The sequence below is a fragment of the Haliotis cracherodii genome, unplaced genomic scaffold (assembly GCF_022045235.1).
Source record: "Haliotis cracherodii isolate W230 unplaced genomic scaffold, xgHalCrac1.p SCAF_3, whole genome shotgun sequence".
Classification (NCBI taxonomy): domain Eukaryota; kingdom Metazoa; phylum Mollusca; class Gastropoda; order Lepetellida; family Haliotidae; genus Haliotis; species Haliotis cracherodii.
In genome coordinates this window covers 15,343,120-15,487,298 of record NW_027266286.1, presented here as the reverse complement: position 1 = coordinate 15,487,298, position 144,179 = coordinate 15,343,120, and the positions used below count along the sequence as shown (strand labels likewise).

General features: G+C 40.6%; 5 protein-coding genes across 5 annotated transcripts; 4 read left to right on the top strand and 1 right to left on the bottom strand.

Moving 5' to 3' along the window:
- Positions 1-13,757: 13,757 nt before the first annotated feature.
- LOC139473670 (lectin BRA-2-like) lies at positions 13,758-22,707 on the top strand. Its single transcript, XM_071256364.1, has 4 exons — positions 13,758-13,791; positions 18,035-18,299; positions 20,332-20,532; positions 22,445-22,707. Exons 2-4 carry the CDS (start codon positions 18,077-18,079, stop codon positions 22,663-22,665), a joined length of 645 nt encoding a protein of 214 aa, XP_071112465.1. The 5' UTR covers positions 13,758-13,791; positions 18,035-18,076; the 3' UTR covers positions 22,666-22,707.
- Positions 22,708-31,371: 8,664 nt separating this feature from the next.
- Positions 31,372-39,227, top strand: LOC139475246 (uncharacterized). The gene is made up of 4 exons (XM_071258486.1): positions 31,372-31,495; positions 31,585-32,067; positions 32,193-33,014; positions 39,079-39,227. The coding sequence occupies exons 1-4, from the start codon at positions 31,372-31,374 to the stop codon at positions 39,225-39,227; spliced, it is 1,578 nt and encodes a 525-aa protein (XP_071114587.1).
- Positions 39,228-44,431: 5,204 nt separating this feature from the next.
- Positions 44,432-50,886, top strand: LOC139473634 (C-type lectin lectoxin-Lio3-like). Its single transcript, XM_071256308.1, has 3 exons — positions 44,432-44,660; positions 47,780-47,992; positions 50,669-50,886. Exons 1-3 carry the CDS (start codon positions 44,432-44,434, stop codon positions 50,884-50,886), a joined length of 660 nt encoding a protein of 219 aa, XP_071112409.1.
- A 9,591-nt stretch (positions 50,887-60,477) lies between these two features.
- On the bottom strand, positions 60,478-60,816 carry LOC139475245 (acetylcholinesterase collagenic tail peptide-like). The gene has a single exon (XM_071258484.1). It carries the CDS (start codon positions 60,814-60,816, stop codon positions 60,478-60,480), a length of 339 nt encoding a protein of 112 aa, XP_071114585.1.
- A 16,300-nt stretch (positions 60,817-77,116) lies between these two features.
- LOC139474247 (5'-nucleotidase-like) lies at positions 77,117-99,320 on the top strand. Its single transcript, XM_071257174.1, has 9 exons — positions 77,117-77,567; positions 89,296-89,509; positions 91,088-91,273; positions 92,914-93,111; positions 94,257-94,388; positions 94,879-95,004; positions 95,905-96,069; positions 96,866-97,069; positions 97,859-99,320. Exons 1-9 carry the CDS (start codon positions 77,223-77,225, stop codon positions 98,053-98,055), a joined length of 1,767 nt encoding a protein of 588 aa, XP_071113275.1. The 5' UTR covers positions 77,117-77,222; the 3' UTR covers positions 98,056-99,320.
- The last annotated feature ends 44,859 nt before the right edge of the window (positions 99,321-144,179 follow it).

Below are 144,179 nucleotides of genomic sequence, written 5' to 3'. Positions count from 1 at the left end.
ATCGTTTTCAGACCAATATGTGAAAAAACAAGGTGTTATATTAATTCATAACATGTGTATGCGCATATACAATATGTTTACATATGTACAAGATGTACGAGGCGAAACAGAGTCAACATTCATCGATTGGTCGTATTCGTAAGCAAAGAGTAGCGGTTAATCACAAACAACGAGGTCATGACAATCAACCGGAAAGTGATTGTAGGTAATTTGGTATTAGCTAATTTGATAGCTACCGGCATTCATATAAAATATTTTGCTACACGGGTCATAACAAAAACAACATACCCGATAAAACAGCGGCAAGAAAAATGTTGTTCATTACGACTGGCCCGACTGTTGAACGTCCGCGCTCGACTGTTTTTGCAGGTCAGGCCACGAAAGATATTTCATTCACGCGTAATACTACATCTATCCCATTAGACTGAATTACTTACCCTTGTATATCTTACGTAGGATAATCCTAACAAATACTTATAATATTAAACCTTCCATATTAAGCGTGATAATTTGTTATTTTATTTTCCGCTAGAACCCATCATCAACTAGACGCCAACAGCGACCTACAGCGAATGAACTATGTATTATATCATAAATCAGATCTCACAGCATGTGAACCACGTATTATCTATGCAAAATATCTTGAAGCCCTGGAAAATATTTAAATGTTAATATATTCATATTTTCCCTAAGGGTAAATACTGGTGAACGTTTAACGTTAATCCTAGAAACAAATTGTTACCGTGTGTGCCTGACTGTCAGGAATTCGGTGTTGACATGCAACTGGTATGACAGCCAAGCATTTCTGTACATAAACACGCCATGGATAATAGCCTAACGGCATATCATTTACTGGACTTAGCCTTTATCGTGCTCTTTCATCTCTAGGGCCCTGACGCATCGGAAGTACCGTGGTACTTCGAGCACGCAGACTGTGGCTCTGAATTGTCACCTTCAACATTTGCTGTTTAATTCGTTTTTTCGTTTCAATCCTCAGGTGTCCGTTGGTATTTCAGGGCACACAATATCAGGACAGATAACCAGAGCAACACGCTTGCCGATCTATTAATAAATACATGTAGTATTTTGTTTGAGATAGAATTATTCAGTTTTAAAGACGTAATTTACTGACCGAGACACCTATGTATTCAGTGAAATATATACAAGAACTTTAACTCGTCAAATGGTTCCACCAATTCCAACGCAAACAAACGTACATTAGGCTAAAAATCATGGAAATCCATTTGCACGTGCAGATCGTGTAATCCGTGCAGACAGCAGCTGGAAGTCTGTGACATGAGGAGGCTCATGACATGTGGGTGAATGTAGCAGATCAAGTATATTAAAAAAAAAATGTACAATCGTGTGAGAATGTTAATTAACACCACAACGTCCTCATTCATGAATCGGTTTGATTTTATTCGTCTCATGTCTGTTATAAGTTAATAATTCTTATTTTCCTCGGGGTGTCGTTTCACTCTCCCGACTGTCGTCTGCTGTCTCCTCGGGAGCCTCACGAACGAAAGCGTCGGTGTATTCCCGCGAAAAGTGTGGGTTGTATTTTGACATTTATCTCATAAATGATAAAAATGTAAGGTAAATGTGTAAGTGAACCTGCACTGTGCTATACTATCTCATGGCTGACTTTGGCGCCGAGAGTTTGATGGAATCTGACTATTGTAAGAAACACCCGTTATCATTAAGGACTGATATCGGCATTGAACAACAGACGTATGTATTAAATGAAAGATATCATTTACGTACAATGTCTGTTCGACCCTAGCTGGAGTTGATGTTGTCTGTAGAATACTTTATTATTTATTGTGTGTGACAAATATGGTTCGTGTGGCCTTGGTGATTATGTTCTTTGCAAGTAAGTGCATCTATTTGTTATTCAGTGTAGGTTTAAGGCACTTTGTTATATACATCACTGGTAGATCCAAGTGTGGGGTTCATAAGAATACTAACGGAAACTCGTGTTTGTGTTTCATAATATATATATTCTAAAACTAATTTATACATCTTTTAGTATATCTTCATGAGTGAGCGAGTGAGTTTGGTTTAACGCTGCTTTTAACATTATTCCAGTTATATCGCGGCCTGTCAGCTTTATGTGGGAGGTAAGCCCGACGTGATGCTGGTCTCAGACGTTTACCACTTTGGTGAAACCCACGAGTACCGGGTATGGTGCTGACAAACCTAGAAACATAATCGGGGCGAACCGGAATTCGAACCCACAATCGTAGGTTTCTGGTGTGCCCAAGGGACGCAACTCTGCACATAGAATCGCGGCGCCACCCGTGCCCCCATATCTTCATAAAAACTTTAAGGTTGAGATTCACAATTTGCACTTGCATGTTCACGCAGGGCGCAGAAATGTGAAAGTTTGGTTGTTGAGAGCGTGATACACACGTGGATATTGTATGTGCACAGCACAGAATGATAGTTTGACTATCACGTGATCATAAAAACATTTTTGTTTAACCGTAAGTAATACTTACTTGCTGAAAATCAACGTTTGTGTTCCGTGAGTATGCTGGAAGCAGGAATGGCGCAAAACGCCAAAGCGGCCAGACATTTTAATGTTCAATCGAAACACACTGTCCTTTCTTTGGAGATCTTATCTACAGCAGGGCAACACTAATATTTAGCCAAGGGCGGGTCGTCCACGTGTGACGTTACGTCAACAAGGGACCCGTGAAGATCTCGGGGTAGAATAGGTCTTCAGCAACCCATGCTTGACGTAAGAGGTGACTAACGGCTCGGGAGGTCAGGTTCGCCAAATTGGTTGATGCGTGTCATTGTATCCCAATTGTGTGGATTGACGTTCATGATGTCAATCACTGGATTGTCTGGTCCAGACTCGATTAATTACAGCCGACCGTCATACGGCTAGAATATTGCTGAGTTCGGCGTTAATAACTCTCACACACAAACTATTTCAACACGATACCATATTCGGTTGGTGCATCTACGGAATCTTTATCAAACTGCCATATTAACAGCTCGGACAATTCCTTGAGACCAATATTGTGGCAGGACCATACGCAAACGATAGAGGGAGCACAACATTCGGCCCCGACTTCCAGCGTTACGTCCAACTTTGCTTTCACGTCATAGCCAGGCACGCCTGAACGGGTGTAGACAGCATCTGAGGCTCAGAAGACAAGACTAGGACATGTTCATCTGGACAGCGCTGATGGACATGCTAGGGTCTACATGCGCCTAGCTAGATATTGCTGAACTGACCTGGCTGGTTGTTTTCCCAGACCTATCCCCCATAGTACATGTCTGGCATGAGATTGAACGACGTCTATGACAGGAACAGAACCAGCCGGTAACGCTAGCTCAGTATGTCCAATCACATCTAAGTGAGAAGGAGAGTGAGTGAGTGAGTGGGGTTTTACGCCGCTTTTAGCAATATTCCAGCAATATCACGGCGGTGGACACCAGAAATGGGCTTCACACATTGTACCCATGTCGGGAATCGAACCCAGATCTTCGGCGTGACGAGCGAACACTTTAACCACTAGGCTACCCGACCGCCCCTGACTGTTGGAACAACATGCCAGATCATCTGGTGCACCACAGCTGCCTCGTCTGTATCAACGCAAATGGTGGTCACACCCGATAGTGACATTGTTAATTAAGTTGTTACGTCACCGTTCTTTTAGGGCGTGTCGTTCTGTTTCCTGTTACCAGGATTTGGTTTTGTCAATGAATGTGTAATGATAAAATATTGATCTGACAATGACCAAATAGTATGTCCTTATTTACATATTGTTTTACCCCCCACCCCTTAGTTAAAACATCGTTTTATTGACACAATCGTATATATTGCCAAGTGAAATCTTTCACTGAAGCTACAATTCAAATTGTGTCACCATATCCCATTCACAACATTCAAACTGAAGGTAAAAGGCCAAATGTCATGCTTCCAACTGAGCCCTTCAGGATTTTTCAGGGAAGACCCTGTTGTCACGGTAACACAATGTCCAGATGTCCTGGTTCTTGATGTCCTCTCCGTTGTTGTAAAATCGCATTGGTTTGTTTGTTGTAATATTTAATTGTATTTTCAGACATTAGTCAGTGCCAAGATTGTGACACGTTTCTTTGTCTGAGAACATTCCACGATGAATTTATCGCCGCAGCAGAGAACAGGACGGCAGCATGTAGGTAAGAGTGATTGAGTTGGGTTCAACTCCGCTTTGATCAATAAGTCTCCGTCGTATCACGGCGTAATAGTTTAGTGTTGGATGGGTTAGTGAGTGAGTTGGGTTTAACGCTGCTTTTAACATTATTCCAGTTATATCGCGGTGTGTCAGCTTGATGTGGGAGGAAAGCCCGAAGTGATGCAGGTGTCAGACGTTTACCACTTCGGTGAAACCCACGAGCACGGGTATGGTGCTGACAAACCTAGAAACATAATCGGGGCGAACCGGGATTCGAACTCACAATCATAGGTTTCTGGCGTGCCCAAGGGACGCAACTCTGCACAGCGAATCGCGGCGCCTTAGACGACTGGGGCACCCGTGCCCCCAGTGATGGATGAAACCCAGAAACGATGGTGGTAGACGGTAACCCCTTTCACGAAACCCATGGTGACGGGAACGATATGGTGCTTACAAACCACCTTGGCGAATCCCGGGTTCGAACTCACGAGCAGCGGATCCTGAAATGGCTAAGAGACGCAAGTTGTCTGTAAGAAACCTGCGCCGCCTTTTGTTAGTTGGCTTCATGACGACAGAGTACAATCACATCTAAGTGAGAAGGAGTGTGAGTGAGTGAGTATGGTTTTACGCCGCTTTTAGCAATATTCCAGCAATATCACCGCGGTGGGACACCAGCAATGGGCTTCACACCTTGTGCCCATGTCGATCATCCCGGTCTTCGGCGCGACGACGAGCAAACGCTTTAACCACGAGGCTACGACACTGAAGGAGAATACACCAATGACAAAGCCATCATTCGGAGATAGACAGGGGCTTACTGAGTACATACTCCGCCACGGAAATATATTTCGGAGATAAGCACGGGGTACTGGGAACATAGTCTACTCCAGATTTATTCTTCAGAGACAGGTGCGATGGGATAGTCTACTAGCTAAGGCGTGTGCCCCTCATGCCGAAGGCCCGGGTTCGATTCCCTAGAAGAGTGGGGAATCATCTAATAATGGCCATCGATGGCAATCTGACAAGCATTCCCTTTCAGTTCCTGCAGGGCCATGGACGTCACACCAGCAGCATTGCGCTCGACAACGTGTAGTCAATGACCTCATGACACAACGGATTGTTCGCTCAATTCTTTGGCCACCTGTTTCGCAGATCTGAAACACTGAATAACACCCAAGAACTGAAACTTTTGTTTATTTCACTATGACCCGTGAAGATCCGGGGTAGAATAGGTCTTCAGCAACCAATGCTTGCCGTAAGAGGCGACTAACGGGATCGGGTGGTCAGGCTCGCTGACTTGGTTGATGCATGTCATCGATCCCAGTTGCGTATATCGATGCTCATGATGTTAATCACTGGGTTGCCTGGTCCTGACTCGATATTTTTACAGACCACCGTCATATAGCTGGAATATTGCTGAGTGCGGCGTTAAACAACCAACCAAGTATCAGAACAACACATGGACCTCTCTCTGGTAGTATATATGAGCGAGTCCCTCTACCAATGTAGATCCCTGTGTTAAAGATATGAACATCCTCTTGTTTCTCGCAGTGCTGTGGAGGAGTACGTAGACTGTGTGAGTCAGGCCACCAACGCCTGTACCAGACTGGGCATAGCTGAGCTCCAGACAGCGGCAGACAGGATGAAGACCTACGCCATCTGTAGAGGTTGGTCCTGCTTCCTGTGATCCATGTCAAGCCTGTTCCCATATAAATAATGATCGAGGAAGCATATAATCTTAAAACTGGCATCATTAGTGAGTTTTGTTTTACCCCGCCTTTACCAATATTCTGCGGAGCACACCAAAAAAACGGGCTGCCCACATTAATTTGTTTGTTTGTTTGTTGTTTAACGCCGCACTCAGCAATGTTCCGGATTAAGATCCTGGTAGAATAGGTCTTTAGCAACCCATAAAAGGCGACAATGCTTGTCGGAAGAGGCGACAAACCGGATCGGGTGATGCATGTCATCGTATCCCAATTGCGTGGATCGTTGCTCAGGATATCAATCACTGGATTGTCTGGTCCAGACTCGAATATTAAACAGACCGCTGTCATATAGCTGGAATATTGTTGAGTGCGGCGTTAAACAACAAACAAACATGTAACGATTCATGGGATCATGAAGTTACTAGAAAGGTAAATCCAGTTAATGGAGTGCTACACAACATCCACTGTATAAACATCCAATGTTTTTACGTTCATATGTTCTAGGTAAATCCATGAAAACCTTTTGAGTTACATGTAGTTCATGTGGGATACGATTCTTACCACAACACAATCAGTCTGTCATCAAAGCGCAATTGGTGGTTTCTTCCCTCATACTGTTGAAACGTATGGTGAGATCTAGAAGCCGTTTATCAGTATTGCACAAACATTATGGACCCGTGAAGATCCGGGGTAGAGTAGGTCTTCAGCAACCCATGCTTGCCGTAAAAGGCGACTATGCTTATCGTAAGAGGCGACTAACGGGATCGGGTGGTCAGGCTCGCTTACTTGGTTGATGCATGTCATCAATCCCAATTGTGTGGATCGATGCTCATGATATTAATCACTGGATTGTCTGGTCCAGATTATTTACAGACCGCCGTGATGTAGCTGGAATATTGCTGAGTGCGGCGTTAAACAATAAACCAACCAACCACAAACAGTATTCCGAACATATAAACATTATTGTTGTATTTGTCATCAATATCACCATCTCCAGGTCGCGTATTTCGGTTAACCGACACCAACTCCTAGATCTATTCCCGTGGTTATCGTGATCTCAAATTACCCGCTCTTGATTTCATCAGCCAATTTGATTCGCTACGCTACTCGTCTAACGGCTCAATCAGAAGACGAGTGTCAAACCAGTCCAAATGTTTGGTTGGCAATATCAACAACATCGCGGCCAGTCCCACTGATTACGATACAGTTTGCGAGGAATCGTTTTGATGGAAAGGATGTCTCCATATCCCTTTGCTACCAAGCATTCTCTGTGATATGCCCATTTCCTTTTTGCTTAGCTTGACGTTTGATCGATCGGTAAAATGTTATTTTATTAATTGACTGCGAGTAATTTAAAATCACGAGAGCCACTGGAATGGATCCAGGTGTTTGTGTAGGTTTACTGAAATGCGAGCCCCAGAGAAGTAGAGGTTGTGTATTTGTCAGTTTGAATATATGCAGGATGGTCACTTTGACATTTCAGGAACTCCATCGTCCCTCCCACAACTAGGGCTGGTAGTAATAGGAACACTCTTTGCAACCTGCTGGGACTACAGACATGCGGAGACGTCATATCAGTGAAAAGTCGCTTGCTTTTTTGTTTGATTGGGATTTGTCTAACTATTGGCCACACTTTGCTTTTGCCCCATTGATGCTGAGGTAGCCATTTTGAACCACAGGGAACACCCTTGTCACGAGTTAGTGGTCATAAAATAGTAATAATGGTTGCATAATGCTAGGATATAGGGGACATTTTGGTTTTGTTTGATATGTGATTGCTCCAAATCCCTCACTTATGAGGTGCTTAACACATTAATACATAACGATGAACTAAGGATGTGGTGTATTACCTCCTGTGACAAACATAAACAGCATGCTTAAGATGGAGCAAGATGGCGATGGAATTTCTTCAGAGCTGTGCTTATAGCATTTGTATAGTATACATACATGTATAGGTATTACTGTGCAGTGTGTTACAACTATCTGGTATCACTGTGCAGTGTGTTACAACTATCTAGTATTACTGTGCTGTGTGTTACAACTATCTACTATTACTGTGCAGTGTGTTACAACTATCTGTTACTACTGTGCTGTGTGTTACAACTATCTGGTATCACTGTGCAGTGTGTTACAACTATCTAGTATTACTGTGCAGTGTGTTACAACTATCTGTATTACTGTGCTGTGTGTTACAACTATCTGGTATTACTGTGCTGTGTGTTACAACTACCTGGTACTACTATGCAGTGTGTTACAACTATCTGGTATTACTGTGCAGTGTGTTACAACTATCTGGTATTACTGTGCAGTGTGTTACAACTATCTAGTATTACTGTGCAGTATGTTACAACTATCTGGTATTACTGTGCTGTGTGTTACAACTATCTGTATTACTTTGATGTGTGTTACAACTATCTGGTACTACTGTGCTATGTGTTACAACTATCTGGTACTACTGTGCTATGTGTTACAACTATCTGGTACTACTGTGCAGTGTGTTACAACTATCTGGTACTACTGTGCTATGTGTTACAACTATCTGGTATCACTGTGCAGTGTGTTACAACTATCTGTTATTACTGTGCTGTGTGTAACAACTATCTGGTATTACTGTGATGTGTGTTACAACTATCTGATATTACTGTGTTATATGTTACAACTATCTAGTTTTACCGTGTTATATGTTACAACCATCTGGTATTACTGTGTTATATGTTACAACCATCTGGTATTACTGTGTTATATGTTACAACTATCTGGTACTACTGTGCAGTGTGTTACAACTATCTGGTATTACTGTGCAGTGTGTTACAACTATCTAGTATTACTGTGCAGTATGTTACAACTATCTGGTATTACTGTGCTGTGTGTAGTGACGTGTATAGTGTATAGCAGTTTGGCGAAACGAGGCCAAAGCAAAATCACTGACTACACATCTCATATTTAAATCGTAAAATGATAAATATGTTTACATTTTGTACATGTATTTGATAACAATCTTCGGAAAATGTTATAATTTTAATGTTATTAAATGAATGTTATAAATTGTTATCAATAGAATGATCACTGCTAATACAAGTCAATGCTGCAATTACGTGTATTGTGTTTTGTCTTATCCAAGATGGCGGACGTTTCCGAGCGGAAACGTGTATAACGAACAACGGATATAACGAACTGATTTCTCTGGTCCCTTGCAGTTCGTTATATCCGTGTTCTACTGTACAATGAAAACCCACAAATCACAAACACGACAGCCTACAATTCAAACGTCCTCACGATGAAATACCTCACTAATGAAACTAATAAATTTGAGGCTTACAATCAACTTGAAGTGGAAAAATAGCAAGAAAACAGCAAGAAAAGTAGGTAGCGGAAATAAACAATATCCAGTTTGGAGGATAACATTTAGCAGCTGATCAACAAGTATCCCGTTTATGCAACAATTTCAATCCATCAACAGACCCGTGAAGATCCGGGCTAGAATAGGTCTTCAGCAACCCCTGCTTGCCGTAAAAGGCGACTATGTTTGTCGTAAAAGGCGACTAAAGTTTGTTTGTTTAACGCCACACTCATCAATACTCCAGCTGTATGACGGCGGTCTGAAAATAATCGAGTCTGGACCAGACAATCCAGTGATTGACATCATGAGCATCGATCCAAGCAGTTGGGGATATGATGACATGCATCGACCAAGTCAGCGAGGCTGACCACCCGATACTGGACTATACTTCGACATCATGGGAAAGTTGAAAACCCTCTTATTGTCAGGCAGTTTTGTCGAAATCGTTTGTCACTCTGAATCTTATGTATTGATCTAAATATGAAACAAATGAGGCGATATCACTGGTCTCCTTTATTTCTAGTTCAGGTGGGTAAATTAGTGGGAGGGGATTGGCTATTTCATGGTTATTGAACGAAATCATATAATCGGTATGCCTGAAACGTATGTTAAACTTCTTGGCCAAGTTACCATGTTTTGACTTTGCCAATCCGAACAGAAATTCAGATTCAGATTCATAAAGAGTGAGTGAGTGAGTATGGTTTTACGCCGCTTTTAGCAATATTCCAGCAACATCACGGCGGGGGACATCAGAAATGGGCTTCACACATTGTACATTGTCGGGAATCGAACCCGGGTCTTCGGCGGGGCGAGAGAACGCTTTAACCACTAGGCTACCCGACCGCCCCTGATTCATAAAGAAACAGAAGGAGAGCCCAATTAGTGGGAATGCCTACTTCTTGCCTAGTTTTTACATAGATATTATAAATGAGGAAGTCCAGCCTTTCACATGTTGCAGAAATGAATGTGTAGTTCCCACAGCGGTAACAAAACCTCTGGCTTGTTTAGAAGGAATCTATATAGCGACATGTAGTATTGTGCTGTTGCAATACACAATACGTTCACGGGGGGATTCAAAATTAAGTTTATTGTGTACTGACGTGATAACATGTTTGAAGAAATATTATTTGGCTAAATAATCCCATTTTAACAAACAGTTGCACGAGTTACTTCAATTCTACGAACTGTTAATGAACAAGAACATTAATTTCCTTTACATGTGAGCTTATAAAAAAAAATTTCAATTGTATATCTACCAATGATTTCGTTATTGTTTTCATTCGGGTAGAAGTACATCTAGGTTATCTTGTCAAAGAAGACTCATATGACGCATTATTTTATGAACATAGATATTTGCGTTGCTAGTTAACTGTAAAGTTATGCCGCATAAAAGTGGCATAATTTTGCATAATGACCTATAGTTGGATCAGTTTTATTTTTTAATGCTCGTTCAGAAAGGCCACTGAATTTCTTGCCCAGTATCAGCTGCAACAACAATAGCGTCACATCATCATATTGTTTAACGATAGGCGACCGCCTCCGTGGTCTAATGATAGAGCGTTCGCCCGGGGAGCGGAGGGTCCGGGGTTCGATCCCCAACCTCGTCATACCAAAAGACGTTAAAAGATGGTACTTGTTACCCTGTCTGGCGCTTGTCATTAAGGGGCTAAAACAAGGACTGGTCTGCTCGGAGTCAGTATACTGTGTCTGAGTGGGATATTCATGTTAAACTGCGGCATGGTATCTCAGTGTGCTAGCACTATGAATCGGCATCACTCCGGACTAGTACAAGCAGCCACACACACACATACATGTGCATGAACGTCGCTATATAAGTGCAATAATCTTGGACGCGACGTTAAACCCCATTTCACCTCACCTCATCTCACCTTAAAGATAGGCAGATAGGCTGCGCAGAGTTGCATCAGTTAGGCTCGCCAGCAACAGAAGATATGAATGCGAATTACAGATTCGCCTGATAATGTTTCTCGCCTTGTCAGCATCATACCCGTGGGTGTCATCGTAGTGACCTGCATCAAAGACCTGCATCACCTCCAACTTTCCTCCCACATCAAACTGACTTGCCATGGTGATGTCACTGGAATACTGTTTGAAGCGCAAGTAAACCAAACACACTATCTTGGACTGGTACTGTTTCCAAGTATGAAATGTTTAAAACCAGTTGTATCATAAAGAAACGGGACAAAAACATTTTCCTAATCATGAGAAATCTGTACTTAAAGCAGAGTCTATTTACGATTCGACTGCAGCCTGAGCACGCATTTATGAATCACCATCAAGTAGTGATGATGACAGGTGAGCGTATCCTGCCCCATCGGTGTCACCCGTCACAAACACATACAAAGGCAAAGAAGTTGTTTACATAAAAAAAACCACACGGAAATATAGTACAAGTCAGAAAAGAGAATTGCAACGGTCACCATTTCTGTGACAGCAAATATGGAAGTCTCCTCCACAAGTCTGTCATAAAGCTTTATAAAAGCTTTGCCGAGGCCTTGAATGTTGTAACCCGGATGAAACAACTTTTGAGTAAGAGTCCCGTGTCGCTCTTTGACATCTGCGAAGATTGTACCTTAAAGGTTGTGAAATGTAGACACCAAAGGCTGGAGCCGCGGGAATATTGCTCGACATGAAGGTAAAGTTGACTATTCAATATGGAACTGATGAGGCGGTCTCATGAATAAACATCTGTGTCCATGTTTGTGTAGCGGCCATAAAATGTCCGAGTCCCGTGATGGGATTCGAACCACGGACCTTCTGATCCGAGGTCGGACGCCTTGTTCCCATGACCATTGAGAGCAAGCTGACAAGGTAAGGATGTCATCTTTGGGATGACTCCACGCCCTGCTACATACTCCCCCGTTAACAGAAGGCACGACCCGGTCCGCATAGTAGGGTACTGAGGCTTATTTTGCTCAAATTTAATATGAACGTGCTGAGCCCCACGTTGGGCGCTAATGTAGCGGCCATAAAATGTACGAGTCCCGTGATGGGATTCGAACCACGAACCTTCTGATCTAAGGTCGGACGCCTTGTTTACATGACCATAGAGGTTAACCCCGTCAGCAAGCTGACAAGGTAAGGATGTCATCTGTTGGATGACGCCACGTCCTGCTACATTTGCACAATGAATAAGTATGTAATTAATTACCAAAGCATGAAAAATACACAGGGAACATCATACTAGTATATGCATCAACAGTCTTGTTTCCCATGACGATATCGCACTGGGTGTGACTAACCACATTACAGTCTTCAACACACACTAGTAACAGCATTGATTATTATGTTTATGTACCTGACAATAAACACACGCGGTGGAACTGTTATTGCTTAGTAAGGGCCCGTCCCACAGATCGGTCGTAACACAATGACATTCCTAGACATTCAAAATTACTTCATCAGAGGCTTCATCTTGTAGAAATCCATAAACATCATCAGAATTCACTAATGACACAATTCATCAATAAGAGTGCTTTCGGAAACAAACAGCTTGACACTAATGAATGTGTATCCAGTCTAGTACATTGTTAAATTCCATTTCAAATGATAATGAGTGAAAGAACATTGACTGTAACAAAGTTAAATACACACCTCGCACATGAAATAAAGATACAAACAGCAGTTTCATCGACCTGAGTGATACCAATCGCCTTTGTGTCTGGTCCAGACTCAATTATTTATAGACCGTGAAGATCCGGGTAGATGATAGATTTTCAGCAACCCATGACTAATGGGATCGGTTAGTTAGGCTCGCTGTCTTGGTTGATGCATGTCATCATATCCCAATTGCGCAAATCGATGCCCATGCTGTCAATCAGTGGATTGTCTGGTCAAGACTCGATTATTTACAGCCTGCAGTCATAAAAAGCTGAACGTTGCTGGTATTAGCGTTAAACAACTAACAGACACATTTATAGGTGTAACTAATGCGGTGTTTAACAACAAGGGGTGGTGGGGTAGCCTAGTGGTTCGCTCGTCACACCGAAGGCCCGGGTTCGATTCCCCACATGGGTACAATGTGTGAAGCCCATTTCTGGTGTCCCCCGCCGTGATGTTGCTGGACTATTGCTAAAATCGGTGTAAAACCATACTCACTCACTCACTCTTTATGAATCTGAATCTGAATTTCTGTTCGGATTAATAAGTGCCTTTAATAACCTGCGTCATACATCAATGTAACAACTGTCAGCGAGAAAAGTCATGGTCTTTGGCTTGCTCTCACCTTAAACGTGTCTACCTACACATGAACACATTGGATACAAACAGAATTTCGATAGTCATTAACAAATGTGATGCAACTGTCATTGAAGCTTGACTTTTCAATATTTGATAAGGGCGTTCATTATATTTACGGTGCTTGAATCTCAGTGTAAAGATTCATGTTTGTTAGTGTAATTTGATTTGCTTGTAGCTCACACAGTTTGGCAATACTCCTCACAGGTAGGCATTGGAAATGTGTTAATGTAAATGTATAATACCAGCATAACCCTTCACAGGTAGTGGTTTGGAAATGCGTAAATGTCTTACATCAACATATCTCTCACAGGTAAGAACTGGAAATGCCTAAATGTCTGATATCAACTAACCTCTCACAGGTAAGTATTGGAAAAGTGTGCATGTCTGATATCAACTAACCTCTCACAGGTAAGTATTGGAAAAGTGTATATGTCTGATATCAACTTAACCTCTCACAGGTAAGTATTGGAAAAGTGTACATGTCTGATATCAACTAACCTCTCACAGGTAAGTATTGGAAAAGTGTACATGTCTGATATCAACTAACCTCTCACAGGTAAGTATTGGAAAAGTGTACATGTCTGATATCAACTAACCTCTCACAGGTAAGTATTGGAAAAGTGTACATGTCTGATATCAACTAACCTCTCATAGGTAAGTATCGGAAAAGTGTACATGTCTGATATCAACTAACCTCTCACAGGTAAGTATCGGAAAAGTGTACATGTCTGATATCAACTAACCTCTCACAGGTAAGTATTGGAAAAGTGTACATGTCTGATATCAACTAACCTCTCACAGGTAGGTATTGGAAAAGTGTACATGTCTGATATCAACTAACCTCTCACAGGTAAGTATTGGAAAAGTGTACATGTCTGATATCAACTAACCTCTCACAGGTAGGTATTGGAAAAGTGTACATGTCTGATATCAACTAACCTCTCACAGGTAAGTATTGGAAAAGTGTACATGTCTGATATCAACAAACCTCTCACAGGTAAGTATTGGAAAAGTGTACATGTCTGATATCAACTAACCTCTCACAGGCAGGTATTGGAAAAGTGTACATGTCTGATATCAACTAACCTCTCACAGGTAAGTATTGGAAAAGTGTACATGTCTGATATCAACTAACCTCTCACAGGTAGGTACTGGAAAAGTGTGCATGTCTGTTATCAACTAACCTCTCACAGGTAAGTATTGGAAAAGTGTACATGTCTGATATCAACTAACCTCTCACAGGTAAGTATTGGAAAAGTGTATATGTCTGATATCAACTAACCTCTCACAGGTAGGTATTGGAAAAGTGTACATGTCTGATATCAACTAACCTCTCACAGGTAAGTATTGGAAAAGTGTACATGTCTGATATCAACTAACCTCTCACAGGTAAGTATTGGAAAAGTGTACATGTCTGATATCAACTAACCTCTCACAGGTAAGTATTGGAAAAGTGTACATGTCTGATATCAACTAACCTCTCATAGGTAAGTATCGGAAAAGTGTACATGTCTGATATCATCTAACCTCTCACAGGTAAGTATCGGAAAAGTGTACATGTCTGATATCAACTAACCTCTCACAGGTAAGTATTGGAAAAGTGTACATGTCTGATATCAACTAACCTCTCACAGGTAGGTATTGGAAAAGTGTACATGTCTGATATCAACTAACCTCTCACAGGTAAGTATTGGAAAAGTGTACATGTCTGATATCAACTAACCTCTCACAGGTAGGTATTGGAAAAGTGTACATGTCTGATATCAACTAACCTCTCACAGGTAAGTATTGGAAAAGTGTACATGTCTGATATCAACTAACCTCTCACAGGTAAGTATTGGAAAAGTGTACATGTCTGATATCAACTAACCTCTCACAGGTAAGTATTGGAAAAGTGTACATGTCTGATATCAACAAACCTCTCACAGGTAAGTATTGGAAAAGTGTACATGTCTGATATCAACTAACCTCTCACAGGCAGGTATTGGAAAAGTGTACATGTCTGATATCAACTAACCTCTCACAGGTAAGTATTGGAAAAGTGTACATGTCTGATATCAACTAACCTCTCACAGGTAGGTACTGGAAAAGTGTGCATGTCTGTTATCAACTAACCTCTCACAGGTAAGTATTGGAAAAGTGTACATGTCTGATATCAACTAACCTCTCACAGGTAAGTATTGGAAAAGTGTATATGTCTGATATCAACTAACCTCTCACAGGTAGGTATTGGAAAAGTGTACATGTCTGATATCAACTAACCTCTCACAGGTAAGTATTGGAAAAGTGTACATGTCTGATATCAACTAACCTCTCACAGGTAAGTATTGGAAAAGTGTACATGTCTGATATCAACTAACCTCTCACAGGTAAGTATTGGAAAAGTGTACATGTCTGATATCAACTAACCTCTCACAGGTAAGTATCGGAAAAGTGTACATGTCTGATATCAACTAACCTCTCACAGGTAAGTATTGGAAAAGTGTACATGGCTGATATCCACTTAAAATCACACAGGTAAGTATTGGAAAAGTGTACATGGCCGATATCCACTTAACCTCACACAGGTAAGTATTGGAAAAGTGTACATGTCTGATATCAACTAACCTCTCACAGGTAAGTATTGGAAAAGTGTACATGTCTGATATCAACTAACCTCTCACAGGTAAGTATTGGAAAAGTGTACATGTCTGATATCAACTAACCTCTCACAGGTAAGTATCGGAAAAGTGTACATGTCTGATATCAACTAACCTCTCACAGGTAGGTATTGGAAAAGTGTACATGTCTGATATCAACTAACCTCTCACAGTACTGGAAAAGTTTACATACATTTACCTATTTTAACTGGGATACACCCTCTATCTGCACATGCTTCAAGAACTGTTTGAAGTAATGACCGTCCAAATTTGTAATGTAATTATATTTCCACGCTTGTTATGTCTGACCTGAGTATTGTTAGGGTTAACCCGGGAGGATCCGGGGTAGAATTGGTCTCCATCAACTCATGCTTGCCGTAAGAGGCGATTAACGGGATCGGGTGGTCACACTCGCGAACTTGATTGATACATGTCATCGTATCCCAACTGCGTTGATCGATGCTCATGATGTCAATCACTGGATTGTCTGGTCCACATTCGGATATTTATAGACCGTCGTCATGTCGCTGAATTATTGAGTAGAGGGATTTAACACAATTGTGCACTGCATTTCGATTTCATTTGTAGTTAGATGAATCAGATGTTATACGAGGGCTGGTCAAAAAGTTCTAAGGCTGACTAACTTTTGACTGTGGGCAATAACAAAGTTTAACTTGTCAGTGAAGTACATTGTTTTAGTAGTTCATTGCAAGTGTATATTTTGAGACTGCTTGTATATTAGTGACAGCCAGATGAACGTGACAGGGGTCCAAATGGACACAGAAATAGACCAGAACGAGTATCGAGCAGTCATCACGTTTTGGACTTCAGAGAAAAAGTACTCCCCAAGAAATTCATGACCGCATGTCACAAGTACATGCGGATAAGTGCATTAGCTATTCCACTGTTAAACGTTTGGCAGCGATGGGAGTACAAGCCTTGAAGATGACCCTATGTCTGGACGTCTCCAACTTCCATCAATGAAGATTCAACCAAGGGGATAGAAAAACTTATACTGTGAGACAGACGTATTATCATTGTTGAACTTTAGGAAGCCACTGGTCATGGATCCATTGAAACCATTATTCATGAACATTTCCATATGAATAAGATATATGCTCGTTGGATGCCAAAGCTTCTAACTTCCGATCTTAAGGAAAAAAGAACTGACATTGCCAGTGAAGATTTAGAGCTAATGGAAGAGGATTTCGTCAAATTAAAAAAGAGATTAGTAATGATGAAAACATGCGTCTACCACTATGATCCCGAGTCAAAACGTCAATCCATGGAATTGCATCATTCTACTTCTCCGGCACCAAAGAAATTCAAATCTTCAAGGTCAGTGAAGAAAGTTATGGCCACTGTATTCTGGGATGCAAAGGGTGTGATCCTTGTTGATTACTTAGAAAGTCTAAAGACGATCACCGGTGCCTACTATGCTGATTTGCTTCATCGCCTGAGAGGTTCTATCAAAGAAAAGCTGCGATGAATGCTGACTGCTGGAGTTCTTTAACTTCATGACAATGCCTCTTCTCATACCTCTCTTCTTGCAAAGGCTGCTGTGCGACAATGTGGGTTCGAAGAGCTTCCCCACCCTCCCTACTTGCCTGACCTGGCACCAAGTGATTTCCACCTGTTTCATAAATTGAAAGAACGACTTCGACAACGATGACCTCAAAGCTGCCGTGAATGGGTTTTTCATGTTCGCATCAGAAAATATTTTCCTGACTGGACTTAAAAAGCTTCACAATCGATGTGAGAAGTGTATTGAAAAGCAGGGAGAACATATTGATAAATAAAAAAACCCTAAAAACTAAAAAAATTGTTGGTTTTGTTTGTTAGGCTTAGAACCTTTTGACCAGCCCTCATACCTCCAGTGCAGTCACTTATCAATTTCTTAACACTCTTTTACAGAATCCCGTTGATCATATCAAGAGTTGCTAACAAGTTCTCAAAATGGAGAATGTTCTTTTGCTCTCATTTACCGATCTCGGTCCGGCCTCTTCAATCTATTCATTTGTTCCGACGGTGGTAATGTGCGCCATCAACTGTGTACAAACCTACAACTGCATATCCGTGTTCTACCACGAGGAAACAAGCCAGTGTAGCCTGTGTCCCATCATCTACAGGGAGGATTCCCCATCCCTCACTCCATCACCTGGGATGATGTACTACAGACGTGAGTCCAATTTATTGTGTATTTTGGAGAATAAACAACGACCTACTGGGAATTACGTATTTTACACATCTTCTCGAGGCAAGGGAGTGAAGACAATAAAGCGACAAAACCCTTTCCATTTCCAATAGAAATATCTGCATAAAGCAGAGTCGATTGTACGATTCCGACTATATATCATGAGCGTGTGTTAAAAAGTCCAGTTTCCACCCTTGCCGAAATAGGCTGGAATTTCGTGGCTCCATCCCAGGGCCACCAGTGGATGATGAATGGTGTTAATCCCGAGCCTTTGGCGAGCCTTACAGCATTCATACACGAGATAGATAATCCGTCATTTCTAGTTTCGCGTAGGGTATTCTATTACTCATTGGTATTTTCAGAGAGAAAAGTATGTATATACGTATGAAATGTCAACCCTACGGAGAAACCCTATATCGCATTACCACTGAATAAGTCGTTTGTTTGATGTTTAACGCCGCACTCAGCAATATTCCAGCTATATGACGGCGGTCTGTAAATAATCGGGTCTGGACTAGACAATCCAGTGATTGACATCATGAGCATCGACCTACGCAATTGGTAAACGATGGCATGCGTCAGCCAAACTACCGAGCATGCCCACCAAATCCTGTTAATCGCCTCTTACGACAAGCATGGGTTAGTGAAGATTAATTCTAACACGGATCTTCACGGTAAGATGCTACTTATAAACAAAACATGACACAACACATTGTCACAGACACTCTTATTCAAATTCAGCATGAAGATGCAAAGCCACAGTGATTGATATCATGAGCATCGGTCCACGCAATTGGGAACAATGACATGCATCAACCAAGTCAGCGCGCTAGACCACACGATTCTGTTAGTCACAACAGGCATAATTTGCTGAAGACCTGTTTTAACCTGGCTCTTCACTGGGTCACTGAATAAATAAAATCCAAGTGATTCCGTGGTATTTGATTGGCTAAGCAAGCAATGTTTTGGCCGAAAAATATTAAGGCCACGCCCAATGACGTTTAATGTTTCATGTTCGGCTGATACTATAATGGGCGGGGCATAATTGCGCCGAATGATGTTACTGATTTAATATTGTTGTCTTCTTCAGCAGCCAGTGAATTTATTGTTGTTTTATACTTAAAAATAAACGTACGATGTGAACCATTTGAGTAAATCGGATATTCACACCGGTTTTAACGTTTTTACCTTCATAAACGCAAACGAATTGAAATCAATTCTTAAAAAAAATACCATGTACAGTTAAGTCATAAGACAGCTTACTTGAAGTACTTTATTGTTGTAGGACCAGCAGAATCACCCCACATGTTGCTGTGGTTAAGGAAGGATCTTGTCAAAATTTATCGTGCACTTTGGGTTAACGGCACACTTATACATTGAATCATTTCTCGATATGGATCCAGCTCAGCGCCATCTGCTGGTGGTAGAGGGGGCATGAGTGGCCCAGTCGTCTAAGGCGTCGCGATTCGCTGTGCAGAGTTGCGTCCCTTAGGCACGCCAGAAACCTATGATTGTGGGTTCGAAGCCCGGTTCGCCCCGATTATGTTTCTAGGTTTGTCAGCACCTTATCCGTGCTCGTGGGTTTCACCGAAGTGGTAAACGTCTGACACCTGCATCACTTCAGGCTTTCCTCCCTCATTAAGCTGACACGCCGTGATATAAATGGAATGCTGTTCAAAGCGGCGTTAAACCCAACTCACTTACTCACTCTGGTGGTAGAGATTACAAAATGGACGCCAACATGGCTGGACTCTCTAGTTGTGCCAATCTATACTCAATATATCATAATCATCTTGCCAATCTTAGTAGGTTATTCAGGATCAATTGCAACAATGATGTATGTAATTCAAATCAATCTTGCAGCGCCCTCTGGTGGTGATATCTAAGATAGATTCCTAAATGACGGAATTTTCAGAAATTGTCAACTGTTTGTTCACAATATCAGTATCATTTGTTCAATTCAATTAAATTTGGCTTAAAACACTTCCAAGCTATATGGGCAATTGTTATATTTCAGCACTGCAGAAGTGTCCTCAGGGATCCATCCACTTTGCAACAGAGTCCGTCTGTGTTATCCTGATAGCCGGAAAATCTAATTTCACTGTTGCAAACAACGAATGTTCAAGACAGACATTCTATGGGACCAGTTATCGTTTGATTACTTTTAAAACCTCTGAGAAGTATCAGGAAGTTATCAAGTTCTTGGCCACGGGCACAGGTAAGGTGGCATTCTGTATCCATTCATATAACTTTCACCGCTATTTTGCATTTTACACCCAATAGAACCCATTTCGCCGGACTGGTTATCAAGTAACCTGGTTATTATAAATAGCTTATTCTCTGGTCTTGATGTTTTATAGCTTCATTTACATTCTGGTATGGCAGGACAGTGCATGGCTATGGCAAAATCAATTGTACCAAGCAGCTAAGTTACTCGAAAGAAACATTTATGCATGTCTACACACACGATCAACATTGCAAGACATTCTTCAACCTTTTCCCAATACGTTGCTTATCACTATTGGATATTGATTCATAAACACAGATGTAGTCGGAGTCGTAAACTGGACTCACCCTTTAGCAGATATTTCTTCTTCGCTCATGGAAAGCTTTTATTCAATATCATAAACTGTCGCTAAAAGTGATAGCAACGAGCATTGACAAAATAAAAGTTTCGTGTCATTGCATATATCTGACAAGCGATATCTTCATTAAGCCGAGTGTAGTGAGTGTGTGAGTTTAAATTTTATGTCTCACTTGCAATGCTTCAACTATATAACCTGTAAAACTGTGTTTAGAATGTAAACACATACAAGACATGTTTAGATCTAAACATGTTTTGGAATGTGTTTACATCTTCTATATCCCACAGTTAGACACTAAATATGTTTAGCTGTTAAGACAATCTTAAACATGTTTGGGAATGTCATTACATCTTCTATACCCTACATTTAGACACTAAAGATGTTTAGCTGTTAAGACAATCCTAAACATATTTGGGAATGTCATTACATCTTCTATACCCTACATTTAGACACTAAATATGTTTAGCTGTTAAGACAATCCTAAACATGTTTGGGAATGTCATTACATCTTCTATACCCCACATTTAGGCACTCATCACATTTAGCTGTTAAAACAATCGTAAATTTAATTAGATGCTAAACATGTTTAGACCCTTAAAGTGTCAAACTTACGGGACAAGGAACGCGCTTTGGTTTCCCTTGAATGTCGGTCTCGTCCCATCTGAACACGTTGCAGTGGGCTCATTTTATCATTATATGTGTTACAGTCAATGTGTAAAATGACAGAAATTTTGACTTAGGCAAAATATTTCAGATATTTAAAATACGTTCTTAAGAAGTTCAAAAGAGCTTAAAACATCACAAAAGACTAATCATGCTGTAACTAGTAGCCAAATGATTAGCAAAATATACCTTGACTTTCGTTTTATATTAATACTACCGTTTTCAGTCACTTGGAGATGAAATAGAGCATAAAAATGTTTGGAATTCGTTATCATAAAATATTAAATGGAAAAATGGCTGAAATATATAGTGTTTTTTTTAAATTGACCAAGTGAAATATTTCGCCATTTTACACATTGACTGTAAGATGTAGAGACTCTCCAGAGTGTCTTTTGAAATTTCAAACTTTCATCGACGAATGTTGATATATTTGACATCAAAAGATACGGGGGTGAAAATCTATTTAGCTACAAAAATCATTCGTCATACCTTTTCCGTTTGTAAACAGTCTCTTGAGTGTAAAAAGTACAGCTAACAAGCTTCAGTGGTGATGGCATGTGATTGTGACGTTATGATAACCGATGACATCACAATAGTCTGAAAAGCACTGTGATGCAATTTCAGTGCAGCCATATCTCCCAGGAGATATCCTTTGATCTCACCCAAACTATATCTCCCGTGTAAGACAGTGATATTAATATATTTGTTAATGTACATATCCCAACACATATAATGAAGAAACAACGAAACAAATAACAAGGCCGTCAAAGTCAATCCAATGATAGTTATTTGAACATTCAGATTAAATTAATCCATTAATTGTTTTCATGACACTTAAGAAATGAGAAGCTCTTCAGCCTGTTTGATCTTGATATGTTTTAGATGTCGAAGGGATTTGGACTGGACTGAGCTACGATACAACCGACCTCATGTGGAAGTGGTTTGATGGATCTGTTGGCCGGGTTCAACCGTGGTATCCAAGTGAACCTAACAGCAAGGGGAGTGAACTGTGTTCCGTTTTATACAAGCCTAATGAATGGACAATGCACGATAACAACTGCTCTGCGCAACGGAGCTTTATGTGTGAGGTTGAATTACTTTGAACATGGAATTGAACTTGCCACATCCTGCATTTTTTCTCTCTTGGCGATGATGATTTTGGTAAGGTGTGGTGAAATTAGGTTTAACGTCGCGTCCAAGATGATTGCACTTATATAGCGACGTGCATGCACGTGTGTGTGTGTGTGTGTGTGTGTGTGTGTGTGTGCGTGCGTGCGTGCGTGTGTGTGTGTGTGTGGCTGCTTGTACTAGTCCGGACTGATACCGATTTATAGTGCTAGCTCACTGAGATACCATGTCGCAGTTTAACATGAATACCCCACTCAGACACAGTATACTGACTCCGAGCCGATCAGTCCTTGTTTTAGCCGCCCCTTAATGCCGAGCGCCAGACAGGGTAACAACAAGTACCATCTTTAAACGTCTTTTGGTATGACCTTCCGCCCTCCAGGCGGACGCTCTACCACTACACCACGGAGGCGGTCTGATAATGTTGGACTATGGGGCGTCTTGGTCGTAAAATGGGAAATAAACGCATTGGCAATTTGTTCATCCTGAATTCATCTGTGAACAGTATACTTTCGTAGTCTTCAGATGAACTTCCGATCCTGTCCACACCATGTTAGGCGTACCTGACGATCATGTGGAATCATAAATGGGCGTTTCGTTGGGCGTCGGGGCCGGATGCTGTGCCCCCTCAACCTGTTGTGCACGGTTCTGACACTAATTGGTCTCGACCCAGGAATTATCCGAGCTGTTAATGTGGCAGTTTGGTATCGATTCCGTAGATGCACCAACCGACTATGGTTGTCTTGTTGATGTGACGTCACACGTAGATTACCGGCCCGTGTAAGTCATGTGTGTCGTCCTGCTGCAGATATGCTGTAGATATATCCAAGTGTTTTGATGAACATTAAACTACCTGGCAACTTCGTTTTGCGCCACTCCTGTTTGCAGCATCACTACGGCGCGTAGACCTTGATTTTCAGCAAGCTGTGGCTTTTTATTTACATCCAAATCGTGCGCCGTACATGAACATGCACGTGCAAATTGTGAATCACGAAGTCAAGAAGATGTGTTCATGAACATGTATTTAAAATTCCATTATCTAATTTCAGAATAAATTCATTTTTATTGAACTTTATAAGGAGCACAGTTATTTTTTTTCCGTAAGTGTATTTCTTAATGTTTGTTTAAAGTGAACCGAAGCCATATAGTCTTATATCATGTATTGTTGTCATGTAAATTAGTGGTCGGGAGTTGCTTCCCTTGGCCAAGCAAGAAACGAATGACTCGTGCATGTGGGTTTCACCAGAGTGGTAAACGTCTGAGACCTGCATCACTGCTTTCTTCGCAAATCAAGCTGACACGCTGTGATATAACTGGAATCCTGTTAAAAACGGGGTTTAATCCAAATCACTCACTCACTCATGGTAATTATGTGATATGCGACACTTAAATATTCATTGCGTAAGTGTTTCAGTATTTTACAATCATGACGACTATTTCTTAAAAAGAACTATTTCAGTACAACCTAGAAGAATACATGTTCAAAATGTATACCATTCTCTTTTTATTCTGTATGTATTAACTATAGGTTGTAGATGTTCGGGAGTTCCATGTCAACCTATGCATCACTGTTGACCATTGTCTGTGTGGTCTACGGTCCTTTCACAGACATGTTCATATCACTTTTGTCCATTGTCTGTGTGGTCTACGGTCCTTTACATGGACATGCTCACGTCACTGTTGCCCATTGTCTGTGTGGTCTACAGTCCTTTCACAGACATGCTCACGTCACTGTTGTCCATTGTCTGTGTGGTCTACAGTCCTTTCACAGACATGTTCATATCACTTTTGTCCATTGTCTGTGTGGTCTACGGTCCTTTACCCAGACATGCTCACGTCACTGTTGCCCATTGTCTGTGTGGTCTACGGTCCTTTCACAGACATGCTCACGTCACTGTTGTCCATTGTCTGTGTGGTCTACGGTCCTTCACCCAGACATGTTCATATCACTGTTGTCTATTGTCTGTGTGGTCTACGGTCCTTTACATGGACATGTTCACATCACTGTTGACCATTGTCTGTGTGGTCTACAGTCCTTTCACAGACATGCTGACGTCACTGTTGTCTATTGTCTGTGTGGTCTACAGTCCTTTACCCAGACATGTTCACATCACTGTTCTCCATTGTCTGTGTGGTCTACGGTCCTTTCACAGACATGTTCATATCACTTTTGTCCATTGTCTGTGTGGTCTACGGTCCTTTACATGGACATGTTCACATCACTGTTGACCATTGTCTGTGTGGTCTACAGTCCTTTCACAGACATGCTGACGTCACTGTTGTCCATTGTCTGTGTGGTCTACGGTCCTTTCCCAGACATGTTCACGTCACTGTTCTCCATTGTCTGTGTGGTCTACAGTCCTTTACCCAGACATGTTCACGTCACTTTTGTCCATTGTCTGTGTGGTCTACAGTCCTTTACCCAGACATGTTCACGTCACTGTTCTCCATTGTCTGTGTGGTCTACGGTCCTTTACATGGACATGTTCATATCACTTTTGTCCATTGTCTGTGTGGTCTACGGTCCTTTACCCAGACATGCTCACGTCACTGTTGCCCATTGTCTGTGTGGTCTACGGTCCTTTCACAGACATGTTCATATCACTTTTGTCCATTGTCTGTGTGGTCTACAGTCCTTTACCCAGACATGTTCACGTCACTGTTGCCCATTGTCTGTGTGGTCTACGGTCCTTTCACAGACATGTTCATATCACTTTTGTCCATTGTCTGTGTGGTCTACGGTCCTTTCCCAGACATGTTCATATCACTGTTGTCCAATGTCTGTGTGATCTACGGTCCTTTCACAGACATGCTCACATCACTGTTGTCCATTGTCTGTGTGGTCTACGGTCCTTTACATGGACATGCTCACGTCACTGTTGTCCATTGTCTGTGTGATCTACAGTCCTTTCACAGATATGCTTACGTCACTGTTGTCCAGTGTCTGTGTGATCTACGGTCCTTTCACAGACATGCTCACATCACTGTTCCTATGGTCTGTGTGGTCTACGGTCCTTTCACAGACATGCTCACATCACTGTTGTCCATTGTCTGTGTGGTCTACGGTCCTTTCACAGACATGCTCACATCACTGTTGTCCATTGTCTGTGTGGTCTACGGTCCTTTATATGGACATGTTCACGTCACTGTTGTCCATTGTCTGTGTGGTCTACGGTCCTTTCACAGACATGCTCACATCACTGTTGTCCATTGTCTGTGTGGTCTACGGTCCTTTATATGGACATGTTCACGTCACTGTTGTCCATTGTCTGTGTGGTCTACGGTCCTTTACATGGACATGTTCACGTCACTGTTGTCCATTGTCTGTGTGGTCTACGGTCCTTTATATGGACATGTTCACGTCACTGTTGTCCATTGTCTGTGTGGTCTACGGTCCTTTCACAGACATGCTCACATCACTGTTGTCTATTGTCTGTGTGGTCTACGGTCCTTTATATGGACATGTTCACGTCACTGTTGTCCATTGTCTGTGTGGTCTACGGTCCTTTACATGGACATGTTCACGTCACTGTTGTCCATTGTCTGTGTGGTCTACGGTCCTTTCACAGACATGCTCACATCACTGTTGTCCATTGTCTGTGTGGTCTACGGTCCTTTATATGGACATGTTCACGTCACTGTTGTCCATTGTCTGTGTGGTCTACGGTCCTTTCACAGACATGCTCACATCACTGTTGTCCATTGTCTGTGTGGTCTACGGTCCTTTATATGGACATGTTCACGTCACTGTTGTCCATTGTCTGTGTGGTCTACGGTCCTTTACATGGACATGTTCACGTCACTGTTGTCCATTGTCTGTGTGGTCTACGGTCCTTTCACAGACATGCTCACATCACTGTTGTCCATTGTCTGTGTGGTCTACGGTCCTTTACATGGACATGTTCACATCACTGTTGTCCATTGTGTGTGTGGTCTACAGTCCTTTATATGGACATGTTCACATCACTGTTGCCCATTGTCTGTGTGGTCTACAGTCCTTTACATGGACATGTTCACATCACTGTTGTCCATTGTGTGTGTGGTCTACAGTCCTTTATATGGACATGTTCACATCACTGTTGACCATTGTCTGTGTGGTCTACAGTCCTTTATATGGACATGTTCACATCACTGTTGACCATTGTCTGTGTGGTCTACGGTCCTTTACATGGACATGTTCACATCACTGTTGACCATTGTCTGTGTGGTCTACGGTTCTTTCCCAGACATGTTCACATCACTGTTGACCATTGTCTGTGTGGTCTACAGTCCTTTATATGGACATGTTCACATCACTGTTGACCATTGTCTGTGTGGTCTACAGTCCTTTATATGGACATGTTCACATCACTGTTGACCATTGTCTGTGTGGTCTACAGTCCTTTATATGGACATGTTCACATCACTGTTGACCATTGTCTGTGTGGTCTACAGTCCTTTATATGGACATGTTCACATCACTGTTGACCATTGTCTGTGTGGTCTACAGTCCTTTATATGGACATGTTCACATCACTGTTGTCCATTGTGTGTGTGGTCTACAGTCCTTTATATGGACATGTTCACATCACTGTTGACCATTGTCTGTGTGGTCTACAGTCCTTTATATGGACATGTTCACATCACTGTTGCCCATTGTCTGTGTGGTCTACAGTCCTTTACATGGACATGTTCACATCACTGTTGTCCATTGTGTGTGTGGTCTACAGTCCTTTATATGGACATGTTCACATCACTGTTGACCATTGTCTGTGTGGTCTACAGTCCTTTATATGGACATGTTCACATCACTGTTGACCATTGTCTGTGTGGTCTACGGTCCTTTACATGGACATGTTCACATCACTGTTGACCATTGTCTGTGTGGTCTACGGTTCTTTCCCAGACATGTTCACATCACTGTTGACCATTGTCTGTGTGGTCTACAGTCCTTTATATGGACATGTTCACATCACTGTTGACCATTGTCTGTGTGGTCTACAGTCCTTTATATGGACATGTTCACATCACTGTTGACCATTGTCTGTGTGGTCTACAGTCCTTTATATGGACATGTTCACATCACTGTTGACCATTGTCTGTGTTGTCTACAGTCCTTTATATGGACATGTTCACATCACTGTTGACCATTGTCTGTGTGGTCTACAGTCCTTTATATGGACATGTTCACATCACTGTTGTCCATTGTGTGTGTGGTCTACAGTCCTTTATATGGACATGTTCACATCACTGTTGTCCATTGTCTGTGTGGTCTACAGTCCTTTATATGGACATGTTCACATCACTGTTGACCATTGTCTGTGTGGTCTACAGTCCTTTATATGGACATGTTCACATCACTGTTGCCCATTGTCTGTGTGGTCTACAGTCCTTTATATGGACATGTTCACATCACTGTTGACCATTGTCTGTGTGGTCTACAGTCCTTTATATGGACATGTTCACATCACTGTTGACCATTGTCTGTGTGGTCTACAGTCCTTTATATGGACATGTTCACATCACTGTTGACCATTGTCTGTGTGGTCTACAGTCCTTTATATGGACATGTTCACATCACTGTTGTCCATTGTCTGTGTGGTCTACAGTCCTTTATATGGACATGTTCACATCACTGTTGTCCATTGTCTGTGTGGTCTACAGTCCTTTATATGGACATGTTCACATCACTGTTGACCATTGTCTGTGTGGTCTACGGTCCTTTATATGGACATGTTCACATCACTGTTGTCTTTGCGGTACAGTGTGTGCCCATTTGTACGTTTGGTAGAATATTTTTTTCTGAGGCCAACCTGAAATTCAGGAATCTTATCACGTATGTTTGCCCATTTAGAAATTATATTGTTTAATATTGTAGAAAATACTTTTCCTAAAATGCTCATTAATGAAATACCTCTATAATTATCTGGGTCACTCCTGTTTCCTTTTTTATGCAGGGGGATTATTATAGAACATGACCAATTGCTGGGGAAAACATTTTTGAATAACTTATCGAAACATTTGCAAAGAAAAGACATAGTTTCAAATTTAGAACACTTCAACTTTTCGATAACTACATCACCAGGACCAGCTTTTCCCTTTTTGAGGTGATTTATCGCATCTATTATTTCGTTTTCAACAATGGGTGAATCTAGCGTAACTTCATCAACATTCGCATATCATCAATTACCGTATTGCATCATTTGAAAAAAAAATAAAATGACTAAGTCACTGCGATTTTGTTATGTTATCTGTAACAGAAGATCTAGATCTATTCTTGAGAGATCGTATTTGTTTCCAGAACGCAGAAGGGTTGTTAATAGACGTTTTCAGTTTGTCTTGTCTATGTCTGCGCATATCAAATATGTATTTCCGAAAGCAATGTGTTTATTATATCAGTCACTAGTGACTGATATGAACAAGGTGCCAGAACTACTTTCTCCTGAATCAAAACATTAAAGAGTTATCCATTTTAAACAGGAATGTTTAATTATGACAAACAAAAATGTCCACGGAACTTAATACTCGATATGAAATAATATATTTCGCAGGGGCGACAGGGAGAACTTAGTAATTTATCAGACACTGTTTTCGAAAAAATATATAAATTGCTAGTAATAAATATGTATATAATAAATAGAAAATTCAATGTGTTTTCTCAAATACCACTTTTATCTCATCGAGTCGCAGTCACTCGTGAAAATATTAGACTCTCCCCACTTTACTCGATGAGATAAAAGTGGTATTTGAGAAAACACATTAAATATCCTCTATATATTTATTCCTCCTTTTGCAATATTTCCTTCTGTCAAGACTAGTACGAGTAGTTCTAAATTTTCGTAGCGTTTTGCGGGCGTCACGTCTTGCAATTCTACATCCAGTATTAAAAGTTTTAGTTTTATCCATGTTCCATTTTAATTCTTTTCTCATTCAAGATGCTGAAGTTAACATAATTTCATCAATTGATCCCTCGATATTATTATCAAGTTTACCGAGAAGGAACTGTTTAAAATATGTTTTACTTTCTTGTAGTTTGCTCAGAAAGTTGTTCGAAAGTTCGTCATTCCATATTAGTTTCTTCTAAGTGACACCCTCATGTTTTAGTTTGTAATATGTTTGATTCCTATGAGGGAACTTACAAGTCAATTCTAAAGGTAATTGATCAGAATCTAGACGATCGCCAATATTCAACATGTTAATATAATGAAAGAAATCGGGAGAACATTTAAAATAATCATTAACACTCGCACCTTGGTTTCCAAAAAAGGTAAATTCTCCAAAGGTATCCCCATACACTCCCATTGACGATGAACAACTGAAATGCATACAAATACATATCTAGCAGCATCTGACCAAATTCATTAGTAACTGTGTCAAGGGATTTCCGATCTCCAACACATACGTTTTCATCTCCTGGAAATGAACAGTTACTATGTACAAAATCGTTTTGTAGATCGACTAGAGGATTGTTTTGTTGACCAGTCTACAGACTAAACTGATAGAATCTTTAAGCTGCGACTGCTTATCTATCAAAGACTCTTCAAGATGGTCAATACTGCAGTTTGAGACCACATGGTTATAATATGTCGAGCAAGCTGGTGGTATGTACTCGTATGATTAAAAATCAGCATCATCAATTTTGTTTCGAAGTCCATTAATATTCCAACTTAGAAAGGCAAATGCTCGCTTGGACAATCAACGCTCAACGTAACACCGGTGTTGATCATGTTAGGACCTTGCGAAAAACTATCCGGGCCTCGGCCAATATCCTAGCTGATAGAAGCATGTGACACTGTTTTTCCATCCGGTCTTTTCTGAAAAGATCGGCTTTCTCGTGTCGTGTCTGCAGTACTAAACTTAGTTGATGCTGTTTCCATGGTGCGGGGTTTGGTCACCAATCGACCATCCTTACTGAGAAGCTTTAATACAATGAATTGGCAAAGAAAGGCATCATTGGAATATGCCCTGAGTTGGTCTTCAGCTCTGATCCGGAATCTAGCCATTTTTGAACTTGTTTCCATGTAAATGATATACGTCAACGCCAGGGAATAACCAGCCTCCGGCATACACCGCAACCGTTTCCATTGAACGTAAAAGGCAAAAGGAATTCCTAGTTTCAACACGAGGACATTTGAGAGAGTTTCTCCGGCATTGCACCCACTGCCATTCTTCAACACAAACAGGTAAACAAATTCAATATTTAAAATTGTCAGAAAAGAAACAACTTGATATCTTATTTTAAATATGCCCTGCCTTTCTACGGTAATATTGAACAAGTTTGGAAACAGCCTTCAGAAATGTAAATGTTCAGTGAGGAGATTGGAGCAGAAATGTTCTGACTTTGAGACCATTCCACTCTTTTCACCTAGTGTTATAATACTATTATTGTTTTGCTCTATAACGTCTATTAGCACATGAATATTTTTCTGATACTGTTCTTGAAGAAGTGATGTTGTAAATACCTCCGCGATATCATTCAATGTTAATGTTCAAATATGAGCTGAGAATAACGTGTGACTGACTTTGTGTCATCATGCCCCAATGGTTTCGGTAACGGTGTGGGTAACAGTGTGGGTAACGGTGTGGGTAACGGTGTGGGTAACAGTGTGGGTAACGGTGTGGGTAATGGTGTGGGTAATGGTGTGGGTAACGGTGTAGGTAACGGTGTGGGTAACGGTGTGGACATTGGTGTGAGTAACGGTATGGCTAACGGTGTGGGTATCGGTGTGGGTATCAGTTTGGGTATCACTGTGGGTATTGGTGTTGGTAACTGTGTAGGCATCGGTGTGAGTATTGGTGTGGGTATTGGTGTGGGTAACGGTGTGGGTAATGGTGTGGTATCGGTGTGGGTATCGGTGTGGGTATCGGTGTGGGTATCGGTGTGGATATTGGTGTGGGTATAGGTGTTGGTATAGGTGTGGGTATTGGTGTGGGTATTGGTGTGGGTAACGGTGTGGGTATTGGTGTGGGTATTGGTGTGGGTATTGGTGTGGGTATCATTGTGGGTATTGATGTGGGCATTGGTGTGGGTAACGGTGTGGGTATTGGTGTGGGTATAGGTGTGGGTATAGGTGTGGGTATAGGTGTGGGTATTGGTGTGGGTATTGTTGTGGTTATTGGTGTGGGTATTGGTGTGGGTATTGGTGTGTCATCATGCCCCAATGGTTTCGGTAACGGTGTGGGTAACAGTGTGGGTAACGGTGTGGGTAACGGTGTGGGTAACAGTGTGGGTAACGGTGTGGGTAATGGTGTGGGTAATGGTGTGGGTAATGGTGTGGGTAACGGTGTAGGTAACGGTGTGGGTAACGGTGTGGACATTGGTGTGAGTAATGGTATGGCTAACGGTGTGGGTATCGGTGTGGGTATCAGTTTGGGTATCACTGTGGGTATTGGTGTTGGTAACTGTGTAGGCATCGGTGTGAGTATTGGTGTGGGTATTGGTGTGGGTAACGGTGTGGGTAATGGTGTGGTATCGGTGTGGGTATCGGTGTGGGTATCGGTGTGGATATTGGTGTGGGTATAGGTGTTGGTATAGGTGTGGGTATTGGTGTGGGTATTGGTGTGGGTATTGGTGTGGGTATTGGTGTGGGTATTGGTGTGGGTATTGGTGTGGATATCATTGTGGGTATTGATGTGGGCATTGGTGTGGGTAACGGTGTGGGTATAGGTGTGGGTAACGGTGTGGGTATTGGTGTGGGTATTGGTGTGGGTATTGGTGTGGGTATAGGTGTGGGTATTGGTGTGGGTATAGGTGTGGGTATAGGTGTGGGTATTGGTGTGGGTATTGGTGTGGGTAACGGTGTGGGTATTGGTGTGGGTATTGGTGTGGGTATTGGTGTGGGTATTGTTGTGGGCATTGGTGTGGGTATTGGTGTGGGTATTGGTGTGGGTATTGGTGTGGGTATCATTGTGGGTATTGATGTGGGCATTGGTGTGGGTAACGGTGTGTGTATTGGTGTGGGTATAGGTGTGGGTATAGGTGTGGGTATAGGTGTGGGTATTGGTGTGGGTATTGGTGTGGGTATAGGTGTGGGTATTGGTGTGGGTATTGGTGTGGGTAACGGTGTGGGTATTGGTGTGGGTATTGGTGTGGGTATTGGTGTGGGTATTAGTGTGGGCATTGGTGTTGGTATTGGTGTGGGTATTGGTGTGGGTATTGGTGTGGGTATTGTTGTGGGCATTGTTGTTGGTATTGGTGTGGGTATTGGTGTGGGTATTGGTGTGGGTATTGGTGTGGGTAACGGTGTGGGTATTGGTGTGGGTATTGTTGTGGGCATTGGTGTGGGTATTGGTGTGGGCATTGGTGTGGGTATCATTGTGGGTATTGGTGTGGGTATTGGTGTGGGTAATGGTGTGGTATCGGTGTGGGTATTGGTGTGGATATTGGTGTGGGTATAGGTGTGGATAACAGTGTTGTATTAGTGTGGGTATTGGTGTTGGTATTGGTGTGTGTAACGGCGTGTGTAACGGTGTTGGTAATGGTGTGGGTATTAGTGTGGGTATAGGTGTGGGTATTGTTGTAGGTATTGGTGTGGGTATAGTGTGGCTAAGGGTGTGGATAACGGTGTGGATAACGGTGTGGGTATTGGTGTGGGTATTGGTGTGGGCATTGTTGTGGGTATTGGTGTGTGTAACGGTGTGTGTAACGGTGTTGGTAATGGTGTGGGTATTAGTGTGGGTATAGGTGTGGACAACGGTGTGGGTATTGCTGTGGATTGTTGCTCAAAGTTTTGGGTATTTCTGATTGCAGCGCATGATAACATTCCATGAATCATGAACCATTTAAATGCCAATGTGCTAGATTCATGCAGGAAGAGAGCCGTAGTCGGTCTGAGCTGACAAACTAGGGTCAACTCGTTCGAAAATCGCAACCAGTGGATCCTGGTAAAGCTAAAAGACGCATTAACATTTCCACAGCTTTGACTTGGTACTTTTTATACATTTTGTAAAATCTTCACCACCAAAATCTAAATGATGGATAACATCTTGGTGGGTGATAAAACTATTAAAAGACCCTGCTACGAAAGCCTAATGATGCCACTTTGGTAGCATACTTTTTAAACAAATCTTTTTATTTCAACTATTTGTTCATTCCTTCATGATTGCAATTATTTTCCGGTTGTTTCGAATATTTGAGTGAAACTAAAATTGACCACATGACGTCAACAACGATATGTTATGATGTCATTATGTACTGTGACGTCAACAATGGTATCTGAAATACGTACAAAATGCAATTGGGCGTTCGATATAGCTATGCGCATCATTCAGCGTATGTACTATGTTGACATCATTAAATTATAAATTTTATAGCCATCCATAAAAAAAGGCTGTAAGCAATTTTCTTTTCTTTATGTGAATATAAATTAGACAAGAAATTATGGATAACAACTTCTTCGTTATACTTTGTCATCCGCCAACTTCTAACAATTGTCTGTCAAACGATTCCGATAATATTGATGATGTTTTTAAGATTGCCGACAATTGCAATAATTGCTGAAAATATTTCATTGTGTAGTAAGAATTAGCCCAATGCAACGTGCCTTACAAGAGATATCAACGCTGATAATAAAACGCGAATAGCTGTGCCGCGAGCTACTTCATATGCAAAATCAATTCGAAAAAGTCATTTAAGGGGCCTTACCTATAATCAGTGGGTTGTTTAGTAACATTTGTTTTGAAATAAGTAGATTGTGTGTGTTGTATGTTTCATAATGCTGTATCAAACATTGGAAATGCTGTATGTGAATCTTTAGAATTGAAATAGTCATTAGGTTGGATAACAAAGCCTTGGTTGACGTATACATATCGTGAGAAAGACCATCAAAAGCGACAAAACGACATCCGATGAACGTCGACATCTCGTACGTATGGAGATCTCAAGGGCCTTCTTGGCGTACCGTTGTCATTCAGGTCTTGATATGTCGATATATCCATATATGTGCTTGATCACTTTACAAATGCCCGGTTGCTTATGCTTACTGGACTAAAATGGCTTTCAGTGTATTTCAAATGTGTGGACCGTTGCGTAACAACTCTGTATGTTATATACACTGCACAAACAATACGACAACATATAACAAAGACAATCGATGTAAGACACTACTGTTTTAACTCTCCAAAGGTTTAATCTCAAAGGAGCCTTCTGTGTTCGTGCATGGAGCAATTTAGGGCTTTGTCGGAGGAAGGCATAATGCTACGTCTTTGTTAAGTCGGGTGGATTAGCGTCAACGACGACGATACAAGGTAAATGTCTAGATTTATTTTTGGTGAAGCATTAGATAAAGACTTACAAACTGGGTGAATATATACCGTTACTCTGGTAGCCACGTTTTCCGCATGGTCTCATCGGATACATCTGCATACTAAGAACATTAACACGTAGGACCGTGGGATTGCATGGCGGTTAAATACTCGTGATGTGGCTGGAATATTGCTAGGGCGAAATATAACCCACTCTGCACTAGGGCTGCAGGGGCGGTCGAGTAGCCTAATGATTAAAGCGTTCACTCGTCACGCCGAAGACCCGGGTTCGATTTCCGACGTGGGTACAATGTGTGAAGCCCATTTCTGGTGTCCCCCGCCGTGATATTGCTGGAATATTTCTAAAAGCGGCATAAAACCGTACTCACTCACTCATTCACTGTTAGGGGGATGCTTAATGTGTTTGCTTGTACTGCGCCACCACTCATGTTGTTTTTTCTAAAATAAATTAGTGACTTCATACCTGATATACCATATACATGTATGTAACCGTGGAGAATGTTTCTGACACATGTTGGATGACATTGAAGGACAATGTCATTCACTATGAACTGTGTTTAAAAAAACACCATAACTCGAATGTGTAATGGCAGTTTATGAATCGTATACAATATTTCTAAGGTGGTGTGTCGATCCTATCAACTTTTACGTGACCTCCATGTAAGGACAAGGTAGCAAGAAGTAAATGTATCAAACATCGTTCACATTTTAGGAAATTTTGGATTAATTCAAGGAAAATCTATGTATTTTTCAATTACACCTGTCACTATCATGGTTGTGTCGAATGTCAAGGTCACGTGTAAGGCCCTTCATGAAATGACTTGTAAATACTAGTAGTATTATTCTTTATGACTGGAATTTGACAAATGTTTATATACAAGGCATCTGTTCATGGGGATTCAGATTAAAAGTCGTTAATAAGTGTTTAAAAGTGTGTTATTAAGGTAGCTAGAGGCATGGGACTTTCTGTTTGAATGTTGTGTGCAATGGACATACGTCAGGTCTACAGTTTGAATGTTGTATACAATGGACATACGCCAGGTCAACTGTTTGAAAGTTGTGTACAATGGACATACGTCAGGTCAACTGTTTGAATGTTGTGTGCAATGGACATGCGCCAGGTCAACAGTGAGAATGTTGTGTGCAGTGGACATACGTCAGGTCAACTGTTTGAATGCTGTGTGCATTGGACATGCGTCAGGTCAACAGTTAGAATGTTGTGTGCAGTGGACATACGTCAGGTCAACTGTTTGAATGCTGTGTGCATTGGACATGCGTCAGGTCAACAGTTTGAAAGTTGTGTGCAGTGGACATACGCCAGGTCAAATGTTTGAATGTTATGTGCACAGGACATGTACCAGGTCAACTGTTTGAAAGTTGTGTGCAATGGACGCACGTCAGGTCAACAGTTTGAATGTTGTGTGCAATGGACATGTACCAGGTCAACAGTTAAAATGTTGTGTACAATGGACATACGTCAGGTCAACAGTTTGAAAATGGTGTACAATGGACATGCGCCAGGTCAACTGTTTGAAAGTTGTGTGCAGTGGACATACGTCAGGTCAACTGTTTGAAAGTTGTGTGCAATGGACATACGTTAGGTCAACTGTTTGAAAGTTGTTTACAATGGACGTACGTCAGGTCAACAGTTTGAATGTTGTGTGCAATGGAAATGTACCAGGTCAACTGTTTGAATGTTGTGTGCAATGGACATGCGCCAGGTCAACTGTTTGAAAGTTGTGTGCAGTAGACGTACGTCAGGTCAACAGTTTGAATGTTGTGTGCAGTGGACATACGTCAGGTCAACTGTTTGAAAGTTGTGTGCAATGGACATACGTTAGGTCAACTGTTTGAAAGTTGTGTATAGTGGACATACGTCAGGTCAACTGTTTGAATGTTGTGCGCAGTGGACATGCGTCAGGTCAACTGTTTGAAAGTTGTGTGCAATGGAAATACGTTAGGTCAACTGTTTGAAAGTTTTGTATAGTGGACATACGTCAGGTCAACTGTTTGAAAGTTGTGTACAATGGACATACGGCAGGTCAACTGTTTCAAAATTGTTCTGAACTGGGTATGTATTTTCCTATGTTTTAAACAGACAGTGCGAATACATGTGTTACTGAGGTAGCTACAGGTTGTGTGCGAGGTCAGCTGTCACGTGATGTCACTGTCTAAATGGGTCATGAGTCATGTATGTGATGGGGGTGTCTGGGGGGGTTCAGGTAAAGGTTGGGATGAAGCTGCGTCTGTTTACACCTTTAATGCAAACACCGTTATAGATTCAAAAAGCCAAAGATTCGATCGTCCCGATACTTTGGATAAGTATATAAGATTAATATTGATGGATGTTCAGGTTGGTGCATATTGATATTAGTTGGTGTGGATTAAAGACTATAGGTCACGCGTTGGTGATATTGATAATGTACATTAAAGGCCACGTGTTGATGATATTGATGATGTAAACTAAATGTCACGTTTTCATGATATTGATGATGTAAACTAAATGTCACGTTTTGATGATATTGATGATGTACACTAAATGTCACGTGTTGATATTGATGGGTGTCGATGTATATTGTTAATGATAGTCGGTGTAAGTTGTTAGTATTAGGTGTAGACTAAAGGTCGCTGTATATTGTTAGTGATGGGTGTAGACTAAAGGTCGCTGTATATTGTTAGTGATGGATATAGACTAAAGGTTGCTGTATAATGAAATAGTGTTGGGTGTAGACTAAAGGTTGCTGTATATTGTTAGTGATGGGTGTAAACTAAAGGTCGCTGTATATTGTTAGCGATGGGTGTAGACTAAAGGTTGCTGTATATTGTTAGTGATGGGTATAGACTAAAGGTCGCTGTATATTGTTAGCGATGGGTGTAAACTAAAGGTTGCTGTATATTGTTAGCGATGGGTGTAGACTAAAGGTTGCTGTATATTGTTAGTATTAGGTGTAGACTAAAGGTTGCTGTATATTGTTAGCGATGGGTGTAGACTAAAGGTTGCTGTATATTGTTAGTATTAGGTGTAGACTAAAGGTCGCTGTATATTGTTAGTGATGGGTGTAGACTAAAGGTCGTTGTATATTGTCAGTGATTGGTGTGGACTTCAGGTAACTGCAGTGTATTGAAATAGTGATGGGTGTGGACTAAAGGTCACTGCTGTATAATGAAATAGTGTTGGGTGTAGACTAAAGGTGGCTGTATATTGTTAGTGATGGGTGTAGACTAAAGGTCGCTGTATATTGTAAGTGATGGGTATAGACTAAAGGTCGCTGTATATTGTTAGTGATGGGTGTAGACTAAAGGTCGCTGTATATTGTTAGTGATGGGTATAGACTAAAGGTCGCTGTATATTGTTAGTGATGGGTGTTGACTAAAGGTAGCTGTACATTGTTAGTGATGGGTGTAGACTAAAGGTCGCTGTACATTGTCAGTGATTGGTGTGGACTTCAGGTAACTGCAGTGTATTGAAATAGTGATGGGTGTGGACTAAAGGTCACTGCTGTATAATGAAATAGTGTTGGGTGTTGACTAAAGGTAGCTGTACATTGTTAGTGATGGATGTGAATTAAAGGTCGCAGCAGTATGTTGAAAATGTGATTGGCGTGGACTAAAGGTCACTTCAGTATAATGAAATAGTGATGGGTCGCTGTATATTGTTAGTGATGGTTTTGGACTAACGGTCACTGCAGTATAACGAAATAGTGATGGGTGTAGACTGAAGGTCGCTGTATATTGATATCGATTGGCGTGGACTAAAGGTCGCTGCAGTATATTGAAATAGTGTTGGGTGTGGACAAAAGATCACTGCGGTATATTGAAATAGTGTTGGGTGTGGACAAAAGATCACTGCAGTATATTGTAATAGTGATGGGTATCGACTAAAGGTCGCTGTATATTGTTAGTGACTGGTGTGGACTAAAGGTCGCTGCAGTATAACGAAATAGTGATGGGTGTAGACTAAAGGTCACTGTATATTGATATCGATTGGTTTGGACTAAAGGTCGCTGTATATTGATATCGATTGGTTTGGACTAAAGGTCGCTGTATATTGATATTGATGATGTAGACTTAAGGTCACACGATGTTGATATAAAAGAACATACTATAACTCGACGCCGAACTTAGAACGTCCGAATATCTTGCAGTCTCTGATGAGGACTTCTGGAATCTGACGCCATTCCTCAAACAGTGCTTGAGCAAGGCACAGTCGCGGAGGGTCCATGGCTCTGTGCCCGTGTCCGCCAGCTTGACTTCTCATGAGAGTTTCTCGGGCGTCGGTCCTGCCCAACACTGAGTCTACACCGATGAGAAAAGAGAACTGACGTCGATCCTGGCGTGTTAGGGTTACTGCACGGTCTATACATCTAAATACCATGCATTCTCAATCTCCTAGACACTGCCCTTTCACTGACTGGAAGATCAAGGGTGGTTGAAGATGATGATGATCTATTCCTGAGGTGCAAAACCCGAAGGTAGCGGTCTTCTGTGGGCCTCGTCACGGGAGGTCTGCCGCTTCGAGGCCTGTCCCTGGCACTGCTAGTATGCCTAAAACGAGTCATCAGTCTGGTGCTTGTGGTGCGCGACCAGCCTAGGGCTGTTGCCATACGTCTATGGGTAGCCCCCATCTGTATCATACCGATGGCCCTGTCAGTATCATACCGATGGCTCTATCTGTATCATACCGATGGCCCTGTCTGTATCATACCGATGGCTCTGTCTGTATCATACCGATGGCTTTGTCTGTATCATACCGATGGCTCTGTCTGTATCATACCGATGGCTCTGTCTGTATCATACCGATGGCTCTGTCTGTATCATACCGGTGACTCTGTCTGTATCATACCGATGGCTTTGTCTGTATCATACTGATGGCTCTGTCTGTATCATACCGATGGCTCTGTCTGTATCATACTGATGGCTCTGTCTGTATCATACCGATGGCTCTGTCTGTATCATGCCGATGACTCTGTCTGTATCATACCGATGGCTCTGTCTGTATCATACCGATGGCTCTGTCTGTATCATACCGATGGCTCTGTCTGTATCATACCGGTGACTCTGTCTGTATCATACCAGTGACTCTGACTGTATCATACCGATGGCTCTGTCTGTATCATACCGATGGCTCTGTCTGTATCATACTGATGGCTCTGTCTGTATCATGCTGATGACTCTGTCTGTATCATACCGATGGCTCTGTCTGTATCATACCGATGGCTCTGTCTGTATCATACCGATGGCCCTGTCTGTATCATACCGATGGCTCTGTCTGTATCATACCGATGGCTCTGTCTGTATCATACTGATGGCTCTGTCTGTATCATACTGATGGCACTGTCTGTATCATGCCGATGGCTCTGTCTGTATCATACCGATGGCTCCGTCTGTATCATGCCGGTGACTCTGTCTGTATCATACCGATGGCTCTGTCTGTATCATACTGATGGCTCTGTCTGTATCATACCGATTGCTCTGTCTGTATCATACCGATGGCTCTGTCTGTATCATACCGATGACTCTGTCTGTATCATACCGATGGCTCTGTCTGTATCATACCGATGACTCTGTCTGTATCATACCGGTGACTCTGTCTGTATCATACCGATGGCTCTGTCTGTATCATACTGATGGCTCTGTCTGTATCATACCGATGACTCTGTCTGTATCATACTGATGGCTCTGTCTGTATCATACCGATTGCTCTGTCTGTATCATACTGATGGCTCTGTCTGTATCATACTGTTTTAATGCTAAGATGCTCTTGGCAAAATTGTTGTGATATTTTATATACTCCAACTCTATAGGTCGATGTTACAGTGCCATTGTACCCTTATACCGATTGGGAATAGTTCGGCTCGTGATTTAAATGTTTTAAGTAACTTCGTATCTTAACTTTTTCCGAAACGGTCATGTTGGCTGTGGTGGGTTTAAAAACAACAAATCAAACTATACTATCCAAAAACGTAGGGGATCGTGAAATATACATTTTATGATAGGTCGTCAGAAGAAAGATCAAGTTTGAAAAATGCTGCCAATAATAGAACGCTTTTGGAACCCAGACCAAGCGCCCGAACGCACCCGAAACTTTGCTGCCAATAATAGAACGGTTTTGGAACCCAGACCAAGCGCCCGAAGGCACCCGAAACTTTGCATGTGGACTACGCAATTCCTTCGTGCATGTGGATAGAGGGTTATGCTTGATGTTTGACACTTCAGTGAAAGGTCGTCAAATCGCTCTATCACAATGGTATTATTGATTTTCATTACCCACAGTAATACTCTTTCTTTATTTGCATGTTTCCAACTGGTACAACTCAGCCAGAAGTAGCCAATATTTTTAATGTGTCTCAGTCTGTGATTTGCGGACTTTGGAAAAGGTTTCATGCACACAGAGTGTTAATGATCGCCCCCGCACAAGACAAGTCAAGGTCCGATTAATCAGAAACCTGGATTTATGAAACCGAGCCCAAAGAGCCAATTGTTGTTCATTTTTATAAAATGGCCTTTTAATGTAAACACAACGTTGATTTTTTATTGGTTAAAAGTCACAATCTTTGTCCAATGAATATTCATTGACGTGAACTGAACCTGCAACCTCACATATCGTGTTTAGTTTTGTAATCCTCTGTTCCCACAGAGCCTCCCGGGAAGGTGATGAAAGGGTGTTCCATTTTGCATGTCATGGCTTCAGTTTTGTGCACGCTTTCATCCAATTCCTTTTATACCGCGACGCATTGTATTGTTTTACTATAAGGTATCCCGACGTTATTCTTTCTGGTAATGCAATCTCATCAAAATCAGACCTAAGTTGTCGCTCCCGTAATGGGATGTCCTCAGGTCTTTGTTGAGCGATAGCGAGAACAAAGATCTGATTTTAATGAGATTGCGTTTGAAATGACTTGATCAACAATGGGTTAAGCCCCCATTGTTTAAACATTCGTTTATACGTAAACGATAATAACCTTCTCCCCGGTCTTCTCTGAGAATGTAAGCCTGGGGAAGAGGGCCATCCCCAATGTCATCTTTTGCTTTTGAATATCCCCTGCGTTTTATTGAAAGTTCGGAAATCAGTAGTTCGGTTTTGTTTGTTTTACTCACCAGTTATATTGATCTTCCCTCATTGTTGCCATAAATGGTATCTCTCTTTGATATTGGCTGGAGACGGTTAGCGACTACGTGTGTCATTGTGTCGAGCCTATTTGGTCCGATGGTCATGGAGCTTATGTCGATCAGCTTCTCCGGCCTCAAAAACAGCTTCTCTACAGAAACTATTGGCCAGATGAAACTTTCGAAAATGGCATCTTGACTCAACCATTGATGACACCTTTTTTATCAGGAAGTGGCAATTTGTTTAGAAACTTATTCGAAATTTGATTTTGGGGTATTATCCTGTAGTATCTGTTGTAGTTTGTTTGTTTGTTTGTTTGTTTGTTTGTTGTTTAACTCCGCACTCAGCAATATTCAAGCTATATGACGGCGGTCTGTAAATAATCAAGTCTGGACCGGACAATCCAGTGATTGATATCATGAGCCTCGATCCACGCAATTGGGATACGATGACATGCATCAACCAGGTCAGCGAGGCTGACCACCCGATCCGATTAGTCGCATCTTACGACAAGCATCGTCGCAAGCATGGGTTGCTGAAGACCTATTCTTCCCCGATCTTCACAGGTCTCCTAGTGATAACACCTCGAGTTTTTTTATTAATTAGATGGACAAGGTAGGCCCAATTCGTACATAGGAAATGTCTTATACAGAAGTGAAAACTTTGAAATATTGGTTTGAATATGTTCAAATTTATGGCTTTTTTCTTTCTTACGCTTGCAAGGATTTGGGACTTCCGAAATGGTCAGAATAGCGGTTGTCTATGACCCAACATAAATGTTTACCATATGTTTATGTTTTTCACATCTCCTAAGAAAATCAACTTGGGTCAACGACTTGCTCATGTTCATTTGCTCATTTAAAAAGGCTCCTTGAAACCTCTAAAATAACCTTATCTATGAATTTCGTGTTGCTACAAACCCTAAACGTGTAATAGTTGATATGAACAAAGTGTAATTTACATTAATATAAATATATCTAACAACGAATAACTTTAAAATAATTTGTATAGGTTTTTTCCAAATGGATACATTCTGCATATTTCGACGTGCAAAAGGGACTCTTATTATACCGTGTCCTTATTGAATGAATAGTTTTGAATGTCTACCTAAAAATCTAACAAGCATTAAGGTGCCGACCATTGGATATTCTAGGGGTGGTACCTGGTAAGAGGCCACTAACGGGATCGGGTGGTCAGGCTCGCGGACTTGGTTGATGCATGTCATCGTTTCCCAATTGAATGGATCGATGCTCATGATATCAATCACTGGATTGTCTGGCCCAGACTCGATTTTTTACAGACCATCACCATATAGCTGGAATAGTGATGGGTGAGGGGTTAAACAACAAACCCAAACCAAAACCTGGCTTTTTGTCTGGAGATTAGATATTAATCAGCGTCACCTATAAAACCAGATATGTTATTAATCTAAACAATGAACCTGAATATTTTTGTAAGAAAACTGCCTTGCAACAATGTTATTTTTAAGAGAGAGACAGGACACGGATCACCATTCAAAAATGTTGTGGACAGCAAGTCTACATACATGACTTCAACGTATGTAGTGTTAACATCAGAAAACATTTTATTATATTCTGCCAGGCCCAAAAAGGTACACACCTGAAAATTGGATTTGACCAATGATTACAAACGCTATCAAAACGTTACTGGGTTGAAAACCGTCGTTGCAATCCTTAGGCCCAAAACACAAGTATAATACCCGTACATCACCATCGAAAAAGCAATTCTTGTTTGTTTCATTTTTAGCTACCATCAGACATGGATGTATACTTTCCTTTGCTCGGTGACCCGTGGAGATCCATGCTTGCCGTAAAAGGTGACTGTGCTTGTCGTAAGAGGCGACTAACGGGATCGGGTGGTCAGGCTCGCGGACTTTGTTGATGCATGTCATCGTATCCCAATTGCCTGTCTGGTCCAGACTCGATTATTTACAGACCGCCGTCGTATAGCTGAAATATTGATGACAAAACCAACAAACCAACCAACAAACCAACCTTTGCCCGGTAGTTTAAAATGGATGTTAAAATGAATGTTAAAATGAATGTTAAAATGAATGTTAAGATGGATGTTAAGATGGATGTTAAAATGAATGTTAAGATGGATGTTAAAATGGATGTTAATATGGATGTTAAGATGAATGTTAAAATGGATGTTAACATGGACGTTAAAATGAAAGCCATGGCACTACATTGTAATACACGATTTTATAACCCGAGTATCAGTTCTTTAAAGATGCAGGTCAATGGTCATTGAAATGATCACATACTAGCATCTCGGAGTCATCAGATACAGTATATAATGTAACAGTTCAGATTGATCAAATTTTCATTGTAGATCCACAGAGTGAGTGCTGGTCGGTTACACGGAACATGGACGTGTTTCTCACGCTCTTCTTTACCAACCTCAGCCTTCCCTGCACCCCCAACACGGCTGCCCCGACGGCCACATGGTGCGTCGTGCGCTGTCTCGACACCCCACCCTGCAACTCCGTCTTCTACCACGAGGCCAGCCAGCAGTGTTGTCCCACCACGGAGGTGTACACACAGGACTCCTCATCACTGCTACCACGGGACGGGACGGTCTACTTCATCCGCCCATGTTTGTAAATTTACTCAGTATTTGATCATGACATTAGGCGTACGAATGGCGCTTAACGCCGCTTTGAAATGTATCTACGTTAAATCACGGCGGATTTGCTTCATGGTTGGTTTGTTGTTTAACGCCTCACTCAGCAATATTCCAGCTATATGACGGCGGTCTGTAAATAATCGAGTCTGGACAAGACAATCCAGTGATTGATATCATGAGCATCGATCCACGCAATTGGGATCGATGACATGCATCAACCAAGTCCGCGAGCCTGACCACCCGATCCCGTTAGTCGCCTTTTACGACAAGCATAGTCACCTTTTACGGCAAGCATGGGTTGCTGAAGACCTATTCTACCCCGGAATCTTCACGGGTGATTTGCTTCATGACGTAGGTGTGTACTACTATGGTGCAAGCCGTCGATATGATAAGGGTAAACCCAGGGTCACAATCGGAACAAATCGAAGCCATGGTGTACGGCTTTTGAACGTCATTCTGCACATCGGATTGCGGTGCTTAAAGGGTACTAAAGGGGTATTCACACATGCACGGTACAACTAGTTGTATACAATTTGTTGCATGCAACACATTGCATCGTGTGAACGGGCAAGTAGGTCCAACTTTTGACGTATGCAACTTGTTGGACGCGAGTTGTACGAAATAGGACATGCTCTATTTTCATGCGACAAGTTGTACGTACGCAGCCAATCAAAACGCGTATGAAAATCACGTGACATTTATACGTCAATTTGTAAACAAAAATGGCGACTCAGATTCACGTCAGTAACCTCTGTTTTTCGGTATCCTAAGTGTCACCACTCAATAAAGGACCTATGAAAAGTAGGTACCACTGTCCAAAATTGTATATTTTGACTTTTGCATCGGTCTAATTCTTCAGGTTAAACTGTTTATAGTGTTATTTGAAACGACAGGCTATGTGACTGTATACTGTAGTGTAGACCAAGGTGAGATTAGGTCCATATACGTTTCTAAAACTTAAAATACATCATACACACAAATAAACGTCACAGTTTTAGATCCTGAGGGGAATTATCTATTATATGTGATGCCATTAACAACTATGTTAGGCAAAGCATATGTATCACTAACGACATCTGAAAATAGTGTACAGCGAAAATATTGCCATTTTCGCATTTTACCAATTCACTGTTCTAAATGTGATTATTTATTTAAATAAGGTATAGCTACATGAGAATTTCAATTACAAAACCATTGGGTTTCTGCTCTTTGTCAAAACACCAATCATCATTCCAAAAAGACTCCAATAATCCTATATTCGTTTTCGAAACAAAAACTCTGGACCGGACCGCCATGTTGATAGCGTTGGGAAATCACGGTTCTTTTCGCGTTTGACGAGATGCCTATCACATCACATGTATTTCACACTCAGCTACGATACATACATCCCTGAATTCATCATACCATTAAGAATCAAATGACATTTTGTCTAAGTCACCAATACAAAGGGTCCAAATGAAATCAACCGCAATATTCAAGTGTGAAACCAAACCCTGTGCTCTTCTCATTGAAAAAAATGTAAACAAAGCAAACTAGTTTTACTTAACATTTTCTACTATTCCGAGAGATTTAGTCGTCAATTTGTTGCCTACATTAGCTCGGATTATTACGAATATGCAATCCTTGCAAAAATTGAGGAATAAATAATTAGAGTCTAGATACCTTTTTTGGAAAAGTCAACAGAAATCGTTCCACGTGACGCCATGACATTGACGCAAAATCACACACACTGACGACGCTATTGGTCTGCCTTTCCACATAGTATCAAGGCGAGAATGGGAGCATAAAAACAAACAGAACTTGTTGATTTCAGATTGATTCTGCTTACTTAACTTACATGATTCATTTATGTATGTATGTGATCCCAGCATCACGGTAAAACCTGCTCCAAACATTCCGCGTACTGCTATCAGTGAACTCGCTACGTTATGACGGGAGGTTACCGGTAGTGGTGTCATATTAGTATACGTCAACATCAAGATCGTTGTACATATTTGTTATTTCCTTTGAGGTGCGGGTGAACTAGCACACAACGCATTCAGTTCATGAAGTAGTTTACTGTTTCAATCTTCAATTATAATTTGAATATCGTTCAATATCTTTTCACCCAGTAAAATAATGCACTGCTGCAAAATGGGTACATGTATGTAGTACTGTTACTAATATAATCTAAAATGCCATAGAATTTATGAAACTCATAATAATCAGCTGTTTTTTTATTACGGAAATTGACATTCAACGTGTTATCCTTCCCATAAGATACTTTGTGAATGTACCACACTGCAGCATATACATATTTCCTTTGGAGAATTGTGAAATATTCATTGTGGCAAATTTATATAGATAGGTTAAATAAAACATGCCCTTCATTTCTTAAATTAAAGTAAATGTACACTTGAAGGAAATTCGTCCCGTTATATTTTTATTAATGTATAACTCATGTGTGGACAACTATTTGTTTTACATTTGGATTTTATCGTCTAATTGGCGGAACATTGACAGCTAAGGCTTTTTGTCAGAGATCTCGCGAGACCCGAGTTGTATGCAACTCGCCGCCGTGTGAATGCCGAGTTGTATACAACTTCAGGTTGTGCAACTAATTGCATACAACTAGTTGTACCGTGTGAATGCCCCTTAAGTCTACCTTGGCCCCGTTATTTCACATACGTTATGTTTGGTTATTTCTACGCTGCAGCAATAGTCCAGCTGTATCATAGCGGCTTGTAAATAATCCACCCTGGCCGAGACATAATGAGCTTACCGTTGTCAATAAATACAGTTCCATTCCATTCCAGTTAATGCGACCTATGAAGATTTCGGTTAAAATTGGTCTTCAGCAACCCATGCTTGTCGTAAGAGGCGACTAACGGGATAGGGTGGTCAGGCTCGCTGTCTTGGTTCATGCATGTCATCGTGTCCCAATTGCGTAGATGGATGGTCATGTATCAGTCACTGGATTGTCCGGTCTAGACTTGACTATTTTCTGATTAGTTTACTATGAATATGTGACATGTGCGATCCTTGTACTGTCGTCATAGTTTTTATTGTGTAATGTGTACTGTATTAACTCACTCATTCATTCCTTTCAGCTTTAATACCTGTGACACCTGTAATAAAGTGTCCCCCAGGAGCCACCTTGTTCACAACAGAGGCCGTTTGCGTTACCTTGACAACACCAAAACAGTCATGGCAGAATGCTGATAATGAATGCTCTGGACAGTCATTCAATGGAATGGATTACCGAATGATAACTTTTAAAACTGAAGCTAAATACGAAGAAATCAAACAGTTTCTGGGGACAGGTAAACACTTAACACATGTTCCTCAAGTACTGACAATATGAGGTGAGGTGAAATGGGGTTTAACGTCGCGACCAAGATAATTGCACTTATATAGCGACGTGCATGTACGTGTGTGTGTTTGTGTGGCTGCTTGTACTAGTCCGGACTGATGCCGATTTATAGTGCTAGCTTACTGAGATACCATGCCGCAGTTTAACATGAATACCCCACCCAGACACAGTATACTGAATCCGAGCCGACCAGTCCTTTGTTTTAGCCCCTTAATACCGAGCGCCAGAGAGGGTAACAACAAGTACCATCTTTTAACGTGTGACGTGGCTGGGGATCGAACCCCGGACCTTTCGCTCTCCGGGCGGACGCTCTACCTCTAGACCACGGAGGCGGTCACTGACAATATGAATACATGACTTTTTGTTATGGATAACAGCTTCTTTATTCTTTGTAATTTTCTCGTTATAAAGAAGAAAAATGTTGTTACCCAAAACAAAGTGTCATGTATGATTCAAGTTCAACTTACAAATACTTATCGCAGAGTTACTGACAATAGTAGTTCATTCCTTATTGTATGTACCTCTGGCGAGTTTGTCCTTGATTCTCACATACTTATCCATGCGTGATAAGTTGCAAACTTACACCTAGGCGCAAGAGTCTGTTTCTCTAAACGAGATACAACAATCGAATCAATGTAATATATTCTGACTTACCGCTTTACATGAACCTCAAATTGGCATAAACACTCACTCACACACTCCTCATAATCGAGGATGCTTATCCCCTATTGGTACGCCGGTTGCTGAGCCCTGTTAAGTGGTATTCCGAATGCCGTAGTGCAGTACGCCTTATGCTGAGCCTGTTAAGTGGTATTCCGAATGCCGTAGTGCAGTACGCTGGATGCTGAGCCTGTTAAGTGGTATTCCGAATGCCGTAGTGCAGTACGCTGGATGCTGAGCCTGTTAAGTTGTATTCCGAATGCCGTAGTGCAGTACGCCGGATGATGAGCCTGTTAAGTGGTATTCCGAATGCCGTAGTGCAGTACGCTGGATGCTGAGCCTGTTAAGTGGTATTCCGAATGTCGTAGTGCTGTACGCCTTATGCTGAGCTTGTTCAGTGGTATTCCGAATGCCGTAGTGCAGTACGCTGGATACAATGGAATGTTTATCTTGTACGCGGATGCCAATATTTAAACTTCGAAATTTATGTTTCTTTTTTTCCTTGCAAGGAGTGACAAATCAATTAAATATCTAGATCTGAGCGTGGTCATGCATTCTTTGTGAAAACCCCAGACTAACTCACTTGTACCAGCTGTGTACTCTGATGACACTAATGGGTTGCTTGACTTTGGTTTACCGTTTTGTTTGTTTGTTTGTTTGTTGTTTAACGCCGCACTCAATAATATTCCAGCTATATGACCGCGGTCTGTAAATAATCGATTCTGGACCAGACAATCCAGTGATTGATATCATGAGCATCGATCCACACAATTAGGATACGATGACATGCATCAAACCAAGTCAGCAAGCCTGACCACCCGATCCTGTTAGTCGCCTCTTATGACAGGCATAGTCGCCTTATACGGCAAACATGGGTTGCTGAAGACATATTTTAGCCCGGATCTTCACGGGTCCTTTGGTTTACTGAGACAAATTAAGTGGTATGCCTATAGTGGGGGAGTTGGCACCACATAATCCCATGTTTAGTTACATATGACGATATAATTTTTTATATTAATCTAGCCATATCCATTAAAATGTGGGTCGCCTTCGTGGTCTAGTGGAAAGGGTGTCTGCCCGGAGAGCTGACGTTCGTTGGTTCGATCCCGGCCGCGTCATACCAAAAAAATACTTCTTGTTACCCTGCATGGCGCTCAGCATTAAGGGGATAAAACAAGGACTGGTCGGTTCGGAGTTGATTGTGTGGTGTATCAATGTTAAAACTGTGGCATTGTATCTCAGTGGGCTAGCGCAATAAAACCGACATTAGTTCGGAGTAGTACAAGAACACACACACACGCACACACGCACAGGCACACAGGCACACACACACACGCGTTCATTCATGCAACTATATAAGTGCAATTTTTTTGAAAAAGACATTACACTGCATTAAATCTCAACATGATTTGTTCTTTTTATTACTCTGAAATATATATACTACTCAAAACAAGTTAAACATCATCCGATCTCTCTTCATATGCCCCAGTCGTTTAAGACGCCACGATTCGGTGTGCAGAGTTGCGTCCCCTGGGCACGCCAGAACCCTATGATTGTGGGTTCTAACCCAGGTTAGCCCCGATTATGTTTCTAGGTTTGTCATCACCATACCAGTGCTCGTGGGTTTCACCGAAGTGGTAAACGTCTGAGACAGCATCACTTCGGGCTTTCTTCCCACATTAAGATGACATGCCGCGCTGTAACTGGAATACTGTTAAAAGCGGCGTTGAACCCAACTCACTCACTCATATGACAAAAATTAATCGGACATGATACGTAAGATTAACCACAGACATTTGAAAATATCGGGTGGTCTTTAACTTTTTTGAGTAGTATATGTTCCGAACAGTTTCACTAGACATGCTGATCTTGCATTGGAAATGCTGGGAACTGCTCTGATCACAAAATGCTGTTTTTAACATTATATAGGTATTTAATCGCATGCATACGTGTACTTATATTTCAGACGTCAAAGGGGTTTGGACCGGCCTGAAATACAAGGACGGGGATTGGAAGTGGTATGATGGAACCGTTGGTCAGTTTCAGCCATGGAATCCCGAGGAACCAAATTTTCTAGACTCCGAACTGTGTGCCGTCATATACAAGCCTACACAATGGACCCTGCATAACAACTACTGTTCTGTCGCCTGGAGTGTGATGTGCGAAGTTCCAGCTCGCATATAATGTGTGTGCCACGTCCGATCGATGACATTAGTTAATAAACTCCTTACCAAGATCATAAGCTAACGGGTGGGTGTATCTATTGTACATTGAACTACTAATGTACTTCACCCGCGAAGATCCGGAGTAGAAAAGGCCCTCAGCAACCCATGCTTGCCCACGCAACCCATTATTTACAGACCGCCGTCATATAGCTGGAATGTTTTATTATTGTAACATTCTACTATTGTTCTATTCTGTCACATGGTAACATTCTACTATTGTTCTATTCTGTCACATTGTAACATTCTACTATTGTTCTATTCTGTCACATTGTAACATTCAACTATTGTTCTATTCTGTCACATTGTAACATTCAACTATTGTTCTATTCTGTCACATTGTAACATTCTACTATTGTTTTATTCTGTCACATTGTAACATTCTACTATTGTTCTATTCTGTCACATTGTAACATTCTACTATTGTTCTATTCTGTCACATTGTAACATTCTACTATTGTTCTATTCTGTCACATTGTAACATTCAACTATTGTTCTATTCTGTCACATTGTAACATTCAACTATTGTTCTATTCTGTCACATTGTAACATTCAACTATTGTTCTATTCCGTCACATTGTAACATTCTACTATTGTTCTATTCTGTCACATTGTAACATTCTACTATTGTTCTATTCTGTAACATTGTAACATTCAACTATTGTTCTATTCTGTCACATTGTAACATTCAACTATTGTTCTATTCTGTCTTACGCCTTTTACGGCAAGCATGGGTTGCTGAAGACCTATTCTACTCCGGATTTTCACGGGCTGGAAACTCGATGTAAAAGCAGTAAAGGCTTCTGGTTGACTGGTTGTGTTTTGTAATTTTTATTGCAAAAGTATATCTCCCTGCTTCAGCTAAACTGTTTGGGCTTCAGTTTTCCCACTGAGCCTACATTGTTTCAATGTCCTGGCCCTTAAAGCTCTCAGTTACTCTGCTGAGTTTCGGACACTGCATGACTGCGTGACTGCGTGTAGGATGGCATGGCAATTTTAGCCAAGAGGGAATACCATCGGTGTGTTGGGTACGGATATGAAAGCCTCCAAGCAAGGATTTGGGTAAATAATTTAGTTTCAACATAATTGGGATACAGCGTCAGCATCCTATCAGTATCTATTGATGTCTCTGAGGATAACTTGCACTCTAAGTACACAAGCAGTTAAAAGTTTGTTATACATATATATCTTACCATATTTGCGTTCTAATGGTCCCAGCAGTCGCAGCAGTCAAGGTAGGTGACAATAACGGGCTACATAAACGTGTACAAAAGATCGATCTTTCTCGAAGAAAAAAAACTAAAATACCATCACTGCTTAAAGACATGACATTTGTCTCTGATAGGATATATGTTTTCAAACCACCACACATCTTTTCGCGACCTACAATTGACAATTATAGTAGCCAGCCTGTACATAATTCGAGTTGACACCAGTAATGGCTATTATGTTCGAGTTGACACCAGTAATGGCTATTATGTTCGAGTTGACACCAGTAATGGCTATTATGTTCGAGTTGACACCAGTAATGGCTATTATGTTCGAGTTGACACCAGTAATGGCTATTATGTTCGAGTTGACACCAGTAATGGCTATTATGTTCGAGTTGACACCAGTAATGGCTATTATGTTCGAGTTGACACCAGTAATGGCTATTATGTTCGAGTTGACACCAGTAATGGCTATTATGTTCGAGTTGACACCAGTAATGGCTATTATGTTCGAGTTGACACCAGTAATGGCTATTATGAGCAACATCCCATGCCGCCGCGGTTCAATGACACACAGTAACTCGTCACACTACTCGATCCATTTACTTGCCACTTACGATATAAAGTTCATACTCTTAATGTGTTTTTTTACATGAAGAGTTAACACGTAACCCTTAATGTAAAAAAGTTTACATTAAGTGTAATGTTTACATTAAGGGCTGTAACACAGCCGTCAACAGAGACTGATGCCTAATTACTAAATATTACATCTTTGTCGTTTGAAATAATATTATAAAAATCATTATCATCGTGACAGGTACACAATCACAAACCACTGTTTAGTGCAACATTTCGTATTCTTTATTTATCAAATTCATTGTAAATAATTTCCGTCGTCATGGTGAAATTTACACAGCTAAATATGTTGTAAATATTGTGGTAAAGAATGTCGAGTAGAATTATGTGAGATACCCTATCACAATCAGAAAATGCATTTGTCTATAGTTTCATAGTCTCCCCACCATGGCTAATGGTAATTCACATCTCTTAGAACATAAGGGTCTCAAATCAATAACTAGCTGTAGACATGAAATATGAATAACAATTACAATATTATTATCATGTTGAGGGACAAATGGTGTCACGGGAGGAACATGGTGAGACTCTGTAGTTTCCCCACAGCCCGAATTTGCTTATTTATAACATTATAACAGGAACTTTGAAAGGAATATAGACTGCCATGTTGTCTAACTGTAGATAGGATTTGTAGTCTTAACAATCACTGGGATGTCACCGCGTAGGCGGGATCTCATTAGGGTTTGTTTGTCTGCGCTATTCAAACAGTGACAATATGCCTTTGTTTTAAGCGACTGCATTGTGTATGTGCAGGAACTTATATTCGCCTACAAATTTATCGCTTAGCCCATGACAATCAAGCACTGAATGCATTACTATGTGTATGTCAATTGTCTTGATGAAATGATTCTGTGAATAAGATTATGTCTCACCAATCTTTTGTTTTATTGAGTTGTTTTTTATTAGAATAATGAAAAGTAGGTTGACAGGATTTGTTCTTATCTGAAGAGGATGTCTTTGCCGATGATGACTTTCATCAATGAACGTTAGGACTGATAGCAACAACGTAAATGCTCTGCATGTGTTACGGGGCACAGAGTTCTATGTATGCATATTGACTATTGAATCACCATTTCCAAATATGAACAATTTTATGCTGATCATGAGCGATAACACTACTTAAAAGGTGGTATTTTGGAACCATATCTGGTGTCTGAAATTGTTCTTTTTTCGTTCACACATCTGGAAACAATGCACTGACTAAACTTAAAAGAAATGGGATTTTAAAGTTTCATTTGACAAACGTGAAAGGAAATGCCCATGTTCAATAATGTGTTTCCATAAGGTTGAAAATTGTTTGATTTCCTGTAAACAATACCACTATAATCAACCAAAACACATGTACCATTAAGCATGTAAAGAGGCAATTTTGTTGACTAATATGCTGTGAGTGATCTTATTTTCAAATTGCCTTATGAACAACTCTTTTCAGTAGAACATTTCATTTTTAGACAGAGGAATCCTCTGCTGATTAATTTGACGTATTGATCTTGTATTCACCAACATGTCGATGCACTACAAACGTTTGGGCTTAGATAATGGCTGTCGACCCACAGCCTATGATTCCCATACCACGATTAATAATTTCACATAAATGTAGCATGCTTGCCGTAAAAGGCGACTATGCTTGTCGTTAGAGGCGACTAACGGGATCGGGTGGTCAGGCTCGCTGACTTGGTTCATGCATGTCATCGATTCCAATTGCGTGGATCGATGCTCATGATATCACTCACTGGACTGTCTGGACCAGACTCGATTATTATCCAGACTCGACCACCGTCATATAGCTGGACTATTGCTGAGTGCTGCGTTAAACAACAAACATAAAATGTAGGCAAGGAACCAAAGACAAAGCAGAATATTTGTATGGTAGGAAAATGTGAAAATACATATAAATGTTTTTGAATGTGACTTTACACTGTACGTTGAACCATTAATAGTATAGACGAAAATACACCAACTGATCTCAGTTTGATATTAAATGGAAAGAGGAATGTGAAAAAGTCAGTTTTGTACATATTTGTATTTTTTATGTAATTCAACGAGTTTTGTGTATACTTCATGTATATGTAAACTATTTGAGTAAACTGGTCACTTACCTTTCCCATTGCTTTCCTGCCTACTGTTCTGTTCAAGGATAGTACGAGCTGTAAATCAATGGGGTGAATACCTGAGAGAAGTTTTCCAAAGTTGTAGAAGTTGTAGCCAATCCTATTTACTTATTGTGAATAAAGTGTGTTTAATGATAAGCGATTTCACAAAATGGATAAAAAGAGATATGACTGAATCTGAAATCTTACCTTTGTAGCCAAATCTGTCACGGCAGGTACCTCATGTACTGCACGTCGAACCTGTGTTCAGATCCATTATCTTTCTATCATCGGGGAAACCAAATCAATAACACATCATACCTTCCTGACGTGTTGGGACCGCCTCCGTGGTCTAGTGGTACAGCGTCCGCCCGGAGAGCGGAAGGTCCGGGGTTCGATCCTCGGCCGCGTCATAACAAAAGACGTTATAATATGGTACTTGTTGTTACCCTGTCTGGCGCTCGGCATTACTAGTAACTTAATACCAACAGCTGCCGGAACCAGTCTTCCATGCCAGTGAACTCCAGTAGAAAATGAAAATCCAATGGGTCCCGTGAAGATCCGGGTTGTAACTGGTCTTCAGCAACCTATGCTTGTCGTGAGAGTTGACGAAAGGTACGCAGTGGTCAGTCTCGCTGACTTGGTCGATGCATGTCATCGTATCCAAAATTATTAATCACTTGATTGTCTGGTCCAGACTCGATTAATTACAGACCGCCGTCATAAAGCTGAAATATTGCTGAGCGCGGCGTTAAACAACAAACAAACAAACCTGCAGATGAATGGTAAGACAGTGATGACTTTCATGAGAACCGTAGCAACAGAAACAGACAATGTTCATCGCCCCATACGAGGTACGTCTGGGATATTCGATTTACTGATATTTTCCAAGAAACAGTTACAGATGAAACCTCAGCTCAGTTGGATCAGATCACTTACCAGTACGTTTTACAGTGGGCCAGGGGTCTGCATGTGCAGGCGATCACGTGACCCACACGAGGTCACACAACCACCATGGGGGGTAGTTTGGGGATTCTGGCTGTGACAAGCCAAGCAAGACATGTATAATGCTCTTGATGTATTCCGTTTGACAAATTCTCACACTGATGTTCATGAATATATAAGGTTGAAATAATATTTTAAAGATGTTTGTAATAAGAAGAAAGATGATTATAAACATAGTATAAAGATAAATGGATGTCAATTACACAAAGCGACAAAACTCCTTCCATATCCAATCAATCTCATTAAAATCAGACCTTAGTTCTCGCTACCGCTAAACAAAGATCTGAGGCCATCCCATTAGGGGTAACGTCAGAACGACCTTTCATCCGACCAATCAGAGCGTCGCTTACGAGATCATGAAAGTGACAGTCGGAATGTGATTTCTAATCATGCAACCTCGAAAATACACGGGGTATTCCGAACGAAAGTTACGGGATTAACGACTGAATCCATACAATCTAGACCATCTATTAGCCATTCCAGAACACTTTTGTTCAGATTTCAAATTTAAAAGCGAGAATTTGTCAAAATATGTTTCGAAGCGTAGTCGCCAATTTGAAATTTGTGCCGTAAAGCACGAGAAAGCTTCGTTCTGATTGGCTAATGACGACTTCTTGTCAGTTGTTCCATTTGTCGGTCAGGGTTCGCGAAAGGGCTGCCTGACGTGACCCGTAATGGGATGTCCTCAGATCTTTGTTTAGCGGTAGCGAGAACTAAGATCTGATTTTAATTAGATCGATATCCGATAGAAATCTCTGCATAAAGCACTGGCGATTGTACAATTCTGGATTGATCATGAGCATGTGTTTATGAATCACTATCAAATAGTAATGATACCAGGTGTTCGCGAAAAGGTGAGCGTATCCTGCCCCACCGGTCACACCCGTCACAAGCACATGCAAAGGCAAGACAATTATTCACCTGGAAAAGCATGGGATCATATGGTACAAGTCAAAATAAGGAATTGCATCGGACATCATTTTTTTCACTGATGCGTCAAAATTGGAAATGTCCTTCACATGTCTACCATTAAACCTTTTGAAAGCTTAACTGAGGCCTTGAATGTTGTAACCTTGATCAAACACCTTCTGAGCAGGAGTCGTATGATTCCTTGAAATCTTCACATGTCTACCATTAAACCTTTTGAAAGCTTAACTGAGGCCTTGAATGTTGTAACCTTGATCAAACACCTTCTGAGCAGGAGTCGTATGATTCCTTGAAACCTTCACATGTCTACCATTAAACCTTTTGAAAGCTTAACTGAGGCCTTGAATGTTGTAACCTTGATCAAACACCTTCTGAGCAGGAGTCGTATGATTCCTTGAAACCTTCACATGTCTACCATTAAACCTTTTGAAAGCTTAACTGAGGCCTTGAATGTTGTAACCTTGATCAAACACCTTCTGAGCAGGAGTCGTATGATTCCTTGAAATCTTCACATGTCTACCATTAAACCTTTTGAAAGCTTAACTGAGGCCTTGAATGTTGTAACCTTGATCAAACACCTTCTGAGCAGGAGTCGTATGATTCCTTGAAACCTTCACATGTCTACCATTAAACCTTTTGAAAGCTTAACTGAGGCCTTGAATGTTGTAACCTTGATCAAACACCTTCTGAGCAGGAGTCGTATGATTCCTTGAAACCTTCACATGTCTACCATTAAACCTTTTGAAAGCTTAACTGAGGCCTTGAATGTTGTAACCTTGATCAAACACCTTCTGAGCAGGAGTCGTATGATTCCTTGAAATCTTCACATGTCTACCATTAAACCTTTTGAAAGCTTAACTGAGGCCTTGAATGTTGTAACCTTGATCAAACACCTTCTGAGCAGGAGTCGTATGATTCCTTGAAATCTTGGTAGAAAGAGCATGCTCGATTGTACCTCAAAGGTTGTGAAATGTCAACACCAAAGGCTGGAGCTGCTGGAATACTGCTCGACATGAAGGGAAAGTTGACTATTGGAAAGATGAAGTCCTCCCTCTTGTCATACAGTCTTGGAACACAATAAGCACACTAATGAACAGAAGAATTTGAGGAAAACTACAAACAGCATATCAGCAAATGATTGGCTTAAATACTTTGAAAAACTTGTTGAACAGCTAACAGGTGAGGTGAGTCGAAATTGGGTTTAACGTCGCGCCATAGATTATTGCATTTATATAGCGACGTGCATGTACGTGTGTGTGTGTGGCTGCTTGTACTAGTCAGGACTGATGCCGATTTGTAGTGGTAGCACACTGAGATACCATGCCACAGTTTAACACGAATACCCCACTGCGACACAGTATACTGACTCCGAGCCGACCAGTCCTTGTTTTAGACCCATTAAGCCGAACGCCAGACAGGGTAACAACAAGTACCATCTTTTAACGTCTTTTGGTATGTAACGGCTGGTGATAGAACCCAGGACCTTCCGCTCTCCGGGCGGACGCTCTACCACTAGACCACGAAGGCGGTCTAGAGAGCGAACAGAAGGAGACCAGTACCATAATTGATGCTACAGTGAAAGAAATTCTATTTCATGACAATTTGTGTGCAAACTTTACAGAAAGAACATCATATTATCTCAATACATTACAAGTGGTAACTAGGTCCATTAAAGATTTGAAACAGAAGAAATCGCCAGGCTGTGACGGATTGTCGCTCCTCTCCTTTTATGTCTCTTCAATAAATTCTTGACTCTGGACATCACCATGAGGGTTGGTTTAAAGCAATTATATGCGCGCTTCACAAAACAGGAACACGGATGACATGAATAACTACAGAGGAATATCACTATTACCGGTGATAGGAAAAGTCTTCACCAAATACTAAATAAAAGGTTCCAACGGTGGTCCCAAATTACAATAATAAATACATGAAAATCAAATAGGATTTAGAAAGGGACATACAACTGTAGGCAAGACGTGTATGCATGAGTCGGGTGAATGAATGTATTGTTTTTTCATTGACTTCTCTTAAGCTTACACACACACACACACACACACACACACACACGATAACCTGACCCAAAGCAGGGCTAGGCATGGCTACGCGTCTTTTAATCCGAGACTAGGCAAAATCTAGCGTGCTGAGTTTGTTTTACCCCCTACATTCTAGTTATTTTGCATAAACCACCAGTCCAAATGAGCTGCGGACTAATTGGATATTACCAAAGAAGTCTAATCCCGCTGAAAGGCCAGCACTGTAGTATGGTTAATGCTGCTGTTATCTACTCTGACACCACAGAGCACTGAAGACCCTCGTAAATACAGCCTGATATTAGTAAACTGACGTCCAACTGAAAATATAAATTTCAGACAAAGTATAAATGCTATCTGAAACCCATAACCTAATTACAACAATAGTGTATGCAGAAAATGTTAATCGTCTGTTACATGTTTGCGTGATAACACGAGAAAAAGTGAAAAACACGTGCACCACGGACAACTGTAAATGCACGTGCGGGTAAGGGTATAAAACGATTGCAACGGCAAGTCAGACATCAACAGTGATAAAAAAACACAAAAGAAATGCCATGAATCACAGTCGAACAACGTGAACGAGCCTTGGGTATGGTACAGATGGGAGCCACCCACGCCCATATTGCACGAACCTTCGGTTGCTCCCGTGTTGCCGTTACCAACTTAATGCAACGTTACAGACAGACAGGAGGGGGGGGGGGGAGGGGGGGGGGGGGGGGTCTGACGCCATTCTCGGTCGCGGTATGATTGGACGTCAGTTTAGTTCGAGGCACCTGAAGTGCGACCCGTGAAAATCCGGTGTAGAATATGTCTTCAGCAACCCATGGTTTGCTTGTCGTAAGAGCTGACTAACAGGCTCGGGTGGTCAGGCTCGCTGACTTGGTTGATGCATGCCATCGTATCCCAATTGCGTGTATCGATGCTCATGATGTCAATCACTGGTTGTCTGGTCCAGTCTCGATTATTTACAGATCGCCGTCACCGGGTGTGGTGTTAAAGAACAAACCAAACCAAAAAGTGCCGATATTAGACAATAGTGTCCATATTGAATCAAGGGTCACGGCCGGGTAGCGAATATGTGGCAGCCAGTACAGCTGACCCGCCTTGTGGGTGTCGCATGGATCTGAGTCAGACCAAGGATCTTAGTTCTACCATGGATCTGAGTCCTAGAGTGGATCTAAATCTCAGGATGGATTTGAGTCCAACCATTGATCATAGTAATGAAATGAACATCAGTACTAACATGTCTCTCAGTACTCAAAAGGATCTCGGTACTAACATAAATCTCAATACTAACATGGATCTAAGCACTAGCATTGATCTCAGTACTAACATGGATCTCAGTACCAACATAGATCTCAGTACTAACATGGATTTAAGCACTAACATGGATCTCTGTACTAACATGGATCTCAGCACTAAAATGGATCTCAGAACAAACATGGATCTCAGCACTAACATGGATCTCAACACTAACATGGATCTCAGTACTAACATGGATCTCGGTACTAACATGGATCTCGGTACTAACTTGGATCTCAGCCATAACATGGATCTCAGTACTGCCATGGATCTAAGTCCGACCATGGATCCAAATCCCGCCATGAGCTGAGGTTTACTTTAGTCCCACCGGTAGTCTCATCATTCCCTATAGTCCGACCATGCCCTTTAGTCCCACCATGGCTTTCAGTCCCACCATGGCCTTTAGTCCCACCATGCCCTGTAGTCCCACCATGGCCTTTAGTCCCACCATGCCCTTTAGTCCCACCATGGCCTTCAGTCCCACCATGGCTTTCAGTCCCACCATGGCCTTCAGTCCGACCATGCCCATTAGTCCCACCATGGCCTTCAGTTCCACCATGCCCATTAGTCCCACCATGGCCTTCAGTCCCATCATGCCCATAAGTCCCACCATGGCCTTCAGTCCCACCATGCCCTTAAGTCCCAACATGGCCTTCAGTCCCACCATGCCCTTTAGTCCCACCATGGCCTTCAGTCAAACCATGCCCTTTAGCCCCGCCATGCCCTTTAGTCCCAACATGGCCTTGGTCCTAAACACAAGTAATAGTTTTGCTCGTAATTTACCGAATACGTTCTTTTGGATGTTGGGAAAATGAGATAAAATTAGTGGAAGCACATTCAGGGTAGAGCTTTGTTAAATGTAGATTCAATAGTACTACCTTTTTTTCGTTACAGAGATTTGCAACAAAAATTCCGACTGTTTATCTCTCTTCTAATATTCGGATCCCACATTGACAACATGTAATACAATTCCGACTGTTTACCTCTCTTCTACTATTTGGATCCCACACTGACAACATGTAATACAATTCCGACGGTTTACCTCTCTTCTACTATTCGGATCCCACACTGACAACATGTAATACAATTCCGACTCTTTACCTCTCTTCTACTATTCGGATCCCACACTGACAACATGTAATACAATTCCGACTATTTACCTCTCTTCTACTATTCGGATCCCACACTGACAACATGTAATACAATTCCGACTATTTACCTCTCTTCTACTATTCGGATCCCACACTGACAACATGTAATACAATTCCGACTCTTTACCTCTCTTCTACTATTCGGATCCCACATTGACAACATGTAATACAATTCCGACTCTTTACCTCTCTTCTTCTATTCGGATCCCACACTGACAACATGTAATGCAATTCCGACTGTTTACCTCTCTTCTACTATTCGGATCCCAAACTGACAACACGTATTACAATTCCGACTCTTTACCTCTCTTCTACTATTCGGATCCCACACTGACAACTTGTAATACAATTCCGACTCTTTACCTCTCTTCTTCTATTCGGATCCCACACTGACAACATGTAATGCAATTCCGACTGTTTACCTCTCTTCTACTATTCGGATCCCAAACTGACAACACGTATTACAATTCCGACTGTTTACCTCTCTTCTACTATTCGGATCCCACACTGACAACATGTAATACAATTCCGACGGTTTACCTCTCTTCTACTATTCGGATCCCACACTGACAACATGTAATACAATTCCGACTCTTTACCTCTCTTCTACTATTCGGATCCCACACTGACAACATGTAATACAATTCCGACTATTTACCTCTCTTCTACTATTCGGATCCCACACTGACAACATGTAATACAATTCCGACGGTTTACCTCTCTTCTACTATTCGGATCCCACACTGACAACATGTAATACAATTCCGACTGTTTACCTCTCTTCTACTATTCGGATCCCACACTGACAACATGTAATACAATTCCGACTCTTTACCTCTCTTCTACTATTCGGATCCCACACTGACAACATGTAATACAATTCCGACTATTTACCTCTCTTCTTCTATTCGGATCCCACACTGACAACATGTAATGCAATTCCGACTGTTTACCTCTCTTCTACTATTCGGATCCCAAACTGACAACACGTATTACAATTCCGACTGTTTACCTCTCTTCTACTATTCGGATCCCACACTGACAACATGTAATACAATTCCGACTCTTTACCTCTCTTCTTCTATTCGGATCCCACACTGACAACATGTAATGCAATTCCGACTGTTTACCTCTCTTCTACTATTCGGATCCCAAACTGACAACACGTATTACAATTCCGACTCTTTACCTCTCTTCTACTATTCGGATCCCACACTGACAACAAGTTATACAATTCCGACTGTTTACCTCTCTTCTACTATTCGGATCCCACACTGACAACATGCTCATACAATTCCGACGGTTAACCTCTCTTCTACTATTCGGATCACACACTGACAACACGTAATACATGTACACAGTCAGGGCGTTTGTCTCCATTTTCCCTCGCCAATAAGGACAATTTGTAAATATCAGAAACATTGTGATGTTAATTGTACTACAATTACACGGAACAGCTGTTTACACATGTCAGGAAGGCTAAATAGCGTGAGCTAAAAATACAGTAAGTGAGATGCATATAGCATTGATGTGAACAGTACTTTGGTCATAGCACGGTGCACCAGCTCAATGAGGGGGAAAAGCCCAAAGTGAAACAGATCATCAGTCTAGTACACTGTAAATGGAGACGGTTTAGGTTCTATTACACCAAATCAGAACCAGTTTGGCCTTCAGTGCAGATCGAGAGATATCTGCAGGCTGTGATTGGAGGATATTCTGTAAGATTTTTATGTCTTTCAAATGTACATCCATCCAGTTATTAAAACTGACCCTGTTTTTCTATATTTAGTACTGTCTTTTTCAACATGATGACTTATGCTGAATGTGACCACAGCTATTTTCAAGTAGGTGACATTTGGTGCGAAACTGGGGGTGGTGTGTTTAGCTTCCGGTACTCGGAAAAGGAGCTGACTAAGCTAGTCATTTTTATTTTTTTTATTGCTGCTCTAAGGCCAAACTGTGCACACACATACAGGTAATAGCTGTTGAATGCTTAGTTATTTAAAAAAAAATCATAACGTTACTATAGAAGTCTATGGGAAAACATTTGGTTGTGTGTAACCTTTAAGGATTTGTCGGAATTTGACAGCCACGAACGAAATCTCATTTTAATCAACGCGATGTTTGGACATCTCATGGATATTATTTTAAGTAAAACGAATCATAGCTAAAGGCATGAAAGATCTCAGTTTTGAGTACGTGTTTCCTAAACCAATAGTGTTGTCTTTCACCGGAATTGTATATAATCATTTTTATAAAGCTAGCTTGATTATTTGTTCGCTCTTTACAACATCGTGGTGCATTTAAAATATGTTTTTCAAACCCGTTTTAAATTCTTATACTTAACGCCGCAACACCCCAGTTATATGGCGACGGTCTGCAAATATTCGAGTCTGGACCAGACAATCCAGTGATTGCCCTTAGGGGCAACGATACACGCTGCCTGGGTACGATGACATGCTGTCAACATAGCCTGACCAACCGATCCAGTCCCAAAATACCGCTCGTCTTGTATGTCATATTAACATTACATACCTGCATTGCCATACATAAGAAGTAGCACATACGCTGGTATCACAAATCCAGATAAAGCAATGAATCAGAAAATCAGAATGCCACTGTGGTACTAACCGCTACACGTCGTTTTATTTTCACGTTACAGATTCCCAGAATTTGTAGTTTCTGCTTGGATTAGCAAAGTCAAAACAAGGTACTTGGCCGAGAAGTTTAACTTATGCTTCAGTTATATCGATGGTCTAACAATATCGTTCAATAACCATCAAATAGCCAGGTCCCTTTCACTGATTTACCCCCCTAAACTAGAAATAAGGGGGACAAGTGAGACCGCCTCATCTGTTTCATATTTAGGTTTATGCATAAAGATTCAGGGTGACAAAACACTCTCCACAAGACTGCATGACAAGAGGGGTGACTTCAACTTTAAAATTGTCAACTTTCCCTTCATGTCGAGCAATATTCCAGCAGCTCCAGCCTGTGGTGTTTACATTTCACAACTTTTGAGATACAATTGAGTATCCTCTTTCTGCCAAGATTTTAAAGAACGTCATTCGACTTTTGCTCATAAGTTGTTTGGTCAAGGTTACAAAATTCAAGTTAAATCTTGCAAATAGTTTTATGGTAGACATGTGGAGGACATTTCCAAATCCAAATCTGACGCATCAGTGACCAAAATGATGTCCGATGCAGTTCCCCATTTTGACTTGTGCCATATGTTCCCGTGTTTTTTCAGGTTAACAATTGAGACGCTCACCTTTTTGCGCACACCTGGTATCATTAGTATTTGAAAGTGATTCATAAACACATGATTATGATAAAGTCGGAATCGACTTTGGTTTATGCCTGGCAAGGGTCTTGTCGCTTTTATTTAGAACAAAATTGTTTAGGATATTAATATAAAAACGTAATCCAGTTTCACGCCATTAACAATGAGTCATATTAAATTGCTATAATTAGATATCCTCTTCAATTTTCATGTATTTCATCCCTGTTGAGTCGAATATGCGATGCAATGGGAGCAACGTGAGACGCCCATTTCTGGCGTCCCACGGGGTGATAATGCAGGACATGCTATAGCCATACAGCCATACTCACTCATCCACTTTTTAGTTTAGCAAAGTGATAAACTCTAAGTTTAACTCTAACTCTAAGTGAGCACGTCGGCATGCACCGCTTTATCACATATAAATCTAATATTAGGATCAGTTAGACAATTTAAATGACCACCATTGAAGGAAACCTGTCAAAACTCCGCACTTGTCACTTTTAGATGAAATAATTTCCGGGCATTGACCGATCCGCGATTAGCCGTGAAAATACAGATTGATTTGAATTTGCGTCATTTGTTAGCATCGTGCCATTGGAACATTCTATTTTATTAGATAATGAGGGGGCACGGGTGGCTCAGTCGTCTAAGGCGCCACGATTCGCTGTGCAGAGTTGCTTCCCTTGGGCACGTCAGAAACCTATGATTGTGGGTTCGAATCCCGGTTCGTCCCGATTATGTTTCTAAGTTTGTCAGCACCATACCCGTGCTCGTGGGTTTCACCGAAGTGATAAACGTCTGAGACCTGCAAACTTCGGGCTTTCCTCCCACATTAAGCTGACACGCCGTGATATAACTGTAATACTGTTAAAAGCGGCGTTAAACCCAACTTTCACATTCACTCACTGTTACAGAATGAGGGTCAAACGCAGTATAAGCTGTACCGGATAACAGTGAAAAGATAGTTTTAATAAAACTGTTTAAAGTCAAATTAGAATGCTGTGATCAACAAAGAGGTTAGAGATGTCGAAACTTGTTTAACAAAAACAAATTACATTGTGTTCTGCACATATACATCCATGCAGTATATCTCATCGTGATACATGTAAAATGGCTCCGTTATGCATAACATTTCCATTTACAATCTATAATAGGGGCTTTCGGATCGGGATTCTGTGAGCATGTGTCAGAGGCACTATAGTTGGAATCATGCGTCTAGAGTTTCAGCCTTAAATGTATTGCATTTCAGAGGAAATGTCCAACATGTACACGTTATCGAGATGTCGACACCGCGCTGTAACATCAACTCACTGGACTTTCGAGTCTGGACCAGTCAATCCTGTGATTGACATCATGAGCATCGATCAATGCAATTGGGATACGATGACATGCATTAACCAAGTCAGCGAACCTAACCACCCGATCCCGATAGTCTCATCTTACAACAAGCATAGTCACTTTTTCCAGCAAGCATGGGTTGCTGAAGACCTATTCTACCCCGGATCCTCGCGGGTCTTATGTTTAGGAATCGGAATGCGACGGACGGACGGACGGAACAGGCGACTAAATGGATCGGGTGGTCAGGTTCAGTGCATGGGGTTACAATGAAATATGATATTTGTGCAGTATTCAGATTCCCCTGAAGTGGCCTTGGGGTGTAATGTTCTTCTCGGCGGTGTCCACGACAACAAGTCTTGCTTCAACATCTCTGCACGCGGTCTCCGCCGTAGTTATGTCTACCTTGTAATCACTGCGCTTGTAGCAGAGATTTGAGGGACGGTGGTAAATCCAGCCAGCTGATAACGAACATCCAGCTAAACGAGCGTTTTATTTTACACTTAAAATTTAAAAAAGGAGACCAAACTCTCAAAGGCCTTTAAGTTCCCTATTGCACAAACTTTCATTGGAATTGACCTTTCTTGTGCAGAACTAAAACAATTCAATATTTTTTACATGAAACTTTGTAAACAAATCCTGTTTCATCAATGCTTCTGCATTATTTTATGGAAGATAATAAGCAATCACATTGAGAACTGCAATAGTAGTGAATTTATTAATATCTGACGTCGCATCAGATAACCTGGATCAAGCATACGTGTGGGGTCATGGTGATGGCCCAAGGTCAGATTATGGACTGCATTCCTGATTTAAATTGTTTAGTTACTCATGCTTCAGTCGAATGCTTCATTTATCTTGTGTGCTTTTTCACTGATTTCACATTCAGAACCGATGTCTGGATTAACCTTCTCTTTTTTTTTAAATCATCTCGTAACAAGAGGACGCCCTTGGGCTTAATCTAATCCCATTAGAATAGGTCCGCCCCGTTAGCAGATCACCTATCCCGCATAAGAAAACAACAATATTATTCCGATTGGTGAGTGAGTGAGTTGGGTTTAACGCCGCTTGTAACAGTATTACAGTTATATCAATGCTGTCAGCTTTTTGTAGGAGGAAAGTTCGAAGTGATACAGGCTCAGACGTTTACCACTTCGGTGAAACCCACGAGCACGGGTATGGTGATGACAAACCTAAAAACATAATCGGGGCGAACCGGGATTCGAACCCACAATCATAGGTTTCTGGCGTGCCCAAGGGACGCACCTCTGCACAGCGAATCGCGGCTCAGCCACCTGTGCCCCCTATTCCGATTTGTACCAAGAAGACCTTTTTACTCTATGTTTACACTATAATATAAGATTTCTTCTACCATTCATTAATCTTTTTTTACTTTATTAGCCCTATCTCTAAGTTTAGTGTTGTTGTAAGTCCAAATACTGATTCACATGTGTATGAAAACCTCTGGTACTGTTCACAGCAATTTCTCTTTCTGTTGAATGATTTAGGAATAGTGAGACCAAAAAGAACTTTTATATATCCCAAACCGTACGTATTTACCATTTGATAAAATAAAATTCCGTCGTATGCTTCAAACAGAAAATAGTGATTTTGATGATTGTGAACTGTATGTATTTACCATGATTTGATAAAATAAAATTCCGTTGTATGTTTCAAACAGAAAATAGTGATTCTGATTATTGTGAACTTTGAAATATTTTCTTTTCACTTCAAGTTCTTATCTTAATTTACAATGTAGCCCGCTTGTGTTTGAAACTTTCAAGTTGACCTAGTTAATGGAAACAGATAAACACGTCCTGACCTACTGCCATACACTTTAAGTAGGCTTATCACGAGGTCATCTATGAAGTTGAAAGTAAGCAAATGTTATGAAAGGCAAGGTCAATTCAAGGACATTTAGGCGACAAAACATTTCCTTTACTGTAGGATATCATGTTGAGAGCAGAATCGAATGCATGATTCCGACTTTATCATAAGCATGTGTTCATGAATCACTATCAAATTTTCATGATATCAAGTATTCGCAAAAAGTGAGCGTATCCTCTCCCATAGGTGGCACTCACCACAAACACATGCAAAGGCAAGTCATTTTTCCTTTAAAAAAACATAAAAAAACACGGAACATAATTGTAGTAAACAAAATAGGTGAAAATCAGTGATGACACCAGGTGTTCTCGAAAAAGGAAAGCATGTCCTGGTCTAACGATAGCACCCGCATGTCCTGGTCTAACGATAGCACCCGCATGTCCTATTCTAACGATAACACCCGCCACTCACAAAATTTGAAAAAGACATTTTTTTACTCATGTTCACTTATACATGCGTGACAAAAAGTGTGGTTAAAACAATGTTGTATGGATGTTGGTTATTTTTGTGCCATGTGATGTCATGTTCATTACCGTCAGTAGACAACACAAGGGCGAAACATCCTCCAATAGTTTTCAACCAATGTTCAACCTTCAATAGTTTAAAACTAATGTCCAACATCCAACGCATGCAGTTAAATCATCGTAGAATAGCCACAACGCAACGCATTCCTTTTCAAATGACAAGTTAAATACAACAAACAACACAAAAGTAAGCATTCTAGACAGACAAGGACACAACTGTTCCATCAGATCGAGTAACTGTCGCATCTTTCTTCTACGACACCGATGCTGATTTGGCAGCCATGTCTACCTTTTGACCTTTTGAGTCTCCCGTTGTAGCAGGTACTGTTGCCATCGATTCAACGATGTAACTTTTGGAAAGTGATGTGGCATATTTCAAGGACTTCCCACAGATAACACTGCAACTCGGTCCTCCATCTCAGCAGTTGTTCTCTCAAAACAATGTGTAAAGAAGTAAATTTTCAATATTTTTTTCGGCATTTTTGATATTGAGAATTCGCCTATCAAGTACAAGAAATTCATACATATTTGTGTAGGACATCTCTAAAAAACATGGTTATTGGAAACCGAATATACAGTCTTCCTCCACAGAGACACTGCAACCAATGTTGCAGGAACACTTCAACGACAATCATCGCTCTCCATAAGAACATATACGGTGATCAAATGGCTTACAATCAGCCAATAAACAGTATTAAACAACAAAATCGTCACGCTATATATCTAATTAATTTCACAACTAAATAAGCTATACACAACAATGCAATTTGAACTGACACCCATCATATTTTTTTTGCTTTCAAATTGATATTGTTTCTATCAGTGCATATTATATATCTATCTTGTAGCAACAAATCGCTGTGGCCAGTTAGTTCTACCAGTAACTGTTCTTCGAGGCCGGACTAATAATCCTGGTCGGCGCCGTCGCTCGAGTGTGTCTTCCAGGCCCTAGAGAATAAATTTATAAATGTACCTGACTCAGACTGTCTATAATGATTTGGCAAGTCTAGTATACCTAAGCTCTAAATTTAAGCATCGTTCTGGGCTCCATTCGGATTTTATGTATAGTGTGTGTGTGTGTGTGTGTGTGTGTGTGTGTGTGTGTGTGTGTGTGTGTGTGTGTGTGTGTGTGTGTGTGTGTGTGTGTGTGTGTGTGTGTGTGTGGTGTGTGTGTGTGTGTCTTGAAAACTATCATCACCTTTCTTGTAGAGCTTGGGTGCCGTTGACCTCGGGGAGTGTTTTCATACAGCAGTATTAGGAAACTACACATTGTCTTCGTGTAGTGAAGGGGCGCTGTTGGAATGTCTTGTATCAATTTACCTTTCCTGGGCCTGAAGAATAGTTAAGTTATATAAAAATTTATGTTAAATATCAGTATATCAGGAAATATGGACATTTTCAGAATTGAAACACTATGAATAACTGAGTTTGTTACCCAAAATGTTACTTCCCACGCCCCCAGTGTACTGATTACGTCATCCCGGTCGGCATTGTTAACGTCATTCAAATCTTTACTATGACGTAAAGTCGGAATGAGGTCTCACTAGAAACGACGTCATAGCTGAAGTTACCTGACGTCACTCGACATATTCTATTTATCTAAAAGGGTGCTCAAAGGGATTAAGAAAAAAGTGGGTAATAAGGACATTATTACATTCCCATGTTTGTCATACTAATTTTACGAAACTCGTGTAAGAAATCATGTATTATTCTCGCTCTCGCTGGGGAAATACAAGAATTCTGCCATCCGTTTCGTAAAATCAGTATGACACAAAGTATTACAGTGTCTGGACAAGAAGTATATCAAACTTTGCATGGCGGGTTCAGACATGAGGTACATGGTAACTAAGTATTACAGTGTCTGGACAAGAAGCATATAAAACAAGGCATGGCGGTGTCTGACATGAGGGTACATGTAACTAAGTATTTCGGTGTCTGGACAAGAAGTATATAAAACAAGGCATGGCGGTGTCTGACATGAGGTACATGTAACTAAGTATTACAGTGTCTGGACAAGAAGTATATAAAACAAGGCATGGCGGTGTCTGACATGAGGTACATGTAACTAAGTATTACAGTGTCTGGACAAGAAGTAGTATCAAACTAGGCATGGCGGTGTCTGACATGAAGTACATGTAACTAAGTATTACAGTGTCTGGACAAGAAGTATATAAAACAAGGCATGGCGGTGTCTGACATGAGGTACATGTAACTAAGTATTACAGTGTCTGGACAAGAAGCATATCAAACTAGGCCATGGTGGTGTCTGACATGAGGGACATGTAACTAAGTACTACAGTGTCTGGACAAGAAGCATATCAAACTTTGCATGGTGGTGTCCTGACAGAGGTACATGTAACTAAGTATTACAGGGTCTGGACAAGAAGTATATAAAACAAGGCATGGCGGTGTTCAGACATGAGGGACATGTAACTAAGTATTACAGTGTCTGGACAAGAAGTATATAAAACAAGGCATGGCGGTGTCTGACATGAGGGACATGTAACTAAGTATTACAGTGTCTGGACAAGAAGTATATAAAACAAGGCATGGCGGTGTCTGACATGAGGGACATGTAACTAAGTATTACAGGGTCTGGACAAGAAGTATATCAAACTTTGCATGGCGGTATTCACACATGAGGTACATGTAACTAAGTATTACAGTGTCTGTACAAGAAGCATATCAAACTTTGCATGGTGGTGTCTGACATGAGGGACATGTAACTAAGTATTACAGTGTCTGGACAAGAAGCATATGAAACTTTGCATGGTGGTGTCTGACATGAGGGACATGTAACTAAGTATTACAGGGGTCTGGACAAGAAGTATATAAAACAAGGCATGGCGGTGTCTGACATGAGGGACATGTAACAAAGTATTACACGTGTCTGGACAAGAAGTATATCAAACTTTGCATGGTGGTGTCTGACATGAGGTACATGTAACTAAGTATTACAGGGTCTGGACAAGAAGTATATAAAACAAGGCATGGCGGTGTCTGACATGAGGGACATGTAACTAAGTATTACAGTGTCTGGACAAGAAGTATATAAAACAAGGCATGGCGGTGTTCAGACATGAAGTACATTAAACTAGTGACAGCAGTGTCTGGACAAGTGGGCATATCAAACTTTGCATGGCGGTGTTCAGACATGAGGTACATGTAACTAAGTATTACAGGGTCTGGACAAGAAGTATATAAAACAAGGCATGGCGGTGTCTGACATGAGGTACATGTAACTAAGTATTACAGTGTCTGGACAAGAAGTATATCAAACTAGGCATGGCGGTGTCTGACATGAGGTACATGTAACTAAGTATTACAGTGTCTGGACAAGAAGTATATCAAACTAGGCATGGCGGTGTCTGACATGAAGGGACATGTAACTAAGTATTACAGTGTCTGGACAAGAAGTATATAAAACAAGGCATGGTGGTGTCTGACATGAGGGTACATGTAACTAAGTATTACAGTGTCTGGACAAGAAGTATATAAAACTAGGCATGGGCGGTGTCTGACATGAGGGACATGTAACTAAGTATTACAGTGTCTGGACAAGAAGTATATAAAACAAGGCATGGCGGTGTCCAGACATGAGGGACATGTAACTAAGTATTACAGTGTCTGGACAAGAAGTATATAAAACAAAGGCATGGCCGGGTTCAGACATGAGGGACATGTAACTAAGTATTACAGTGTCTGGACAAGAAGCATATCAAACTAGGCATGGCGGTGTTCAGACATGAAGTACATTAAACTAGGGATAGAAGTGTCCACGCAAAAAAAGTACTCGTAATTTATTAACGAAATGAAAAATCAATTGGTGTTCTGTTCATTCACAGCTGGTCATATATTATACACATAATGAACACGCTATAATTCTATTAGCTGCAGTAACTCAAACCTATTCAAAGCAATTCCCCTTGCAAGATACACTGCCATAAATTTACAATGCGCACTTTGATATCGAGCAGAAATCAATTAATGTTTCTATGCATGAAAGGGACACCTGAACACACAATTGTGTGGCCATGAATAATACAAACAGAGCATCCGGGGACGAGGACAGATTAGAGTGAGCCAGTACTCTGTGTTCTGTGTCCTCAATGCTGCGTCACTCAATGCTGCGTCACTCAATGCGTTAGGTAGTACAGTGAGTGATGCGTGTGGAGTTTAACGCCGAGGTGAACAATATGTCAGTTATATCTTCACGTGTAGCTTCACGAGTCAACTTGATGTAGACGAGAGCCAGAGGGATGCAGATCGCTGACGTTTATCTGAACTGAACTGGGATGCAGATCGCTGACGTTTATCTGAACTGAACTGAAGTTATATCTACACTCTGTATTATGAGACACAAAATCATAATCATTTCTGCTACATATACATGTACATATAAATATGAATTCAGTACAAAACATCTTTGACGAGCAGTCACGCTAATACGAGTACATACAGATTCACTGAGGTGACAATAGAAGAAGATGATGATGATGATGATGATGATGATGACGACGATGATGATGATGATAAACAAATAGTGGATTTGACCGCCTGTGTCAGATAGTTTACAAAGTGGTCACTTTCTTTCGCTTAGAGCTATGCTTTTCCATCTCCCAGTTTCTGTAGTAAGGTATGATTACAAGTTCTAAACTTAAGTAAGTCTCGCCATACGTTTTCCGGTAGTATGTTCAAGTACTATTTAATAATTAGAAAACCTTTTTTTAATAACACAATACGTTGTGCATTTGATCATGAATATTTACCCCTTGAACATATCCAAAACTGTAGGCTAATGTCATTTTATGTTTCATGGACTAAATGTTTCAGATAATTAGGATTTTTGAAATTTTGTGATAACCAGATGCAACAAAGTTCAAGTTCGTCAAAAGTTCGTCTGATATATGGAATCCATTTATGTTTATACTTTTCGAATGGATCGTCATTAAACAATAACTTATATACAAGGAAATATAACTTTGATGATTTCCCGGATGATTTTGCAATCAGACAAAACTGCGATTCAAAAGCGCGATCGGCCGATCCTGGCACGACTAAGAGAGGCAATTCTATATTCAACCTAGGTGCATTAGAACACTTATAAGTATCTAACCTGAGGTTTAGAACTGGCATAAAGCTCTTCATAACTTATATACAAGGAAATATAACTTTGATGATTTCCCGGATGACTTCGCAATCAGATAAAACTGCGATTCAAAAGCGCAATCGGCCGATCCTGGCACGACTAAGAGAGGCAATTCTATATTCAACCTAGGTGCATTAGACCACTTATTAGTATCTAACCTGCAGCTGAGGTTGAGAACTGGCATAAATCTCTGCATATCGCAACAAACCAGCCATTCCCAAGACGCATATGGAATAATAGATGGACATGCACTTAATGCTCAATGAAGATGTGACCTTCATGGTTGGAACCTTAATCTTCAATCACCCAGTTCCCGCTTCCTCCCCCTGATACGCCGCCTCCGTGGTCTTGTGGTAGAGCGTCCGCCCGGAGAGCGGAAGGTCCGGGGTTCGATCCCCGGCCGCGTCATACCAAAAGACGTTAAAAGATGGTACTTGTTGTTTCCCTGTCTGGCGCTCGGCATTAAGGGGCTAAAACAAGGACTGGTCGGCTCGGAGTCAGTATGCTGTGTCTGAGTGGGGTATTCATGTTAAACTGCGGCATGGTATCTCAGTGGGCTAGCGCTATAAATCGGCATCAGTCCTGACTAGTACAAGCAGCCACACATACACGTACATGCACGTCGCTATATAAGTGCAATAATCTTGGACGCGACGTTAAACCCAATTTCACCTCACGATATCTGACACATAAACGATTCCATTCAACATGCAGCATTTTATCTCGAATAACCTTTGACGCAATGTTTGCTTTTTTATTACGTTAATAGATTTTTCAGTGATCGACCTACAACACCAGCCTAATCTCGAGTTGTAAAGTTAGCAACTTAGCAAGGAATATGCAATTTGGCATGAAAAGGACACACAGTCATTCCCTGTCATACTTGGTGGGAGAACTCTGCATGCACCTGCCTCTTCACTCCAATGAAAACGTTTGACATGGCTAATGCTATTATCAAACAATTATATTAGGACAAGGAAACCGAAACTCAGCGCCACGCATACCGATACGGGGAGTCAAGTACTGACCTCTGGAGTGGCAACGATTTAAAGGAAGTCATCGAACGAATACTAAATGGCTGAACCTAAAGTAACACGTGACATAAATACTATCAAGGTGCTTAACGATAACACCGCCTACGCTAGAGTCAGTGAGTGATGTTTTACGCCGCCTTTAGCAATATTCCAGCAATATCAAGGCGAGGGCACCAGAAATGGGCTGCCTAGGCTAGAGTAACGCCTCACCCACAGAGGCGCCGACTTGTCAAACGGCCGTAGGTGATTTTTTCAGATATATAAACATGGCGGGCCTATTGCATTAAGGCACATTGATGTATTTATCATCACTGAGCAGTAAACCAAGTTAACGCATTGAGACTTCAAGTAGGCAGTTACAAGTTGAACTCATCGTAACTTACGTCTAACGGGCAAAGATACACAAGTTATCAACTCTGATAGTAAACTAGTCAGTAATGATATACAACTAACCCGATCTAAATACACAGAGAGTATTTTTACACAGTTATAATTGTAAGTAGCCACGACGCCAGTCTTAATAGCTCCTGTCTTCACAGCTGAACAGCGACTCCGGTCTTTGATCTTGCGTCGTGGACACCGTCGCGGGCGTACCAGCCAAATTCAGGAATCCTGTCAGAGGAAATACAGCATAAACCTTTTGATGCGACAAAGCGCGGACGTCGGAGTAGACATCCTCCATGCGGGTGGTCTTTCACCCCAAGCGGCGAGCCAGGGCTGTAAAATGTGTTTGTCAACAAACTTTAATCCGATGCTACGGATCAGCATTTCTTAGGACAATCATGATAATATGCACGTTTTATATACAAAAAAGGTTCAAGTGGTTATTTAGTAACCGCCTTAAAAGTGACATAAACACCAAGGTGACATGCATCAACCAATAGAGCGAGCCTGACCACCCCGATCCCGATAGTCGCCTCTTTCGACAAAGAACGGACTGCTGAAGACCAGGGCCCGCCTGCACAAAGCGATCTTACTAGAACTATCGTAAGCCTGTGTTAAAGTATGGGAGTTACGATCCACTTACCGCTAAGATCGTTTTGTGCAAGTGGGCCAGTTTTAACCCTGATATTCACTCATAATAGTCCATTCGTAATTATCTGAACATGACAAAGTGCCTAATGGACTCTGGAATCATTGCATGTCTGGGCAGGAACAACTCTGAAATCAACAGTTGTACCAGTATTAACTGCACGCGTGGGGACTATGTAGGTCAATGTTGGTGTGGCGGTAGCCTGGTTACCAGTCTGTTTGCACGTCAAGGTGAACCGACCTAAGGTTTGTTTCAAACGTTTCACACCGACGCTTGTTTCAAATCGTTGTTAGGTGTTTAACCCCAAAATTTTCAATATTCCTTCTTTACCACGACGACCTTTGAATAATGGAACTGGGTCTGAAAACCAATGACTCATGGAAGGACCAAGGTCCCACACCATCAGATACGAATCAGTCAAAACGCAGTCTGACCACTCGATCCCTATCTATTCGGCTTCCATGACAAATACGAGGTACTTAACCTACTGAGCCTTATATGACCGCGGTCATATAGCTGGAAAACTAACCCAGAGTACCTACTTCGCCTTTTGGGTTACTTTGCAAATCAGTTAAAGTTGGTACGTTATGGCGAACAATATCTTGTATTCATCTTGTCGAATGGTCTGTTGGTAGGGAATCACACAGGCTTACCAATGATTGATAGTGTGAGTACAAATTATAAGGTCAATGTGACACTGTAGAAGTCATGTATCATCCAAGCAACATTCCTTTTGTCCGGGGTAGAATAGGTCTGCAGCAACCCATGCTTGTCATAAAAGGTGACTATACTTCTCGTAAGAGGCGAGTAACGGGATCGTGGGGTTAAGCTCGCTGACTTTGTTGATGCATGTCATCTTTTCCCATTTGCGAAGATCGAAGCTCATCATGTCAAACACTGGATTGTCTGGTCCAGACTCGATTATTTACAGGCTGTCGTCATGTAGGTGTACTGTTGCTGAGTGCGGCGTTAAACAACAAACAAAGAAATAAAACTCTCCTTTTCTTTTAATGATAGATGCGAGGGCCTGAATTATATTGCGTCTATTTCCAAGGATAAATTATAAAACTGATTTGGCCTGACACTACTGAAACAAATCAGTAACTTTTACCCTCCCACATCATGACATCGGCAACAATGGAAGATATCTGTTATTCCGTAATAAATGTGAAAACGGCTTGCCATACGTACGCAGGTAGGTGAATTTTTCAGATATATAGACATAGCGGGTCTATTGCATAAGGCACATTGATGTATTTATCATCACTGAGAAAATACGAATTTCCTTTATCGACAGATCTGACCCGGTTAAAGTTGTTTTCCCCTATATCTGCTGATATCAAACAACACGTATACCGAGCACCGTGTAAAACAAACAATAGACTTGCGTACCACGCTGTTGGCGTTCGTTCACCACTTGTGCATTGTGCATTAAACAATATATAACTAAAGTCAATACATTTAGCGGTCTGACAGGGGAGCATATCCTAGAAAAATCCAGCTTCGAATACGATCGATGATTGTTTGGTGCTTTTAAATGTGATAACGTATGGGAGATTAACATGAGCTAAGGTAAACCAGCACAGCTGGTCTCACGGGTTGGTAAACAATCTGATAGGCCTTCATCGCAGCGCGTCAGTTTTCGAGATAAGGGCAGCTACTGCAACAAAACAAGCCTCAATCTCGAGCTACACCATGGACGTGTCTCGCGCTCTGGCAGCAATAATTCTCGGAGTTTCATGCTTTATCCGAAATGGCGAAGCTTTCAACTTGACAGTTGTTCACACGAACGACATACACGCGCATTTTGAACAGACGAACATTCGTGGAGGCCCTTGCTCGGCGAAGGACGCCGCGGCGAACAAGTGTTATGGCGGCTATGCTCGTATAGTGACTAAAGTCAAGGAGTACCGGAACCTTAAGCCCAACAATACCATAGTGATTGATGCTGGGGACCAATACCAGGGAACGCTTTGGTTCTACTACTTTGGAGGAAATGTTACGTCGGAGTTTGTCAACTTGCTCGGGTATGACGCTATGGTAAGATGATGCTTCTGTCCCTTCTACATCTTGATTTATATTCATATAGTTCTATCATGTTTTTATCCCACCATCGACACTATCGTATTTCATATAATTTATATATTCTATTATGTTTTTTTTATCCCAACATAGACACTATCGTATTTTATATAATTCATATATTCTATTATGGTTTTTTTTATCCTACCATCGACACTATTGTATTTCATTTAAAGCACTTATTGTCATTTTACAAAGTATACATTCGTAATATGTTTTGAAATGTAGTCAACTGCTCCGACCAATAATTGAATTAGGGGCGGTAGGGTAGCCTAGTGGTTAAAGCTTTCGCTCGTCACGCCGAAGACCTGGGTTCCAGATCCCGACATGGGTACAATGTGTGAAGCCCATTTCTGGTGTTCCCCGCCGTGATATTGCTGGAATATTGCTAAAAGCGGCGTAAAACCATACTCACTCTCTATAATTGAATCATGTCCTCTGAACACATGAACACGGAGAGGTTAGTTACAGCTGTTTAATGTCGACGTTCGGTGTCATCGTGGCATCCAATGTCGACTATAGGTGTGTAAACTTATAAAATAACTGTGATGTTTATACCACATTATATAACTGTTTTATATAACGGTATATTACCAAGATACCATGTGCAATGTGCACGATCCTCCTCCAGCTGTTGTTCACACAACTACAGCCTGTTGCATTTACCTGTGCATATGCTGAACCAAACATATTTAGCAAAAACATAATTAATTTGAGTAGACAATGTAAAATCATTTATGGCACGGTGCAATACTGATTTTGTAAGTTTGCCACCCTATATTGCAGACCCTTTGCATAAAAAAAAACAGAACTAGAATAATCCATCGTGCGTGACAATGACGCTCGTGAACATTCTAAATCCGTTGATCACGAAAAATGTGTGTTCACTTTCTAGAGCATGGTCATCGCATGACACTTTATGCCACAACATTAAACTAAAAACCAATGCAAAATTGCACAATTAAACATGGGGCGCCAGAGTGGAATGTCGGAAAATCAGCGTCATGAAGCAGTAGGTAGACTAGCGACTGGGCCACGTGTACGAGAGGTTTCCCGCAATTTCATTGTGCACTAATGTAGCAGATCACGTTTAAGACAACGCGTACAGCAAACAGTCCAAGTTCGGGATCGACCACGTTCGTGTAGCCCCCCCATACACACACCCCCCATACACTCTCTCCCCCCCCCCCCCCCCCCCCCCCCCCCACCCCCCGCCCCAAGGAGGATCGTGACCTGGTAACGTAATCGCTTCATAGACTTAAAGCAAGCAACAGGCGCCACAGTTCACCCTCCAACTGTCCGCAACCGTCGTAGAATTACACGCCCGACGTTCTGTGACTGATGTGACGTTAACGCAACGTCATATGGTTGAGCGACTTGCATGGGCGCGCATTCATCAACGATGGCGTTTTTCACAATTTTCACAACTGAACCACATGTTATTCACAGATGAATATCGATTTTGTGTGCAGTTTGATGATGGAAAACGCCGTGTATTGCGTAGGCGTGGTGACAGGTATGACGCCGATAACGTCGTCCAGCGAGATCGATACGGCGATGGAAGCGTTATGGTATGGGCGGGATATATGATAATGGCAAAACTGGTCGTGTGATCGTTAATGGGAATCTCAATGCGTAGCGTTATTTTGACAACATTGTCAGACCAGTGGTCATTCTGCTCATTCGGCAACATCGTGGTTGTTTGTTCCAACAAGGCAATGCCAGGCCCCATACATCTCTTTTAACCCGTGATGTTCAGGGAAACAATGTTCCTGTTCTGAGCGGGCCAGTAAAATCTCCGGACCTTTCTCCGATACAGCAAGCATGGGGTATCTTGGGGAGGAGAGTAAGGGGACGTCATCCGTTTTCTGGCGGTGTGCGTGACCTTGAACGTGCCCTTCTTCAAGAATGGACCATCATTACCGTTCCAGACATCGGCACACATGTCAGAAGCGTGAGACGTGGCTCTGCGGCTGTGATTCATGCTGATGGTGCCTTCACACGTCACTGACAGTTTTGTGTATCCACCCCTCTCGTGACAAAGGGGTCCCGAGACTGTAACAATGACACGTCAACGTATAGGGGATGGGTTTGTTTTGTAAATTGTAGTCTGATTCCGTGGCAATGTTCAAATATTTCACTTGTATGCTGATTTCGGACGATTACTCGTGGGAACGTACATACAAAGTGAAAGTCCTCCGTATCCCTGATTGTAGTCTGTCTATCTGACCAAAGAGAATAAATATATATTAAATCCCACTCAAGTCTAGAATGACTTTTCTAGCTCTTCCCAGCTCTAGGACAGCAATAAAACATTGTTCTGGGCTTCATTTGGATTTTACTCTGGGACTAAATGTAATTAAGTCTACAATAAATCCATAATGCGGACATGTGTTAAACAGGACAAATTCAATAGGAACGCTATCACCCCATCAATGGGCCCCACTGTATAAGCAGACATATTGCATCTGTTACGTAATGTTTGTGTTACTTTGTATTATCTAATCTATCGGTTATATCTGGGCTAGATAAGTTCCCAGCAGGCAATGCTGGATGACTAATAGAGGATCGGATATCAGGCTCGGTGACTTGAATTTGTTGACTTCATGTAATTATTTGTACCTCGATCAATGTTCGTAATACCAATCACTGACATTTCTGGTCTACATTTCTGGTTCTGGTGACAATATCTACAGGTCGCCGTCACATAGCTGAAATATTGGCATACGCGCCGATAAACAACAAACTATCTAACCATCTATCAAATTGGTACATCAATACCTAGGTATTCATTTTCAAATCTCTGTCACAAGATAGGTCCAAGCTTGATTAAAGCTATAACATGAACAGGTAGATGATTGTGAATATTACATTGACAACAGGTGTGTATGTCCCGACCTAATGTTGACCTCATAAATCAAGGTCAAGGTCACTATAGAGTCGGCATCGGAAAAAAAACCTATGTGCTATCTCTGGCTTTTTTTATCTTTGCTCCTCTTTCTATATAAACACCAAATGATATGAATCCCAAAGCTAGACCTTTGTATTAGTGCAATACAGATGAATTCATCAACATTCACCTCTATCCTTGATTGACGTGAACCCCCACCTGTACCCACTGACGTAATGGCGTCAAAATATGGCCACACGCACACATACACACAATTTCACGCGCGCAAGCATATGCACACAGGCGCGTACATAATTGTCCAACTATTTAATTGTGTAACGTGTACTGATATCCCATAGAAATGTTGAATGATGTTATCAATTACTGAAGTATAGATCGCATTATACGCCCACTATATATTGAGCTTCGTGGATAGTTGGAAAGTGACGATGTTATATATTTTTGAGCGATTATCCTTACTCTTGTTTGTTTGTTGTTTAACGACTCACTCAGGAATATTCCAGCTATATGACGGTGGTCTGTAAAAAATGGAGTCTGGATCAGACAATGCAGTGATTGAGAAGAAAAACGTACAACTTATTGGATAACAACTTCTGGTTTATAGCTTACTGCTGGAGTGGATATATGCAATAAAGTTGTTATCCATAAAGTTGTGCGTTTTTCTTACTTATTTGCAAACTTCTAGAATGCCAATCAAACAGTTAATCCAGTCTGTAAATAGTCGAGCCTGGACCAGACAATCCAGTGATTGACATCATGACGATCGATACACGCAATTGGGATACGATGACATGCATCAACCAAGTCAGCGAGCCTGACCACGTGCACCCGATCCCGTTGGTCGCCTCTTACGGCAAGCATTGGTTGCTGAAGCCATATTCCTACCCGGATCTTCACAATCTACTCTAGATAATGTGTGCTTGCAGTAACTGGTAGAATTGGTGTTGACTGTGAGATGGAGAGAGTAGTACGCCGTGTTTACCAAACTTCCAGATTTATCATGGGAATAAGCACGAATAGAAGCCTTCATACATTGGCCCCTTGTAATGACTTGAACCTGGGTCTTAGGTGTGGCCAGCTAACGCTTTAACCACTAGGCTACCCAACCATCCCCTGTGGTGTGTACGTCACCAGATGGCCATCGATTATTTGGGTCATCACGTGTGATACTTACACTCTAGATATTTATCAACTGCGTATATCAGGAATGTTCTGTGAGTTCCCCGGCGACGCAAGTTAACAACGGCTGTATCACGCTCCCTGCTGGAGGCGTCGCCCGTGGACTAGGCTGACTCTTTGTCTCACCTCAGTGTATTGGTCTCCTAATATGTAGATACGGAGGTAACCACACATAACAACACACACAAACCCCACCCCAAACCACTCCAACTCAAGAAGCGGTTTTATTTCCATAACAAGCACTTTTAAATGAGGGCCCAAGCTCAATAGGGCGATGAGACAGGGATGTTTCATATTCCCCTTTCCTTTAAATAAACCCGCAATACCACTGTTAGACTTCTTGACACTCGTGGGAACTAGCTATTTGCAATGACTAGCTTTGGATTCGTGTAAATAAATATGTAACATGACACGTTAATGGCAGTGTCAACACATGCTGCACTATTCATAATCACGTGATTCAATGTCCATGTATCAATTTATCTCTCGTCTATTGACTCATATTCCCATGATAAATATATTGCTGAAAGGAAGAGCTATATCATCATACAGTCTAAAAACTCATACATGCGAAACGAGTGAAATATTCATAACGCTTATATGATGGCGACATATGGAACACAAAAAAAATTGGTTATAATAATTTATTTGTAGTGACAGTTGAATCATTCATCTGTTGCCTGCAACCTCGGGATATTGCGGTACTTGTTATGTACGCTCGACAATATTAAACACACTCGTTAACATTTATGATTATTCGTGTTCTCTATATCAGATTTAATGTATTTGATCTATCTTCGCATATTTTAACGTCAAAAGTTCATTATTTACGTTAGTCGAGGTACAGGCAATAGTTGTGTATGGAGGCCCGAATCGGACAAAAACAAGACATAATTGTACCTACAACGAAGTATGATGATGCCTGACTTCAGTGATTTATCCAGACAAGTACAAAGACAGCATAAAATAGAAAATGTAGAAAGGGTTCAATAATAGGTATTTAATACATATTTCTCAAAAAGTATGGAAGAAATATTTGAAAAAAAACAACAACAAAAGATCAGAAAAGATATTCCAATATTTTTTATTGAAAACAATTGATGAAAATAGATTGTCAAAAAAGTGAAAACATGTTAAAAGTTTAAAATAAGTGCATAAAAAAACTCAATTTTAAAATTACGACAGTGTGTATTTATCTTTTGTCTACTTGTGATAATAGTATTGGTAAATATGGCATTATGGCCGATACATTTCTGGCAATTCAGTGGGGGAAATGTGCGGACTACGTCACTTCCACTACCTTGTTTGTCGATATGACTATGCAGACATCCTAGTTCAGATGGAAAGAGAAAAATATACTTGGGAGCGGGTTATATCGTAGTCGGATAAGGCAACATACAAAAGATACAAGAAGAAAGTAGTAACGTGTTTATGAATTGTAACTAATAACAGACGGAACATTTCGCAGAAATTGTATACGAAGCGAGTATGACGGGTTACTGATTTGCAACTATATATATTCATCAGTAGCCTGCGACCTTGTGATATCGCGATACATATGCATAAGTTTCTAATTTGAAGTTTACACGATATCGTCTTTTCCATTGGAAGTGAGGTCGGCCACTTGACGTCGAAACTGACGTTCATAAGCAAATGGACGCCACGAAATGACGTTCATACGTTTTTCACGAGATTCATGAAATGAAGTAAACATATTTTCCAAGGTGCCCTCCTGTGTCTTGATCTTGATCGTGATTCAGGGGCGGTCGGGTAGCCTAGTGGTTAGAGCGTTCGCTCGTCACGCCGAAGACCCGGGTTCGAATCCCAACATGGGTACAATGTGTGAAGCCTGTTTCTGGCTTCTGGAATATTTCTAAAAGCGGCGTAAGACCATACTAACTCACTCAATCGTGATTTGGGTCTTGATTTTCACTTTAATCTTGATCGGAATCCGTTGTTTCTGTTGGCTGTTTCGTCTCTGTTTGTAAGCTGTTGTCTCTTTCGCTCATCTCCCCTGTTTTTAAACCAAAGGTATCCTTCAAATAACCGTTGGTCGAAATTCTCAGCATAATTGTGTAACCACGCCAAAGAGTTCGCCCATCTTTGATGCGACTTTTCGTCTCTTTGCAACATTGTGTTGGCCACCTGTTCATTTTTCCCCCTTGTCATCCTTTCTATTTCTTCTTCTTTAATACTCAAGTACTTATCCTCTTGATATTGAGCGCGCATTTTCAACAGTCTATGTCTTGTAACGCACGGAGTTCTCTCTTTCTGCGTTGGTCTATGGGTTAACTTGGAATATACGGGATCTTGAATTGTTCCGGTATTATTCTTTGGTCTTGATTCATCCGCATTCTTAATGTGTCTGCACACCTGTTATTTCGAAGTACTTGCCAAAACACTCTCTTTCGTTGTCCACTCCATGTTTGTCTGAGGGAATTAAATATTTTGTCGGCTTCCTTTTCTGTTTGAATTTGGGAAATGTCGTCTGGTATTGATGTCTCCAGTTCGCCATTCTCCTCACTATTCCCTTACCCGTGGTAGAATAGGTCTTCAGCAACCCATACTCGCCTTAAAAGGTGACTATGCTTGTCGTAAAAGACGACTAAAGGATCGGGTGGTCAGGCTCGCTGACTTGGTTGATACATGTCATCGATCCCAATTCCGTGGATCGATGCTCATGATGTCAATCACTGGATTGTCTGGTCAAGACTCGATTATTTTACAGACCGCCGTCATATAGCTGGAATGTTGTTGAGTGCGGTGTTAAACAGCAAACAGACAAACTAACACTATTCCCTTTACTGCCTGGTTTAACACTTCAGAGCTTCATCAGTATGCAGTGACGTCAAAATATAACTGCAATCACTTCTCCCTGAAGATAAAACTGGAACATGAAGGAGAGCAAATCATGTTGTGTGGTTATTTTGTGAACCTTTTTATTAAGTTGAAGTTCCCAAAAGCTCGTTTAATATATGCATCAATTTGTATCTGTTTTTCCCTCAACAAGTTATTTTTTAGGGGTGGCCCAGTCGTCTAAGGCGCCGTAATTCGCTGTACAGAGCTACATCCCTTGTGCAGAAACCTATGAATATGGGTTCGAATCCCGGTTCGCCCCGATTATGTTTCTAGGTTTGTCAGCACCATACCCGTGCTCGTGGGTTTCACCGAAGTGGTGAACGTCCGAGACCTGCATCACTTCGGGCTATCCTCCCACATTAAGCTGACACGTGGCGATATAACTGTAATACTGTTAAAAGCGGCGTTAAACCCAACTCACTCACTCACTATAAGCTGGAAAGGTTATGGGATGTAGGGTTTTTGGGAGGGTACCTACGCATGCCATGATCGAGCTCACTAAAAATAAAGAGTGGGACTATGCACGGGGATTACGGGGGTCACGTGTAGATCACGTGACAGCCTTGATCTATTAACGTCAGCATCTCATACACAAGTTACGACACATCATAATAATCAAACCGTATCCAATGCCTAGCCTAGCTTGATGGTTGTTTTGATAAAAAAGCCAGGTAAATTACACGTAAAGCTAACAGGCCCTCAATGTGCTATTTTATACCCATCACCCCTGCAATAAATGGACTATGCCAATCGATTCCGCGATTGCAATGCACACAATATTGCGCTTTGTTTTGAAGTCATTTAGACACATACATGACACGCCGCTGTCAAGCTGGGATCTTCGTCTTGTATGCCAGATACGCATATCGGGTTGAAACCGGTACACAATATGAAGGGATTTGTATATCGTGTTTTCTGCTAAGGGTGAGGTGAACTTGGCTTTAACGTCGCGTTCAAGATTATTTCCCTTATATAGCGACGTGCATGCACATGTGTATGTGTGGCTGCTTGTACTAGTCCGGACTGATGCCGATTTATAGCGCTAGTTCACTGAGATACTATGCCGCAATTTAACATGAATACCCCACTCAGACACAGTATACTGACTCCGAGCTGACCAGTCCTTGTTATGGCCCCTTAATGTCGAGGGCCAGACAGGGTAACAACAAGTACCATATTTTAACGTCCTTTTGGTATGACGCGGTCGGTGATCGAACCCCGGACCTTCCGCTCTCCGGGCGGACCTCTACCACTAGACCACGGAGGCGGTCTTATCTGCTACGGATCGTACACATAGACATGTGTGACACAAATGTACATGTCGTTATAAATGACTAACCACATCAAGGTAATTTAAAAAGAATCATGTAAAAAATCCTTTTAAAAATGGTACCGTTACAATCTGCACACTGTGATATGACCTCAAAATTAAAACTTAATTTGACAGCGTTAACCCCCTGTGCTTAACAGAGGTCATGTGTCCTGCTTGTGATGACGCGTGTAAAAAACTGGGTCACGTGTTATCGTGCAGTAGGCACTGACATGCACTGAAGGTTCATGTTGTCACAAAGGCGAGCGTGTTTAGATATATTGATCAGATTTTCTGTGACTTATATTACGATGTTACTATTCATGCGACGAACATCTATTCCTTGAAAGGGTATCAACACGGCAAGAATACTGTAAAGATAGGATACTTTATGTCTGACGTAGTGTCTTGCACAGCACGGAAAATATCAGACCCGTGAAGATCCGGAATAAAAAAGGTCTTCAGCAACCCAAGCTTGCCGTAAAAGGCGACCATCGGGATCGGGTGGTCAGGCTTGCTGACTTGATGGTTGATTCATGTCATCGTATCCCAATTGCATGGATCGATTCTCATGATGTCAATCATTGTCTGGACGAGACCCGATTATTTACAGACTGCCGTTGTATCGCTGGAATATTGCAGAATGTGGCGTTAAACAACAGATAAACTGAAAATATCTACACTACTCCTCAAAACAAACAGCCCCTCGAACGCGGTTAGAAAGCGAAAACGCCGCGTCACAGAGTAATCCATTCGTCACCACTCGCCCCTTTCCGTAACCTGCAAGAAGACTCGTCCCCCTATCGATGAATGTTATGTGCGAAAATACGACAAACCAATCAGAATGCATCTATGATTTCAAGTTCTTCGTCAAAGAACCTTCAGAAATAATTTTTGAATTTACATATGTCTTGCATCTAAAAATATACCAAAGACACAGTTAAATGTGTTCAATCATACTGTATAATTCCGCACATCCCGATGTGCTTTAAATTGCATCTGAAATAATGTGGGAAATCTGGGGAAAATGTGTGAACCATTACGCAACGAGTTGACAATTATTTTAGGTATGCCCGTTTGCGCTAAGACGGAACCTCGGTCGCAAAAATGGCCACGAGAGGGGCACGAGTCGCTATTCGGCTTGACCCGGAATAACACGAGTTGGTCACGAATGAGAGTAATCCTGTAGACTATGCAACCCAGTACAACGCAAAAACTAACGTCACCGAGATCACGACCGTGGCGCCAGCTATTAGCACCCTAGTTAAGATTAAGGGTAGATTACTTAATAGGTTGAACAATAGCGTATGTTACGTTTTCCATTGCTCATATTATTCTACATTAGCAGATGATTTAATGAAGTGGTTTGAACTAAGGAAGTAATTGACTGGTCAATAATATAATGCGTGGGTGGATGGGATCGGGACCATGGAAAACTATTGCATGTATTTGGGGAGTCATGAAAAAATGTTACATAAAATGGGGGTCAGCAAAATTTGACACAGTCCCCAAACCAATCTCATTGCACCCCACACTTACCTCCCCAGTTAATAATTGACCAATCCTTAAAGTCATGTGAACTTCTCAAACCGCACCTACTGTTACGTTCTATAAGAGGCAATATTATAGTCACATCTGCTGGATCCATCTTTATTAATCGTATTTAGCAATGACAGTTTTTTAAAGACACGTGACACTACGTGAAACTCGTAATTCTGTTAAGCAAATTAAGCGCTTGCAGTCAATCGAATGACGTTATGAATCTAAACGAATCGCCCCCCTTTTCTTAAAATGGACATATAGTGTATTTGCATATCAAAAGGTCAATCAATTTGTTTTAAGTTAAATCAAAATTCAAAATTCAATCTATCGTTTTAGAACAAGAAAAATATAAAATTGTTCTCATCTTCAGATAAGTATTTGATTCATATTCAAAAGTTTGTGGTTCGTATTGCATATATAATCGTAGGTATTTGGTCCCTAAATGATGAAAATATGTCATCCAATCTAGCAGTGGACAAATAGAAGGACTACACCAACTTGCTTCACTGCAAAGGTTACTAAAGGACGAAATAGTTTTATATCCCTGTCCAGCCTTATCTCGATTCTTTTGTTGCTAGATAACGTATTCATGTATATACAAACTAAGATATACGTACTGAATTCTTCACCTCTATATACTTCTCAGGCAGTACCCAGGTTAGAGGTGAGGTGAGGTGAAATGGCGTTTAACGTCGCGTTCAAGATGATTGCATTGATATAGCGACGTGCATGCACGTGTGTGTGTGTGTGTGTGTGTGTGTGTGTGTGTGTGTGGCTGCTTGTACTAGTCCGGACTGATGCCGATTTATAGTGCTAGCCCGCTGAGATACTATGCCGCAGTTTAACATGAATACCCCACTCAGACACAGTATACTGACTCCGAGCCGACCAGTCCTTATTTTAACGCCTTAATGCCGAGCGCCAGACAGGGTAACAACAAGTACCATCTTTTAACGTCTTTTGGTATGACGCGGTCGGTGATCGAACCCCGGACCTTCCGCTCTCCGGGCGGACGCTCTACCACTAGGCCACGGAGGCGGTCGTGACTAAGTTGGACCCGGTTGTCTGGCTCGATGATCTGGCTTATTGCTTGTTATCGTAAGGCGGGCTCTTAGCTTATGTTTTAACTCACTCATCCACGCAGTCTGGTTACAATGACAGACAATCAACCAAATCACCGATCCTGACCATCGATCAATTTACTCACCTCTGAAATACAACCAGCATATATAGTTAGCTGATGAACTATTCTAATCCGGAGTCCGGGTTGAATCAAACAGATGATACAACAATAGAAATCATTCATTAGTGACTAGCCACACATGGGTCATCCTAAAATATAGTACACGGAACGCCATAATAGGATTATACGAAAACATGGACTTTCCTCTCGCATTAAGAGGCGGAAGGGGACCCTATAGGTTAAAGCGTTCGCTCGTCACGCCAAAGAACCGGGTTGGCTTCCCCACATGGGTACAATGTGTGAAGCTTCATTGTCTCCCGCCATGATATTGCTGCAATATTGCTAAAAGCGGCGTAAAACCATACTCACTCACTGTAAAAACATATTCTGACATAAACGATTGTTTCGGTCTAAGATTTCAGGGTTTGCCTGTACAAAGCAAATTTATCTCAAAGTCTCTCGAAATTTTACGTTCCAAAACAAAGTAATAAAAGGACGATTGCTTTTCGCTACAATGCTCTGAAATGTCAAAGGCGTGAGACCATTTCATGTAATTGTTATTATCAATGAAATGATCTCGCAGAAAACTCAATGTGATACGATTTTGAAAGTAATCAGTTACTTTTATTGTTCATCAAATTATGACTTTGTACAATTTGAAGGTTCATGTAAAAATCTCTTGCTTTATATTCTTGACCATCAGGCATTGGGCAACCACGAGTTCGACAGAGGCATTGGTGGATTACTTCCCTTTCTGGAGGACGTCACAGTCCCCGTCCTCAGCGCCAACATCGACGCCAGTCAGGAACCGCGCATCCAAGGGTTATTCCGCAAGAGCACAGTTGTGACAATCGGAGGACAGAAGATTGGGATCATTGGGTACACCACCACGGACACCCCCTCAATATCAAATACAGGTTCGTTGGGCACATATATACATTGGAACATCAGGGCACATATATACCGTGGAACATCAGGGTACTTATATAGAGTGTAACATCAGGGCACATATATACAGTGGAACACCAGGACACATATATACAGTGGAACATCAGGGTACTTATATAGAGTGTAACATCAGGACACATATATACATTGGAACATCAGGGCACATATATACAGTGAAACATCAGGGCACTTATATACAGTGGAACATCAGGGCACATATATACAGTGGAACATCAGGGCACATATATACAGTGGAACATCAGGGCACATATATACAGTGGAACATCAGGTCACCTATACACAGTGGAACATCAGGGCACATATATTCAGTGGAACATCAGGGAAAATATATTCAGTGGAACATCAGGGTACTTATATACAGTGGAACATCAGGGCACATATATACAGTGGAACACCAGGACACATATACACAGTGGAACATCAGGGTACTTATATAGAGTGGAACATCAGGGCACATATATACAGTGGAACATCAGGGCACATATATACATTGGAACATCAGGGCACATATATACCGTGGAACATCAGGGTACTTATATAGAGTGGAACACCAGGACACATATACACAGTGGAACATCAGGGTACTTATATAGAGTGGAACATCAGGGCACTTATATACAGTGGAACATCAGGGCACATATATACAGTGGAACATCAGGGCACTTATATACAGTGGAACATCAGGGCACATATATACCGTGGAACATCAGGGCACATATATTCAGTGGAACATCAGGGAAAATATATTCAGTGGAACATCAGGGTACTTATATACAGTGGAACATCAGGGCACATATATTCAGTGGAACATCAGGGAAAATATATTCAGTGGAACATCAGGGTACTTATATACAGTGGAACATCAGGTCACATATATACAGTGGAACATCAGGGCACATATATACAGTGGAACATCAGGGCACTTATATACAGTGGAACATCAGGGCACATATATACAGTGGAACAACAGGGCACATATATACAGTGGAACATCATGGCACTTATATATAATGGAACATCTGGGCACATGTATACAGTGGAATTTCAGAGAAAATATATACACTTGAACTTCAGGGCTCATATGCAGTGGCTCATACATTTATCCGCGCCGAGTGAAATCGACTATTTAAAGAATCCAAGATCAGATCGAAGTTGTTAAATAAACGCCTCGAAACCTATATGCTGGATAATTATATGATTTTTGATAAAAATAATCTCTAAACTTGCATGTTCTATTGGCAACTTTCTAGTGAGTGTGAGTGAGTGGGTTGGATTTTACGTCGTCTTTTAGCAATAGTCCACAAATATCACGACGAGAGACTCCATTAATGGGCATCACACATTGTACACATGTTGAAAATCGAACCCCGGCCCTCGGCATGACAAGCGAACGTTTTAACCACTAGGCCACCCACTGCCCCCAGCATTCTGTTATTTTATTCAAGAATACATGAAAAGAGGTATCTCGGAATTTGCCTTGGAACAGTGATTGGCCTTTTGTCAATGTTACTTGTTTTTACCCATAGAAAAACTGGTTTTCGATACCATCATTCCCGCTGTGAAGGCGGAAGTTGAAGCCATGAAGAAGTTGGGCATCAACAAGATAATTGCCCTTGGCCATGCCGGCTACCAGTTCGACCGGCAGATGGCGAAGGAGGTTGCAGGCCTGGATATTGTCGTGGGTGGCCACAGCCATTCTTTCCTGTACACAGGTATTGTCTGCTTGTGTTAGTTTGTGTCTGTTTGTGTCTGTGTTTGTTTGTGTCTGTGTTTATTTGTGTCTGTTTGTGTCTGTGTTTGTGTGTCTGTTTGTGTTTGTGTCTGTTTGTGTCTGTGTTTGTTTGTGTCTGTTTGTCTTTGTTTGTGTCTGTATTTGTTTGTGTCTGTATTTGTTTGTGTCTGTATTTGTTTGTGTCTGTGTTTGTTTGTATCTGTGCTTGTTTCTGTCTGTGTTTATTTGTGTTTGTCTTTGTTTGTGTCTGTATTTGTTTGTGTCTGTATTTGTTTGTGTCTGTGTTTGTTTGTGTCTGTGTTTGTTTGTGTCTGTGTTTGTTTGTGTCTGTTGTCTTTGTTTGTGTCTGTATTTGTTTGTGTCTGTATTTGTTTGTATCTGTGCTTGTTTCTGTCTGTGTTTATTTGTGTTTGTGTTTGTGTTTGTTTGTGTCTGTGCTTGTTTCTGTCTGTGTTTATTTGTGTCTGTTTGTGTCTGTGTTTGTGTGTCTGTTTGTGTTTGTGTCTGTTTGTGTCTGTGTTTGTGTGTCTGTTTGTGTTTGTGTCTGTTTGTGTCTGTGTTTGTTTGTGTCTGTTTGTCTTTGTTTGTGTCTGTGTTTGTTTGTGTCTGTGTTTATTTGTGTCTGTATTTGTTTGTGTCTGTGTTTGTTTGTGTCTGTGCTTGTTTCTGTCTGTGTTTATTTGTGTTTGTGTTTGTTTGTGTCTGTGTTTGTTTGTGTCTGTGTTTGTTTGTGTCTGTGTTTATTTGTGTCTGTATTTGTTTGTGTTTGTTTGTTTGTGTCTGTTTGTTCCCAGGTCATGCTGTGTGAGTGTGAAATTTACTGACTTGTTTCCTTGTGTTAGGCCAAATCAGTTTCATAATTTATCCGTGGAAACCGACGCAACCTAAACATAATTCAGGCCCTCGTGTCTATTAATAAAAGAAAAGGACAAGTTTTTTGCATGTTCGTCGTTTAACGCCGCACTCAACAATATTCCTGCTATATGACAGCGGTCTGTAAATAAATGAATCTAGAACAGAATATCTAGTGAATGACATAATAAGGATTGATCGACACATATTGGATGGATGACATGCATTAACCAAGTCAGCGAGCCTGACCACCCGATCCCGTTAGTCGCATCTTACGACAAGACCTGTTGTAACATGGATCGTCAAGGGTTACCCAGGTGTCATCTGATAATTGATGTTATACAGTTTTAAGAAAGATACCGCGGATGTTTCATGTGTCGAGTGAAATATCAAGTTTCTCTCATCGAGTGACCGGGGAAAGGAGATATTTTCACGAGATGGTGTTACTCTGTCTGGCGCTCGGCATTAAGGGTCTAAAACACACTGGTCAGAGTCAGTATACTGTGTCTGAGTGGGGTATTCATGTTAAACTGCACCATGGTATCTTAGCACTAGCACTCGGCATCGGCATCAGGCCGAAATAGTACAAGCTGCCACACACAGACACAGACACACACACAGACACACACACACACACACACACACACACATACACACACACACACACACACACACACACACATGCATGCATGTCGCCATTAAAGTGCAATAATCTTTCAAGAACGGGACGTTAAACCCATTTCACCTAACCTTACCTCTCATCCCCAGGCACGCCTCCATCAATAGAAAAGCCCGTGGGTCCCTATCCTACCATAGTTACACAGGCGTCAGGTGCAAAGGTCCCAGTGGTGCAGGCCTACTGTTACAGCAAGTACATTGGCCATATAGAACTGGAATTCGACGACGAGGGAAATGTCCTCACATGGGAAGGAAAGCCTATACTTCTGGACAAAGATACACCACAAGGTGAGTGAGTGAGTGAGTGAGTGAGTGAGTGGGGTATTCGTGTTAGTGAGTGAGTGAGTGAGCGAGTGAGCGAGCGGGGTATTCGTGCAAACGAGTGAGTGAGAGAGTGAGTGAGTGGGGTATTCGTGCGAGCGAGTGAGTGAGTGTGGGTGGGTGAGTGAGTGAGTGGCTGAGTGAGTGAGTAAGTGAGTGAGTGAGTGAGTGAGCATGGCTATCCGACCGCCCCCTACACCACAAGGTAAACTGTGAACGAGTAATTCTCACTGAAAATAACCATGAGCCATGACGGCCGCGAATTTACTTGATTTATTCAAAAATTATGGAAGTATCTATATGTCCTGTTATCTGGTGTTCCCTTGGGTAGGTCGGTGGAGGGCATGTCAGTGGTGTAAAATCGGCCATTTAGCCGTAACAGCAACCCATGCTTGCCGTAAAAGGCAACTATGCTTGTCGAAAGAGGCGACTTACGGGATCGGGTGGTCAGGCTCGCTGACTGAGTTGATGCATTTCATCGTATCCCAATTGGGTGTTGCTATGCTCATGATGTCAGTCACTGGATTGTCTGGCCCAGACTCGATTATTTACAGACCACCGTTATATAGATGGAATGTGCGGCGTTAAACAACAATCAATCAATCAATAAACGTTACAGATCCGCAGGTCTTTGGTTCAAGTCCCTATAATGGTCATTGCTTTTGAAGCACCTTCATCATTACGACCACGTTTCGTCATCCGTTGTAACGACGTGATCTGATTTAATAAGAGTCTTCAACATCATTACTCCCAGGGGGCACGGGTGGCCCAGTCGTCTAAGGCGCCGCTATTCGCTGTGCAGAGTTGCGCCCCTTGGGCACGCCAAAAACCTATGATTGTGGGTTCGAATCCCGGTTCGCTGCGATTATGTTTCTAGGTTTGTCAGCACCATAACCGTGCTCGTGGGTCTCACCGAAGTGGTAAACGTCTGAGACCTGCATCACTTCGGGCTTTCCTCCCACATTAAGCTGACACGCCGCGATATAACTTGAATATTGTTAAAAGCGGCGTTAAACCCAACTCACTCACTCACTCATTACTACCAACTCTCACTTACACTACTGACTCCGTGCTAGGTTCCAGGACTTCTGATTCCTGTGTGTGAATTTCAGATCCGGAAACCCTGCAGAAGCTGGAGCCGTGGGCTAACGCTGTGAACGCGTCCGCCATGGTGACTGTCGGTACAACTGACGTCTTCCTGCAGGGGGATGAACACGACTGCCGCAGAGTCGAGTGTAATCTGGGTAAGTAGAGGCGAAACTCTTTCGGGGAATTCAAATATGTTTCAAGCAAATAGGGACGATGACGAATTGTTTTTATATATTTCTTCACTTTTTCATAAGAACACACTCACTTTTCATACGAGCACGGAAAAGGGACATAGGGTATATTTGCAAAACAATAACATCTCAGTGATTTTCGTCCTTTCGTCATCTTCAGCAACCCATGCGTGCCGTAAAAGGTGACTATGCTTGTCGTAAGAGGCGACTAACGGGATCGGGTGGTCAGGCTCGCTGACGTGGTTGATGCATGTCTTCGTATCCGAATTGCGTGGATTGATGCAGTCATAATTTCGATCAATGGGTTGTCTGGTCCAGACTCGATTATTTACAGACCGCCATCATGTAGTTGGAATATGGTGCAGCGTTAAACAAACAAACAAATCATCCTCGAACGCAACTTTCCAATTGATGATAGTTTTGAATATTGATGTATTTCGTTGTGGCTTTCTAGGCAATATCTACACGGATGCTATGATCTACAAATTCCTGCAGCTTGAAAAGTCCCATGCCGACTACTGGACTTCAGTTCCTATAGCTCTCTGTAACGGAGGCGGGATTCGCTCGCCTATTGATGTTGGTATGTATTTCATCTTATGGCTACGTGTCAATGAGATAAACCATGCCGATAAACTTGGTATCACGAGGGGCAGCAGGAACGGCATTCAAGCGCCACATATTAATGCGTAACTTCTACGGACGAATGTCACTATACTTATAAAACGGTTTGCAATGTGTCGCCGAAACATGACTCCATTTCATTTGGCACTATATGATAAATTGGGCTGTTCATTCAAAAATTGTATTCATTCACTGTTTCGAAAAGAGTCTTCATTGAGTGAAATGACGCCCTTGATATCGGTTTTAAGAATGACATTATCGATAAAGATATTATTACCCTGGTGTGTGTTTTTTTAACCGGATGATATTTACGATATGGAAACATACTTGGCTAATAAGGGCGGTGCGGTAGCCTCGTGGTTAAAGCGTTGGCTCGTCACGTCAAAGACCTGGGTTCGATTCCCGACATGGGTAGAATGTGTGAATCCCATTTCTGGTGTACCCCGCCGTGATATTGCTGGAATATTGCTAAAAGCGGCATTAAACCATACTCACTCACTCACTTGGGTAACAATCTCTATTTACATCGACCGACTGCATATCGGATCAAGTAAATCATTTTCCCACATTTTTTACGGGAGCTGTATACTTCTGTCCAAAGCAAACGTCTTTTGTATCGGGATCGAATGAACGATTGTCTTAAACAGTAGTGTGCAGTTCCTGACATCATTCCACAGATTCGTATTTTCAAAGAAAATGGTTTTGACTTAATGAGATGTATCTGAAAATTATTGTAGGAAAATTTATATATAATCACAATTTATCTGTATATTTATAAATACTATTGTTGTTGTTGTTGTCATAAAAATGTCATTGACACAACGCTGGTGTAAATGCAAACTCATGGCTTGGAATCCAGGCGAAATTACCATGAAGCATGTGTTGTCCGTGCTACCATTCATGAACGACATTGACCGGATCAAGCTGAAGGGGAAGTTCCTTCGCCAGGCCTTGGAACATTCCGTGTCCAGGTATCCCAAGTCGGAATCCGATGACCTTTTTGGCGGCTTCTTACAAGTGTCAGGTATGTGGAAACAATGTGCAGAGTTGCGCCCCTTAGGCGTGACAACCACGTAAGGATACCGGTTTCACACTTATTATTTGTCTTGAGGTTTGTTGGTTTGTTTCACCGAAGTAGTAAAGGCCTAGAACCTGCATCACTTTCCATGGGCTTTCCTCCAACAATAAGCTGACCAAAATAGCACTGAAACAAACTAAATGGTCCAGTCTTGTACTAAACTTAGGATACAGTGATTATGTTTCTAGGTTTGTCAGCACCATACCCGTGCTCGTGGGTTTCACCGAAGTGGTAAACGTCTGAGACCTGCATCACTTCGGGCTTTCCTCCCACATTAAGCTGACACGCCGCGATATAACTGGAATACTGTTAAAAGCGGCGTTAAACCCAACTCACTCACTCACTAGGATACAGTGAAACTTGGTGAACTCGAGATCGACAATACAACAAATTATACATTGTGTGAGACAAAAGGAATGCCGATATCAGGTCCTTGGGTCTTCACATATTCTATCGGGACTATAAACTTATATGGTCTAAAGCGATAAATTGAGTTAATGAAGATAAGTGAGTGAATATATACAGTACGGTATATGACTACGGTTATAGCGAACTTAAAGGGGCCACTAATTTTATTTCGTTAATACTGTAGTTCGTTATTAGTATATGCACAGCACATATACAGCAAATTGATGGTCGTTATATCGATCAGTTCGTTATAAGCGTGTTCGTTATAAACGTAGTACTGTAGACACTGTACATTTAAAACAGCCTTGTTTTGAAAGTATGGACTGTGTTCCAGGTCTTAGGGTCACGTATGACGTCAGCAAACCAGTTGGCAGCCGAGTGGTTGATGTCCAAGTCCGCTGTTCCAACTGCACGGTTCCCAGGTTCGATCCTCTTGGCGACGACACCCTGTACACCATTGCACTGCCGACGTTCACGTCTGACGGGGGGGATGGCTATACCGTCATACGTGACAACAGGATACAGATGCCACCTATTGGTAAGATCTGTTTAGAGTCGGTATTGTGACTATATGCTGCTCGTGTATATATTCATCCCCGGCCGCGTCATACCAAAAGACGTTAAAAGATGGTACTTGTTGTTACCCTGTCTGGCCCTCGGCATTAAGGGGCTAACCTAGGACTGGTCGGCTCGGAGTCAGTATACTGTGTCTGAGTGGGGTATATATTGTTAAACTGCGGCATGGTATCTCAGTGAGCTAGCACTATAAATCGGCATCAGTCCGGACTAGTGTAGCAGCCACACACACACGTGCAATAATCTTGGACGCGACGTTAAACCCCATTTCACCTCACTTCATACCAAATGACGTTACCCTGTCTGGCGCTCGGCATTAGGGGGCTAAAACAAGGACTGGACGGCTCGGAGTCAGTATACTGTGTCTGAGTGGGGTATTCATGTTTAACTGCGGCATGGTATCTCATGGCTAGCACTGTAAATCGGCATCAGTCTGGACGTCGCTATATAAGTGCAATAATCTTGGACGCGACGTTAAACCTCATTTCACCTCACCTCACCTTGTATATATTCGTCTCAAAATATTTTGCTTCATTTGTAGTGGGGCGGTCGGGTAGTCTTGTGGTTAAAGCGTTCGCTCGTCACGCCGGAAACCCGGGTTCGATTCCCGACATGGGTACAATGTGTGAAGCCCAATTCTGGTGTACCCCGCCGTGATATTGCTGGAATATTGCTAAAAGCGACGTAAAACCATACTCACACTTCATTTGTAGTACATCACTTAAGGACGTGTTCATTTGTTTTGTTCCAGGTGCTCTGGACTCCGACGTATTTGTCGACTATGTGAAGACATTTACTCCTCTGACCCAGGGTCTAGAAGGCCGAATTCGTTTTGTCACAGAAAGTAAGAAAAAAGACTGTGACGTGAATGCTGGCGACAACGTCACTTCCGCTAAGTTACCATTCATTGTTGGTGTGGTATTGATACTTATGTATCATATCCTTTAGTGAAGTCGTGGTACATGAGCGTGAGTTACGTTGGAAACCCTCATTCAGCTTCATGCTTACGCATCTATGCCTTGCACGATTGTGATTATTGTAACGTTTCTTTAAAAAAAACAAACCAAAAAAAAACGTCAACACGATCATAACCGTGCAAGAAAACCGCCATCGAGGAAACGTGCCTGTTCAGCAGTAGTATACCTACTTACCTGATCTAGTCTCGACAACATCTCGTTTCTCAACGATTTTACCATGCAAACACATTGTCGCTATGGAGGGAACGTTTGTTTTGAACATAAGTATCTCGTTATATTCCAGTTTAAAAAATCATCCTTTTAACTTTTTAGTTTAGGTTACGATCGTTTTCAATACTTTTACATACACACTGTTCATAAAAAAAACCAGAAAAACTCAATGAAGTTAGATTGATGAGTAGTAGTGTATGGTTCTTAAAGTAATTACGTCAGTGCAACACTTAAACATCGTATGCGTGATTTAATTGAAAGCAATAGACAATCGGTGCAAGCAGTTTGAAATGTTAACGTTATAATGTTTACTCTGAGGTGTATCATTCACTACTTGTCCTTTATAGTCTCTCCGTTGTCCGAGAACTGTCAATACCTATATGTATGTATGTGTTTATTGATTGTTAGCATATACACCTGTCGATATCAAGTCCTGAATACGTCAACTGTAATGGCTCTGAGACAGCTATGAACTAGTCTAATTTTGAAAGTAGAGACGAATTTTAAGACATTTGAGATTTACTGTTTAATGAGTCCAGCAAAAATCAAAATGCTTTCAGGAGTAAATCTGATGTATATATATTGACTATTCTGATGTGTGATGTATGACATGTATGATGTGGAAGCGGTTTGGGGACATTTGACACTTACGTCCAGTTTAACCCAACCGCCCTCGACAAAGGGCCCGTTTGCACAAAGAGAGCTTAGCGCTACGACTTTTGTAAGCCTGTTACAGGATGAGAGTTACGATCTGCGTTAGATCGCTTTGTGCAAGTGGGCCCATCCCCAGTACACCGAGAGCACTATTGTTAAAGCGTCACATCAAGGTCCGAATTCGATTCCAATATTGAAATAGTGTGAAGAACCTGTGTCCCGCCGTGGCAGGAATGAACAAGGCTAGAGAAGCGGCGGGAAGCCAAACCTCCCTCACTCAACTACACTTGTTCGTGGCGGGGTAGGGGTGCCGGGGTTCAAGGTCTGAGTCCAATTTCTTGCGTCTCCAGCGTTATTATTATTATTATTATTATTATTATTATAATTATTATTATTATTATTATTTAGAGATATCTTTTTATGGTTGTATGCTAGTTTTAAACATTAATCTGTGATATTCTAGTAATTTTACTGTCCATCGATGACAGGTTTTATTTAGTTTAAATATATGTATTAAACATGTATAACTACTCGTCACGATATGGCTGAAATATTGCCGATGTGACGTAAAGCATTAACTCTCTCACTCACAGATTAAAATAGAAAATGCAGCAAAGGAGGGTTTGGGGATCCTCGCACAGTCAGGCTGATGAGGCTCATCATCAACTCAGGGCTCTTGCCCCCTCTACACGCAGCCCAGAGAGGGAATGGGACTTCTCCCAGGAAGCGCTGCCTAGTCAAAGCCACCCAGAACTTTTCGGAAAATGTGAACACTGCCCAACACTGCAGCCTTCTTCATTACCCAGATTGCCAGAAGGGCTGTTTTCCTGGTAGCAAACCCGGGTACACTCCCAATGTCAGTCAACAGATTGGGAGTTACCAAACCTTAGGCACCAAGAACAATGGGGAGTCGGACAAATTGGTACTTGGGCTGCAAGCGTGACATTTCGAAAGCGAGGCCTGCATATCTGCCATGTTTTTCCTCAATCTTGTCAATCACATTACTGTCAAAAGGGACAGATTATTATTATTATTATTATTAAATCCTGAGGACACTGTTATATGTGATGATATATTTTATTACGCTTCACTGATTCTAGCTCGGAATCGCCCCGTGGTTGGTTATGGTACGTCTCAGGGAGACCGTGGTGATTCCGGGCCAGACTAAGTTCCCAGGTACCTGGAACTGCTTCGATCGCTTTATGAAAGGGGCGGCAGCCTCGGTGACTTGGTTGCTGGCCCGTCATCGTACCCCGGCGGCGTGGGGCATTGCACACAGTACTTATCAATTGTTAGTCTGGCCAAGGGTCGATTAACGGCAGACCGTTTCGTAGCTGGAGTATAGCTTAGTGCGGCGTAAACTAACCAACAATGACTGGGCAATATTCCAGCAATACGACAGCGGTCCGTAAATAATCGAGTCTGGACCAGACATTTCAGTGATTGATATCATGAGCATCGATGCACGCATTTGGGATACGATGACATGCATCAACCAAGTCAGCGAGCCTGACCACCCGATCCCGTCAGTCGCCTCTTACGATAAGCATAGTCGCCTTTAATAGCAAGCCTGGGTTGCTGAACACCTATTCTACCCCGGATCTTCACGCAAACAACTGAAATCCATCGTTTATGATATATTTATGATTTTATGTGACGTCATTCCAAGTGTTTCAACGAGGCCGGACTATCATTATTAACATAAACTACAACTTATAAGCCAAGTTTCGGGATTTACAAACTTCAGTAGAGATAAATAATCCGTAATTCATTAAGGCGTGTAAGTAATTCTGTAAACCACATTACTACTTAAATTGTTGTTTTCGCTTAGCTATTGTATATTCGGTTGTATTATGATTGAATAATAAATACAATTACAACAAACAAACAGCGACTACGTCTTTCATTAGATATGCGTGTGTTTGTACACTAGGGCTGCAACGGTTAACCAATACTTGGGTTCGTTCGATGCACGATTATTTCCATTCGATTCGATTATTTTCGATTCGATTCATTAGTTTAATAATAAACAATGGTTATCGCGTTGACATCGAGTCCATGCTTTCTTTTCAAATGGTTTGAAAGATTAGTCGTGTTTCCGGCCTTGTTCGTAATGTCCATGTAACAAACTTTACAAGTTGCAGCATCTTTCGACTGTTGCCTAAACCCGAAATGAGCCCCAACCTTAGATTTTAGATGACTTGGGGCTGGTGACAGCACGTCGTCTGCCATGCTTTCAAAGGGAGGTCACTCTAATCTATTTTCGTTTTCAAGTGACAGTCGTGAAAAGTTTCAAACAGATGCATTTTTGGACATTTTCACTTCGTCGATATGAACGCAAGTCTTTTATTTTTTTTCGTCAAACTAGGTGATTATTTTTGTTTATTTTGAATGTATTACAAAAATTGGAATGAACCGAATCGAAATCTAGTCATTGTAGATCGAGGATCATCTTCCCGAGGCAAGTGAGTTAACTGACTATAAAAGTCCAGTTTCCACCTTTGTCGAACTAGGCTGGTATTATGGAGTTACATTTTGGCTGGGCTAACGAGTCTATGCATAGTCCATTCAAAATCGCGCACCGAAATCGATATCCGGTTCGTAAAGTGTCATGCGGGCGGTCGGGTTGCCTAGTGGTTAAAGCGTTCGTTCGTCACGCCGAAGACCCGGGTTTGATTCCCGACATGGGTACATTGTGTGAAGCCCATTTCTGGTGTCCCCCGCCGTGATATTGCTGGAATATTGCTAAAGGCGGCGTAAAACCATACTCACTCACTCACTAAAGTGTCATGCAGATTTCGGTCGACTACGGGATTTGCAAAGCATGTGCACCGCTAACTCGTTGTCAACGAATATTTTCTAAATCTTTTCATGTTTTTAATCAAGGTGCTCACGTGATTTGATGCAATTCGCGATGTAAGACTCGTTATATCTCAATATAGATCTTGTTTATCGATTAGATCGTCTTGACTGGGGGCCACCGTTTTGTTTGAAGCAAATTTGATTGGTCAGTAGGAGAGGCACAGAAAGGACATAACTCGCAATAGCCACTGGTGGCGCTACGATCGAGCCCAGGAATTCCCGCCTAGTTCGGCAAGGGTGGAAACTTGACTTTTAAAGTCAGTTAACTCCTGCCTCGGGGAGATGATCGAAGATCGAATCGAGACGACAAGTACCGGTTCTCGGTGCACCGAACCTAACCGTTGCAGCCCTGTTGTACACGCGTACACTGATGGGCCTGTTTATGCAAAGATGTTGACAAACTTGTAGCATTTCATTCTTGGAGCTGAGGGTGCACGAAGACCACGAGCACGCAAAGATAAGGCAAAATTAGTCGAATCTGGGATAAACCCATCTCCAGCAGATCCTGAAACGACCAAGCGAGACAACTGTGCAGAAACCCCTTAAGCTTTCAAGAATTATGTATAAATACAAATGCTTTTGTGTCTTCTCGGCATACATTTACGCGTAGTTAAATCCGACTAGTTGTGTTCAGTTCTGTTTGAACAGGGGCGGTTGGGTAGCGAAGTGGGTAAATCATTCGCTCGTCACGCCGAAGACCCTGGTTCGATTCCCGACATGGATACAATGTGTGTAGCGCCACGACATTGGTTCACTTGACTTTCGGTCAGGTGTGCGAAGAACTGTTCACTTACATTTGACTCATTTCAGAATGTTCAGGAATTGAGCTTGACACGACAAAACACTTCCTCTGTATATTTTACTGCCGACCTATAGCGAGTGGGTATCCTTTAACGCAGCTTTAAACATTTTTTTACTTGTATAAAGCCCGCAGTGATTTAATTTATCACTCCGGTGACGAGTATGTTGCTGACAAACCTAAACACGTAATCAGGCGCCGAACTATTAGACAGCTCTGTTGAAAATGTTAATCGTACCACATATAACTGTTCTTTTGATAATATCGAATCCATTGAAAACAAAAGTGTTTATGATTCTAACTTAACACACCAGCAGAGATGAGGAATCTTAAATATTCACGCCCGTGAAGATCCGGGGTAGAATAGGTCTTCAGCAACTCATGTTTACAAGACTGGGCAGAATCTGGAAAAATGTACATATTAAAAGTGATGGAGGCATTTCATGTTGCGGCTGGCAAACAACTATTCTGGACGTATTGATATGTTCTAAATTGATGCAGGGGGTTTGCCCGGCTGTATTTACAACGGTTAACCCACACTTTTGATAAATTCAAAATGGTCGCCACCGAAACTTAAAAATTCATTTTTGTCTTATCTTTGGTACCAAAAATGGTACGAACATAAACAAAACATAATTTTGTATATTTTCAGGTACCACGATTAATATGCGATATAAATTGACTATAACTGGGTATATGGGTAGCAATGGACACCGACCAAGCTTCAAGGAAACGGGGTGCGGTGTTAGATTTTAACAATTGTATAATATGCCAAGAAGTAAAAAAAAACAGTATAAACTTCGTACTCTTGCATCCGATGGTCTAAAGACAATTTATAATGCAAGGCAAATTCGGCAGAAGTTACGGAATGACATTTTCAGATCTGCAACTGATCGGCTAACTGATGTGTTAGCTGCGTGTCCTTCTCCATCGATAGCATGTCGTACCTCCTATACAAGTTCTTACAAACTTGAAAGATTGAAGGCTGCAGATGTAACATTTGATGAAATACAGTCTGGTCTAGTTCATCCATGCCCACAACCTTTGCACAAAAGACCCTTCTCCGAAGCGTTTTGAACATGTTCGAAAATTCACGGCGACCATGGCGTCCATGGCGATGTCTGAACCTCCTGTGTACCGCTTTGGAACGACCTAGGCAACCATTCTGCCTCCTTTGAGCCTCCAACGACGACCTGGCAAATTCTATGGTCGCACACGGGAGGCACAAAGGTCGCCATCCTGTGTAAAGGCCCCATAAACGCGTGAATGGCGTGTTAAGTTATTGTTTTCAACGATCAAGCACGCACAGAACCTAGAACACTACTTGTCCCAACCAAGTTTCGCCACATCCCGCTATCTGCTATGGTGAAGGATGATGACGTAGAGCTCACTATTCCCAGGTTCAAGCACCAAACGGATGACTCGTTTCTCTCCATGGTGCATGGTGCACTACGCATACGAGGTGATATGTTATCACATCCATTTCCTTAAGGAAAAGAAATCACCGAGGACAGAGCAATAGTTCATGTGCCAGACTCTTTGTACACGTTTCTCAACCTGCTATTGGGCGGACAAGGACTGTTAGAGGATGGACTGAACAGTGATGATGATGATGATGACAAACAAGACTCATTCCGCCAAACCAGAATACTTAGCATTGAGCAGAATCTCGTTTTTACTGCCAGCGGAGACAAAATTCATACTCCAAAACACATTGGAATGGAAAGAAATCTTCACCAAGCAACACGTTCAAAGAGCTAGTATAAATGTTTCATTAAGCTGGTCACGTGATGAGTTATCGTGATGTTATCAAGCTGGACACAGCGATAGGTGGAAAAAAACCACTATTGACAATGGAGGACAATGGCTCTGTCGTGCCTACCAACTTGGTTGAGGACATTTCGTTCATTTTTCAACGGACAATGTGGACTGCTTTGGACGGAAAAATAACTTTTCATGCTACCCAGGTCGCAGCATGGCAGACAGGCCCACCAAAAGCTAACCTGCTCGAAGGAATCAAGTACTCCAATACTGGAACACTGCTCATCCCAGATGTTATGAATGACATAATACCAACACCTAACAGTAGAACTACCGAAGGTCCATACAATGATGACATAACACCTGATTGGTTCAGACCGTCGATGGATGAAAGTCCGGCAGCAAAGAAAGGACACACGACTGACATGGCATTCACAATGACTCGATCTTTGCAGGAACCAATGCCTTCTTGGACTTCCTTCAAAGAAAATGCAAGCACGGTCAATCCAGAGCAAACATCTGTGGGGTACCTACCCATAATACAGGCTCCTGCACGCGACGTCGATACGCTGAACCTTGTCAGTTTATGGAACAGGATCATGTGGTTGACGAAGGTCTATATATCCAAAGTTGATGGAACTAAAGTGGACTGTTGACCAATACAAGGATATCCTAATACCCTGCCTCGGAGGACTGCATATAGGAATGAACTTTCTTGGAATCCTAGGCCGTCACATGGAATAATCTGGCCTGTGTGAGTTGTGGATCGGATGTAATGTATTTGGTGCCAATGCAGCTCAGAATGTGATGTCCGGGAAAGGCTATGGTCGTGCAATGCGAACACACAAACTAATTTTGCAGGCTATGTGGCAAGTACTTCTCCCTCAACTAAATGAACATTTGGACTCTCTCGATGTTGAGCTGAGGAACGAACTGAAATCTTTTGGGACGTTGTCACACACTGAAGATATTGCACATATGCTTGTAGACACCCTGACACCTGAGAGGTTCCACCAGCCAATCCTTAATTTCATCAAACTCCTAAAAGAAGAAGAGCCGAATGCAGAATTATGGTGGAATTACGTGATGATGGTCAGCATCTTACTTGATTTTACCAGGGCACAGTGTGATGGATCACAGGAACTCCACATGTATGCTTTCAGACGTATGCACACTTTTTTCTTCAGGTATGACGACGTAAACTATGGTCTACCTGGCTCAAATGGCCCTGCTCCCACCAAACATCTTGCGTGAGTTCCAGCAGGTAAATTGTGTGGTCAAACACGCAAACCGACGATTCAATCAAGTTTCTCCAGACCAAAGTACAGAACGGTTGAATGCCACTGGGAAGAAGAGTGGGGGCTTGGTCGGCATCACCAAAGTAGCTTCTGCACTAAGCCAATGGACTCTATCATATAACCTCAGGACGCTCATGGCATCAAAGACTAAACTTATAATCCACGTAACAACGGATGATGATGACGACATCAACACTCACAACGTGGTACCAAAGGAAGAAGGACGAAAGATGAACGAGATGAAGCAAGACTGGTTACGACACTGAAATAAAATGGGGTCTTCCATAACAAAGTAGCGACACTTCAGAACATGATCAACAATGATCTGGCCACAGTTCCTATCCAGGAGTCGTTACTTGGAGCAGAATATGTCCAGCAAATGACGAACATCTCAAAGCTCCCATTCACAAGAATAAGGTTCTGACATTTGCCTCACTTTACACTGTTATGCAAGACGTCAAAGGCAGACAAAGTACACTAAAGATGGACAGAAACATTTTGCAAAGGCTAATAACAGCTTATAGGGCAGGACGTGAAGTCAACTTTGACAACATCCTCCAGCATGAGCTTATAATTGTTCCGCTATCTCTTGCGACAACCAGTGGTAGCCTGCACACAACGAACAAGTCTGTCCTTGCCAACATATTGACCAAGGATGTACTGAAATCATCAACCTTTGCACTGGATGGACCAAGTTGCTTGCTGATTGATGGTCAGGCACAAGTGATGGCTCTCGGAAAACCCCGAAACATAAGCACATTTGAAGAAAATTGCAATTGCATTTGCAGACGTCGTGTACAAGATGGGAGCCACCTTTCCGATGATTGATGTTACGTTTGATCACTACAGACCAGAGTCAATCAAAGCAGGAACGAGCACCAAACGTAAGAAAGGAAAACAGCTAGTACGACGTCTTATTGAAAGTGAGTCGATTCTAATGGCATCTGATTGGTCGAAATTCATGGCACTTGAAGATAACTAGGCAGACCTTCCCTTGTTACTGTCCAACTATTTGATCGATCATAGTCCTAGTGGTCAAAAAGTGATTGTTGCAGGCGGATTCACCGAAGCTACGGTTACAAAGTCATCAGATCCAAGACTAAACTTTGATTGAGGCCGATCACGAGGAAGCTGATACACGTCTAATTTTGCAATGTATTCAAATTCATATGGAATCAATAGTTGTGTCTGTACGTGACACAGATGTCCTTGTGTTGCTCCTAGCTCACTTCGACTAAATGGGATGCACGAACCTGCTGATGAAAGCTGGAACATCAAAACATCCTAAATAAATCCCAGTACATGAGATTCATCATCAATTACCCATCAACCAAATATCATCATTGATAGCTTTCCATGCAATTACTGGACGTGACAGTGTTTCCTAACTCAGTGGTCACAGCAAGAAGACAGCCTGGCTTGTCTTCCAGCATCAACACAGCAACTTGAGCCATCTTGGAAAGGGTAACATCACCGTCACTCATCTGTCAGCTATATGGATTACCCGAGGCAGACACGTGTGACGAGGCAGGAGTTAATTTGTTCTGTATAGGACGAGCACTAGAAGCCTTACCACCCATGCAGGAACATCCACCTGATCTTACATAAACTACATGTCACCAAGTGGTTCCCCACACACAGTTAGTAATGTAAAAATACAACAAGTTAAAATAAAAGATAAAGGTTTGTGGGTTAACCGTTGAAAATACAGCCGGTCTATGTAAAAGGCGACTGTGCTTGTCGTAAGAAGCGACTAACGGGATCAGGTGGTCAGACTCGCTGACTTGGTTGATGCATGTCATCGATCCCATTTTCGTGGATCGATGCCCATGTTGTCAATCACTGGATTGTCTGGTGCAGACTCGATTATTTACAGACCTCTCTCATATAGCTGGAATATTGCTGAGTGCAGGGTTAAACAACAAATCACTAACTCACCCCATCATATTTTCCTTAAATATGTTTAAAGTAACAGAGGTACTGCCTTATAGTGCCCCTTTCCAAATATGATATAACTCGAGTTGGGGGGCTATGTTCCATGATGTACTCGAAATCTCGGTCTTGGCAACATATGGCCAGATTTTAGCCGGAATCCCTGTATCAATTATGGCCACAAGTTGCTATGTAAAAATGACCATTTGGACAGCCAACATGAGGAAACAACCCTTGTTTCAACAAGTGATGCTTTATTGTTTACTGACAACAATATTTGCAAGAACAACCATGAAATACATATACACACATGTTGTCATACAAAAACAGTCTAATTATGACCATGTACACAGCACAAACACATATATATGAAGATACGCATATAACTGGATGTTTTCTATCGTGAAAATCAATAATGAACTATGCAACATCAAAGATACTATTCCATTTTGCATTACACTTATCGTATAACTCATCCCAGTGTTATATAGACCAGTAATGAATGCCACTCAATTCGGGATCAAAGCACGGTAGTTTCGTTTTGGAAAATGTAGGAATAAATAGATAAAGAACAATCTTTTCATTTATTTCCTTTCTATTTAACTGGAAGCATAACGCCTGTTCCAAGACAGATTCTATGGAAAAAAACAAGCTCCTTCTCGCTACACGTCACATGAACTTTTATTGCAGAACTTGGAGATACTAATACCACGACTACGTACATGTACGTGATACGAGATAGAATTTATTCAGTCAATATACAAGTTAGAGTGATGGATGGATGAAAACCCAAGCAATTTTAATCAAAATTTTGCTTTCATATTTAAAAGAATTTCCAAGTTTGTTGTTGCAAGGTTTCTTTCATTATGAAAACCAAGAACCTACAGATGACAAATGGACACCAAGATATTTATATTGAAACAATTTCCAAATACTTAATGAAATCTTAATGGACCACCATTTCTAAAGAATATAATTTTACTCAAATCAATATTGAATTTCAGTATCCATTCACAGTAAATAAATTTAGTGAATTTATGCAGACGTTTATGTGAACCCATAAGTGTGTGCTCGATCAAACCATTATTATCTCTAAACAATAAGACCACGGTCATATCATATCCATATTAACACTATGTTCATCAGACATTGACAATATTGTTTCTGAAAAATGAATACAGCTGACATTCCTGTTTCAATCAATAGCTACACAATGAAATCAGCGTACTTAGCATTCAATGCAATACAAGGTCATACTGTAATATACAAAATCTTTTATATTAATGAAAATACTGCCATTATGAATAATGTAGGTGTTCACAATAATAATACGGTATTAAAAACATTTTTCCAGTGCCGATGAGACACTGTTATAAAAATAGATTCATGAGGCTATTTACGTTTCTGTTTGTTTTTCATTTGTTCATCCACGAAATCCTCAAAATGTTGTCATCATAAATATATTTATTAATAACGTTTACGCAGAAAGCAGATATCTTTATAAAGGCCATTGTATTCCTGCTGTGAATTGGATTCAAATACAAACAGTGTATCATTTAAAACTAATATGATACCAGCAGTCATTGCAGGGTGAAATCGCTGCAGAAACAAGAATGCTAAACACATGTGCATTTGCGGCTATCACATAGCCCAATACGCCTTCTATAGGTACAAATATGGCGATTATATTTAAAGGGTCCGAGGGGGCTGCAAGAATGTCATTGTTACATGTGTTGTATGTGGTCTAGACTTGTGTTGAAAGAGGATGTTTGCATGGCTGGTGTCATCACTATTTGATAATGATTCATGCTCATGATATAGTTGTAATCATACAATTGATTTCTTTTGAATATGGAAAGGCTGTTGTCTCATTTGTTGTTATTACTATCATAGAGAGAAAGGAAGCGGCCGAACGATTTCATCACAACAGGGTTGGGGAGTTACCTTCCCTTGATCTTGTACTCCAGTGTGGTAGTTTGTCGCCCACATCATTATCATGTCACTGACAAATGATTATGGTGATGTGGGTACAACGAGGTACAACGAGTCTCTCCCAAAACGAAGTCTGTTTTCGAGACCTCATGACAGCGGTTCTGCACTCAAGTTTGGAAATGCTTCTGTTTGTCGCACATGACGGAGCCGTACCATTCGGTCCAGCGCAGTCACAGTAACACCGACCATGTGAGTGTTGCCGATACCAAAGTCAAGAGATGGTGCTCTGAGACACATTCTAGTCTGGCAATAACCGACCACTGATCACCTGCTTCCAATCATCCGACCAAGTTCAAGTCTGTCAAAACATTTGTTTTCTCAACTTTTGACACCATTATCACACATAACAATCTCAAGGAAAAACTGCATTTCTTGATGAATGGGGCTTTTGTTACAAAAGCTGGTGACCATTGATACAGTTACACATCTTCAGAGGTTCAGAGGTTTAACGCAAGCATAGGCCATCTAAAGTTCACTGAGAAAACATTAAGTGAAAAGCTGGACTTCCTCATTGATAACATATGTGTTATACTGTGGCGTCTGACATTTAGAAAAAAATGTAGGCATCTCCATAGGCACTAATGGTGCCCCTCTTCTTGCATATGAATTGGAATTTGTGCTCGGATTGGCAACGTCAAAACAAGGTAATTTGGACAACACGTTTTCTTAACTTCGGGGTATTTTCGTGATCAGATATCGTTCAATAACCATCAGATAGCCAATTACCGTCAATTTATTCATACCACCTGAACTGGAAATGAAGGCGACACTGTGTATACCCTTGCTTCAGCCGACTACTAATCTCCTACTTCCAGTCATCAGACGATGCACTTGAACAGTTATTAGATAGCCCCCACTTTCATAAGCCTATTAATGACGTGTCACGTGAAGAACATGTAAGTGCGTCGATACCGTGGTTCTCATGTGCTGTTACTTTTCTGTATTGTTGTCTGGATTATGCATTTGGTCGTTGCTGCGATTTGATACAAATCAATTATTAATTTGGAACCAAGTACAATCATATTTATCCTTCAAATGTCATGTATGTGTTAATATGTTTTTCATTGTTTTTGGAGCATACACTTATCTCATCATTAACGACTGATGTGGTACTATCTTAACGTGATTACATTAAAACGTTATGTTTCCTGTAAAGATGAAGAAGTTGTAACACTGTATACTAAATACAACACCCACGACAGATATACACACGTACTCGAGAATACCTTATAAGTAGATATTATAACTTCACATTCAGCTATGACAGTAAGTGATTCATTGTATAATGCACATCATTACTTCATTTCGGTCATAATCATAAATATTAGTCAATTTCTTATACTCCCAATCCCTTATTACACCAATTTCATCATCAGCCCCTTGTACATAAAAATCATTATTGAAATAGACCATGTTCTTTGGTGTGAATGACATGGACAGAAGCCTAGAACTCATATTCATTGATAAAGAAAAACTGAATATGTCAGTCCCTCTGTTGTAATAAAGAAGTGACCGATCTGGATGAAATAATAACGTGTATATTTCTTTAGCCTGAAGTAGTATTTGCATATTAGCACCTTCATATGTTACAGAGAGTATTTTATAAAATGATCGTGCAAAAATCCTACTTTGTGAAGGATCAAGCACAATGGTACAGGGCATTTTCATGAGCCTTCTGGGCAAAGCAAAGGCAGATTGTGGGTGTTGGCCAGTTGATGTCATCTTCTTCACATTTCTAGAAGACATCACAAACAGGATATCCTTTTCCTCATCTACAGCCATTGATCTTACTTTCATTCCGTTATGTATAACAGTCATTTTAGAACAATCTATATGTACAGACATTATTTTTGAATATGCTGCTATTAACACTCGTTTGGATGTCTGGACGACGGCAATAGCTGATACGTGCCTTACTTTGAGAAACCGGTACGTTGTAAGAGACCCGTTACTTAGGAACAGTTGACGAAACATTATTTTAGGATTTGAATAGAGTCTTGCTATCAGTAGTCGTGTCTTCGGTGAAGATTCAGTCATTTCGTCTTCTTTCATTGCGGAATCTATTGACATACAAAAAAAGGCGTCTGGAACTTTTCCTCTATTTACACGTACTCAAACCTTGAAACCTTGTCAGACTAATAGCTATATTATTTAATAAGTGTACGAAATAAGACTATTCTCAATTCCTAAAATACATACAAATATTCATGTATGCATCAATCTGTCCTATCATAAAATAATACATCCAAATAGCAAGTGTTACTCTTTCTCCTTTTCCTAGCAAAAACGTTTACTTACATTTGACACACTTGAGCTCCTTCTTCCTTGTGAGAATGGTCTTGAATTGAGTCGGACACGACAGAACACCGCCTCTGAAACTATTCTGTAGCCAACCGTATACATTGTCAAAAACATGTCAATACATCAAAGGTAGGGTGCAACAAATAAAAGAGACAATTGTATAGGTTATTTACCAAACCAACAAATGCAATTATAAAGACGGACTAAGCAACGATCTACGAACATTTTTGTAAAAATAATAATGCACCCTGTCTCTATTGTAAATGGTTTTAAACGTACTTGGAACTGATTTCGTGATGAAGCTGAATCCTTTGTAAAACGTTTAGAGGTGAAGGAGCCATCTACACCACAGGAAAGATCTGCAACCTCAAAAATGAAGTTGGTGCATCTACTGACACGATTACAGAGTTCTTCACACATTCGGGGACCAAAAGGCTTTATGGTTTGCCCATACACATGTGTATAAGAGGCAGTTGTAAAACTACACATCACTAAAGTTATACTAAGAATAGCTAGGAATTCCATCATATTCGTCTCAAAGATTCCTTGAGAAACAAGAAACACTATGGAGCACTCATCCAGTATTCAGATCTCTTTTGTTCCACAAATTTGGATTTTTAGTTGAACAGTTAAACGGTTTCTGGTCACATGGATACTCCATTGTGTGTGATTGTTTGTAAATGTTCAATCCCTTAAATGGTTTGTGGCACGTGTCCATTCGCTGGAAAGTATTGTTATTATTTATTCAAAGAAAAAGGCCTCGCCTGATAACTTTTCAGCAGATCAGATGGCAATGATATTTCGCAAATGACAACCTCTGTGACCAGTCATAGTCTCACAAAGAACAGTATAGTCAATTCAAGCCAGGACTGTTCATTGGACATGAACACGTTATTTGCTACACTCTGTCTGTTTGTTGGGAAAGAACGCTGAGAATCTATTTAAAAAGCTATTTTTCACCACGAATAAAATATTGTTTTCATGACTACTGAGCCCTGAGTTGGTTTGTCAGTAAGTGAGCAAAGGGTTAATCCCTTGGCAATCTTGTTTCAAGATTCTATTTCAGAAAATGAAAAGACATCTAAATACATTCTTTATTGTATGTTTTCAAGCAAGTCAACAGAAACAATTCATGTTTAGAAAGAAAAGAGACAAAACCAATTCCATAATCAAAGGTTGTATGTGCTAAAGGCAGAGTTCATTGTTTGAATCTGACCAAATTAAAAGAACGATATACATCTTCGTAGAAACAGCATGCATGCTCGATCGTAGTTCAAAAATTGTTAAATGGAGACAGAAAAGGCTGGAGCTGTTGGAATATCACTCTACAGGAGATCTATTTCATTATTGTTATAAAGGTGTCATCGACACAATGTGGGATGTTTAGGCAAACTCATGACTTGGAATCCATGCAAAACTACCATGAAGGACGTGCTGTCTGTGCTTCCAACTCGACATCAATCAAGTGCTGACAGATCAGGTGTCTTTATTGAAAATGTTGATCGTATTTATAATTGTTCCAATCCATTGACAACCTTTTGAGATGAAGAATCTTAAAATTAAAATTGAGTTTCCCCGGACAACGCTCCACATGACAGATTAATACGTGACACATGTTTATGAATAACAACCTCTGTTTTCTTTACATATTCTCTTAATTAGATTACCCATAATGAGTTCATTTATAAAGATGCTAATATGTTTACAAAAGGTTGGATTAATATCCAAAAATAACTAAAATATTATTTACTGGGATATTTGCTGTCTGCAGACTCAGAAATCTCCATACCAACATCAATCACTGGAAAAAGAGAAACTTGCAAGAAACCTTTACATGCAAAATAAGGAAGCCAGCCATTCACAGAGACCAATGCCAAATTCCCATGTCATTTGAAATAATATTAAGAAGTGTCTTTTTCCATCATTATCATGAGAGGTACACAATCATAAACTCCTGAGGTTTAGTGCAGCATTTAGTTTGCTTAATTGATCAAATTTATTGTAAATAATTTCCACAGTAAAGGTGAAATTTAAACCGTAAAGTATGTTATGAATATGGTGCTAATTGTGGTATACATTCTGTATCAAAGACGACAAGAATTGGCTAGAATCCGTATTTATCTACCAAAAGTTGCATCTGCTGACATTTCTATTTGATTTTATTCATGTCACTGGATACATCGTGTTATAATTACAGGGTGTATTGCATAATATAAAATTACAATGTCATTGGCCACAGAGGTCATATGTATATCAGACGACTGATAAAGAAACGATTTCATTGTGCTATGTATATTTGACAAGATAAACAAATAGTTAAAACATGTACTTTTCAAAATTTTAATAAAAGAGATTGGTGTTATTTTTTCCTTCTTAATAGTGTAAATATAAATACACATATGTATGGCCCTAAATGATAATGGGATTAGTTAATTGAGAGTTTTGTCATTGATTGCCAGTAGTATCTGATTTTTATCAAACCTGATTTCAAAACGTAAGTTATTATGAAGATAGTTCTATAGTTGAGTCCAAAAGACCAAAAATATGTTATATAGCGGCATTCTTTATATAATTCTATGTAAATATGCATTAACGATTCCGGATCATTTTTCACAAAAGTAACAAACGGGACCGTCAACATTATTCATCTTAAACAGTTCTGTATTGGTGTAAATAATTCTATATAAAAATCGATGTTGAAAGTCTAACAATTATATATCAGTTATTGTCTTTTTTTCCAATTACTGGGAATTAAAGTTTATTACAGTCTAAAAATGCCCCCTTAATGTTGTATTTTGTATTAGGGATATTGAAAGAAGAGATGCCTTGTGAATTAACTATATCCTTGTTGGTGCCTGTTTTGCTGAAATATATCTAATCATCTTTGTTGAAATGTATTTAAAAATCGTTTTTCATTACCAGTGTCTTATGGGATCCATACAAAAGAATATCCAGTATAAAATAAAATGGTTCTTACACCAGACAACTAATGCGTTTTCCCTTCATCATCTAATTGCTTTATCATTTTGTGACATTGAAAGTCGTACCTATGAGCTTTTGATAATTTTATCCAATATTAAACAGCTGGCTATGACCTTATATACTACAACGACCAGTTCCACCAAGTACTGTCCTATTTGAAGCACATTTACAATTGCATCAAAATTGCTTAAAATTCAAGATCTGAACTTCTTTTAACGATTGAATGTCCAGTATTTCCGAACCGTATAACAATGAATTTGCTGTGGAAAATTAGATACATTGGTTTTCCTTGAATAGTTTATAAACAGGAAATTTCAAAAACAAGTTCGCATATATAAAAGATGAATAAGACGGGGCTTAATAACACCACCTGAATTAGTACAACGAGGAATTATAACCGAGTCAGTTTTAATACATGCTTTGATAGAGAAATGCATATTTTTAAGAACTATTGACAGTTTTTCATGACATTCTATCATCATCAATAGGTACAGCATTTTTGTGTATGAACGTTATCAAAAGCTTTGTGGAAGTCAACAAATAAATGCTGTTATTGAATGTTTTTACTTCTCTTGAAGACAACGTCAATTTTGGCCTGTTTCTTTAAGAGTCTCGAGCTCAGGATTTTGTGGCTAACAGTATCAAAGTAAGGGGAGCCTGATCACAAAGGGTGCAGATTGTTGCCTACATCATGCCTTTATGACTTATGCCTAAACTTGCATAGATGTCATCAATGAGGAAGCCAAGCATTTCATATATACTTTTTTCTCAGTAAACTTCAGATAGCATTGGCTTTCATTTTTGACAAATTGTCTTGAACCTCTGAAGATAGATAACTGTATCTGTGGTCACCACAATTTATAACAAAAGCCCCATGATACAAGGAATGGGGATACAGGTGTACAAAGTTGAAAAATCAAACGTTTTGACAGAATGGAACTTGGTCCTTTTCTCAGAGTTTTTGCGACTCCACATTGTATTAATTCCTCTTGCCTCAAAACTTCCTCTGAATATGAATTCAATCCTTCCTTGCTTGTAATAAGGATTATGCTAAGTCTTTGAGGCTGGAATTTTGTGGTAAAAGATGAAAGTTACATGTCTTCAGATTTTCGAATCAAGTCAGAAGCTGATAGTCGAAAGAAACAGTTCTCATTGACATAAGTTGTTGACACATAACAAGCAACAGTTTTCGTTTGTTAGGCGTGGTGTTTATCGTTAAAAACGCGTCAACACATGATTTCTTGTTGGCGTGTGATAGAAAGATTGGACACTCGGATCAACAAATATTCATTCAAAATTGCATAAGGCAATAACATTTACTCCGAAACTTCATAACGGCTTTAGAATGTTAACCATCACTTAAGAACAGTTTATGGACCATTCGTTTTGCACTTTCGAGAAGTTTGGCTATATAAAATATCCAATTAATTTTCAGACAGATCTTACTTGGTTTTCTCAAATATTTTCAGATATATTTATATCTAAAAGCATTTGAAAGACATTGTTGATAATCAGTACGTAACAATAGAGCTTGTGCAAAATATTTACAGGCATATTACATATCAACTGAAACAAAAACATAGTGTAAACAAATTAAACGTTGCTAACAATGAATCCAAAAGAGCTATGGGTCTTGCAGCAGATTTCCGGAAACCTAATGGGAAACAAATTCCTACTGTGCTAGTACATCATTATTATTTGTAAAGAATGAGGTTCGGAGTAAAAGCAACTACATAGAGGTTATCACGCGTGTGTGTTTTGGGGTGGCATCTACAGGGGTACATCATGAATGTAAACTGACGTCCAAAAGAAACTTTACCAGAGTTTGAAATCACTCTTGCTCAAAAACAACAAAACTTACATGCATGAAGTAAAGTGTAGTGGGAAGATCAATATATCAACATAATCAACACTGAAAATGACAATCATACCGCGACCGAGAATGACGTCAGAGCCCCCCCAAAGTTGGGTGTGGTACAAAACTCGAGCTTTCAGAATCATGGACAATAGGCAGAGTACATAAACAATCGCTCACGTTCAATAACAAGTCATTAGTAGCGTGTGTGACCACCAAATGCCTCAATACACGCAAACACTCTTCGACGCACAGAAAAAGTCAGTCGTCTGATGACGTCACATGGGATTTGACGCCATTCTTCTTGGAGGGCCAAGATCAGTTCTTGCCGGTTGGCTGGAGAGTGTGGTCGTTGTCGAACACGACGATCTATCAAGTCCCAGATGTGTTCTATGGGGGAGATGTCGGGTGAGCGTGCAGGCCACGGCAGGTCGTTGACGTTGTTGGCTGCGAGGAAGTTAGTGACAATTCTGGCTGTATGGGCTCTAGCGTTGTCATGCTGATAAATGGCACCATGTGGCTGCTGTTGGAGATATGGTAGGACAACTGGACGAAGAATGTTATCCATGTAACACTGAGCTTTCAAGTTTCCGTCAACGATGACCAGCGGTGTTCTCTCCTGCCCACAGATCCCTCCCCACACCATGACACTCCCTACACCATATGGTTCGACCTCCTGCACGCAACACGCCGCCGTTCGTTCACCCCTTCGGTGATAAACACGTTGTATACCATCAGCCCTAAACATACAGAATCGACTTTCGTCAGTGAAGACAACCCTCTGCCAGTCACGTCGTTACCAACGTCGTACAGTCTGGGCCCATCTCAATCGCAGACGACGATGTTGCGCTGTCAATAGCTGTCCTCTGTATTGTCTAAAAGCCCTGATTCCATGAGCCTTGAGTCTCCTGGCCACTGTCTGTCGACTAAGCCTGTGACCTAAGGCATTTGTCGCCGATGACGTCACTGTCAGGAAGGGATTTCGGAGGTGCAAGGTACGCAAGTACCGGTCATCATGGGGCGTGGTCACCCTGGGTCTGTCTGTTCTTGGCCTGTCAGCGGTCCGCCCTGTCTGTCTGTAACGTTGCATCAAGTTGGTAACGACAACACGGGAGCAACCGAAGGTTCGTGCAATATGGGTGTGGGTGGCTCCCTTCTGTACCATACCCACGTGGCATTTCTTTTGTGTTTTTCTATCACTGTGGATGTCTGACTTGCCGTTGCAATCGTTTTATACCGTTACCCGCACGTGCATTTGCAGTTGTCCGTGGTGCAAGTGTTTTTCACTTTTTCGCTTGTTATCTCGCAAACATGTAACAGGCGATTAAGATTTTCTGTATACACTATTGTTGTAATTAGGTTATGTGTTTTAGATAGACATCGGAAAACAATTATACCTCGTCTGAAATTTATATTTTCAGTTGGTAAAGTTTCTTTTGGACGTCAGTTTATATACCATATGTAAAAATATTGTAGCGATTGATTTGGTTGTTGTTGGTTTTGTTATAAGGTTCAAAATGCATCCCCAAAACATTAGAAAATGGTAACCGTTATAGCTGCAATGAGGAGTTGCATTAGATATAGTTTGTGACAGAACTTTTAGTTTGAAAGGAATCAATAGATAAAAGACATTTCACATTTATCACAAGTGTATTCTTGACATTTCATAATTATCATTGGATTGGTTCCGGGCTATCGTCCAATAGTTAATGAAACTAATAGAGAGTTTCAAGGTATATTTCATTTGGAGTTACCAATGCGAGTCACAAAATCAATAGAGAGATGAGCAATCTGGTACGTAGGCTTCTGTATTTTTCCGATTACGACACACATGAGTTCATGGTCAGATCTAACTTTTAACGAATCAAAATGAGGTATTGTGACATGTGACAAAGACAGGCCAGGCCCGAACACTTTAAAATGATACCTTCAACATTAAGAAAGGAGAGCGCGGTTTGCAATTGATCGAGTCGAATCCCGACTGTTCTAAGTTTTCCCCATTTAGTGACGAGTCTGGCCAGTCTGATCCTGTCCTGTATTAATAGATGGGCTGAGAGTAAGTAAAACTATGTGAGTATAAAGCTGGTGTTGCGTTTCTTTATTATGCGTGTGTGAATGCTGATAGAGACAACTTGGAGTAAGTGTCGTTAGACCAATCACTCCTTGACGGAGCCGAGCCGCGGCGGACAAGGCGAATGGCAATGTCTTGGCGTAATTGACCACGAGGACCAGGCGCGGATATACATTTAGTAACTGTATTAGGGTCGCTCTGGACGCCCGAAAGCACTTACGACAGTTTGTTGTTTAACGCCACACTCAGCAATATTCCAGCTGTATGACGGCGGTCTGTAAATACTCGAGTCCGCGCCAGACAATCCAGGGATTGACACCATGAGCATCGATCCACGCAATTGGTTGGTTGATTGGTTGTTTAACGCCGCACTCAGCAATATTCAAGCTACATGACGGCATTTTGTAAATAATCGAGTCTGTACCACACAATCCAGTTATTGATACCATAAGTATTGATCAACGCAATTGGGATCAACCAAGTCAGCGACCCTGACCACCCGATCCCGTTAGTCGCCTCTTACGACAAGCATAGTCCCCTTTTACGACAAGCATGGGTTGCTGAAGACCTGTTCTACCCAGGATCTCCAAGCAACTGGGATCGATGACATGCATCAACCACCCTGACCATCTGATCCCGTTAGTCTCCTCTTACGACAAGCATAGTCGCCTCTTACTGCAAGCATGGGTTGCTGAAGACCCATTCTACCCCGGATCCTAACGATTGAAATTCAATATGTGCCCTCATATTTGGTGCTCGTGTAGCAAGTTTTGCTGACCTTCCATGAAAGCTGTGGAAGAATGTCAACAATCAGACGCTTAGCAATACTGAAAGTATGAAGTGGGCTTAAAACCAAAGATTTATTGTTTTTATTTGTATGGCTCTTGCAGAAAGGCACAAGAGTTGTTACTTTAATAGTAAAAAGGCTGGGTCAGAATCATTCTATAGATATTTTACTTGTAAAATGCCCTGATGCCGTAGCTGTGATATTGCATAACACATTGTCACAGACACTCTTAGTCAATTCAACATGAAAAAGCCAAGCCACGAGTCTTTGCAACTGACCTGAATGTTTCTGGGGAAATGTGTTTAAATCAGCAAGGTTATACAAGAGTAAAGAAGGATAAGCACTCGAAATAACAGAAGTCTGTACAAAACAGACATACATTTCACATTGATATATATTGTCTCTTGAATAACTCGTCTGGATCAGGCTACCCAGTGAATGATATTACAGCAACGATCCACGCTGTCAGGGTAAGGTGATGTCCAATCAACGAGATCACCGAGCCTGACCGCCCGATTCATTAAGTCGCCTCTTACGACCAGCATAGGTTGTGTTGGAAAACATACAAAAACAATCGCAAAACGATGTCTCATATGCCACTTGGGACACTACATACATATTCATGGTATTATATTTCGTAGTGATACATGACGTAAACAAAAGTTGCATTTTCAATATGGCCACCATGGCGGCCATGTTTGTATTTGTGTGGGAACTTCTGGGGGCAGGCTTTAACGACACCATTGATGTTTCAGCTTCGAGAGTTCTCGACTTCGTAAACGCCAAAGACTGTTAAGCGAAGGTAAAACGCGCCACATTTGCTCACTTGACTTTCAGTCAGGTGAGCGAAGAACTGTTCACTTACATTTGACTCATTTCAGAATGGTCAGGAATTGAGCTTGACACGACAAAACACTTCCTCTGTATATTTTACTGCCGACCTATAGTGAGTGGGTATCGTTTAACGTCGCTTTTAACATTATATCCTGTATACGGCATATCAGGCGCCGAACTATTAGGCAGTTCTGTTGAAAATGTTAATCGTACCACATATAACTGCTCTTTTGATAATATCGAATCCATTGAAAACCAAAAGTGTTTATGATTTTAACTTAAAACATCAGGAAAGATGAGGATTCTTAAGTTTTCAGTTCAGTATTACCTGACGCGATTGATGAGTCCCTCTTAAATTAGACGACCGAAAGGTTTTCTGGAAATGGTAAAAGTTATATATATATAACTGATGATATTGCAAACTATCCCATCATATACACCCGTGAAGGTCCTGGTTAGTGAGTGAGTTTGGTTTAACGCCACTTTTAACAGTATTCCAGTTATATCGCGGCATGTCAGCTTAATGTGGGAGGAAAGCCCGAAGTGATGCAGGCCTCAGACTTTTACCACTTCGGTGAAACCCACGAGCACGGGGGTATGGTGCTGACAAACCTAGAAACATAATCGGGGCGAACCGGTCCGGGTTAGAATAGGTCTTCAGCAACTCATGTTTGCGGTAAAAGGCGATAATGCTTGTTGAAAGAGGCGACTAACGGAATCGGGTGGTCAGGCTCGCTGACTTAGTTGATGCATGTCATCGATACAGATTGCGTGGATCGATCTTCATGATGTCAATCACTTGATTGTCTGGTCTACACTCGGAAATTTACAGAGGTCCGGGTTAGAATAGGTCTTCAGGAACTCATGTTTGCTACTGTTTGTATCTCTACTGAAGTTTGTAAATCCCGAAACTTGGCTAATAAAAATAATCCGGCCTAGTTGAAAAACTGTTGGAATGACGTCACATAAAATCATAAATGTATCATAAACGCCGGATTTGCGTGAAGATCCGGGGTAGAATAGGTCTTCAGCAACCCAGGCTTGCCATAAAAGGCGACTATGCTTGTCGTAAGAGGCGACTACCGGGATCGGGTTGATGCATGTCATCGTGTCCCAATTGCCTGGATCGATCTTCATGATGTCAATCACTTGATTGTCTGGCCCAAACTCGATTATTTACAGACCGCTGTCATATAGCTGGGAAATTGCTGAGTGCAGGGTTAAACAACAAACTCACTCACCCTATCATATTTCCCTTAAATATGTCAAAAGTAACAGAGGTACTGCCTTATAGTACCCCTTTCCAAAATGTTTTGGGGCTATGTTCAATGAGGTACTTGAAATCTTGGTCTTGATGAAGTAAGGCGACACAAATAGATTTTGGCCAGACTCCCTGTATCAATTATGGCCACAAGTCGCCATATAAAAATGACTATTTGGACAGTCAACATAAAGAAACAACCTTTGTTTCAACAAGTGATGCTTTATTATTTACAGACAACAATATTTGCAAGAACAACAAAGAAAGAAGTTGCAATGTCAATGAATTCATACAAGCACATGTTGTCATAAAAAAAACAGTCTAATAATGACCAGGTACACAGCACATGCACATACACATACACATGAAGATACGCATATCACTGAATGTTTTATATCGTGAAAATCAATAATGAACTATGCAACATCAAAGATACTATTCCATTTTGCATTACACTTATCGTATTACTCTTCCCAGTGTTATACCCAGACTAGTAATGAATGTCACTCATTTCGGGATTAAGTCACTGTAGTTTCGTGTTGGAAAATGTAGGAATATATAAATAAAGAACAATCTTTTCATTTATTTCCTTTCTATTTAACTGGAAGCATATTGTCTGTTCTAAGACAGATTCTATGAAAAAACAAGTTCCTTCTCGCTACACGTCACATGAACTTTTATTGCAACACTTGGGGGTACTAATACTACGACTACGTACGTGATACGAGATAGAACCTATTCAGTAAATATACAAGTCACAGTGAAACATGCACATGGCTAACAGATACATCTTTAGAGTGCCAACTCATGATATCAATATATCCAAATGCGCAACCGGATTAGGAGTTAAATTCCTATGGAATTTCTCAAATAATATCCTGTTTTATTATCAACATGTAAAGATGGATGAAAACTCAAGCATTTTTAATCAATATTTTGCTTTTATATTTATAAAAGATGTCCAAGTTTGTTGTGGCAAGGTTTTTTTGTTATCAAAACCAAGAACTTGAAGATGACAAATGGACACCAAGATATTTGTATTTTGAAACAATTTCCAAATACTTAACGAAATCTTAATGGACCACCATTTCTAAGGACTATAATTTTACTCTAATCAATATTGAATTTCAAGTTCCATTCACAACAGTAAGCAGTCAATTTATGCAGACGTTTATGAAAACCCATAAGTGTGTGCTCGAACAAACCAATATTATCCCTAAACAATAAGATCACAGTCATATCATATCCATATTAACACTTTGTTCATCAGACATTGACAATATCGTTTATGAAAAATGAAAAAAAACCGACATTCCTGTTTCAATCAATAGTTTCACAATCATATCAGCATACTTCGCATTCAATGCAATACAAGCTCATACTGTGATATACAAATTCTAATATATTAATGAAAATACTGCCACTATGAATAATGTAGGTGTTCACAATAATAATACGGAATTAAAAAACATTTGTCCAGTGTCGATGAGACAATGTTAAACAAATAGATTCATGAGGCTATTTGCGTTTCTAATTGTTTTTCATTTGTACATCCACGAAATCCTCAAACTGTTTTCATCATAAATATCTTTATCAATAAAGTTTACACAGAAAGCAGATATCTTTATAAAGGCCATTCTATTCCTGCTGTGAATTGGAAAGGATATTATTGGATACAAATACAAACAGTGTATTATTTAAAACTAATATGAACCCAGCAGTCATTGCAGGGTGAAGCCGTTGCAGAAACAAGAATGCTAAACACATGTGCATTTACGGCTATCACATAGCCCAATACGCTTTCTTTTGGTACAAATATGGCCAAAGGGTCCGATAGGGCCGCAAGAAAGTCATTGTTACATGTGTTTTATGTGGTCTAGACTTGTGGTGAAAGAGGACGTTTGCATGGCTGGTGTCATCACTATTTAATAATGATTCATGCTAATGATGTAGTTGTAATTGTTCAATTGATTTCTTTTGAATATGGAAAGACTGTTGTCTCATTTGTTGTTATTATTATTATCATAGAGAGACAGGAAGCGGCCGAACGAGTTCATCACAACAAGGTTGGGGAGTTACGTTCCCTTAATCTTGTACCTCAAGTGTGGGAGGTTGTCGCCCACATCATTATCATGTCACTGACAAATAGGTCGTTATGATTATGGTGATGTGGGTACAACGTGTCCCTCCCAAAACGATACCTCTGACAAGCAGTCTGACTTCGAGACCTCTCGAAAGCGGTTCGGCACTCAAGTTTGGAAATGCTACTGTTTGTCGCACATGACGGAGCCGGTCCAGCGCAGTCACAGTAACACCGACCATGTGAGGTGCTCTTGGACACGTTATACTCTGGCAATAACCGACGACTAATCACCTGCTTTCAATCATCTGACCAAGTTCAATTCTGTCAAAACATTTTTTCTCAACTTTTGACACCATTGTCACACATAAAAATCTAACTGAAAAACTGCATTCCTTGAAGAATGGGGCTTTTGTTACAAAAGGTGGTGACCATAGATACAGTTACACATCTTCAGAGGTCCAGAGGTTTAACGCAATCATAGGCCATCTGAAGTGGACTGAGAAAACATTAAGCGAAAAGTTGGACTTCCTCATTGATAACATATGTGTTATACTGTGGCGTCTGGCATTTAGAAAAAAATGTAGGCATCTCCATAGGCACTAATGGTGCCCCTCTTCTTTCATATGAATTGGAATTTGTGCTCGGATTGGCAACGTCAAAACAAGGTAACTTGGACAAGAAGTTTTCTTAATTTCGGGGTATTTTCGTGAGCTGATATCGTTCAATAACCATCAGATAGCCAATTTCCGTCAATCTATTTATACCACCTGAACTGGAAATGAAGGCGACCAGTGATAACAAAGTCTGAACTAGCACACTGTGTATACCCTTGCTTCAGCCGACTACTAATCTCCTACTTCCAGTCGTCGACACCGTGTTTCTCATTTGCTGTTACTTTTCTGTTTTGTTGTCTGGATTATGAATTTGGTCGTTGCTGCGATTTGATACAAATCGATTATTAATTTGGAACCAAATACAATCATATTTATGCTTCAAATGTCATGTATGTGTTAACATGTTTTTAATTGTTTTTGGAGCATACATTAATCTCATCATGGTACTCATGTGGTACTATCTTAACGTGATTACATTAAAACGTTATGTTTCCTGTAAAGATGAAGAAGTTGTAACACTGTATACTAAATACAACATACACGACAGAAATACACACGTACTCTAGAATACCTTATAAGTAGATATTATAACTTCACATTCAGCTATGACAGTAAGTGATTCATTGTATAAGGCACACCATTACTTCGTTTCGCTGATTGTCATAAATATTAGTCAATTTCTTATACTCCCAATCCCTTATTACACCAATTTCATCATCAGCCCCTTGTACATAAAAATAATTATTGAAATAGACCATGTTCTTTGGTGTGAATGCAATGGACAGAAGCCTAGAACTCATATTCATTGATAAAGAAAAACTGAATATTTCAGTCCCTCCGTTGTAATAAAGAAGTGACCGATCTGGATCAAATAATAACGTGTATATATCTTTTGCCTGAAGTAGTATTTGCATATTAGCACCTTCATATGTTACAGAGAGTATTTTATAATATGATCGTACAAAAATCCTATTTTGTGAAGGATCAAGCACAATGGTACAGGGAAATATCATGAGACTTCTGGGCAAAACAAAGGCAGATTGTGGGTGTTGGCCAGTTGATGTCATCTTCCTCACATTTCTAGAAGACATCACAAACAGGATATCCTTTGCTTCATCTACAGCCATTGATCTTACTTTCATTCTTTTATGTATAACATTCATTTTAGAACTGTCTATAGGTACAGACATTATCTTTGAATATGCTCCTATTAACACTCGTTTGGATGTCTGGACGACGGCAATAGCTGATACGTGCCTTACTTTGAGAAACCGGTACGTTGTAAGAGACCCGTTACTTAGGAACAGTTGACGAAACATTATTTTAGGATTTGAATAGAGTCTTGCTATCAGTAGTCGTGTCTTCGGTGAAGATTCAGTCATTTCGTCTTCTTTCATTGCGGAATCTATTGACATACAAAAAAAGGCGTCTGGAACTTTTCCTCGATTTTCATGTACTCAAACCTTGTCAAACTAATAGCTATATTATTTGATAATTGTACGAAATAAGACTTTTCTCAATTCCTAAAATACATACAAATATTCAAGCATGCATCCATCCGTCCGTTCATAAAATAATACATCCAAATAGCAAGTGCTACTCTTTTTCCTTTTCCTAGCAAAAACGTTCACTTACATTTGACACATTTGAGCTCCTTCTTCCTTGTGAGAATGGTCTTGAATCGAGTCGGACACGACAGAACACCGCCTCTGAAACTATTCTGTAGCCAACCGTATACATTGTCAAAAACATGTCAATACATCAATGGTAGGGTTCAATAATTGAGAGAGACAATTGTATAGGTTATTTACCAAGCCAACAAATACAATTATGTAGACGGACTAAGCAACGACCTACAAACATTTTTGTAAGAATAATAGTGCATTCCTGTCTCTATCGTAAATATTTTTCAACATACCTGCAACTGATCTCTTGATAAGACCGAATCCTTTGTAGATCGTGTAGAGTGGATAGAGCCATCTACACCACAGGAAAGATCCGCAACCTCAAAACTAAAGCTGGTGCATCTACCGACACGATTACAGAGTTCTTCACACATTCTGGGACCAAAAGGCTTTATGTGTTGACCATACACATGTGCATAGGAGGCAGTGGTAAAACTACATATCACTAAAGTTATACTAAGAATTGCAAAGTATTCCATCATATTCTTCTTAAACATTCCTTGAGAAACTAGTAATTCAATGGGGTGGTCTCCCAGTACTTGTAGCTACCTTTTCAATAAATTTCGAGTTCTAGTTTAACAGTTGGTCACTCCATTAGTCACTTCGTGGCACGTGTCCATTCGCTAGAAAGTATTTGTATTATTTATTCAAAGAAAAGACTTTTGCCTGACAACGTTTTAGCTTATCAAATGGCGATGAAATATTGCAAATGGACATTCTGTTTGTCCTGTTACCCTCTCACGAGGGCACACATTATAGTTATATTTCAAGCTATGGCTTTGTACATTGGACGTACTCATATTTCTTGCTACACTCTATCAGTAAACGTCTCGGTTATTGATGACTTGCTTGTGGGAAAGAACTCTGAATATATGATTGATGCTTTACAAGTTTTTTAGCCTGAAAACAGTTAGATATGTCAAGCAAATGGGCTACTCTTGAAAACAATGATTTTTTATGACTACGTGTGTGTTTTGGATCTGAAATGACATCTAAATAAATTGCTTCTTTATTTTGTGTTTGTATGTAGTCGCCCAAAGCAAGATAAGTGTCGTTGTATTGGGACCAATAGGTACAAGGGAATTTCTCACTAGGGTCCTGTGGATTTGTGGAAGCTATGGGCACCATCAGGCAATTGTGTGTCTACTTTGAATCCCAACGATTTGGTCTGAACACATTAACTATCCGTAGAAAGGTTCTTAGAAACAAAAGCAACAAAACCAATTTCATATTTAAAAGCTATATGTGCTATATGAGCTCATTGTACAATTCTGTAGTTCAAAAGATGGGAAATGGACACACCAAAGGTTTGAGCGACTGGAATATTACTCGACACGATATCCATTTGACTTTTGATAAAAGAAAACAAACATTATATTATTGATGTCAAAGTGTCATTGGCACAAAAACAATGCAAAACGATGTCTCATATGTAATTTCGTAAACCACATACATGGTATTACATTTCGTAAAAACACATGCCGACACCATAGCTGTTTCAGCTCCATAGGCCGTGTAGCCCTAGAGGAGTTATAGACCTTGTTAACGTCAACGACGGTCAGACAAATGTACTACGCACAATGACAATGGTTCACTTGACTTTTACTCAGGTGAGCAAGAAAACCTATTCACTTGCCTTTGACTGACTCATTCCAGAATGATCGTGGACTGATCTTCACACAACAGAAAACCTCTGTATGTGTTAGTGTCGACCTATTGCGAGTTTGTTTTGTTTAATGACGCTTTTAACCTTATATGATTTTGCTTATGCTATGACATGTCAACCTGGTATGGAATGAAACCCTCAAAGTGATGTAGATCTGAGACGTTAAAATAAAGCGACAAAACCCTTTCCATATCTAATAGAAATCTGCATAAACCAGAGTCGATTGGACGATTTCGACTATTTCATGAGCATGTGTTTATGACTTACTCTCAAATAGTGATGATACCATGTGTTCCCGATATGGTGAGGGTATCCTTCCCCACCGGTGGGACCTGTCACAAATACATACAAAGGCAAGTCAATTGTTCACCTGAAAAACACGGGATAATATGCCACAAATTTAAATTAAGGAATTGCATCGGACATTATGTTTGTCACTGATGTCATCCACACGTCTACCATAAAACCTTTTGAAAGCTTTCCTGAGGCCTTGAATGTTGTAACCTTGATCAAACACCTTGCAAGAGTTGTATGACATTCTTTGAAATCTTGGTAGAAATAGCATGCCTGATTGTATCTCAAAAGTTGTGAAATGTGAATGCTGGAAGTGCTGGAATATTGCCCGACATTAAGGGAAAGTTGACGTTTTGAAAGTTGAAGTCATCCATCTTGTCATACAGTTTTTGTTGTTGTAATTCTGAATCATCTTTATGCATGAGACAGAAGAGCCGGTCTCACTGGTCTCCTTTATTTCTAGTTCAGGTGGGTAAATCAGTAGATGGGAATTTGATATGTGATGGTTATTGAACGATATCAGATCATCGATATACCTGAGGCTTAAGTTAAGCTTCTTGGCCAACTTATGTTTCGACTTTGCCAATCCGAGATGAAATTCCGATTCATATGTATAAAGAAACAGAGTGAACACTTGGTGCCCATGGAGATACCTCCTTCTTGTCTATTTGTCTTACTCCCAAATTTTACGTAGATGTTATCAACGAGGAAGCTCATCAGTTCACATATTTCTTTCTCAATTTACTTCAGATGGCATTTGCTTTCATTTTTCACAAATTGTGCTGAACCTCTGAATTTTTATAGGTTCTGTGGTTACCACGTTTTGAAAGATGTGGAATCTTAAAATTAAAATAGGTGAATTCCCTACAGGGTCCTTTGGAAAACCCTCAGGACAAAATGGACAGAATTGTCTCCTTGGGCAACCTCTGAATTTTTATACGTTCTGTGGTTACCACGTTTTGAAAGATGTGGAATCTTAAAATTAAAATAGGTGAATTCCCTACAGGGTCCTTTGGAAAAAAACCAGGACAAAATGGACAAAATTGTCTCCTTGGGCAACTTTCCATTTCCGGTGCCAAATGTCGAAACGATTATGACAGACGCTGAATACGTGACTCTTGTTTATGAATAATAACCACTGTATTCTTAAAATCGACTTTCAGCGTCTCTCCATTGACCCCTATTGAGTTAATATGTGCATGTTCATATGTTTACAAATAGGTAGATTATTGTACAAATATAAAAATATAACAACCACCCTGTTTACCATATTTGCTGGCAACAAACCCAAATTCTCGATGTCAACACCAATCACATGGCTCATGGAAATAAACATGTCTTAGAACATATGATCAACAATTAGGTCAATACTTTACTTTAACATGATATACATTAATAACCAAGATTCAAATAGCATCATGTTGAGGGGCAAATGGGTGTCACAGGACGATAATAGTGTGAGTTTGTAGTTTCCACTTTTGTTTTGTTTTTGTAAGAATTAGAAAGATAAAGGGGGATATCTTTTCACAATGCGTTTTTTTTCTGAAATATGCGCCTAGATATTAACAGTATTAAAATTGTAACATGCAGACTGTCATGTTGTCTGACTGTAACAAGTACCATCAAATATATGCTCAGATACATATTCACTGATTAAGAAAAACTGAATATTTCAGTCCCTCTGTTGTAATAAAGAAGTGACCGATCTTGATCAAATAATAACATGAATATCTCTTGTACCTTAAGTAGTATTTGCATATTAGCACCTTCATATGTTACCGAGAGTATTAAATTATATGATTGTGCACAAATCATATTTTGAGAAGGATCAAGCACAATCGTACGGGGCTTGAGCCCCCTGAGGAAAACGAAAGCGAAGGCAATTTGTGAGCGTTGGCCAGTTGATGTCATATGTCATATTCTTCACAATACCCCAAAATATTACAAACAGGATATTCTTTTCCTCAGCTACAGCCGTTGATTTTACCCTGACTCTTCCCTGTAAGACAGTTACGTGTTAAATGTCTATACGAAAAAACATTATGTCTCTATTTGCTGCGATTAACAGTCGTTCTGATTTCTGGACGACGGCGACAACTGACACCCGCCATAAGCCGAAAAATGGGTAAAGTTTAACAGAACCATTACCAAGGAACAGTTGACAAAACACTATGTTACGATTTGATCATTAGTCGTATCTTCGATGAACCCTCAATCACTTCGTCTTCTTTCGTTACTGAATCTGTTGACACACAAAAGAAAGTGACTGAAAGTTTTCCTCGATTTCCTTGACACATACATACAAACAGACACACACGCGCGAAGACAGACAGACAGGGATGGCAATATCCCATGGCACATTCACATATACTTGCCTGACAACATTTTAACCTCAAACTGTGATGATATATTGCAACTGACAAACTCTTTGACCATTAACAGTCTCACGGGGGCCCACAGTAAGTTATATTTCAAGCCAGGACTGTTTCTAGTTGACATGACCATAATTCTTGCTACACTCGATAAGTAAACCTCTCGGTTATTGATGACAGGAATGAACTCCTTGTGAGAATAAACAATGAATATATGATGTCTATTTCAAAAGGTATTTTCGCCTGAAAATATTTACATATATCAAGCGAAGGTGATACACTTTAAAAATGTACTCGTGACTGCTTAGCCCCGACTAAGTTGGAAAACAAATTTCTTGGCGAGCTTGTTTCAGATTTCTATTTTAGAAATGAGATGACATCTTTATAAATTGCTTCTTCATTATGTTTTGAAGGCAGTCAAAAGAAACCTGTGAAGTGATGTTGCAGGGGTACCAATCTTTAACCAGGAATCTCTCACGGGGGTCCTAGGGCAATAAAAAGACAATCGTCACATGGTTCGAGGGCTATACTACCATTTGTTGGACCTTCATGTGTGTGGAATCATCGATAGCTGAGTGGGTTAGATCGCTGATTAGGTGCCTTACACTGGGAGTGTGGTTTCGAATCTTGGATGGAACTCAACCCAAAAAAGTACTAGAATATTTACTTTACTAAGACAGTGTTATCCCAAATATAACATTTATTACATGATATAAATCTTCGTAGAAACAGAATGCTTGATTGTACCTCAAAAGTTGTGACATGGAGCAGCTTGAATATTATTTAACGCGTCATGCATATTAACTTCCATTAAATAATTTAAAACAACATTATAGTTTTGTTATATACACGTCATTGACGATAACGTGGGGTGTTTATGCGAACTCATTGGCTTGGAATTCCCGGAATATTGCTAAAATCGGCGTAAAACTATGGAATACTGTAAGGGACATTCTCGCGATCTCGCATTCTCGTGATCTCGACCTTTGGAAACGAGCTAAATATGCCCAAAAACACGAGAATGCGAGATCGCGAGAACGCGAGATTTGGCCCAAATCTCGCGTTCTCGCGATCTCGCTTTCTCGTGTTTTTGGCACATAGCACGTTTTGTCACAAGTCGACAACGCGAGAATGCGACATTTGGACATGATGCAAAATGTCGCAATCTCGCAATCTCGACTTGTCAAATTAGGCCACAAAAACACGAGAACGCGATCTCGCGTTTTAGACGCTGTCCGTGCGCATGCGTTATATCATAGGTCAAGGCGCATGTGCACGTTAGTAGTCCTTTGGTCATGCTTCATTCACGCTCTTCATTCTCCAAGTAGCATTCAGCAAAATTATGACTTGAGCTTGAAAATGCTATGTAATTTACAAACACAAAGTCCTGTGTGGAATAGAGTAGGGTCCTCTCCCGTTGTGACACTTTCCTATGAACTTTATATTAAAACCCTCAACATGCTCAATATAAACTAACAAAAGAAATTGTGTACATGAATGTCCAATGATAGTGAACACATTAATGTGTCTGAAAGCTGGAAACAAAACTATCACCGTCAGTGAGTGAGTGAGTACTATCGCATACAGCCGCATCAGCAGTATTGCAGGTATGCGCGGCTACATTGTCAGTTACAGAAATAATCACAGACCAGTGAGTTTCTCAATGAGGCAATTTTATGATGTTTTTTAATACGATACCATATTCGCTACTTTAATTGATAGATTTTCATCCGCTCCCGCCTGACAACAAAACAACTAGCCTAACATTATTCTAATGCCCTCAAATTCCTAGAAATAGAAGTATCGATGATATGAGTGTTCCTACTTTCTTTACCTGATGAAATACTCCGTACACGTAGCCCTACTGAACACACATGATGGATGTGAATAGCACCCACCGACAGCAATTGTACACATATGCCTTAAGTAGGTTGATAAGAACAAAATACAACGTTAAAAATACAATGCCCCCCCCCCCCCCCGTCTCCCATGTTTTAAAAAATTCAATCAAACTGTAACTATTAATTTATTGCGGATAATATCTCTTGTTCTGGCATAACCCTACACATGTGTCTTTGTTGCCATTCACCTGTAGCTCAGTTAATGATCCTTTTACAGGTATAGTTAGTGGTAGCACCACTCAGATTGCCTGACAAAGGTTCCCATTTGGCATGTCTTGTGTCTGGGGTAATTATTTCATCTGAATCCAGGTTTGAATTGAGGTGAAATGTATGTTATATAATATTCACGTGGCAGCCCAGCAAGAGGAGTGATCAGTTCATTTACTTTTTTGTAAACGGATCATTCCTCGCCATCAAAAGTTCCACAGAAAGTACGTTCATTGATGAACCAATAACTTCTTTGAGTGTCATTTAGAAGTTGGGATGGTAACTAAGACAAAATTGTTATGGATGAGCAACTTCTTTATTACAATTGGGCGACGTTTCGGTGTAGATTCTAACACCGTTATCATTTGCTTGATAACAATTATAATAAAGAAGTTGCTCATCCATAACAATTTTGTCTTAGATTAACCAATAGTTATCTTGCACAGTGGATTTGTCAAAAGTAAGTGTTTTCATGTGTAGGTTTACTAAAGCAGACGGAATACACTCATATAATGGCGTGAAGTGCCGATGAAAAAACAACATACTTGGTTCAAATGATTAGCCGATAATATGTTCCTTGATTGTTCATTGCTTTCTAACTCCATGGATATTTTTAAACAACCATTGACATCATGAACATAATTGTCACATGTGCTATCTTAGCTGACCGATGAGACTTGACACCTTTGTGAAACATCTGAAACAAACTTAGTGATCAGTTGAGAAACGAACACGGGTTATAATATCCAGGAACGCTATACTTATATTTTTTAAAATTTGATTTTAACAGAGCCACGTGATGTCGAATAAGTTTATTTGTACAGCTGCATACGTATGGGATATTGTTCCTATATGTGAATATTCACGGATACATTCCTCGAACAAGGAAGCTGCCCAAATTTATACATAAAACTTCGGTGGGTCGTAATTATGATATTTACATTTGCTGTTGCATTGGCTAGAATCATTTGTGTTCCTCTGGTTCCTGTTGGCTTGTATATGTTACACTCAATGTGTAAAATGTCTAAATATTTCAGTAATTTACAAATTGACTGAAACCAAGTGCAGATTGTCTAACAATTTTTAAGAGGACTATTTATCCTAGTATCAGAGTGAGTGAGTGTGTTTGATTTTCCCCCGCTTTTAGGAATAATCCAGCAATAACCACTAGGCTACCTGACCGCCCCTCTAGTGTTAGAAGCCAAAACTATAGAAACGTACTTTGAATTTCGTTTTCCTATCATTTTCAGTCACTGGGTGATGAAATTAAAACATAAAAAATGTTTGGAATTCGTAATAACAATAACATAAATGGATCGAATTTAAGTCAATTTGTAAAATAAGCATTTTTACGACAAGCATGGGTTGCTGAAGACCTATTCTAACCCAGATCTTCACGATTGAAATTCAATAGGTGCCCTCATATTTGGTGCTCGTGTAGCAAGTTTTGCTGACCTTCCATGAAAGCTGCAAAAGAATGTTAATACATCAGATGCTTAGCAATACCAAAAGTATAAAGTGGGCTTAAAACCAAAGATTTATTGTTTTTATGTGTATGGCTCTTGCAGAAAGGCACAAGAGTTGTTACTTTAATAGTCAAAAAAATTCTATAGATATTTTACTTGTAAGAGGCACTGATGCCGTAGCTGTGATATTGCACAACACATTGTCACAGACACTCTTATTCAATTCAACATGAAAAAGCAAAGCCACGAGTCTTTGCAACTGACCTGAATGTTTCTGGGGAAATGTGTTTAAATCAGCAAGGTTATACAAGAGTAAAGAAGGATAAGCACTCGAAATAGGTTGTGTGGGGAAAAATACAAAAACAATCGCAAAACGATGTCTCATATGCCAATTGGGACACTACATATATATTCATGGTATTATATTTCGTAATGATACATGACGTAAAAAAGTGGCATTTTCAATATGGCCACAATGGCGGCCATGTTTGTATTTGTGTGGGAACTGGGAACGCTGGGGGCAAGCTTTAACGATGTTTCAGCTTCGAGGATTCTCGACTGTGTAAACGCCAAAGACTGTTAGGCGGAGGTAGAACGCGCCACATTTGTTCACTTGACTTTCAGTCAGGTGAGCGAAGAACTGTTCACTTACATTTGACTCATTTCAGAATGGTCAGGAATTGAGCTTGACACGACGAAACACTTCATCTGTATATTTTACAGCCGACCTATAGTGAGTGGGTATCGTTTAACGCCGCATTTAACATTATTTTACTTGTATACGGCATATCAATCTGCTATGAGAGGAAAACCCGCAGTGATTCAATTTACCACTCTGGTGACGAGTATGTTGCTGACGAACCTAAACACGTAATCAGGCGCCGAACTATTAGACAAATCTGTTTAGTATTTCCTGGTGCGATTGATGAGTCACTCTTAAATGAGACGACCGAAAGGTTTTCTGGAAATGGAAAACGTTATATATATATATAACTGATGGTATTGCAAACTATCCCATCATATTCACCCGTGAAGGTCCGGGTTAGAATAGGTCTTCAGCAACTCATGTTTGCTACTGTTTTTATCTCTACTGAAGTTTGTAAATCCCGAAACTTGGCTTATAAGTTGTAGTATATGTTAATAACAATAGTCCGGCCTCGTTGAAACACTGTTGGAATGACGTCACATAAAATCATAAATATATCATAAAAGCAGGATCTGCGTGAAGATCCGGGGTAGAATAGGTCTTCAGCAACCCAGGCTTGCCGTAAAAGGTGACTATGCTTGTCGTAAGAGGCGACTAACGAGTTCGGGTGGTCAGGCTCGCTGATTTCATTGTTGCATGTCATCGATCCCAATTGCGTGGATCGATGCTCATGATGTCAATCACTTGACTGTCTGGCCCAAACTCGATTATTTACAGACCGCCGTCATATAGTTAGGATATTGCTGAGTGCAGGGTTAAACAACAAACTCACTCACCCTATCATATTTCCCTTAAATATGTTTAAAGTAACAGAGGTACTGCCTTATAGTACCCCTTTCCAAATTGTTTGGGGGCTATGTTCAATGAGGTACTTGAAACCTCGGCCTTGATGAAGTAAGGCGACACAAAAAGATTTTGGCCAGACTCCCTGTATCAATTATGGCCACAAGTCGCCATATAAAAATGACCATTTGGACAGTCAACATTAAGAAACAACCTTTGTATCAACAGGCGTTGCTTTATTGTTTGCGGACATCAATATTTGCAAGAACAACCATGAAAGAAGTTGTCATGTCAATGAATACATATACACACATGTTATCATACAAAAAACAGTCTAATAATGACCAGGTACACAGCACATGCACATACACATGAAGATACGCATATCACTGAATGTTTTCTATCGTGAAAATCAATAATGAACTCTGCAACATAAAAGATACTATTCCATTTTGCATTACACTTATCGTATTACTCTTCCCAGTCTTATACCCAAACTAGTAATGAATGTCACTCATTTCGGGATTAAGGCACGGTAGTTTCGTGTTGGAAAATGTAGGAATAAATAAAGAAAGAACAATCTTATCAACATATAAAGACGGATGAAAACCCAGGCATTTTTAATCAAAATCTTTGCTTTCATGTTTAAAAGAATTTTCAAGTTTGTTGTGGCAAGGTTTTATTTATCGTCAAAACCAAGAACCTGAAGATGACAAATGGACACCAAGATATTTGTATTTTGAAACAATTTCCAGATAAGTAACGAAATCTTAATGGACCACTATTTCTAAAGACTATAATTTCACTCTTATCAAGATTGAATTTCAATTTCCATTCACAACAGTAAATAGTCAATTTATGCAGACGTTTATGTAAACCCATAGGTGTGTGCTAGAACAAACCAATATTATCTCTAAACAATAAGACCCCGGTCATATCATATCCATATCAACACTATGTTCATCAGACATTGACAATATCGTTCATGAAAATGAAAACAACTGACATTCTTTTTTCAATCAATAGCTACACAATAAATTAAAATCAGCATACTTAGCATTCAATGCAATACAAGGACAAACTGTTATATAAAATATAACTGCCACTATAAATAATGTACGTGTTCACAATAATAATACGGAATTAAAAACATTTGTCCAGTGCCTATGAGACAACTTGTAGACAAAAATGTAGGCATCCCCATAGGCACTCATTGTGCCCCTCTTCTTGCATATGTTTTGGTACTCGGATTGGCAACGTCAAAACAAGGTAACTTGGACAAGAAGTTTTCTTAACTTCGGGGTATTTTCGTGATCTGATATCGTTCAATAACCATCAGTGGCCAATTTCCGCCAATTTATTCATACCGCCTGAACTGGAAATGAAGGCGACACAGTGTATACCCTTGCTTCAGCCGACTACTAATCTCCTGCTTCCAGTCATCCGACGATGCACTTCAACAGTTATTAGATAGCCCCCACTTTCATAATCCTATAAATGACGTGTCACTTGAAGAACATGTAAGCTCTTCGATATCTTGGTTCTCATGTGTTGTTACGTTTCTGAATTGTTTTCCGGATTATGCATTTGGTCGTTGCTGCGTTTGTATATGCGCATTCTATATGCGATTATTAATTTGGAACCAAATACAATCATATTTATGCTTCAAATGTCATGTATGTGTTAATATGTTTTTCATTGTTTTTGTCTTACACTGATCTCATCATTGATGACTGATGTGGTACTATCTTAACGTGATTGCATAAAAATGTTATGTTTCCTGTAAAGATGAAGAAGTTGTAACACTGTATACTAAATACAATACCCACGACAGAAATACACACGTACTTGAGAATACCTTATAAGTAGATATTATAACTTCACATTCAGCTATGACAGTAAGTGATTCATTGTATAAGGCACATCATTACTTCGTTTCGCTGATTGTCATAAATATTAGTCAATTTCTTATACTCCCAATCCCTTATTACACCAATTTCATCATCAGCCCCTTGTACATAAAAGTCATTATTGAAATAGACCATGTTCTTTGGTGTGAATGAAATGGACAGAAGCCTAGAACTCATATTCATTGATAATGAAAAACTGAATATTTCAGTCCCTCTGTTGTAATAAAGAAGTGACCGATCTGGATCAAATAATAACGTGTATATTTCTTTTGCCTGAAGTAGTATTTGCATATTAGCACCTTCATATGTTACAGAGAGTATTTTATAATATGATCGTGCAAAAATCCTATTTTGTGAAGGATCAAGCACAATCGTACGAAGATATATCATGAGCCTTCTGGGCAAAGCAAAGGCAGATTGTGGGTGTTGGCCAGTTGATGTCATCTTCTTTAAATTCCCAGAAGACAACACAAACAGGATATCCTTTTCCTCATCTACAGCCATTGATCTTACTTTCATTCCTTTATGTATAACAGTCATTTTAGAACTGTCTATATGTACAGACATTATTTTTGAATATGCTGCTATTAACACTCGTTTGGATGTCTGGACGACGGCGATAGCTAATACGCGCCTAACTTTGACAAACCGGTAAGTTTTAAGAGACCCGGTACTCAGGAACAGTTGACGAAACATTATTTTAGGATTTGAATAGAGTCTTGCTATCAGTAGTCGTGTCTTCGTTGAACCTTCAGTCACTTCGTCTTCTTTCATTGCAGAATCTATTGACATACAAAATAAAGCGTCTGGAACTTTTCCTCGATTTTCATGTACTCAAACTTTGTCAGACACATATATATATTATTTGATAAGTGTACGGAATAAGACTATTCTCAATTCCTAAAATACATACAAATATTCAAGCATGTATCCGTCCGTCGATAAAATAATACATCCTAATAGCAAGTGTTACTCTTTTTCCTTTTCCTAGCAAAAACGTTCACTTACATTTAACACACTTGAGCTCCTTCTTCCTTGTTAGAATAGTCTTGAATTGACCCGGACACGACTGAACACCGCCTCTGAAACTATTCTGTAGCCAACCATATACATTGTCAAAAACATGTCAATACATCAATGGTAGGGTTGAACAATTAAGGGAGACAATTGTATAGGTTATTTACCAAGCCAACAAATACAATTATAAAGACGGACTAAGCAACGACCTACGAACATTTTTGTAAGAATAATAGTGCATTCCTGTCTCTATCGTAAATGTTTTAAACATACCTGCAACTGATCTCTTGATAAGACCGAATTCTTTGTAGAACGTTTAGAGTTGATAGAGCCATCTACACCACAGGAAAGATCCGCAACATCAAAAATAAAGCTGGTGCATCTACCGACACGATTACATAGTTCTTGACACAATCTTGGACCAAAAGGCTTTATGTTTTGCCGATACACATGTGTATAGGAGGCAGTGGTAAAACTACATATCACTAAAGTTATACTAAGAACTACATATACTACTCAAAATTTGATAAGGATCACTAGGTGATATGTGTGTAAGTTACCACAAACATAACAAAAGACATGACTCTGACTCAGAAACGTGTTTAATCATGTTATGAATGAAAATTCATGAACGGCATGAACTTGTATCAATATGGAATGTTTGAAATCTGCAAACACCAAAAGGCATTTCATTAAAAAATGTTAACAGCAAACAAGAGAAAGAATTACACAGTTATGAGGGATAGTCCATCATTACACTTAGTCGATGAAGTGTCAATATCGAGTATGACCTCCCCTTGCATCAATGACGGCCTGACAACGTCGAGATATGCTGTCAATAAGCACCCGGATGTTCCCAATGGGAAGGTTGTTCCACTCTTCCACGAGGGCATGTCCGAGCTCTGCCAAAGTCGTGGGTTGTGCTCTACGGCGTGAAAGGGCAACCTGCAGCATGTTCCAGACATGCTCAATCGGGTTCAAGTCCGGCGAGCGCGCTGGCCAATCCATGCGGACAATTGTCTCCTGCTCAAGGTACTGCTCAACCACCCTGGCGCGATGAGGACGGGCGTTATCATACATCAGGATGAACTCAGGGCCAACAGCACCAGCGTAGGGTCTGACGTACACATCGAGGATCTCATCCCGGTACCTCACCCCCGTCATTGTTCCTCTCTCCAGGACATGAAGATCTGTCCTTCCATCTCTGTTGATTCCACCCCAGACCATGATGGAACCACCACCATAACGGTCATGTTCACTGATGTTGGCATCATGGAAACGTTCACGTTGTCGTCGCTACACCCGCTGCCTCCTGTCTGTAAAGTCCAAACAATACCTGGACTCATCGGTGAACAGAACTGGATGTGTCCAAGTGAGATGATCTTCAGCCCATTCCAATCGCTCCCGCCGGTGTCGAACAGTCAAGGGGATTCGGACACATGCCCTTCCCGAGTAGAGACCTGCATTGTGAAGACGATTCCGTATCGTCTGAGTGGACACATTCACCCCCGAGGCGTCCAGGAGGTCGTTACGTAGGCTGGTTGCTGTCCAGAAGGGATGACGTCGTGCCTGAAGAGCCACAAAATGATCTTGGCGTTGGGTTGTCGACCTCTGATGACCACCCCCATGTCGGTGTGCTGCTGTACCAAAATTTTGCTGTCGGGACCAGGCCCTGCTTACAACGCTCTGGCTGACGTTTAGTGCATTGGCAACGTCACGTTGTGAATAGCCAGCATCAAACATTCCAATACATCTGCCCAGCTGTTCTGTCGTCAGGCGACGCCTTACACGTTGAGGGGGCATTGCGTAGATAAACGTAGTGTAAACACTCAATTGAGTTTAAAGTTTCAGAATGAATCAGACACCGTTGCCTGATTGGAAATCGTGCAATGGTAGCAAAAGCATGAACTGTGATGTGAAACGCATTTCCCATGGCATGAAATGCACGTGCAAGTGTGTTGGAGACGTTTTTGATTTCACTTGAACACAATATTGCCAGTTATGCAGTTATTTTGTTTTTTTATTCAGAAAAATATCTACGATCCTTATCAAATTTTGAGTAGTATAGTATTCCATCATATTTTTCTCAAATATTCCTTGAGAAACTTGTAATTCAATGGGCTGGTCTTCCAGTACTCGTAGCTACCTTTTCAACGAATTTCGAGTTCTAGTTAAACAGTTCGTCACTCCATTGTGTGATGGTTTGTGTACCGTTTGTAAACGACAAACCCGTTTTGTGGGAAGTTGTAAAACACTTCGTGGCTCGTGTCCATTCGCTAGAAAGTATTATTATTATTATTTATTCAAAGAAAAGACTTTTGTTTCAAAGAAAAGACTTTTGCCTGACAATGTTTTAGCTGATCAAATGGCGATGAAATATTGCAAGTGGACATTCTCTTTGTCTTGTAACCCTTACACGAGGGCACACATTATAGTTATATTTCAAGCTATGGCTTTGTACATTGGACGTAGACAATTCTTGCTACACTCTATCAGTAAACGTCTCGGTTATTGATGACTTGCTTGTGGGAATGAACTCTGAATATGTGATTGATACTTGACCAGTTTTTTAGCCTGAAAACAGTTAGATATGTCAAGCAAATGGGCTACTCTTGAAAATAATGGTTTTTTTATGACTACCGAGTACATGAGTGTTTGTTAAATGTGTGCGTCAGTTATAAATCTCTTGGCGATCTTCTTTCAGGCGTGTGTTTTGGAACTGAAATGACATCTAAATAAATTGCTTTTTTATTTTGTGTTTTAATGTAGTCACCCAAAACAAGATAAGTGTCGTTGTATGGGGGCCAATAGGTACAAGGGAATTTCTCACTAGGGTCCTGTGGAACTGTGGAAGCTATGGACACCATCAGGCAATTGTGTGTCTACTTTGAATCCCAACGATTTGGTCTGAACACATTAACTATAGCTATCCGTAGAAAGGTTCTTAGAAACAAAAACAACAAAACCAATTTCATATTCAATATGAGCTCATTGTACAATTCTGTAGTTCAAAAGATGGGAAAGGGACACACCAAAGGTTTGAGCGACTGGAATATTACTCGACACGATATCTATTTGACTTTTGATGAAAGAATACAAACCAACATTATATTATTGATGTCAAAGTGTCATTGGCACAAAAACAATGCAAAACGATGTCTCATATGTAATTTCGTAAACCACATACATGGTAAAAACACATGCCGACACCATAGCTGTTTCAGCTCCATAGGCCGTGTAGCCCTAGAGGAGTTATAGACCTTGTTAACGTTAACGACGTTCAGACAAATGTACTACGCACAATGAGAATGGTTCACTTGACTTTTACTCAGGTGAGCAAGAAAACCTATTCACTTGCCTTTGACTGACTCATTCCAAAATGATCGTGGACTGATCTTCACACAACAGAAAACCTCTGTATGTGTTACTGTCGACCTATTGCGAGTTTGTTTTGTTTAATGACGCTTTTAACCTTATATGATTTTGCTTATGCCATGACATGTCAACCTGATGTGAAAGGAAACCCTCAAAGTGATGTAGATCTGAGACGTTAAAAAAAAGCGACAAAACCCTTTCCATATCTAATAGAAATCTGCATAAACCAGAGTCGATTGGGCGATTTCGGCTATTTCATGAGCATGTGTTTATGAATCAATCTCAAATAGTGATGATACTATGTGTTCTCGATATGGTGAGGGTATCCTGCCCCACCGGTGGGACCTGTCACAAATACATACAAAGGCAAGTCGGTTGTTCACCTGAAAAACATGGGACCATATGCTACAAGTTAAAATAAGGAATTGCATCAGACATCATTTTTGTCACTGATGTCATCCCCATGTCTACCATAAAACTTTTTGAAAGCTTTACTGAGGCCTTGAATGTTGTAACCTTGATCAAACACCTCCTGAGCAAGAGTTGTATGACATTCTTTGAAATCTTGGTAGAAATGGCATAGCTGATTGTATCTCAGTTGTTGCGAAATGTGAACACCAAATGCTGGAGCTGCTGGAATATTGCTCGACATGAAAGGAAAGTTGATGTTTTGAAAGTTGAAGTCATCCATCTTGTCATACAGTCTTGTGGAGCTTTTTTTTGTATTTCTGAAACATCTTTATGCATAGATCTAAGTATGAAACAGAAGAGGCGGTCTCCTTTATTTCTAGTTCAGGACAGTAAATCAGTGGATGGGAATTGGATATGTGATGGCTTTTGAACGATATCAGATCATCGATATACCTGAGGCTTAAGTTAAGCTTTTTGGCCAACTTAAGTTATGACTTTTCCAATCCGAGATGGAATTCCGATTCATATGCATAAAGAAACAGATCCGCAAGCAGGAGTGAACATTTGGTGCCCATGGAGATACCTCCTTCTTGTCTATCTGTCTTACTCCCAAATTTTAAGTAGATGTTATCAACGAGGAAGCTCATCAGTTCACATATTTCTTTCTCAATTTACTTCAGATGGCATTTGCTTTCATTTTTCACAAATTGTGCTGAACCTCTGAATTTTTATAGGAAAGTTATGTGGAATCTTAAAATTAAAATAGGTGAATTCCCTACAGGGTCCATTGGAAAACCCTCAGGAAAAATGGACAGAATTGTCTCCTTGGGCAACTTTCCATTTCCGGTGCCAAATGTCGAAACGATTATGACAGATGATGAATACGTGACTCTTGTTTATGAATAACAACCACTGTATTCTTAAAATCGACTTTCAGGGTCTCTCCATTGACCGCTATTGAGTTAATATATGTGCATTTTCATATGTTAAAAAAAGGTTAGATTATTGTACAAATATAAAAATATAACAACCACCCTGTTTACCATATTTGCTGGCAACAAACCCAAATTCTCCATGTCAACACCTATCACATGGCTCATGGTAATAAACATGTCTTAGAACATATGATCAACAATTAGGTCAATACTTAACTTTAACATGATATAAATTAATAACCAAGATTCAAATAGCATCATGTTGAGGGGCAAATGGGTGTCACAGGACGATAATAGTGTGAGTTTGTAGTTTCCACTTTTGTTTTGTTTTGTTTATGTTAGAATTAGAAGGATGAAGTTTGGATATCTTTTCACAATGCGTTTTTTTTTAAAATATGCTCCTAAAAATTAACAGTATTAAAATTGTAACATGCAGACTGTCATGTTGTCTGACTGTAAGAAGTACCATCGAACCCCGTACTCCGGGCGGAAGCTTTACTACTAGACCACGGAGGCGGACGGACGTTGGGCTTACCATAGCTAACAGATTTTTATTACAGGAAATTGGCAGTGAATAGTTGTGAACACCATATAGATAGGATGTCTTTGGGTTTTGAAATCTTTTCTTTTTCTATGTGAATTCGAAGTCACTCAACCACTTCGTACATTCTATGTCAAAGCCAACCAGAATTGGCTAGAATCAGTGTTTAAAACTGCTCATACAGAAATGTTATCACAATGCAGAAAAACAGTTCTGCGTAAAAACAGTCCAATGCAATGTTGAATGACCGAGTTTTGTATTTAAGCAAACCCCTACCCCAGCAGCAGTTCCGGCCAATAACAAACACACTATCCAACATGCAAAATTAAGTTGCACATTCACCCCTCATTGTGTAAGGGTCACTTATATCCAAGCACTGAATGTCGAAAGTGTCGGAAGTTATACCCGGGCATGTACTGGTATAAAAAACCAAGGACAAGTCTGTTTCAAGTTCCTCCTCTCAAGGTACATCATCCAGTACAATGTAACCGTCCTGCCGACCTTCTGAGACCATTTCAGCCGATGAAACT

Bases quoted from the DNA above. Each gene is read 5' to 3' on its own strand.
- LOC139473634 (XM_071256308.1), top strand. From the start codon at position 44,432: ATGGACGTGTTTCTCACGCTCTTCTTTACCAACCTCAGCCTTCCCTGC. The intron at 44,661-47,779 runs GTTTGTAAATTT...CATTCCTTTCAG, and splicing joins GGTCTACTTCATCCGCCCAT to CTTTAATACCTGTGACACCT. The intron at 47,993-50,668 runs GTAAACACTTAA...CTTATATTTCAG, and splicing joins CAAACAGTTTCTGGGGACAG to ACGTCAAAGGGGTTTGGACC.
- LOC139473670 (XM_071256364.1), top strand. From the start codon at position 18,077: ATGGAGAATGTTCTTTTGCTCTCATTTACCGATCTCGGTCCGGCCTCT. The intron at 18,300-20,331 runs GTGAGTCCAATT...GTTATATTTCAG, and splicing joins TGGGATGATGTACTACAGAC to CACTGCAGAAGTGTCCTCAG. The intron at 20,533-22,444 runs GTAAGGTGGCAT...GATATGTTTTAG, and splicing joins GTTCTTGGCCACGGGCACAG to ATGTCGAAGGGATTTGGACT.
- LOC139475246 (XM_071258486.1), top strand. From the start codon at position 31,372: ATGGCTAACGGTGTGGGTATCGGTGTGGGTATCAGTTTGGGTATCACT. The intron at 31,496-31,584 runs GTAATGGTGTGG...GTGTTGGTATAG, and splicing joins TGGTGTGGGTAACGGTGTGG to GTGTGGGTATTGGTGTGGGT. The intron at 32,068-32,192 runs GTAACTGTGTAG...GTGTGGGTATAG, and splicing joins CACTGTGGGTATTGGTGTTG to GTGTTGGTATAGGTGTGGGT.
- LOC139475245 (XM_071258484.1), bottom strand. From the start codon at position 60,816: ATGGTGGGACTAAAGGGCATGGTGGGACTGAAGGCCATGTTGGGACTT.
- LOC139474247 (XM_071257174.1), top strand. From the start codon at position 77,223: ATGGACGTGTCTCGCGCTCTGGCAGCAATAATTCTCGGAGTTTCATGC. The intron at 89,510-91,087 runs GTTCGTTGGGCA...TTTTACCCATAG, and splicing joins CCCCTCAATATCAAATACAG to AAAAACTGGTTTTCGATACC. The intron at 97,070-97,858 runs GTAAGATCTGTT...GTTTTGTTCCAG, and splicing joins GATACAGATGCCACCTATTG to GTGCTCTGGACTCCGACGTA.